The sequence below is a fragment of the Astatotilapia calliptera genome, chromosome 12, assembly GCF_900246225.1.
Source record: "Astatotilapia calliptera chromosome 12, fAstCal1.2, whole genome shotgun sequence".
NCBI lineage: Eukaryota > Metazoa > Chordata > Actinopteri > Cichliformes > Cichlidae > Astatotilapia > Astatotilapia calliptera.
The window spans coordinates 8,002,770-8,146,948 of NC_039313.1; the positions used below are offsets into that span (position 1 = coordinate 8,002,770).

Consider the following 144,179-nt stretch of genomic DNA (forward strand, 5'->3'; position numbering starts at 1 on the left):
TAAAATACTCTCTAGACCCAGTCTAGACCCAGCTTTGGAGCTACCCAGAGCTCTAAACCCACTTAACAAACAAACAAACAAACAAAACAGTATATAAAATCAAAACAGATAAAATCAGAACAGTAGATAAAATCAGTAGTTAATGTAAGTTTTGAAATTTAAGCTTAACAAACAAACAAAACAGTATATAAAATCAAAACAGATAAAATCAGAAATAGATAAGATCAGTAGTTAGTGTAAGTTTTGAAATTTAAGCTTAAAAGTGTGGATTTGGTGCTTTATTCAAATGCAGCTGAGAACAGGTGAGTCTTCAACCTGGATTTAAATAAACTGAGTGTTTCAGCTGATCTGAGGCTTTCTGGGAGTTTGTTCCAGATATAAGGAGCATAAAAGCTGAATGCAGCTTCTCCGTGTCTGGTTCTGACTCTGGGAACTGATAAAAGACCGGATCCAGATGACCTGAGGGATCTGGAAGGTTCATACTGGGTCAGGAGGTCACTGATGTATTTTGGTCCTAAACCATTCAGAGCTTTATAGGCCAGCATCAGAACTTTAAAGTCTATCCTCTGACGGACAGGCAGCCAGTGTAAAGACCTCAGAGCTGGACTGATGTGGTCCACTTTTTTGGTCTTAGTGAGGACTCGAGCAGCAGAGTTCTGAATGAGCTGTAGTTGTCTGACTGATTTTTTAGGTAGACCTGTAAAGATGCTGTTACAGTAATCAAGCCTACTAAAAATGAATGCATGGACTAGTTTTTCCAGGTCCTGTTGAGACATCAGGTCTTTTATCCTTGAAATATTCTTGAGGTGATAGTAAGCTGATTTTGTTATTGTCTTAATGTGTTTCTCTAAGTTTAGGTCTGCATCCATCACTACACCCAAATTTCTCACCTGGTTTGTGGTTTTTAGATGTATAGATTGAAGTTCTCTGGTGACCTGTAATCGTTTTTCTTTGGCGCCAAAGACTATTACTTCAGTTTTGTTTTTGTTTAGTTGGAGAAAATTGTGGCACAACCAGTCATTAATTTCCTCAGTGCATTTACCAAGAGCCTGTACAGGGCCTCGGTCTCCTGGTGACATTGTGATATATATTTGTGTGTCATCTGCATAGCTGTGGTAGTTTATTTTGTTGTTCTTTATAATCTGTGCCAGTGGGAGCATGTAAATGTTAAACAGAGGGGGTCCCAAGATGGAACCTTGGGGAACTCCACATGTGATACTTGTCTGCTCGGATGTGAAGTTACCTATTGATACAAAGTATTTCCTGTTTTCTAAGTATGTTTTGAACCAGTTTAGTACAGTTCCTGAGAGACCTGCCCAGTTCTCCAGTCGTTTGAGTAATATGTTGTGGTCAACTGTATCAAATGCTGCACTGAGATCCAGTAAAACTAGGACTGACATTTTTCCACTGTCTGTGTTCAGACATATGTCATTAAACACTTTTGTCAGAGCGGTTTCAGTGCTGTGGTTCTGTCTAAAACCTGACTGGAAGGCATCGTAGCAGTTATTTTGTTTTAAGAAGTAATTGAGCTGTTGAGAAACTGCTTTTTCAATGATCTTACTTAAAAATGGGAGATTTGAGATCGGCCTGTAGTTTTTCATTTGTGTCTTGTCAAGATTGTCCTTTTTCACTATAGGTTTGATTACAGCAGTTTTTAGTGGTTCTGGAAACACACCTGACATTAAGGAAAAGTTGACGATCTGTAACAGGTCTGACTCTAAAGTCTTTGAGACCTTTTTGAAAAAACTTGCTGGCAGGACATCTAAACAGCAAGAGGAGGAGTTCAGTTGACCTAAGATGTCCTCCAGGTCTTTGCTGTTAATCGGGTGAAACTGTTTGATGGTGTTTAAACAGTTTTTCAGTGGACACAGTACATATCCTGGATCTGCTGTTGATGTACCAACTGCTTGTCTAATCTTTTGGATTTTGTCTGTGAAGAATTTGGCAAAGTCATTGCAGGCCATGGTTGAATGAAGTTCGGCTGCCACTGGCACAGGAGGGTTTGTTAGCCTGTCAACTGTAGAGAATAAGACCCGAGCATTATGGCTGTTTTTAGTGATGATGTCAGAGAAGTAGGACCTTCTTGCACTCCTCAGTTGTAAATTATAATTGTGAAGTCTCTCTTTATAGATGTCATAATGAACCTGGAGGTTTGTTTTTCTCCATCTGCGCTCAGCTTTCCTACACTCTCTTTTTTCATTTTTCACTAGTGTGGAGTTTCTCCATGGAGACTTTTTCCTTCCAGAGATAACCTTCACCTTAATGGGGGCAATAGTATCCATTACATTTAAAATTTTTGCATTAAAGCTATTGACGAGCTCATTCACTGAACCTTTGGACAGGTCAGGTGTTAATGGGAAGACCTGGTTAAAGATCTCACTACTGTCTTCAGTTATACACCGTTTTGTGATCACTGCTGTTGATATATTTGTGTGGGCTGAGATTTTACTTTCAAAGAAAACACAGTAATGATCAGATAAGCCCACATCAGACACAGTAATGTTTGAAATGCTCAGGCTCTTGGAGATCAGTAGGTCGAGAGTGTGTCCTCTATTATGTGTGGCCTCTGTTACATGCTGAGTCAGCCCAAAGTTGCCCAGAGTGTTACTCAGGTCTTTAGTCCCTTTGTCCTGAGGGTTGTCTACATGGATGTTAAAATCCCCAACAATAATTACACAGTCGAAATCAACACAGATCACAGACAGCAGTTCACTGAGGTCATTAAAAAAGTCTGTGCAGTATTTGGGAGGCCTGTAAACATTAAGAAACACAACTTTGGATGGGGCCTTCAGCTGTAAAGCCACATATTCAAAAGACTGAAAACTTCCAGGAGATAGCTGCTTACATTGAAATGATTCATTAAATAAGACCGCAACCCCTCCTCCTCTCCTGCTCACCCTGGCCTCACTGATAAAACTGTAGTTAGGAGGGGTCGTCTCGATGAGAACAGCTCCACTGTTATTTTGGTCCAACCAAGTTTCAGTTAAAAACATAAAATCAAGGCTGTGCTCAGTGATTAAATCATTAATTAAAAATGTTTTCCCAGCTAAAGATCTAACGTTTAATAAAGCCAACTGTTGTTAGCATTACTTGTCCCCTCGTGTTTGGGAGCAGTCTGTGGCACACAAGGTATATTTACTATATTTAAAGATCTTTTAGAGTGCAGCTCTCTGTGTTTTGACCAGGCCACATGTCTCCTTCTGTCACCTAAAAGTACAGAAATTTTAAAACCTTCTAGTAAACAGGGTCCCAGCTTCTCCTGGGAAAAGTCACCACTGCCATAATCCTCGCAGCCCGGACCCTCCACACATCACACATCAGATTGCGGAGACAAAGCATGAAGGTGGTAAGGAGGAACTAAGGGGGGCGAGGCTGGGCAATGTGACTTCGATTGCTCTGTTGAGGGTGGGACTCGGTGGCGAACCTTTGGCTGCTTTGGTGGGGGGTTTATGGGGGACAAAGAGGGATTGGGCCGGGGGGTAGATCTGAGCCCAGCATTGACCCGCTCCATCATCTCTTCAGTGAATTTCAGGTGTGGGGAGGAGGGAGAAAGGGAGGGGGAGGAGGGTGATGGGGGTGATGGCCTGTCAGGGGTTGGGGGGACTGGGGAAGATCCTGGTCCTGGTCGTTGGTGTTGTTGAGAGAGTTGGAGGCAAATAGGGACCCCTCTTCTTGCCTCTTCTTGCCTCAGATGTCTCTCCTTTCTGAGGCTCTTCCCGGGTGGGGGCAGATGGAGCTCCTCCTCAAGGTTTCTGCTGGGCTTTGTCTGTTCTTGGAGTACTGTTTGTTCCTCTTTATGAGATAACTCCTCGTTTATCTCAGCCTTGGCTCCAAGCACAGATGGATGACGTATGGAATAAAACAAGTTGGAGGTGAACAGTTTCACCCCTGACTTGTTAAAATTAAATCCATTTGCTTTAAACAGATGCCTGCGTTCCCAAAAAATATTAAAGTTGTTGATAAAATGCACTGAGTGGTCAGCACATGCTGATATAAGCCATTTATTCAGTGTAAACAGCCTGCTGAATCTCTCGTCTCCTCCTCTGACCGGCGGTACAGGCCCACTGATGAATACAGCTGCATTCAGAGAGTTTACAGTGTTTAATAATCCAATAAAGTCCCGTTTCAGAACCTCCGATTGTTGTTTGGACACATCGTTTGACCCTGTATGCAGGACAATGTTTGTCACAGTTGGATATTCATCTGCAATTTGAAGAATTCTCTCCTTCAGGATGTTGACCATATCGTTAGGAAAGCAGAGGACTTTAGTGTTCTTACCGCACATGCTTTGTACATCCTTTACAGCAGAGTCACCCACAATCAGCGTTTCAGGCCTAGCCTTTAGCTTTCCCGTGGATTTTCAGGCCTTACTTCGCTACTTTTAGATGGATGGTTGTCCGATATAGATCCAGGGTCCTTTGATAGTGGAGCAAATCTGTTCTGCAGTTTCACATTCAGTTGTTTTGAAGGTTTGTTGTTAACCTTCCTATTCACGGTTGTCCAGTCCTGTTTCCTCTCGTATACAGGGGTAGAAGAGCTTCTCTGTCTCATAGGAAGTGAAGGCCAGTCGGTTTCAGAGATTTCAGCTCGCTGTGCCCTGCCTGTGGTACGTCCTCCCCCTTCCAGGAGACATGATTTATGTCTTGGTTTTGCACCAAGACAGTCCAAGGGGGGATTATCGCTTGAGAATTTATAATAGTGCACAAAGTCTACTTTCTTGGTCATGTTATCTGTGCTCCTTAGCTGTGTGCTAGCTTGCTCATCGCCATTGTTTTGAGTCAAAGGCAAGGTTGTTTCATTTCCACACAGTCCATTTACCTCCACGTTTACTTCTAAGCGATGAATTTTTGTCTCCAGTGCTGCAATCTTCTGCAGGAGGCTGTGGTAGTCATCTGTGGAGAGGGAAGGCATCTTGTTGCTAGTTAGCCTGGCGGTTAGCACCTTTCTAGGCTATTGAGGCTGCTCGGTGCCCAGACGCTGTAATCAGGCTTCAGCTGTGTCTAGGCCACAGACACACGGAGCGCTGAGGATAAGGTAACTATAAAAATGTTGCTGTTTCTGTTAAGAACACTTTAGTCCTAATGATCTATAAGTGTCCAGAAGCTATCGCAGGTAAGCTCATATGGAAAAAAGGGAAAAAATCAGCATAAAAATCGGTAAAAATCAATAAAAGAAGCAAAGCATTTAGAGAGCAAAGAGATGAAGCGTCCACACTCACAAAGGGGGAGGAAAGCATGAAAGTCATAAATCTTACAACACAAAATTAGTATTATTATATTAGTAAAATTAGTATCTGCAGTAAAGATTTTTTCATGCATGGTATACATTCTACGACAGGCAAAGTTGCCTCCATTTTTATAGTTTTTATTAATATTTTGTAATAATTTATTTGTAATAATTTATTCTGTTTTGGGAGTGTTTTTATGTATCTGTATTATATTATACATACACATTGAAAGTGAATCTCTGTCCAAAAAATGCACTCAGTTTACTTTTTACTCACTATAAGCATCATTCATTATTCTCCCCCAGTAATTAAGGTTAGGATATGTATTTTTTCTATTCCAATCCATTCTTCTTTTGCAGCATTTAAATAACCTTTATCAGATTTGATGGTTTTGTTACAGACTTTTCAAAAAAGTGTTTTGCTTTTCTTTCACAAATGTGGGGATTAAATTGTGTTAAAATGCACAAAACAGTGATGTCATGTTTTGTGACGAGGACCCAGGCACAGAGAGACTTGATGAATTTAAGAATCTTATGATTTAATAAAGAAATTTGCAGACTTGCACAGAGATGGTAAAATTATGATGACTGATAACGGAGACTAAGACAACAGACGATGAGGACAGGGAGGAACAGGGGCTTAAATGCACCAAAGTGACAGTCAGAGAGAACTCGGGACAACATTTAAGGATGCAGGGACTGACAGAGACAGGTTTATCTTGCCTGGCTGGGCAGCTCTCTGGGTGCTCAGCACCCCCAAAGCTCTGATCCTAGAATCGTCCCTGGTCTATAGTCTGACTTCTGTGGATTGGAAGGTTTTTAACGATATCTGGTGGGACTTTCATGTCAGTAGCACCTTTAGAAATGTATTTACTTAGAAAATTGGTGACATGTTCAATGGTTATTTATTCACTGTATATGGTTATCTATGAGCTGCTTATTTTTCATAGTGTTAATATTAGATTGTATACAAGATGATATTATTATAATATAATACTGCATAATATATTGTTATATTATATTGTATAATATAATATGTTGTAATGTATAAATATTGTGTATTAGATTATATATAGGATATTTCCTCCTGTGTTAGTGCAGTGATGTTTGTTTGTCTGTTGGTCTTTCTAGTTTCACTCAATTTCAGTGACGTCAGTTTGATATAATTTCTAGGAATCAAGTAATTAAAGGAGCAAGTACGCTCACATCCCTGTCTCTAGAAAAGAAGCTTGGCCTACTGTTTATGTTTATGCTCAGTGAGTGCAACACATACAGAGAACAGTACAAATTCTGTACTTTATTTGTTTTATTACTTGCTCTTGCTCGTAACAGTACATCGAAACATAACAATAATTTAACATAAAAATGCACACTTGTAATCATAGATCTGCCTTTGCCTTAATGGTCTGTTAATTTACATAGTCTGAATATTTTTGTGCCAGATTTCCTTACAGGCTTTGCAAATGCTTTGAATATAAGGCCGTGGTGGGGCGTGGCCTGCGGTGCCGTGCAGAGGAGGCGGACGCACCTGCACGGCATCCGCAATCACGCCCCGCCAAATTAAATATTGTACTGGGTCCTGTGGTTGGCGTTGTTGTTGTGGTCGTTATGTTGAGCTGGCAGCGGGAGAGCTGCAGCTCTGGGTGCGGATGTACAGCAACCATGAAAGTGTTAATAAAGTATGCTGCAAAGCATGAACGTGCCCCAGGGTCTGCCGTGGTCGTTTACAACGGCATTTACTAGTCTTTTTTAAGCATTCAAAGCAATTTACACTACAAGCCATTTTCACACAATTATTTTACCATATGTTTTGTAAGCACAAATTACCCTGTTTCATTGTGCTGCAGGTTTCACATCCCGTCACGGCTCATCCCTCAGGCCAGCCCTTTTTCTCAGACTCCCAGCCATTCTCTCAGCTCCTCAAGCTTCCAGCCTACACCTGCCTGACCTCCTGCCACCTTTTTGGAATCTCTTTTACCCAGATCAGCCATCCACTCTGCTCAGCTCACCCAGAGCTACACCTACTCCACCTGCAATGTAAGCCACTTCTTCAGCTAAGACACATAGTCACCTCAGAGAATCCTTTGGAACGTTCCCTCTCTCCTCAGTGCCACCTCACGACTCAGTCCTCCTTGTTATCTCCCCCTGGACCCATACCCTCACCCAGCTTAGTTGTGTGTTATATATATTCTAGCTGACACATCTCCTTGCCAAGGAATTATGTTAAATGTGTCACTGAGTTAAATAAAGTGTTTAAAATTTCCTGTCGCCAACGCACTCGGTTCTGAACTTGGGTTCAGTTTTAGTACCCTTTGACAACCTAAGCACCAGGTACATAGAGGTAGGAGTCTAGGAGCAGCAGAAAACAGAACTACTAGTGACTGAAATAACAACTGGAGAAGATGTGGAAAGTAAAGTCCAAAGTGGTTCCAGTAGTAACAGAAGAATTAGGAGCTGAAAGCCAAAACTGGAAGAGGGCTTCAGCAGACTCCAGGCACATCAGGGGTCTCTGTACAAAAGAGCTAAGATGCTCCACAGAACTTGCAAACTCACAGGCTTCTGGCAAAGGACTCGAGATTGAGAACACGAATGCCCTTTCTCCACTGGACTCTACTTAGTTTCTTTTATTTTCATTACAGTTTAGTAGTACCTCAATGGGGTTGGGGTCATTATAGCAAGGCGGGCCAAAAGTCTTGTGATGTCATTTGCATGTGACAACAGTGAAGGACACTGATAGGCTTTTTGATTTCGGGTCACTCAGTCTGGCTTTCTCTGGATTCTGTTGTCAGCCAGCAGGCACAAAACATCTGCACATCATCGTTGGGCCACAGTGTTACTTTGCCTGTAGCTATTTCCGTTGCCAGGTTGGATTGTTGTGGAGGAATCACTCTCATGATATCATGGTTGTGGGTCTTCATCCCAGCTTTTAGTTTGTTCTGGACTCTTCACTCATTCTCTTCAATTTAAGAAATGTTTATATTCAAGTTTTGTATTAGTCTTGAGTTCTGTATTACGTTGGTATTCTGAGTTTGTTTTTAGTTCTTGTATCTTGTTTTGTCTTTGTTCCCTTTTGTATCCACATCCTGAACCCCAACCCTTACTCTAACCAACCACCTTTTGGAGACTTTTTTTCCATAGTGGATATTGGCAGGTTTTAGGGGGGTTTTCATGTCGCAAAGCTATGACATAACCATGTGAATGGTCATATGCAATGTTGATCCTGGACAAATATCCTTATGTTGATCCAAGAACAACATCAACACAAGGATGTGTTGATGTTTTGCGTGCGTGTGAACGCGTGTGAACGCAGCTTTGCGTGCGTTCACCTTCCTGAAGTGCTTCAGGAAGGTGAACGCACGCAAAGCTACTGGTCCGGACGGGATTCCCGGCCGCGTCCTCAGGTCATGCGCGGCTCAGCTGGCTGGAGTGTTCACGCACATCTTCAACCTTTCCCTCTCTCTGTCTGTAGTCCCAGCCTGCTTCAAAATGGCCACCATCGTCCCTGTACCCAAATCCTCCACCATCTCCTCATTGAACGACTGGCGACCTGTAGCCCTGACCCCCATCGTAAGCAAATGCTTCGAGAAGCTGGTCAGGGACTTCATCTGCTCTGCACTACCCGACTCACTGGACCCTCTACAGTTTGCATACCGCCACAACAGGTCCACTGATGATGCCATAGCCCTGACACTACACACTGCCCTGTCACACCTGGAGAAGAGAGACACGTATGTGAGGATGCTGTTTGTAGATTACAGCTCAGCATTCAATACCATCGTTCCCTCGAAGCTGGACAGGAAACTGCAGGATCTAGGACTGAGCAGCTCCCTCTGCAGCTGGATCCTTAGCTTCCTGTCTGACAGACGCCAGGTGGTCAGACTGGGCAGCATCACCTCATCCCCCATCACACTGAACACTGGTGCTCCACAGGGGTGTGTACTGAGCCCTCTCCTGTACTCACTCTACACCTACGACTGCACAGCCACTAACAGCTCCAACATCATTGTGAAGTTTGCGGACGACACTACAGTGGTGGGTCTTATCACCAACAGTGATGAGACGGCTTACAGGGAGGAGGTCAGCGCCCTGACCCACTGGTGTCAAGACAACCATCTCACCCTCAACGTCGCAAAGACAAAGGAGTTGATAGTGGACTTCCGGAGGTGCAGAGAAGTACACACCCCCATCACCATCAACGGCGCTGCTGTGGAGAGAGTGAGCAGCTTCCGGTTCCTTGGAGTACATCTGGCTGAGGATCTTACGTGGTCAGTACACACAAACAAAACAGTGAAGAAGGCACAGCAGCGCCTCTTCTTTCTCAGGAGACTGAAAAGATTCGGCATGAGCCCCCGCATCCTCAGGACCTTCTATCACTGTGCCATTGAGAGCATCCTCACTGGATGCATCACCACCTGGTATGGCAACAGCACCGCCTACAACTGCAAAGCTCTCCAGCGAGTAGTGCGGTGCTCTGAACGGATAATTGGAGGTGAGCTTCCCTCCCTCCAAGACATCTACAGGAAGCGCTGCCTGAGGAAAGCGGGGAGGATCATCAAGGACTCCAGTCACCCCAGCCATAAACTGTTCAGACTGCTTCCATCAGGAAGGAGGTTCTGCAGCATCCGGTCCCGTACCAGCAGACTGAGAGACAGCTTTTTCCACCAGGCCATCAGACTGCTGAACACGTCATAGACACCTCAGCTTCACTACTGGAACTTCAACATTATGCACTCCACACTGTATATAAATGCCACTTGTTTTGCACATATTCAACTCTGTATATTTTATATATTTTATTATTATTATTATTATTATTATTATTATTTTATTTTTTTTACTATTTAATTTGTAAAAATGTGTACACACACACACACACACACACACACACACACACGTAGGAAAATATTTAGTATACACATCCAGAAATGCATACACTATTATATATTGTACATATATTTATTAGTTTCAGGTTGGCCATTCTTGTATTTTGCTCGTTTGTGTTGTTGTGTTTGCACATCTCTGTTGCTTGTGGGGCTCGCACACAAGAATTTCACTCGCATGTGCTGTGCCAGTGTGCCTGCACATGTGATGTGACAATAAAAGTGATTTGATTTGATTTGATTTGATTTTGATATCATACATCAAGAACTAATCAGGGGGGTGAGTCATGGCTGGAGAAACAAGGCACAGGTGAAACTAATCAGTGGCAAAGAAACTAAAACCAGGGATGAAGTATAAGAGATAAAAGTAGCTAATAGAGACAAAGATAAACCCCAGAGGATAGAGGGGACCGAATAACAAACAAAACTACAAAGAGAAGTCAAAACTCTAAGTCAGGACCCAGGAATATAAGAGTACTCTAACCTTGGTTATCGTGTACAATCATCCAAAATCATTTTAGCTTGCACTGCAAGCTACATAAATGTCCTAATGACACTTTAGTAAAGTAGTCATAAATATTTTGAAAATGCATGTATGTTAAAGATGTTATTCAAGATTATTTCAGCCAGAAACCTTTCACCTCCACTTACAAAGATGAAGATACAGTATCTGTATTTATGAGCTATCATCACTGCATTCTCACTCATCAGCCTATGAGAAAGTGTGAGGTGATAATTGGAGTCAGAGGTCTGAGATGAGTTGTGCCAGACTAAATTAACAACCAGCCTTTTTCATGTATTTTTATTAGCTTAGCAGAGTCAGCAGTGATGGATGCAGAGTTATCATGTAGTAATGGAAAAAAAAACACAAAATGCTACGCTGATTGTGATGTTTGTTAGCTGTGAGTAGTTTAATGAAATGCATTTTAATTTACTACTTCTTCAGTGAATCAAAGGTTTTAGGAGATCTTCAGTGTTCGAAACATTAAAACAAACAAACAAAAAAATTTTGTTTATGTGGGACTTTTGTAACTAAACGTGTCAATAGCGTGATAAGTTATCAGAATGATGTATTGATTTATAGAAAAACCTCAAATACTTTTAGTGGATTTGATGAAGAGCATCTATCATATTACTCAAGGGTTTTTTGTGTGTTTGGTAGACTAATAAAATAAGCTGACAGCAATTTTATAGACTAAAACCTTAAAGAGTTACTCTATAAGTAAGATGGAAGAGTTAAATATTCTCCAGTTAATGAGGAAAACATGGTTATATCTGCAAAACACTCTGAGATAAAGACAGACTGAAGCATCAGGTGGAAAGTAAGGAAAACATCAACAGATCAATGGTCATAATTTCACAGTTCTTACACTTGTCAGACACAGAGTAAGAATCCTTTTTGTTTGCAGTAATAACATCAGGAAAGCGTTGTTGCAGTCAAAAAAAAGTGGATTATAAACACAGACCTCACTTCGGGGAGTTTTCCAGATCATCTACAGTGAATCAACAAAGAGGAGAGCTCCTGAAGTTCACTTTCCATTAGCAAAGTCTCCCATTGCTGCTCCGCGTGTTCAGGGGTCAGCTTGAACTCAGCAATCTGCCGAACACAAGATCATGTGTTGTCTGCAATAATAGCACCTCTACTTTTTGACACACAGACCTGGCCTGCCACTGTTTTCATGGTTTTCTATGGGTGTTCTTCTATTATGTCTCTCTATTTATTTTTTTTACATTACAGTCTGATAGACTTTACCTGTACCTTACCACCTGTTTCTCCCCAATGTGTGTTAACTCTGTGCTTTTCCGAAGGCCATTATGTCCCTGACTCTCCCTAGTTATTTTCTCCTGTTGTCTTCCTGTGTTTTGAATTTCATTGCTCCTCAGGCATTTTAACTTTGTTGTAGAGTTTTTATTATCCTTTTTGTGAAAGTCCATAACCAAACTGCCTATTTATCTCCATTACCCTGAATTAATGTCCACTTTATGAGCTTTATGACCAAGATGATAAATTGTTTCTGGTTTGTATGTTTATTCTGATCTGTGCATGAGCAGGTTAGACCCACATGCTGAGAGGACTTTACACTACTTTACACACACACAGTCTGTAATTTAGGACTGGGGCTAGCAGTATTTTTCTTTTTTTTATCCTAGAACCACTCATCAAAACAACATGAGTGTTTGAGGTTATTTGTCACCGATACACCCACCACCTAAATCAATACTGCATACACAATCAGAGGGCAACAGCAAATGTTTCTTATTTATTAATGACAGTTTAGCCAGACAGTTTACCTTTTCAGTCGTGTTTGAGGACACATATTTTTTTTAATTACTGCTCGGTGCTGTTTTCATTAAGTGCAATCCAAAGCAATGCTTGCAAAATTCACCTCAAGTCTTGACCTGCCAATACAGCTGGCAACCTAGCAAAATGTTAAATGGACTTTCCTTAAATGTGGTTAATTTTGTAAAAAGATGTTTTTAACCCAAGCCCAAAACCCACTGTGTCGTCCATGCTTACCTCCACATTGGGTGTGAGTGGAGCCCTCTAGTGGTCCACCACAGTGGTAATAATCCAGCAGGAATTTGAGGTGTGTGCACTTTTGTTATTGATAGTCTGGCAGCTGAGTTTTTTTAACGAGCTGGGGGCAGGAAATGATGACATGTATTGTCACTACAGGTGGATCCAAGAAGCAGATATATAGTAGCAACAAATCAAAAGTGTTATTTACAGCTAATAATTCCCAACAATAACTTTAGCTGGCTCCTCCTGGTGCGACAGAAAGTGTGGAAAAGAATCCCCCACAAAAACAGTAATCTGCCACACACTCACACACATTTTCCAGAGAGATGGGAACAGAGAGAGTAAAATAATCTGCGCCAGAGGCATGGAGACCATGACTAGGGTTGCCAACCGTCCCTTAAAATACGGAATCGTCCCGTATTTAGAAACAAAAGTACACGTCCCGTATTGAGCTAATAAGGGACGCACTTTGTCCCGTAATACAGTGAGAATCAAAAGTAGTCTATAAATGTTTATGGAATTAACGCTTTGTTTGAAAACATAATTCCCAGCCCCTCTCCTGCTTTGTGACCAATGAGCTGACAGCACACTTATGACAATTCGAGTATGACAATTCAGATTACCGCTCATCTCATTGGTCGAGGAAAGGTCGCTTACGGAGAAAATACCGGAAGACAACAGATGACCACAACAAGAAGCATGGCCAACAGGGAAACAAACACCGTCACTGCACTGGAAAATAACTCAAAATGTTAGAAATATTCTAGTGTTATAAAATCAGCACTGCTCAGTGTTAGCCATTGTTAATCTTCAAAACTGACTAGGTTACTTTTAAACATATAACACTGTCAAAAGTGTTAATTTAACACTCAACAGTGTTGTATTTAACACTCAGAGGTGTGGACCCATATATACACTCTCTAGTGTTAATTTAACACTGGAGATTTTGCTGTGTACACAAAATAAATTATATTATCACACTTCTGGCCACATAGCGCTGATATTCACTGCACATGCCCATATTAACTTTTTCCAGCCAGGTGTTTTCCTTTTCCCATTCTTCCCTTTCTCTGAGGGGAACATTGCTGCTCTAACGCTGGGCTCACACTGTGCGGTTTTAGGCCCATTTTGAGCCGATTTTTGAGTGATCGGACCGATTTTGGCCTTCATCGTGCGTCGTGTAGTATACGTGGGGTAAAGAGAAGTGATTAACACCTCACGACCAGCTCCCGATCATCAATCGCTTGTGAGCCGCTCACACTGCTCGCGCGCAAACACGTAAACGCAGTGAAAAAGACGGAGCAGCACGGCTGTGCAGCGTGTGATCTGGACACAAGCGATGGAGGCACAACTTGTAGAACTTTGAAAAGCTCATCCGAGCCTTTTCGATGTGGCCTCACAAAATTATCACGACCACAACAACCGTGAAAATAGTTGGATCTACATCGCTGCTAAATCACAGCTGCCTGATCATGTTTTTCATTAGCAATTTAGCAAAGTTGATGGTGGTGGTGTGTCTGTGTGAGTGAAAGACAGAGAGAGTGAGCGACAGATTTTCTGTTATAACCTTAATTTTATGGACGCACAGTGTGAGCACTCAGGTCGCATCAGAGCATCGGGCGGTATAGTGTGAGACCTGCATCGTGACCTACCAACTTCTAACCCCTGCGAGTCAATCGTGCAGTTTGAGCAGGAGCTGAATAACGTGACTGAAAAAAATCGCACAGTGTCTGCCCAGCTTTAGGTGTACTGTCGTCCGAGACTTGCACCGCAGTGACGGCGTTTGTTTCCCTGTTGGCCATGCTTCTTGTTGTGGTCATCTGTTGTCTTCCGGTATTTTCTCCGTAAGCGACCTTTCCTCGACCAATGAGATGAGCGGTAATCTGAATTGTCATAAGTGTGCTGTCAGCTCATTGGTCACAAAGCAGGAGAGGGGCTGGGAATTATGTTTTCAAACAAAGCGTTAATTCCATAAACATTTATAGACTACTTTTGATTCTCACTGTATTACGGGACAAAGTGCGTCCCTTATTAGCTCAATACGGGACGTGTACTTTTGTTTCTAAATACGGGACGATTCCGTATTTTAAGGGACGGTTGGCAACCCTAGTCTCACACTATACCGCCCGATGCTCTGATGCGACCTGAGTGCTCACACTGTGCGTCCATAAAATTAAGGTTATAACAGAAAATCTGTCGCTCGCTCTCTGTCTCTCACTCACACAGACACACCACCACCATCAACTTTGCTAAATTGCTAATGAAAAACATGATCAGGCAGCTGTGATTTAGCAGCGATGTAGATCCAACTATTTTCACGGTTGTTGTGGTCGTGATAATTTTGTGAGGCCACATCGAAAAGGCTCGGATGAGCTTTTCAAAGTTCTACAAGTTGTGCCTCCATCGCTTGTGTCCAGATCACACGCTGCACAGCCGTGCTGCTCCGTCTTTTTCACTGCGTTTACGTGTTTGCGCGCGAGCAGTGTGAGCGGCTCACGAGCGATTGATGATCGGGAGCTGGTCGTGAGGTGTTAATCACTTCTCGTTACCCCACGTATACTACACGATGAAGGCCAAAATCGGTCCGATCACTCAAAAATCGGCTCAAAATGGGCCTAAAACCGCACAGTGTGAGCCCAGCGTTAATGTTTGTTCCCCTCAGAGAAAGGGAAGAATGGGAAAAGGAAAACACCTGGCTGGAAAAAGTTAATATGGGCATGTGCAGTGAATATCAGCGCTATGTGGCCAGAAGTGTGATAATATAATTTATTTTGTGTAATAAACGACTGCAAGGATAGATGATTACAACAAATAGATGACTAATACATAAAAGTAATACATAGATGAATAATGATGATGAGTTAAGATGCGTAATCATGGGAACAAGCGGGTTTTCAAACGGGAGCAGCTGATTAGCATTAGAAAAGCTGAAATAATACCTCAGCTGAAGCCAATTGTACTAAATGCACTAAATGTGCACTGTTACAAGAATATTTTTCTTTCTATTGTTTTCTATTATTTTAAGTTAAGCAGGACAGAGTTCTTTTAAAGAAAGATTTACTTATATTCTCAAAAGTTAAGCATGACAGGCTTCTGTTTAAGAAAGAGACCTGTTTTATGTGTTAATGTTGTCATTTTGAGCTAAAAATAAATGGCTAAATGATCATTTGTTTCACATGTGTTCATATCACAAAGAATACACATCTACTTAAATCAAATTCAAGTCAAAGGGTTAAAAAAAATAATTTCACACACAAAAAAAGAGCTAGAAAATTCACCACACTGGGAAGGGTGAAGACAACTGGGTCGCCCGGCCCTGGCCACGAGGTGTCCCTTATTTATTTTTCAGGGAGTTGGCAACCCTAACCATGACAGACAACTTTTAGCTGAGGCCCACGAACCAAAACATGTATGTATATTCCAGATATCTGTAGTATTATTAGAATCATATGACTACAACACATTTACCTCTCCTCCACTTCTTTGAAGTGTCTCCCAGTCCCAGCGCACTTGTTAGCATGTTTTGGTTCGTGCTACTGGTCCGTCGGGTTATTGTCTCCCCAGAAACATTTCCGTTGTGTTTTGTGTGCTTTTGCAGCGTTTTTCTTTTTGTAGCGTTTTTCTTTGTGCAAGTGTTTTCTGAAGTTGCAGTCCGTTTGGCCTCTCAGGGCCACAGTAAGTATCTCTACTTTTAAGATTATGCTTAAAATTTTCCTCTTTGCTGAAGCATATAGTTAGGGCTGGATCCGGTGATCCTGAATCCTCCCTTAACAGTGTTGGGGAGTAACGGAATACATGTACCGCCGTTACATATTTAAAATACAAAATATGAGTAACTGTATTCTGTTAGTTACCGTTTAAAAAGGTGGTATTCAGAATAAAGTTACTTTGTTGAAATAAAGGGATTACTCTGCGGTCTTTTCCTGTGTCATATATAAGGCTATGCCCTCTCTATTTTTGGTAATTCCACGCCGGTAGAAACCCAAACAAAACATGCATTATGTTACAGGCATAGCCCTAAAGAATGTAGCCTCATGGGCAGTGTAGTCCGTGCTGCAGGGAGAATGGACTGTCATACCCGTTATGTGTCTGTGAGCGCGAGGGAGAAAAAGGAGAGTGGAAAAGTACGAGCTGTCACCGAGCAGAAATGGGAGCTGGAAGCATATAAATATAATAATAACCACTGCAGCCAAAAAGAGTGCCGGAAGAGCCCAGTTGTAAGTAAGCTATTAAGACTCGACTGTACACTGTTCGTGTTTTCCTCCGAAACAATAAGTTCTGTTGGAGCAGCCTTTCAATGCCTCTCTGTGTCTCTCGCTAGCAAAGTTGACCCAGACAACAAAGTAAAGCTAGCTTTTGGCTATGAGCCCGACACGAACCCAACGTATAAGCCAGAGGTCGCTTTACTACGGTCCGGAGCTGCGGACCTGTTTTATATATAGTTCTCTCACTGCAAAAAGTGCAGCCTTACCTAATGTCAACCTACTGTTTCTCATTTTATATTAAGATTTAAAAATCTAGTTGGTATTGGTATGGCAAGTATCTTTCAGTAATAGTACTAAATCACACAGCAATAGCACATTCATGTAGTTGTAAAAAGTTTAATAATATATTAAGTAATCCAAAGTATTCAGAATACGTTACTCTCATTGAGCAACGTAACGGAATACGTTACAAAATACATTTTGGGGCATGTAATCTGTAGTGGAATACATTTTAAAAGTAACCTTCCCAACACTATCCCTTAGTTATGCTGCAATAGGTGTAGGCTGCTGGGGGATTCCCATGACGCATTGAGTATTTTTTCTTCAGTCACCTTTCTCACTCACTATGTGTTTATAGTCCTCTGTGCACTGAATCATATATTAATCTCTGATGGCAGATGCCCCCCCCCCCCCCCCCGTGAGCCTGGTTCTGCCGGAGGTTTCTTCCTGTTAAAGGGGAGTTTTTCCTTCCCACTGTCACCAAAGTGCTTGCTCATAGGGGGTCATATGATTGTTGGGGTTTTCTCTGTATCTATTATTGTAGAGTCTACCTTGAGGCGACTGTTGTTGTGATTTGGCGCTGTATAAATAAAATTGAATTGAATTGAATTGAACTGCATTAAAACATTCACAGCAGGCAGGATCAACCTGGTTCCTATATATGTCAAAATTTAATGTTTTTGCAAAATAACAAATTTTCCTAAGTCTCCCCCTGAAATGCCACAGTTCTCACTTCTTTAAGAAAAGACAATTATTAAACTTCTTTTTCTTTTTTTCTTTTTTTTTTTTTACTGATGATGATCACTGATCCAAAAATGCGCTTAAATTTCCAAATGTACCCAAACTCAGCATGACTAGGTCAGATACAGTTTCATGCACATTTTTTAGCAAACAGTGCAACAATTTGGGCCCCCTCAAATCATATAAATGTAAATGTTAAATAAAATGTAAAATAAAAGTTTCTATTTTTGCCAGTCACATTGTTTGTTTAATGTCGAAATCAGAGTGTGGGTGAAGTATTTGTGCCTTTATAGATCCACTTTGATCTATGAATTGTAAATTGATTGTGATGTACAAGTCAGTAGATCTAATAAATATGGAAAACCTTTGTACATTGTTGAAATACCCATTATCTTTCTTAAGATATCTTGGGCTGTTTATCTTTTTGTGAATGGGTTTCTCATTAAATGTGGTTGGTTTATAAACCTTTCCCCAAAAGATCTGGAAAAGATGTGAAACAGATCATTAAAGATTAAGTCAATATTTTCAATAAAAGGCTCATAATACTTTTACTTCATATTAAGTTCTACTCACTGTCACAATTCTGTTTACATCTGACAACTTCTCATATAGACAAACCAACCAAAACCAAAAACAGCCACAACCAAAAAATTGGCGCCAACCAATATTTTAATGGTATGCCCACGGGAGAGGCTCTGAAAGCTTCAGACCCATGATTCCTTCAGGCCATCCCACCGAGCCATACGCTCTGTTCTGCCAAAAAGAACAACACAGAAACACCAGTGAAAGAAAGTTGTGAAAACGTAACAAAAAGTGAATCATCACTGCGAAAGCAAAGTTCAAACCCTTAGGAACCCTCACACTCGTTCTCCTCCCCACACCTCCAACAGATGCTCATGCATGCGCACCTGAAAGAGAGAGAGAGAAAGACCGAGAGAGAGACAAGGCGACCTGCGGAGAACATACATAAATCCACACAACAAACATGGGGGACATGGAATGACACACAAGGAAAGGAACATGAAAAAAAGAAAAGGGAGACAAGACACAAGGACACACACACACAGAGGGAGCAAGAGGACAAAGACACAAAGAGAACCTAAAAGTTAAGAACCTAAAGCTGGATCACAAGAAAACTCTGAAACATAGCAAAAATAACTCAGGACCGACTAGTGAAACTTAAGTCATAAACAAACTACCCTTACTAAGATGTGGCCCACTTTAACCTCCTAAGACCCGAACTCTTCCACGGCATGCATTTTTAATTTCTCTTTGATATTTGGGCTGATTGGGACCAGATGAATGTAAAAACAAAGAATTAACAGATTTATTTTTTTTTACTTGATTTTTGTTTCTAACAAAATGAGAGCCACATATGAGGATATCCGTTTAAAATTTCAATAGAACAGTAGCAGTATAATGTCCTTGTAAGTGGATATCAGGCCCTTGTAGAGCAAAATTAAGTATTTTGGTCTAAATAACCCCAAATGTGATGTCCACATGTGGACGCCAGGTCCTAGGAGGTTAAGACTTATTCTTTTCCTTTTTCTTCTTAACAGCATACTTTGGGGAAATTTTAAAGAGCAGTGCAGTTTGTTGAAAATCTCAGACTAAGGTGAATTACACACATGAAAGCACAACTGCCCTTTAGCAGAACATGCAACTGTGTGTATAACTGTGCAAATTAAGACTGTATTTACAGATCATCTGATCCCAAAAGGACCGTATAAATTATTTAGAGAATAAAATGGGACCAAGAACGGACCCCTGGGGAACACCCCATGAGATGGAGACTGAGGAGAATTGTTCAATTAAATTATAAAAGGACCTGCTAGATGAGTAACAATGGAACCAGGGAAGATAAATGTCTGCTACTCTGCTACTTATTTTCATAGCCATTAGATAAAATGCCAAAGAAATCTATCCTGCAGTGCTGACTTTTGAAAAGTGCAGCCAATTAAAATATTGTACAGGGTGGGCCATTTATATGGATACACCATAATAACATGGGAATGGTTGGTGATATTAAAGTCCTGTTTGTGGTACATTAGTATATGTGAGGGGGCACCGCAGGAGAAATGCCAGTATCTGTAGTTTCAGGTGCTGCACATCTATCTGTAGTTTCAGGTGCTGCACATCTCGTATCTTCACACCATAGACAATTGCCTTCAGATGACCCCAAAGATAAAAGTCTAAGGGGGTCAGATCGGGAGACCTTGGGGGCCATTCAACTGGCCCACGACGACCAATCCACTTTCCAGGAAACTGTTCATCTAGGAATGCTCGGACCTGGCACCCATAATGTGGTGGTGCACCATCTTGCTGGAAAAACTCAGGGAACGTGCCAGCTTCAGTGCATAAAGAGAGAAACACATCATCATGTAGCAATTTCAAATATCCAGTGGCCTTGAGGTTTCCAGTGATGAAGAATGGACCCACTATCGTTGTACCCCATATACCACACCAAACCATGACTTTTGTTGTTCCAGTCTTGGAGGGATCCATCCAATGTGGGTTAGGGTCAGACCAATAGCGGTGGTTTTGTTTGTTAACTTCACCATTCACATAAAAGTTTGCCTCATCACTGAACAAAATCTTCTGCGTGAACTGAGGGTCCTGTTCCAATTTTTGTTTTGCCCATTCTGCAAATTCTATGCGCCGATCTGGGTCATCCTCGTTGAGATGCTGCAGTAGCTGGAGTTTGTAAGGGTGCCATTTGTGAGTAGCTAATATCCACCGAAGGGATGTTCGACTAATGCCGCTCTCCAGTGACATGCGGCAAGTGCTACGCTGTGGGCTCTTGCTGAATGAAGCTAGGACAGCCACTGATGTTTCTTCATTAGTGATAGTTTTCTTGCGTCCACATTTTGGCAAATCCAACACTGAACCAGTTTCACGTAACTTAGCAAGCAGTTTGCTAACTGTAGCATGGGAGATGGGTGGTCTCGTAGGGTGTCTTGCATTGAAATCTGCTGCTATGACCCGGTTACTGCGTTCACCAGATATCAACAAAATTTAACGTGTTAACCTCTTCGACATGTCAATGGCTGTGAACAAAGAGAAACTTGTAAATAACTCATGAAAGAATCAAGTTACGTTGAAATCAAGCACACCATTGTTTTCTTGTGACATTACCAATAAGTTTGATGTGTCACGTGGCCCTCTTCCTATTAAAAAAACAAAAGTTGTATCCAAGATGGCCGACTTCTAAATGGCCACCATGGTCACCACCCATCTTGAGGAGTTTGCCCCCTCACATATACTAATGTGCCACAAACAGGACTTTAATATCACCAACCATTCCCATTTTATTACAGTGTATCCAAATAAATGGCCCACCCTGTACATTATCTCAACATGTGGGAAAAGGGATAAAAATGCTGTGCAGTTCCACAGAAGTCGAACACCTGGTCAAAGCATATGGTGTTTAAGGTGATTCGATAATGACTTTTAACTAAAAATCTTTTAAATATTTTTGATATTTGCACCATTAGGTGCATAAAAGTATTTCTTTTGTTTTTTCTCTCTTTTTTAACCTGGTGACAGACTGACTAATTCTCCAGTGCGTACTCCTCCATTTGCCCTTTGGCAACTGGAATAGGCTCCAGCTCCTAAATTGGATAAGTGTAGGAAAATGGATGGATGGATGGTTTACTTTCAAGTTAACTTAGGAGATTACCCATTAAAGAAAAAAACAATAGTTGATGTTTTATGTCCAGCTGACTTTATCAGCACCATAACAATGATTTGCAGATTTGCTGCAAATACTTGGATTGACCCTAACATGACTAGCAGACAGAAGATCTATGAATCTTGTGGACTCCTGAGAAAATCCATTTTTCATAGTCCGCTGTCTTCTGTGATTTTTTATTTTATTTTTTTTTTTGAGCGGTGTGATTCCTAGGACATGCATCATTTATCTGAAAATATACAGCATACCCAATAATCTGACTTGATGTCGATTCAGCCAAGATGAGCGAGCTTACAAGCAAGTGGGGACAGTCTGTGGGTAATGATTGATGGACACAAACTGCAGTGAGAACAAGGGATGCATAATATTATTTTTCTCTCACACTGTAATTGTAAAGCATTGAATGCAGACAACTGACATTACAAATAGTATGATTGCAACATGTCTTTTCAGTTAATTGAAATTTAAACAGGGTATGTGACAACTGCACGTTGCTTAAATAGTAAAATGAGTGTAATTGTGTATTGTTTAAACTTAGAGAAGACAATGTGAGGTCTCCATATCTAAGAGAGAAATACAGTTTAATATTGACAATAAAAACATAGGCGAGAGGCAAGGCACACCCTGGATGATCACCTTGGACAAATCAACAACAGACTATCATGGAATAACAGGGAAAAAGTCGCAGTAAAAACGCTGGTTAAAAGATAGAACTTTGGAGGCAATAAGTAAATAATTAAAACTCAGGTTTGTTTTCCTGTATTAGAATTTGTACTTTAATGGTTGCATGTTGTGGGAGTGGGGCACATTGAAGAGATTTGCGGTCTTTGTAGATACGGAGCTAACGAGTGTAACACAAAGCATACTGAAAGCTGAAGGACCTGGTAGTCCCAGCGTGGAGCCGCTCCAGATGGATGGTTTCCTGTGAAAATATTTTGTTTTATTTCATACTTTTGGTTGTGGATAAATTTTAGCTCCATGTTGGCATTAGTTGAGCATGTGGGCAGATTATTTAAAAAAATCTTCATAAATTTCTAAAATCGTAATTAACTTTAAACATTGCTTAAGTCTCTCTGATCTTCTAAAACGTCCAACCATGCTGGATACAATGTCACCATCTGTTACAGTGTAACTGTGTAGCCTTGCTGACAGCTTTGTTTTAAGGATGGGTTTTGTGTGGCTCAGCTGTCAACTTAATAACATAAGCCATCAACACAATGTGGTGAGGAGAGAAACTCCACATTCAAAGAGTCCCTGTGGTTTCTGAAGTGTGTTTCTGAGCAGCGGAGACAGATGTCAGAACTCATGGTCCTGCAAAAACAAGTGCCGAGTGAATGGAACGACACATTAAAACAACAATTTAAAACTTCACCTATTACCATCTTCTACTGATGGCTTCAATTTTGCTTGAGGCATGGCTTGTAAGTAATGCTATGCATTTTATAATAGGCTATTTAATGCCCTTCGTACATCAAGAAAAAACAAACAAAAAAAACATGTAGAACACAAGCAGCTGGAATTACCATTGGGACTTTTCAGGTCTGTCATGTGTGGGTGCTTCACATCTTTCCATTTCTCCTTCCGTATCCCCGTATGAGCCGGCTCGAGCCAACCAGCCAATGAATGTACATCATTATTGTGTGAATGTGAGTGTGAATGGGTGAATGACTGAATGTAGTGTGAAGCGCTTTGGGGTCCTTAGGGACTAGAAAAGCGCTATACAAATGCAGGCCATTTACCATATTGATTTACACAGTGCCTGAACATCAGTCCTTCTGCTTCTTTTCCTGTTGTAAATGTGTGTGAGTTCTCAAATGGGAATGTGTGGTATCAATGGATACAGTGACTGGAGGGAAGCCAGTTTGGTTTTGATTTCTAAATGTGAGGTTGGCGCTCTCATCCTGTTTGGACCATATTTATTCCTCAGCCCACACAGGACGTTGCAAATGTCAGAGACAGCATAATGCGGGGTTCCTTTGGGCATGATTTGCCAATAACCAAAAAGAGCACAGCAGTTTGGTGAGGGATATTTGAGATTAGGTTTATCGAGGAAGGATCCATTTACACAGAGGGTCTGTGGAGGACTGTGTGCAGCATTAGATTACAGTAATTTTATTTATACAACCCCTAATGCAAAAAGGAAAGCTGGGACAGAGTATAAAATAAATGAAAAGAGAGTGCAATGAGTTCCAAATATTATACATACTATATTATTTTACTCACAATAAGCTACTTTCAGCTACACCCTTATTAACACAGGATCACTACAGCAGGCATAGGTCTGCATGTTTCATTTGGCAGATTTTTATGCACTTCCTGATGCAACTCCCATGGTATTTGTGTCTCCTTCCAGGCAACTCGTCAGGCAAGTAAGAATGGGGAAGAAAGGTGATTTAAGTGGTCGTTGGTGCCAGACGTCTGGTCTGGGTATTTCAGAAACTACAGTTTCACCGTAAACTCAAGGGTTTGCAGAAAGTGGTCTAAAAAAAGAAAAAACATCCAGTGAGCATCAGTTCTCTGAAAATGTCTTGTTTATGCCAGAGGTCAGAAGAGAAAAGCCAGACTGCTTCGAGGTGATAAGAATGCAACAGTAACTCAAATAGCCCCTCAAGAACAGAATGCTGAGGTTTAGCGATGCCCAGTCTAAGGAGTGTTGATTTCTACTATAATATTTGGATGGCAGCTGGAAGCAGCTCAGTTTATCTCAAACTGATTTCTTGACAATCAGACTGAGTCCAGTCCAGTACTCCACTGGCTTCCACAGCCATGACATCTCAGTCCAATAAAGCATCTTTGGGATGTGCCAGAACGAGGGATTCGCATCATGACTGTGCAGCTGACAAATCCAATCATTTCAATATGGAGCAAAACCTCTGAGGCGTGTCTCCAACACCTTGTTAAATCTATTCCACAAGGATTTAAAGCAGCTCTGAATGGGAATGGTGTACTTGGGATACTTAGGCCATACCTCGTCTTTAAATATTTTGCAGTGCAATGTCATAGCTGAATGACATTCTGATGCCTTGATCTTCTTGCATCTAATCATACAGGATTGCTAGCACATCTCTGTCTATGTCCACACAGAATCAGCAGTCAATGCATGAGTGCACTGGGCCAAGCAGTGTGGAGGGAAAAACTACAGGTGTAAGAAAAGAGCAAAGGTAGAGCTGAGAGCACGGTAAAAGGTGGAAAGCACTAGAAGAAAGTGGGACGAAATGTTAACACACAAGGGACATCAGCAGGACCACTCACTGTATGTCACAGCTACTCTGAGAAAGTTAAAAGACATCAGTGCTCGAGTGAGACAGTGGTGAAGAGTCTGTTTTTTTTCCTGGAACCAAGCAACAAATGACACACAGACTGAAGCTAGAGATGTTTTTATTGTGAATATTCCAGTGGTGAGTGTACGTTTGAGCTGTGGTTGGGCTGAGCAGAGTGAGTGTGGACTGACAGCAGAGTGAGAGAGTGGGAGAGGGTGGATAGCTAGTTCTCGAAGTGACAACCAAACTCTGGCAAATTGGCTGGCTGCTATGAGGTGGCAAGTCTTAACACAAACATCATAACAGAGTAAAAGATCCGAGTGACGTGGCCTAGGATAACTAATACAATGTGTGACTAAACGGGTGGAGAATGACTTTAGAGCTGATGCAGGAGGATGAGCTGATGAGCTACAATCAAGAAGCTTTCTTATTATCTGTCAAAGGTTTTGGATGGAGCTTTTATATGCAATTATGAACTTACCTTACGAGCACCAATGGCAGACTATTTTTAAGGAAACACACATAAAAATGTGAGTGCAGTATCAGCATTTTCATCTAAATCTTAGCAAGGAAGCATTACCAGATTTTTTAAAAATGACATTCATGTTAAATGTGAAAGTGGTCAGATCTGGACCTAAACTGGGCTATAAATTTAAGATTTAAAGTAAGTAAATTCCTGTGACGGACTAGTGACCTGTCCAGGGTGTGCCGCATCTCGAATTGGATAAGCAGAAGAGGAAGGATGGATGGATACTCTGCCATTTGTTCACATCTCTCTACTTAAGCTACATTTGCCGCGCTTCAAAATTCACTCTCCATCACTGTTGTGATGTGACGAGGAGCAGTGCTGCCTTTCAGTTCTAAATGTAATGTTGTTTTTAATGTGGAGGCCTCACTACCCAGCAGGGATAAAAATAATATAGCCTCCAGAAAGAATATGTACACATTAGGTTTCTTATTTCATGATTATCATCCTCTCAGACAATGTGAATTCACTGAAGTACGCACACCACGTTATAATGAATGAAAATGGATAACTTTCTCTTTCTTTTAAGCTCCAAGTTTTCACTGATGTGGGTACAGATTTAATTCATAACATCAGTTTAACAGCAGAACTCCACTGTGGCCTTAGGTTCTGGTTCAGTCTTTGGAAGCACTAGTTGGACATTTGCTGACATTATTTCAGCGTTTTGTTGTCGCAGCTTTTCTGCATATTGGTCTTTTTTTGGCATGGAATATATTAACTCTTCTGTATCCACTTGGCAAATCTCATCAGTTGTGCCTCTCAAAGCCATTTTGAAACCAGCTTTCCACTGCAGCTCCTTTCAGTGCTGTATCTGACTTCATTAGTGTAAAATCTGTTGTAATTGATGCCTGCTCAGTTTTGTGGTGGAGATCTTGCTGCTGCTCTCTCCACCTTTGGCTTACCATGCATGTCCACAGAAGGCCGTGGAGGTCCCAGAAAGGAGCATGTACAGTAATCGGCATATCTCTTTGGCTCTCGGAGGAGGCGGACGTATCGTTCACCCTCTCTCTCCCTTATCTTCCCTGCTGCTGCTTCTATGTCTTTGTCTAGTCTCGTCTAACTCTAACCCTCAAAGAGTTTCTCAGTTTTGTTCTCTAAAGCCTAAAGAATTATGGATTTCATCAACTGGTCCCATAATGAAATTGAAACCTTCCTGGGCTTGGGAGAGCCCGAATGTCCTGCGGAGACGTTTACTGTCGGATACTCAATGGTCGGTTGCATCGTGTGTGCATTTTTGTTGACATGTTAATCTAAAGGTAATCTGCTCCTTCATTTCACTGGAACAAAACATGGAGTGCATGCTGAATAGCAAAACGATTTTGAATTTTGAATGAATTTTGAATCTGTGAGACCCCGGCTCCTCTTCATCTCAGTGTGCGCCTCTGATGTGAAATTGTGAATGCTACATCAGTATCACACACCCATGAACATGGGTGGGAGGGCCTATTTATGTCTTGCTCTGTTGCCTGGGTGATAAAACCCCCCTGTGTTATGTACTGCAAGATGTATTTTATCTTAAAGATTTCTTCTTTTTTTTTAATCTTGAGTCATTTTTTCATTCTGTTTTCATAGTTTTCCAAAAGTACGGAGCCCCGCAGGGGACATGGGAGAAAAAAAAAAATAGGGAAAAAAAAAAAATTAGGGAGAAAAAAAAAAATTAAGACGGACTTTTGCGAGATCTCGCAAAAGTATTGCGAGATCTCGCAAAAGTTTTAGCCGCATTCTTCGGAGGCCGCCAGCTCGAAGCCGACCGGGAGGTCGAGGCACGATGTGCCGGGAAAGCGGTGTTCCTCCCGGCTGTAGTAGGTCTCGACCTCCCGTAAGCTTCGACCTAGTGGGTGTCAGATCTCCAAAAACATCGGAGCACTTTTGCAAATATGTGATGTCTTGTAAACCGAGCAGGTATCTGATGTTTACACAACTACATTCACGCCTCAAAAAATCTTAAAAGTGTATTTTGTGACCCAGAAAGAGTAATATTACAACTAAGTAGCTGCCGCCATTGTTGGAGTTTTGCAAGATCTCGCAATACTTTTGCGAGATCCCGAGTTTGTTTTGCGAGATCTCGCAAAAGTCCGTCTTAATTTTTTTTTTCTCCCTAATTTTTTTTTTTCTCCCTAATTTTTTTTTCTCCCATGTCCCCTGCGGGGCTCCGTACAAAAGTGATTAGAGCAAATTAACTGAAATACATTTCCTAAGAACAATCTTCGATGGATGTTAAAATGTGTTTCCTGTGTTTTCTTTGAAATTCCTCAGAGGAAAGGATAAATCCCAACACTAGATCAGTTTAAAGAGTTTTACGATGCGCAGAGGAGGTCTCATTGATTCAAACGTAAAGCGTCAAACGTCATAATCTACCATCAGTTCATAAAGCAGAACTCAAGGATAAACTGTGCATAAGCTCCATTTTTTCATCTAATCAGCAGCTGGAAAAGTCAGATCGATATTTAAACTGCCACCAGCTGGTTTTCTGTGAGTATTCAATGGGATCACTTTGAAGTTATTCAGATGTTTCTGAAGGGACTCTGTGAGGCCATCACCATGTCCTTAATTTATGTTGTTTTCTTGCTTGTTTAACGTTTTAATAGGAATGTGGTAGACAATGCTCCACATTAGTATTTGTGCTGTGTTTCCTATGGAAGTAGCTTTAATCCATTAAAATTAATGTAGAAATCAATTGCACATGTTGTTTTTGACAGTCATTGTGTGCATGTTTGAGTTTGGCAATAGACTTTTTTTAGGTCTCTGTGAGTGTGTATATATATGTATTTTTTGAGCATAGGCAGAGACAGGCTGCCTAGATAAAAGAGATGCTCCCTGTTACATGTGTTTTCATCTCTGCAGGTCAATCATCCCTCCTCAGCTGGTTATTTGGCAACCCCAGGCCTTCACTGGTTCTGATGAAAAGGCGACAAAATGTAAAAAACAGCAGGCTTGGAAAGCAGTCAACACACAGTAACTACTCCCTAAGAGAAGGATACATTCCATCTGCAACTGCAAGAACATCTGATTGACTTTTAAAGCACCTTATGGAGACATGTTAGCCCTTCTCAATAGAGGCACAAAAGTTAAAGTGTGTTGTTTATATCCATTTTTCTAGAAACAGGTTGTTCAGGTGTCAGGTGGACACCATGATCTCCTCAACTAGCATGTCCCAGGTTTTTAACAGTTTCCATCAAGTTTTGCCATCAGGGAGGCATCTTTCTGTATCACAATGTATTCTGCAGCATGACAGCAATTCCACATTTACAGCTAGCTCTGCTAGTATCTGATGTAGAGATAGACACAGCACCACAGTGAAGTGACTGAGGGGCAGTAACAAAAGAAGGGTTTGGGGCGATTTGCATATAAAAGAAGAACTTGTCAGTTAAAGGATGAAGCAAAAGCTTATCCAAAGGTTTTAACTCTAATGTGAGCCATATTTTGCAAAATTAGCATCAAACTGTATTTAATAACACCCAAAACGAACAACTGAGATTCCTTTTTGTAATTCTAATATGTAATTGCTGGCCATTAAAAAGGAGGAAGTTTTAAGGAACTTCTGCACAGTATATCCGTCTTTTATATACAGTCTATGAGTCTGACTACAACTCCAAATCCCAAAAACTTAAAGCAGAATGAAATTATTTGCAAATCACCTAAACCCACATTTTATTCTGTAACACACAGAAAATATATCAGATGTTTAAAATAAGAAAAGGTGGGAGTGTGGAAGTTGATCACAAAAGCAGACGAAAATACAGCAGGTCGACTTAAAACCTACAGTGTGCCTTTAATTGGCATAGATATACAGAACAGTCCAAGGAAAAGTCCAAAAGGGTAACTAAATCCAGGAGTCCATGGAAAACCAAACTAACCAGGAAACAGGAAGGGATAGCAACAAAATGACAAGGTGCAAAGAACTGACTGGGCAGTAAATATAGTAAATACAGTACACTGAGAGATGATGGGAATAGGACACAGCTGCAGGAAACACACGGGTTCAAAAAAAGACAACAGTAAAACAAGAGGAAGTAAATGTCTTGACGCATGCTCGGCCATCCCATTTGATTATTTACAATGTTGCATTTTGCATTGCACTATTTTCTGAGAGGGTTAATCACATGCCCTCTACTGAAAAATGAATACATATTAATAATATATTTATTTCACAGAAGTGGTGAAGCCATGTTCAGAGTGCTAAACTCTGAACATGGGCATACAGACAAATCATAGAAGTTATGAACAATTGTAACAAAACACGACTGTTAAATTTATAGAAATAAGCCATGGGGTGTTATGACAATTTTAGGGAAAAGAAACACATAAAGAGCATAAAGATAAAAGAAATAAAAGAAATACATTTTATTTGTTGGCGCCTTTCAAAGCATTCAAGGTTGCCTTACACCACAAAATTAATAACAAGAACAGCACCAAAGAGATTTAAAATCCAGGATTATTATGAATGTACTACATTAATGAAAACAGACCGATTCTTCAATTTGAACTGTGTTAAAGAGTCTAGCAGATGGGGGTGAAATGGTAATAAGATCCAAACACATGGTGCAGGACAGCAAAAGGCTCTGCCACCCATGGTGTTAAAGCTGAAGTCAGGACCAGACTTACCCTATATTATTTACAAAAATCATATTATTATTTGTGTTTCTGCTCATGCCATGTAGCTCTCTCCATCAATCCATAAATCACAGTAAAAAGAATAGAATTAGGTTTAAAAAAAATATTTACAACCACAAACAGAAAGCAAGGCTTTATAAAACCAACTGTTGTCCATCATTACAGTGTCTCATAGTTTGATGGAGACATATGCAAATAATCTTAATGTACATACAGCAGGGAATGGGACTGGATTAACTCATCTTCTACAGTTAAATAACATTGAAGTTAGTGTTTCATTATTGTATTTCAGTCAGTATCTTTCATGTTTTTACTACATAAAAAAAATACAACAGAGGGCAAAGCTACTTTACGCTCCCTCGTGCAGGTCCATGTTGACACAAGTATGCTGTGGAGGCCACACACATTAGCTATATTTAAATAGGTTATTACCATCATGATATCATCATAGTACCACAATACCTGCATTGTGTCCTTGGTCAGCTTGGGTTTTTTTGTTTTGTTTGTTTGGCTGTTAACTGAGCTGTGTCCTTAAGGGGCATGGCAAACCCTCATAGCTGCTAATTAGAAACACGTTTTTGAAAGCTTAGTCATTTATTATATTATATTAGTCATTTATTTATCCAGGTAAAAATCTCATTGAGATTAAAAATCTAATTTCCAAGACAGACCTGGCATCATGGCAACAAAAGTCAAAAATACACATGGTGCATAAGTACATAACATTCAAAACAACTACAATATCCCGATCAAACATGTGAAAAATATACAATAACAGATCAATTAAAACCAACATTAAAAACTGAGTAAAAGAGCTTTTCTCTCGTTTAAGATTAAGATTTAAGACTTAAGCTCCCCCAAGGTAACCAGTTCTAATAATTTCAGTTCCTTCTGCAGATTATTCCAGGAAACAGGAGCAGTGCGGGGTAACCTGCATGTGGCCAATAAAGCCTTGATTCATTCATTCATTCAGTTTATTTAAAAGGTTTTTTTTCCTAATTCTGTTCTGATTTTTGGGACAATCAATTGTATGATATTGTGAGATTAAAGGCAGTACTGCTTGTGGTTTTTACACATATAAACACATAAAGTCATTTATGTGACAATCCCATTAACAAACTCAAAGGAGAGATCCTGTGATCCTGTCAAGTTGGCTGGAATAAGGCCTAGCAGACAGCTTGTAACCCAATCAGCACCTGTCTGTCATTTAGTGATCACACTGCTGATAATGGTGCACTTTAAATCTACAGGCTTACTTATTCACCACAGCGTAGTTGTTCTGAAAGCTAAGAGACAAAAACTGCTGCTATTTTTCCTGCACAGTTGCCATGGGTGGGGTTTGACCTCAAGTCCTCAGGAAGCCTAGAAAGCAAAATCTTTGCTCCATTTTTCATCCTTTTAAATCGCTGTTTACTGCCAGGCCATCTGTTACAGGAGTGCTTACCTTTTTTGTAGCTAAACATCATGTAAATATGATCTCTGTCATGTTGAGATGCCAATCTAACACGAGGGATAAGAATCAGCCCAGGACTTGTCGATACTGGGATGACTGCTGCCATTACAGGTAAGCAGCCAAAAAGCAGAAAAACTGGAAATTAAAAATTTGTAAATAATAAAAAAGAAACTTTTTCCCATCTTTTCTTTAAAGTAAAATATTGTTTGCCTTTCTGTTCAGTTGTCTTTTTTAAAATATTGTGTTTTCTCTTTTATTGTTGCTTTTTGCACCTCAGAGCCAAACCGAATCATTTTTCCTGCACCTGCAGTTGCAAGTTTTGTTTTTACATGAGAGGAGTCGCAACTCTTTCATCAGGATAGTTTCTGAGTGGATTTGGTTTGGACTACATGGATGTACAGTGTCACACATCTGAGAGTGCTGATGATGCTGCTGGTCTTTCAGATTTCAAATGAAAGCCAGGCTGATGTTTCTTTCATCTTGTCATATCTCCTACTCCTGTTTCAGTTGAACTTGGATGGCACATCTAGACTCATGCCTGCTGCTAAACGCTGTATTGCTGCTTTACTCTTAAGATTTAGAGAAACACATAAAGAGTATAAAGAAATATATATGAAAAGTGATTTTTAAACTGGTCACTAATAGGATAACTTGTTTTAAGTTTTTAAAAGACCACAGATTCAGCGTGCTTGGTGGAATGAGTAAGGGTGTTCCAAAATTTAGGTGCTGCAACCTTAAAGTAAGAGCAGTTAAAGGCCTTGATCAGAATGGAGAGGGTGACTGCTAGAATGTGGTCTTTGCAGTTTTAATCTAGAAGCAAGGATTTTGTATGTAATTAATTTTTTTTAAAGTCACATTTGAAAATTGAGTTACTCTTAATGTTTCAAATACTTGCTAAAAATAGTCGGGGCCCATCTCTGCTCCTGACTGGAGGAGGTAGTGACGAGCAATAAAAATACAGGACTTCTTCGAGACCCTGTAACTGGAATGAATACAGAACGTGTTACTTGTAACGCGTTACTGTAATCTGATTACTTTTTCCAGGTAACGAGTAAAGTAAGGGATTACTATTGCAAAAACGGTAATTAGATTACCGTTACTTTCCCGTAGGAACGCTGCGTTACTGCATTACTAAAACCGTGATTTTTTTGCGAGAATGTCTCATGACAGTGACGTAAGCAAGTGCGACGTTAGTGACAACAGCTGTGTGCAGATCAACAATGGATCATATATCGAGTGCGGGAGAGAGTATGAGCGTGCAGCGTTTAAAGCGTGGAAGTACTGACCTTACTTTGAGTTTGATTCCATAAAAAGTGACAAAAACATTAGCGTCCATTGTGCGTGGGAAGAAAACTTCTTTTTAAAGCAAAAAAAACCCCCTAAACTTCCAAGCAAGCACCGGGTGTGCACTACCACGTAATGGGATACTCACAGAGAAACTCGCGGATTCTTCCACTGAGCGCTGCGGCACACCTGCACCAGGGTAAACCTCCGCCTAACCCACTCCTGCTTTACAGGTGAAAATAGAGCAAAAGGACCGCTAGTCTTTGATGTTATTTATTTTCTGCTGTGTTTTACTTGCATCTATTTGAAAGACTGAGTGTAAACACAAAAAAATATTTTATTTTATGTGCTGGAATGTGCAGAAAATAAGTTTAAATGTTAAACAAATTTCTTCCAGTCAGAGAATGTTGCATATAATAAAAATTTTCCTTGATGCATAAAGTTAAAAGGTTAAAACTAATAAAACAAGTTTTAAAAAGAGACTTTTTCATTTGATTACATTTTGTATGATGGATTATGCAGAAAAAGTAGAATTGGGCTGAAAGATCTATCGCTTTATCACCTATTCAGGTTGTAAATCGTGTTTTTAAAAAGTAACTAAGTAACTAAGTAATTAGTTACTTTTGAAAATAAGTAATCAGTAAAGTAACGGGATTACTTTTTTGGGGAACTTTTTTGTTGTTACAACACCAACAGTCGCGCCACTTTCAGTCACTTCTGAATTCTGATGCTCAGTTTGAGCTTCAGTAGGTTTTCTTTGTCTACAAGCCCAGAATGCAATGAGTTGATTCCATGAGACTGGCTGATTAGCATTAACGAGCAGCTGTACAAATGTAATTTTAACCTTTTCAGATAGACTGCTTTGAATTTTTTTTAAAACAATCTTGAGGGTCCTGCGCAGTATCTTAGCTGTTCCTAGAACTGCGCTCTTCTAGACAGAGATCTTGGATGTTGTTCCTGGGATCTGCTGGAGCCACTCGCCTAGCTTGGGAGTCACTGCACCTAGTACTCCGATTACCACTGGGACCACTGTTACCTTCACCCTCCACATCTTCTCAAGCTCTTCTCTGGGCCCTTGGTATTTCTCGAGCTTCTCGTGTTCCTTCTTCCTGATGTTGCTGTCATTTGGAACCGCTACATCTATCACTACGACCATTTTCTTCTGTTTGTCTACCACCACCATGTCCGGTTGTTTAGCCACCACCATTTTGTCCGTCTGTATTTGGAGGTCCCACAGGATCTTAGCTCAGTCATTCTCGAAAACCCTAGGCAGTCTCCCGTCTCCCTCGGGACTTCCAAGCCATACTCGACACAGATGTTTCTGTTTACTACGCCGGCCACTTGGTTATGGTGTTTCATGTAAGGAAGTCAGATTTTCTGTGTTATGCATTTTGGTTTGTAAGTTCAGGGCATTTTCTTCTCCACAGGACATTTTTCAGTTTTTGAAACCTGCATTGTGTTTATCTACGTATATTTTCTTTCCTGTCTTTCAGTGGAATAGTAACAAACTAGCAGCAGAAATATTGCACGTAAAAACAAAAAGCTGCTTACTAAGACACAGTGTGGACATACAAGCACTGTTCAAAGTCCAAAATTCTACAAATGACCTTTTCATTCCCATCCTCAGTCTTACATGAGAACTACATAATTAACCACGACACATTGCTGCATTAGTTAGGCAGGTATAGGGTGAGGAGCAGTGAGCTATGAAAGTTGCATTTACATGTACACAGACGAACCAACGTTTTTAATTTCTGTTGGAAGAACTAGGCCAGTGAATATCTAAATCTAAATCATTTTTATCCACACATCAAGCCAAAGCGGGTTGTGCAAGTGCTTCAGGCTGTTACTGCTGCAAAGCTAAGGACAGCTAATTTCAGAATTAACACTAGATTTTATTATCTAAGTATGACATGCCTTCTTCCTGACCCGGACCTCTGACACTGCCAGCATGTTAAAATAAATAGAAACCACTTTTATTCTTTGCGGCTACATTGCCTTAGTGTTTAACATTCTCTATGTCTGTTCACAGCACTCCTCCACTTTGTAATTTTAGTGAAAGCACTGGAGCGGCACATTGTCATCTTCATTGACTTGGCACTCTGCCCTTTCTTGCCTCTGTGAGGCAAAATCAAGTCAACAATACAATCATCCACAGACCGTCAATGTGTTCACTTTGTGTGATCAAATGCAAGTGCCCTATTAACCCTGAATTACCAAATGTGTAGCATCAACGTCCACATTCACAGTGACAGTGTGCTCATGTTAAAATAGGTTCTTCTTAATGCGACCAAACTCCAGACTAGAACTGTTCAGTGTAGAAGGCTATGAAATAAAAACAGCATTACTGCCGAGAAGCAACCTATTTCAGGAAAAACTGAGTCATCTAATAGTTCTTATCATTTTCCTTATATGAGCAGAGTGGGAAATGGGTCCAGGAGCCTTTACTGAATGAAACAAGCTAAAAAGATGAATAATTTTAATTTGTGAGGTAACGCTACATGTTCACATGAATACTGGAGTGTGTGCTCTTATGCTTACGTGTATGAGGTTATGATAAATGCTATTATCATAAATCACGATAGAGTGCTCCCCTATGGATGAAGTAGATTTTATAGCACACTTGGGCTTTACCTTTGTTATGATTAAAACTACAACTAGGTATAAAGCCTGTCGTCCACCGGGAGAATTATAAAAGACAGACATCACCCCGCAATACCCCAGTGTGGTAGCACTGGCAGTCACCTCTATTTTTATAGAGAGATTTAGTCTGAATACTAGAAAATACTAGAAAATCATTTGTTTCTGCTCAGGTTGTATAAACAGTAGTGCCACAGGATAGATGTTTTTTGTTGTTTTTAATCACAATTGTATACACACACATAACTCTGAGAACTTCAGAACTGTAGAGTACACCATGATTCAGACAAATCCCATTGTGGAGTTACACTGTGCCTTGTAGATACAGTAGATGTGTAGTCTCCATTGCAACAACCAAAAGCATCATTCCCGCTCACTTTTACTGCTTCGTTTGGAGCTACACACAAAAGTATTTGCTAGCAGCCTTCTTTCTATCCAGCTGTTGCAATCCAGCCATGAGAAAAGAGCAGGTGGAAATTGGTAACATGTTGTTAATAACTTCATATTTGAAAGCTGTTAGCAGCCTGAGAGGATTCACAGATGTTACTCAGAAATATACTGTAACCCAGTGTCTGTGATCATGAGTAAAGGCGTGCCTGTTACGCCTCATATGGAGTTCCACAGGGTTCAGTGCTAGGACCAATTCTGTTTACATTATACATGCAGCATCATTAGAAGACATAGCATACATTTTCACTGCTATGCAGATGACACCCAGCTCTATCTGTCCATGAAGCCAGATAACACACACCAATTAGTTAAACTGCAGGAATGTCTTAAAGACATAAAGACCTGGATGGCCGCTAACTTTCTGCTTCTTAATTCAGATAAAACTGAGGTTATTGTACTCGGCCCTGAAAAGCTTAGAAATATGGTATCTAACCAGATTCTTACTCTGGATGGCATTACCTTGGCCTCCAGTAACGCTGTGAGGAACCTTGGAGTCATTTTTGATCAGGACATGTCCTTCAACGCACATATTAAACAAATATGTAGGACTGCTTTCTTCCATTTGCGCAACATCTCTAAAGTTAGAAATATCCTGTCCCAGAGTGACGCTGAAAAACTAGTTCATGCATTTATTACTTCCAGGCTGGACTACTGTAATTCATTATTATCAGGATGTCCAAAAAACTCACTGAAAAGCCTTCAGCTAATCCAAAATGCTGCAGCAAGAGCCCTGACAGGGACTAGAAAGAGAGAGCATATTTCTCCTGTTTTGGCTTCCCTTCATTGGCTTCCTGTTAAATCCAGAATTGAATTAAAAATCCTGCTCCTCACATACAAGGTCTTAAATAATCAGGCTCCATCTTATCTTAATGACCTTGTAGTACCATATCACCCTATTAGAGCACTTCGCTCTCGCTCTGCAGGCCTACTTGTTGTTCCTAGAGTATTTAAAAGTAGAATGGGAGGCAGAGCCTTCAGTTTTCAGGCCCCTCTTCTGTGGAACCAGCTTCCAGTCTGGATTCGGGAGACAGACACTATCTGTACTTTTAAGATTAGGCTTAAAAGTTTCCTTTTTGCTAAAGGTGACCCTGAATCCTCCCTTAGTTATGCTGCAATAGACATAGGCTGCCGGGGATTCCCATGATGCATTGAGTTTTTCCTTTCCAGTCACCTTTCTCACTCACTATGTGTTAATAGACCTCTCTGCATTGAATCATATCTGTTATTAATCTCTGTCTCTCTTCCACAGCATGTCTTTATCCTGTTTTCCTTCTCTCACCCCAATCAGTCGCAGCAGGTGGCCCCGCCCCTCCCTGAGCCCGGTTCTGCTGGAGGTTTCTTGCCGGAGGAAGTTTTTCCTTCCCACTGTCGCCAGAGTGCTTGCTCATAGGGGGTCATATGATTGTTGGGTTTTTCTCCGTATCTACTGTACAATATAAAGCGCCTTGAGGCGACTTTTGTTGTGATTTGGTGCTATATAAATAAAATTGAATTTAATTGAAATGTCTTTGTCTGTTTTATAAGATGGCAGTTCTCCAAGTAGGTAGCAACAATGCACTGTGAGGGTTACTCAGGAAAAGTCATTTAAATCAAATCAAATCAAATCACTTTTATTGTCACATCACATGTGCAGGTACATTGGTACAGCACATGTGAGTGAAATTCTTGTGTGCGAGCTTCACAAGCAACAGAGTTGTGCAAAATACAATAATGTAAACAAGCAAAATACAAGAATGGCTAAATCTGAAACTAATAAATATATGTACAATATATAATAGTATATGCATTTGTTGCCTCCCTAAGATGATGACCAGAGGGGCAACTGGTTTCCTGTTCAACAACGTGTGGCGCTGTGATAAAGAATAGAAAAAGGGACACACGTTGAGCTGATGTCAGTTTCACAACAGGAAGGTTTATTCTTCACAACAGCTTAGAACAGCTTCAAGTATCACCATACTAACTGCAAAGAAATGGCCTTATGTTTCAGTCCAGTTTACCATACATGGCCACAGTTCCCTGAGCTAGAGACTGTATAAATCTCTCAATACAACTTTGACAAAACATAAACGAAATATTGCTTAAATCCATTGATTTGTTTTACAAAGATAAACAAAACACAATAGTGTACTCTGTACTTCATTTTTAACTACATTTACAAACATAAAATTAACTCATTTTAATTCTTGTTCAGCACTAAATTATTTATGTGAAATGTATTTCCACTGTACTGACAATGTAACTTCTGTTTTTTTAAATATAGCTATTTTACTCTTGACAAGAAAATAATGTCTTTGACATAAAACAAACATATTCACTGTTCTTATACAACCTACAACTATATAGAGTGCAATGCTCCTTTAACAGCGTTCACTACTACTGTGCAGTCAGCATTGATCAAACAGTTTCCTTATAACACTTTATAAATGTCTTTGTATTCAACCACAAACTTGTTCTTGTAACCACAAGATAAACCAGAAGAATAAAACATAGTATGAAGCCCATTTATCCGAGTGCCTAATACATTAAGAGTTCACAGTCCAGAAGTCTCTCACAGGTCAGATTAGCTTCCCCACACACACTCAGTATTCCACATTAGCCAAGTCCGCTAGCATTAGCATCATTTAGCCTGCAGCCATAACCCACAATTCAGACACAACTCAGAATGAATCTATTTCTTTAGCGAGTTGCGCTCATTACCCACATAAACAACATCGTCCGTTTGTAAGGTCTGCAGTATACATTCATTTAAATGCATTTACTAACCTGTGATAAAGAATAGAAAAAGGGACACACGTTGAGCTGATGTCAGTTTCACAACAGGAAGGTTTATTCTTCCTCTGTGCCCCAAAACGCTACTCGATACCACTGCGCGTAATGCGCCCTCTAGCGGCTGGATGTAGGATAGCATTTTAAATGACAGGTACAAAGATAGAATCACAACAAAACACAACAACAACTGGGCTGTTTTCCCCAGTTTAATTCTGATACTATTTTTTACTAGAAAGCTATTTTCAACTTTCTACGCGTGTGTGTGTGTGTGTTTACACATATTTTACAAATTAAATAGAGTAAACAATAAATAAAATATATAAAAATATACAGAGTTGAGACATGTGCAAAACAGTGGCATTACTGTACAGTATGGAGTGCATAATGTTAAAGTTCCAGTAGTGAAGCTGAGGTGTCTATGACGTGTTCAGCAGTCTGATGGCCTGGTGGAAGAAGCTGTCTCTTATTACATGTTACTCATTACTTTTCTTAAAAGTAATGCAGTATGTTTCTTAATTACTTGCCATGACATCATCATTACTTCATGAAATGACCTGAAATGTATTGTTTCATAATTACTAGGTAATAATGTAAACCTATACACACCAACACAAATTTATATTTTAATCAGGATGCACATTTAATCTTTCTTCTAGTGTTTATGATTATTCGTCCAGAATTGCTGTGCGTTGCTGACCTACAGCAGACAAGAGCTTCTGGACATCTGGACTCATAACTCCAACAGTTTTATCGCCGATCTCCGACTCATCCCAGAGATCTCCAGAACACCGGAGGCTGCCCACTCTCCCCAGCCGGGCGGAAGTGCACGCAGACGGCGCCGAGATTGTAAACAAAGGCGAGGTAGGCGTGGAGGGCTACGGGCTAAGCTAAAGCTAACACCACACCAGCTGCCTTTACCCAGTATTTTCCTCGCCAATGTCCGTTCTCTGGCAAACAAAATGGATGAGATACGGCTCTCCATCACTAACAACAGACAGATTATGGACTCAAATGTCATGTTTTTCACCGAAACATGGTTGAACAACAGCTGCCCGGACAATGCTATCGAGTTAGCAGGACGCCACACACACCGAGCCGACAGGCTAGCCGATGACTCCGGCAAGACCAGAGGTGGAGGTTTGTGCATTTATATTAACAATGCTTGGTGCATGAACTCCACTACTACTGAGAGTCACTGCTCACCTAATGCGGAGTTTTTAATGGTAAAATGCAGACCTTATTATCTCTCCAGAGAACTCACTTCGATCATACTCACTGCCGTGTATATACCCCCCGACTAGGGTTGCCAACTCCCTGAAAAATAAATAAGGGACACCTCGTGGCCAGGGCCGGGCGACCCAGTTGTCTTCACCCTTCCCAGTGTGGTGAATTTTCTAGCTCTTTTTTTGTGTGTGAAATTATTTTTTTTAACCCTTTGACTTGAATTTGATTTAAGTAGATGTGTATTCTTTGTGATATGAACACATGTGAAACAAATGATCATTTAGCCATTTATTTTTAGCTCAAAATGGCAACATTAACACATAAAACAGGTCTCTTTCTTAAACAGAAGCCTGTCATGCTTAACTTTTGAGAATATAAGTAAATCTTTCTTTAAAAGAACTTTGTCCTGCTTAACTTAAAATAATAGAAAACAATAGAAAGAAAAAATATTCTTGTAACAGTGCACATTTAGTGCATTTAGTACAATTGGCTTCAGCTGAGGTATTATTTCAGCTTTTCTAATGCTAATCAGCTGCTCCCGTTTGAAAACCCGCTTGTTCCCATGATTACGCATCTTAACTCATCATCATTATTCATCTATGTATTACTTTTATGTATTAGTCATCTATCCTTGCAGTCGTTTATTACACAAAATAAATTATATTATCACACTTCTGGCCACATAGCGCTGATATTCACTGCACATGCCCATATTAACTTTTTCCAGCCAGGTGTTTTCCTTTTCCCATTCTTCCCTTTCTCTGAGGGGAACAAACATTGCTGCTCTAACGCTGGGCTCACACTGTGCGGTTTTAGGCCCATTTTGAGCCGATTTTTGAGTGATCGGACCGATTTTGGCCTTCATCGTGTAGTATACGTGGGGTAACGAGAAGTGATTAACACCTCACGACCAGCTCCCGATCATCAATCGCTCGTGAGCCGCTCACACTGCTCGCGCGCAAACACGTAAACGCAGTGAAAAAGACGGAGCAGCACGGCTGTGCAGCGTGTGATCTGGACACAAGCGATGGAGGCACAACTTGTAGAACTTTGAAAAGCTCATCCGAGCCTTTTCGATGTGGCCTCACAAAATTATCACGACCACAACAACCGTGAAAATAGTTGGATCTACATCGCTGCTAAATCACAGCTGCCTGATCATGTTTTTCATTAGCAATTTAGCAAAGTTGATGGTGGTGGTGTGTCTGTGTGAGTGAGAGACAGAGAGAGCGAGCGACAGATTTTCTGTTATAACCTTAATTTTATGGACGCACAGTGTGAGCACTCAGGTCGCATCAGAGCATCGGGCGGTATAGTGTGAGACCTGCATCGTGACCTACCAACTTCTAACCCCTGCGAGTCAATCGTGCAGTTTGAGCAGGAGCTGAATAACGCGACTGAAAAAATCGCACAGTGTCTGCCCAGCTTTAGGTGTACTGTCGTCCGAGACTTGCACCACAGTGACGGCGTTTGTTTCCCTGTTGGCCATGCTTCTTGTTGTGGTCATCTGTTGTCTTCCGGTATTTTCTCCGTAAGCGACCTTTCCTCGACCAATGAGATGAGCGGTAATCTGAATTGTCATACTCGAATTGTCATAAGTGTGCTGTCAGCTCATTGGTCACAAAGCAGGAGAGGGGCTGGGAATTATGTTTTCAAACAAAGCGTTAATTCCATAAACATTTATAGACTACTTTTGATTCTCACTGTATTACGGGACAAAGTGCGTCCCTTATTAGCTCAATACGGGACGTGTACTTTTGTTTCTAAATACGGGACGATTCCGTATTTTAAGGGACGGTTGGCAACCCTACCTCTACCACACATTACACGAGAACACACTAGTCCGCGTACACACGGTAGCATCCATTACAGGGAGAGTGCGAAGAAGAACAAAAAGGGGGTGACACACCAGTCATGAGACAGGAGGCGCCGCCAAGTGGTGATACACTGCATTACAATAGCAACTGTTACATCATGGAAACTGTAATGAACTGGCTAATGTTTAACTTTGAATTTTTCCCATAGGTCTTTTGCAGAAGGTCCCTATAGACAAAAACTAAATGGGAAAAATTGAGCAGGGTTAGTGTCACACTAATAAAGGAATATGTCTGTGAAGGTTCTCAGTCATCCAGGTCATCGTAGTCAAAGGAGCTTGCAAAGAAAAGCGTCTGGACTAGTGGGAGTAACTCCCACTAGGTTTATATCTGGGACTCTCCACCATTTGACCTTAGAACTGAAGAAGCTTTTCGGATGAGAGGTGAAACGTCTTCAAGCAACTTAAAGAAGTCCAGACGCTTTTCTTTGCAAGCTCCTTTCACTAATAAAGGAATGTAACTGTCATTTCTCATTTGAATGAGAATATTCATTTAGAGGAAATCATACGGGATTGTGTCACAGTTATTACTTACCTAATTATTACTTCCCTGAAAACTGATATTTAAAATTCTGTAAGTAGTTTAACAAAATTTTGACTTTCTTATATCAGTTCTGAATCCATTCACCATACAGCTTACCAGCAACACAGTCTTGATTGTCACTGCCATCTAGTGAGTAGCCGAATGAAATGAAATGAAATGAAGCAGCTGCTTCATGTCATTAGGAAGATTGCTTTTGCTTTAGTTTTTATTTCAGTTAATAATTATAAGAAAAATAGTTATTAATGAAATGTACTGTGCAACTTGCATGCTGCTTTTTGGTCTTTACTTTAGTAGGTGAATGTCAGTTGATGTTATTAGAGCTGTGGCTGTTAAACAATATCTGTCAAGTGTCTATTAAGTGATAGAAGTAAAAACAAAATGGTTCCGAGCAAGGTGCTCCATCCTGACATGTTGTTTTGCTTTAGTGTGATGTGAATATCAATATATGTTTACTGAGTCACAGCTGCTTAACTTCGAGACCCTATCCTCACATGTCATGCTTGACCTGTGAGGATTACAGCAAACACTTTTTCAGTGTGTCATCACATACAAAATACACTCATTCAAATCAAATCAAATCACTTTTTATTGTCACATCACATGTGCAGGCACACTGGCAAAGCACATGCGAGTGAAATTCTTGTGTGCGAGCCCCACAAGCAACAGAGATGTGCAAACACAACAACACAAACGAGCAAAATACAAGAATGGCCAACCTGAAACTAATAAATATATGTACAATATATAATAGTGTATGCATTTCTGGATGTGTATACTAAATATTTTCCTACGTGTGTGTGTGTGTGTGTGTGTGTGTGTGTGTGTGTGTATACACATTTTTACAAATTAAATAGTAAAAAAAAATAAAAAATAAAAAATAAAATAATAATAATAATAATAATAATAAAATATATAAAATATACAGAGTTGAATATGTGCAAAACAAGTGGCATTTATATACAGTGTGGAGTGCATAATGTTGAAGTTCCAGCTGAGGTGTCTATGACGTGTTCAGCAGTCTGATGATTCAGTACCAATTATTGCTCTTATTAAGGAGCAGACCACTTAAACATTAAAGGATTTACTGACTCACTCGTCAGTGATCATAGTAGTCAAAAGATCATTGCATAAGGAAGACATGGTGGGGGATGCTATATTGAAAATGAAACAAAAAATCCTGATTATCTGTCATAAAAATTGATGAACACTTACTTTTTCGTGATGTAATGTTTTTATTAAACAATATCATAAATTAAACAATTCAACAAAAACTACTTATGTTAATATAAAAGAAGAAAATCATTGAGTTTTATCTCAAGATCACTGTTTTCATACATAGTTAGGGATCATTAAACTACTCTGAATCTGAATCTCACTTTCTCTCGCTGTCGTGGGCGCGGTTAGCGTCATGACGTAGGTTGCTGCTACGTAAACCGTTCGGCGCAAAAATTCAAACGCTGTACAGGAAGAAATTTGCTGCTTGTTCTTTCTGTCATATTACAACTTATAACGGGTCTACATAAGTCTCCGTCGGATTTAAGGCAATTCTCGGTACGTTTCGGGGCTGAAGCAAGTCTTGTGATAAAGTTTTTATTTGTTAGTAAGCCTGCTAACGCTAACTGTAAGAACACGTTCATACCGAAGTTAGGGTTGTTATGCTAAAATGCATGTAATGTTAGCTTAGCGTGAGCATGTAAGTGCGTTTGAGCTGTACATGTGTTTCTTTCGTAATTATTTTACTAAACTAGCTTACCAAATATGTTGTGCTAAGATGGCGTTTGCTTTCTGAAAATTGATTTTAATTGAATGTATATAACCTTTTCACTGGTTTAATACTTTATTGTAGAGTTCCTTTGTTTATATGCGAGTAGCGTTCAAGCTAAGTTAAACTGATGGAAATCCAGAATAAAGTCAATGGGAGTCTACAAAAGGAAGGATTCGCTGGCTGTGCTATACTAATAAATGATGAACCCTTAAAGTAATCAACGTTGTTTCGGTAGCAAACAGGCAAGATTAATGCGAACTTAACTCTAGCATATCGTGCTTGCATAACCAGAGCCAACAATAAGAGTTTCTTGTATTTTTTTCTCCCAATTTCTTTGTCATCATAAGATCACATTCTCTCTTCTTATTCTCATTAGTGACTTTTAAACTTGGCATAAACTTTGTTTTCCTTTATAAGTTCCAAACAGCTGTAACAACACAAGCACAGCACTTTGTAAAAACAGCTGTTTCAGAGTTATGTTAGCATCAAATATATACCTTAATTCCTCATCCCGTGGGTTGTATTGACAGATTTCACCACCGAGATCCAATTGAGTTACTTTTAATATTTTTCCTAAAGATTTTATTTGGGTTGATTAGAGGAGTTTTTTACATGTAAATTTTGGTTTTGGCTCAGTTAACTACAACAAATAGTTAACTGAGCCAAGTTAACTTTCTCTCCTGCTTCAAATTGATATGTGTACGGTACATTCAGAGCACTGAATTCTGCGCTTTAAGCACAATTTTTTTCCAACCCTCTGTTCAGTCCAAACATCTTTTCCTATCTCCAGCAAAGATGAGCGCAGCCTCCACACCCGTCTCCCGGGTACGACCAGGATGGATGTCATCCTGTTTGAAGAATAAGGGTCTGTCCCCTGCAGGCAGCAGCACTCCACTGCTGTCAGCTTTCCCTGGAAACGATGATGAGCAGGAGCGACGTCAGCGTAGGAGGTCAAGAGTCATTGACCTTCAAGCTGCAAGTGATTCCTCCTTAAATGACTCTGCATCTCACAGGTATGCTGTAGATAATGGCAAAACTAAAAGTAATTTGTAAAAACATTTTGTGCCATGGCTTTGACAAATAGTGCCTGGCTGCCTGGCTGCTATGTATCATGTGAGCTCAAAGACAATCTCATTATCCTAATCAGCACTGTGGGAACTCCTGCTGCCGTGCCCAAGTTGTCAAATGCACAGATCTCAGAGCATTACTCCACCTGCATAAAACTCTCCACTGAAAATGTAAGTATTTGTATGTGCATGCATTTTCCTCTTTTTCCCTTTATAGTAAATGTCCTTTGTCTTTCTCTGTGATTAGTAGATGAGAAAATATGACAAAATACAGGAAAAATAAATTAATAAATTACTTTTTTTTTTTTATTCTTATCAACAGAAAATCACCACAAAAAATGCATTTGGTCTGCATTTGATTGATTACATGGCTGATATTCTCAAACAAAAGGATTCAGAGCTCACCAACTTCAAGGTATGTGTAACTGATTGTTTCATTCATCATTTTGGTTATCTAAAAGTCTTTGAACTGATTTAAACATTTGAATGAAGCATCATGATAAATTATTTTCTGGTTGTTGGAGAACATAGAAATGTCGTTTGTTTTTTGTTTTTTAAGTGTGTTTAAAATATCAGGAAAATATATTTCTTAGACTCAGCACCCACCTGACTTGTTTAAGTTAGGCAGGTGCTAACACCAGTTTGATTTTAATTCAGGGAAGCAGAATTTATACAAAATTAAGGCTGCATTCTGTCCAGTGTGGTCTCTCATCTCACAGGCAATAAGTTCACTCATTCTGAGAAAGTGCAGGATTGTGTATTAACCTAGAGTATCTGCAGGGGTATTGTGGTGTAATTACTTCAACATATGAAGGGTCCTATAAAAGGTGATGTCGTACACTGTGAAATATGTATTTATTATTAAGTTTTGCAAGTAGTATCCTTCAATATTTACATCTTTTCATCCTAAAGGTGGCAGCTGGCACTCTGGATGCCAGTACGAAAATCTACGCTGTGAGAGTGGATGCTGTTCATGCTGATGCCTACAGAGTGCTGGGTGGTCTGGGTGCTGAAACCAAACCTGGAGAGGGTGAGAGTCTCTGTATTGTTGTTGGATTTTTCTTTTAACCGTACTTGTGCTGTGGCTTGAGCTTTCTGGCTTTTTCTAACACAGTTTTAAAGTTGTTGAACCCACCTTCCTGTACTATTGAACATTTTCTGCTTTTTTTGAATTCCTTGTGCATACACAGGCCATGGTGCAACAGAGGAAGATGGAGATGATGCAGGACTTGCAGGAGGTGAAGTCACTGCCAAACAGCCAAAGAAGAAAAGGCCTCCCAAGAAGACAGTAGAGCAAAACCTGAGCAACATCAACAGTGCTGAGTCTGAGAGGAGATGTGAGGTATGTAGAGGTCTTAGCAAAGTAACTAAGATAATGCGCACCTCAGTTCTTCTTTTTTTTTTTCTTTTTTTTTTTTTGTACTTTTTGAAATAACAGAAGTATCGTTCAGGGCTTCTGGACCACTATGCCAATGACTAATCATGGGAAATATTCCTGCTTATTGCTTATGTCATGCAGCAATAAGCAATAATAGAATATAGCTATCGATGTATAGATCCAGGAATACAGCATTTGGGTTAAATGAGAATGAATTGAAAACAACCTTTGCAAGATCTAGGCTCATTAATGCACATAAATGAACAACACTAAAAACATTCAGAGGTTGTTTGTTTTGTTTTCATTTCACTGTTTGGATTTTGGGTCAAATCATTCTGTTTTGTAGCCAACAGACTCAGCTATGTTGTTATCTTATACCACTAGAATAGAAGATGCAACTCCCTCGAAATGCAGTACACACCCTCACTCCATTAAAATAGGTGAAATGCTTTAAACTGATATATATAATATAGAAACAACAAAGACCCAGAGAGAGGTAGATCTCTATTTTTATGCCAAATGTAATTACCATCGATATGCAAACAGTGCTGTAATCTAAGTAAGCAGTACTTGATTCTAACCAAGGAAACTATACTTTGCTAGTTTCTTCACTTAAGGTAATGTAGCTGTTTTAACAGCTGATATATGTGATGGGTTTTGAACATGAGCTGAAAGTATATTCATTAGGCTTGGGCTATTTATGAGCTTAGATTTTTGTTAATTATTTAATTAATTAAATCCTTATTGATATGAACATGCTTCAGCTGTGATTATATTACTTGAGGAAAAAGTTAGTGTACAGGAGAATCAGTAAAAAAAAAAACAGCCTTCTGTTTTATTTCCTGTACAGAAACTCAATGTTCAACATGATAAGCTGGAAAATACAAATTTATGAATACTGCTTACTATTTTTGGTGTTGTTATATATTTAGCAGTCAAATTAAGAACGATCTTACTGTTTAGAACTGGAAAAAAAGGGTGGCACAGTCCCCGTACCAAATTTTTATATGCATTTATGTGCAGAGGTCTCTTTACTAAATGTTAAACAACTTCAGCATCACTGCTAGAGTTAATGTTGGATTACTATCATGGATTACGGCTTAAATCCACTGATGATTGATACGTTTGTTTGATTTAGATCAATAGTTAAATTAGATGTTGTCTTAGAAGACACCTCGAGGGATTTTTCTTTTCTTTTTTTTCATTACTATCACAGCATCACTTTGCCATAGTAATAAGCTTAAATGCCTCTTAGTTGATATCAAGCTAGGTTGTGTTTATGATAAACTTTCTGTCTTCCCCACAAAGGTGGACCCCATGTTTCAGCGGATGGCCTCATCCTTTGATGAGAGCAGCACAGCTGGGGTCTTCCTGTCAGTTCTTTTCAGTGAGAGCAGTCGCTGCGAGCTGCTCTTTCCATCCCACATGACCCTCCTGCAATCCAGACCCGCCTACTCTCCTCCATCTCCACAGGGGGTCCCAGCATCCCCATTCATGGGTAAAAGTCTTTCAATAAGCCCAATAAATTCATTTACACTTGGACGTTAAATATTGTGCCGCTAGTTGGATGTTCATAAGAACCTTAATAATAATGGATTTATATAGCGCTTTTCAAGGCACCCAAAGCGCTTTACAATACCACTATTCATTTACTCTCACATTCATACACTGGTGGAGGCAAGCTACAGTTGTAGCCACAGCTGCCCTGGGGCAGAAGCGAGGCTGCCATATCGCGCCATCGGCCCCTCTGGCCAACACCAGTAGGCAAGTAGGGTAAAGTGTCTTGCCCAGGGACACAACGACCAGGACAGAGAGCCCAGGGATCGAACCGGCGACCTTCCGGTTACAGATGCGATTCCCAACCCCCTGAGCCACGGTCGCCCCCCTTAGCACTGTATCACTGTCATCCTTCGGGTTCTCCCAGAAATGAAAACTTGTCTTTCTGTAACATGTCACTCGCAGCTGGACTGCAGCGTTCCCAGGAGAAAAGCTCCGTCTGCCCCTCACTGCAGGACTTCTCGTTCACTAGCTGGAATCCGGAGCAGGTAAGAGAAAACGGATCTAGTGCTTATTTCTGTCAGTTGTTTCTGAATACTAGTTGTAATATGATTAGGTTATGGAATTTCCATCCTACAAATCTGATTTAATCCTTTGTAAACTGATCTCCTTTGTTTTGTTCAGTTCTTCACTCTCTTTTAGTAGATACATAAAGGAAACCCTATTTTACTACAGCTCTAGTGTGAGCAACTATTTTTGCTTGCAAAGTAAAAGTCCTTAGAAATGTAAAGTCCTGCAGGTTTGAATTTAATATTCTATGCATGTTCTTTCAGACCATGAATCAGCTCTTAGAGAAGATGAAGCAGGGCGATCATGTGTTTGACGTGAACAATGAGCCTGAGCCAGAGCCAGAGGAAGATGACTGTCCTGACTTTGATGGTGACTATGAGGAGGGAGTGGGTGACTGTGAGGATGGATCAAAGGAACACAAGGAGGGTTGTGAGCCCTCTGGCAAAAGAAGGTAAGATTGAGGATTGGACAGCAGCGCAGGGAAGTCTTTTGTTTGTTTTTTTCCCTTCCTCTTGTCTGTCTCCTAAACCTTTTCTATAAATGGATGGTAAATTTGCTTTCGTTTTTAGTTTGAATGGTTTTATGATGCCATACAGGGATGTGATTCCCATTGGAGAGGGAGACATCGCCACCATGTGCTTGCAGCTGTCCTCTCAGCCCAGGGAGTATTCATACTTCAGCCCCAGGACCATGGCCACGTGGGCTGGACCTGGCTACTGGCAGTTCAAACCGAAACACAAGTGTGAGTGAAATTAAGGTTTTAGCAAAGACCCATTTTAGTTGCAGTAAAAGCGTTGCATTATTGCACCTTATAACAAAATACCAAACTCCAAATTTTCTTTGAAAGTAAATAAAGTAATTTCTGTAAGCTTTCATATTTAAGAAACCATCCACTTTACAAAGCCGATGAGAAGCCAGAGACGTTAAAAAGGTTTTGAAATTGTGCTGCTTTTTAAAATATTCCACTTCCCAGCAGTCGGTGGTTACAAAGAGCTTCTGTTTTCATCACACAAAGAAACTCCTCAGCACAACTCCTTAGCTTAACCACACTACTTGCATGTACTACAACAGGTCCTGAGTTATACGCGTCAGTAAGAAACCGACTAGAATAACTGCTAAGGATAAAACCACTCTAGATCTGATATGTCGTTAGTGACTTGTAACACAGTGCCTTCTGAAGCAGAACACGGTCTAAATATTATGTCCTGCTGTGCTGCAGTTGTTAAACATCACAGTGCCATCCTTCAGGTCAGATTTGGCTTCAGATATAGAGATATTTGTGAGATGTGAGCAGACATTAGAGAAGTTGTTACGCTAAACAAGACATGTTACATATTAAAGTTTGTGTAGATGTTGACAGACAACACATCACATTAAAAATTTTCTTATTTATGTTGGTAAGATTAAATGTAGGCTTATGCTACTGCGTTTGTTTTTGAAGTAACATGTGACGCATGCCACATTCACTTTGGTCATTATCTAGCCTGTCATAAGTAATGCCTGAAATCTATCATAAATGCATTCGGATGCATTATGCTGTCATACTGAAATGATGTTTACAAATTATTATTATTTTCTGTTTTGAGTGATGTGGTAAATTGGGCCTTTTCTCTAACAACTGAGATGGTTTTCTAATGGTTGTCCTTTCTCACTAAATGTGTGCAGTGTAAAAGTAACCTGCCATCTGTAATCTCTGACCATTGTTATGTACTTTTATGTCATACAGTGGATCATTTGCCTGAAAAGGAGACACGTAAAAGGAAGCCCAAAAAGACCTTTGAAATAGACTTCAATGACGATGTCAACTTTGATACCTACTTCCGAACAACAAGGGTAAAAAAAAAAGAAAAAGAAAGAAAGAAAACATCTCTGCTGCTTCTGTCTTTTTTCTTTGTACAGGGAGTGCAGAATTATTAGGCAAGTTGTATTTTTGAGGAATAATTTTATTATTGAACAACAACCATGTTCTCAATGAACCCAAAAAAACTCATTAATATCAAAGCTGAATGTTTTTGGAAGTAGTTTTTAGTTTGTTTTTAGTTTTAGCTATTTTAGGGGGATATCTGTGTGTGCAGGTGACTATTACTGTGCATAATTATTAGGCAACTTAACAAAAAACAAATATATACCCATTTCAATTATTTATTTTTACCAGTGACACCAACATAACATCTCCACATTCACAAATATACATTTCTGACATTCAAAAACAAAACAAAAACAAATCAGCGACCAATATAGCCACCTTTCTTTGCAAGGACACTCAAAAGCCTGCCATCCATGGATTCTGTCAGTGTTTTGATCTGTTCACCATCAACATTGCGTGCAGCAGCAACCACAGCCTCCCAGACACTGTTCAGAGAGGTGTACTGTTTTCCTTCCTTGTAAATCTCACATTTGATGATGGACCACAGGTTCTCAATGGGGTTCAGAACAGGTGAACAAGGAGGCCATGTCATTAGTTTTTCTTCTTTTATACCCTTTCTTGCAGCCACGCTGTGGAGTACTTGGACGCGTGTGATGGAGCATTGTCCTGCATGAAAATCATGTTTTTCTTGAAGGATGCAGACTTCTTCCTGTACCACTGCTTGAAGAAGGTGTCTTCCAGAAACTGGCAGTAGGACTGGGAGTTGAGCTTGACTCCATCCTCAACCCGAAAAGGCCCCACAAGCTCATCTTTGATGATACCAGCCCAAACCAGTACTCCACCTCCACCTTGCTGGCGTCTGAGTCGGACTGGAGCTCTCTGCCCTTTACCAATCCAGCCACGGGCCCATCCATCTGGCCCATCAAGACTCACTCTCATTTCATCAGTCCATAAAACCTTAGAAAAACCAGTCTTGAGATATTTCTTGGCCCAGTCTTGACGTTTCAGCTTGTGTGTCTTGTTCAGTGGTGGTCGTCTTTCAGCCTTTCTTACCTTGGCCATGTCTCTGAGTATTGCACACCTTGTGCTTTTGGGCACTCAAGTGATGTTGCAGCTCTGAAATATGGCCAAACTGGTGGCAAGTGGCATCTTGGCAGCTGCACGCTTGACTTTTCTCAGTTCATGGGCAGTTATTTTGCGCCTTGGTTTTTCCACACGCTTCTTGCGACCCTGTTGACTATTTTGAATGAAACGCTTGATTGTTCGATGATCACGCTTCAGAAGCTTTGCAATTTTGAGACTGCTGCATCCCTCTGCAAGATATCTCACTATTTTTGACTTTTCTGAGCCCGTCAAGTCCTTCTTTTGACCCATTTTGCCAAAGGAAAGGAAGTTGCCTAATAATTATGCACACCTGATATAGGGTGTTGATGTCATTAGACCACACCCCTTCTCATTACAGAGATGCACATCACCTAATATGCTTAATTGGTAGTAGGCTTTCGAGCCTATACAGCTTGGAGTAAGACAACATGCATGAAGAGGATGATGTGGACAAAATACTCATTTGCCTAATAATTCTGCACTCCCTGTATATATGAAGCTGTCAAATACATTCACCTGTTCAACTACAGTGACTACTTTTTGAGCCATAGATGACCAGCTCTTCAATCATTTCAGTGTTTCACGTCATTGTGAACAAAGCCAGCCTGCTGCCATGGTTATTATAATAACATCAATCTCATGTACAAATATTAGTAATGGTGACAGGAGGTAAAGCTTAGCATGTTCTGTAGCAGAGTCCAGTGACAGAGTCTGTTTGTCAAGTATGCATCAGGAAACTTGCTGATCTGAGTCTTTTCTTGTGTGCTTCTGCATTGAAACATAACTCTTGTGATTTAACTATAATGATTAAATTCAGTTGAATCTCTAAAAGGTTTTGAAGTTTTGGATTACAGATTTTTGGGAAACTCACCAACCAAACTTTATCTTCCTTTCCTTTCACAGGCTGCCACCACTAACACCAAGTCTGCACTTAGTGCCAGAAGTAAAAAAACAACTCTACCAGCAGATTTCCAGTTTCCTCCAGAGACGCTCTCCCAGCTCAGCCTCAAACCCTCCAGCACAGTAAGACTTATTTCTTTTTACCATTTCAGGCCATACTTTATGTTAGCATTTCATAGTTTAATTAAAATTATTAACTTTTTTAGATACTTCTAACTGTGCAGACATGATTTAATATTTACATCTATTTTCTTTTTAGTGTTTTTTTTAATATGGCTTGCAGTATCACATGGACTTCCTATTTACCTCTGTGAAAATGCGATATCTCAAAAATGATCTCGGATGTGTTTGAATCTCATATCAACTGTTTGTTTTGTTTTTGTTTTCATAAAATTGGGCAGTTTTACAGTCAGTATGTAATTTACTCAATATTTCCATAATTGAGTGCAAGATGTTTGGGACGTATTAATATTGATCAATCTGGTCTTGTTTACTCTAGTTAAGTCCAGAAGGACAGAAGAGGCTGTCTGCAGAGCTCGGAGAAGGCATTGGAGATTATGACTACAACAACGCCAATGACACAGCCAACTTCTGTCCAGGTCTACAGGTCTGAAAAACTCTTTTTAGCATCACTTTTGATTTGATTCTAAGAAAGCTCATTTCAGGTGTTCATTTATCACAAGGGATTACTTCTGCAGGTAGCTCCGCACATTTCATTGGACAGGATTTTAAACCGCATGCCCGGACACATTTCACTATCAATTCTGAATTGATTATATTGTAAAATCTTACTGTTTCTGGTTTATCCAGAAGTGGTTTGGGTTATGAAACACAAATTTTAATCTTAGGGTTGTATTTTGATGTTGCAATAACTACAACAATCACTAGTATATAGATTGTTAGTATTAGTAAAGAAACGACTCGTCTTTGCCGCAACATTTGACATACTACACATGTGGCCTGTGTCTAACCATGTACATTAAATGTGATTATGCAGAACAACAATGTCTATCTCGGGCCCTGTGGCGGCAAACTGGCACCTACTCCCCCTATGTAATACATCAATTTGTTGGAAGACCAATAAATGTATATTTTTTAGTAGAATAACCCCACTTTTTCACCATGTAACCACATCAGTGATTTCTATCCACTGTTTTGCTGTTCCTGTCGTATTGAGTGCAGTCATTTATTCTTGTCTACTGCTAGTATCTCCTCCTGCACAGCCTGGTTGTACTTGGTGTGTTTTTTATTGCATATTTTGCAGGTACTGTGCTGTGCTGGAGTTTGATGTAGTTCCTTATTTAGGTAATAAATCGTGATCAGAGGCTGACACAGGGCTGTCAGTCTCACAAATCCTTGGGCTTGTCTCACTGACTGTGCTAGGAAACAAAAAGACATGGCAGTGCTATAGCAATTATATCTCTATATGATATTTTTATATCAGAGCGACTGTTTAAAACCTTTTCTTTTATGTATCACACACCTGTGACTGACACTACATGGAAACTACACCCTTTCTGCATCAAATCTTGTGGAAGAAGCTAAAAGCAACATCTAACCTGCTGAGGAATGAAAGAATTAACAAATCCCCGTCACGGCAAATCAACAACTGATTAGAAACCACATGTCAAATCTTTATTCATCTTCTGTTTCAGGGAGGTGACAGTGATGATGATGTTGAAGGGTTTGCTGGTTCAGATGACACACAGCCTTCGAGTGACAGCATGCCTCTGCCCTCACAAGATCTCGAGGGCGTGTCCACCTATGGGGAGGAGGATCTGGTACCTGAGCCACACAGGGTGAGCAATGCAACTAGTTTAGTCGTGCTTTAAGTAGCTCTTCCCTTTAGTACCATCTCTGCTCAAAAGCTTCTGCAGTAATATTTTTTATCATACCCCACTGAAAAATAGAAGATGGAACTGAAACAACTGTATGACTTAGGACAAATAGTCATTAATAATGGATATATTATAAGCAGAATTTTTGTTTGTGAACTTCTATAGTTCTACTTTGATTGTTTTTGTAGGTCAACAAGATTGAAATCAACTACGCCAAGACAGCAAAGAAAATGGACATGAAGAGACTCAAGAACAGCATGTGGACTCTTCTGATTGACAGCCCAGAAAAACCCACAGAGGTAAATTACACACCGCGTATTAGCTTCTTTTTTCTGTGGTGCATACAGTGACAAATTTCAGGTTGGTCATGCATCACATGCGGTGGGCACAGTTGCCTTCCAGGCGGCCCTTTTTCACTGCGTTTCTGTTTGACTCTGTGTTTTATTACTTGTTCCTTGGTGTTCCCTGTAGGGGGTGGAGACTGTGGAGAAACCTGAAGTGTGTGGAGAGAAAGTGTTCAGTCAGACCACAAAGACGCTGCTTCAAAGGTATAAGCAGATCTCTTGTCATGTCTGCCATGGCACAGCACTAATGAGGAGTATCAGACCTCACCAAAAGAATATTGGATATAAAATTATGGTTTGAGATACAGAAGTTTCTCTGACAAGCTAGTGTGAAGCTATACACGATCAAATCACGGTGTCACTGAAATACTAATTCCATCAGAATCATGAAAATCATCATTGATGAAATATAAAATTCTCTCTCTCACTCCCTCTCTCTGTCTCTCTCTCACACATATTCAGATTACCAAACACAATGGCTCAGAACCTGTCAGTGGCACTGGCGTTTGTCGCTTTACTTCATCTTGCCAATGAAAAGGTGAGTGTTGTTTGCTGTATGTTTTGTTTATTTGATTTCATTTGTTATTATTATGATGTATGTACTCTCCTCATGTTGGTTTAAAATGAGCTGCAGCATCAAGGGATGAAAAATTAAACCAATGTCAAACTGCACTTCCCATAGCAGCCAGATTGGCTTTAAATGCAAAGGTGGTTAAAGCTAATATGATGTCACCCATTTATTTTGCACTCTGCACCTTGTTGGTTTATTTTGGAGCCAGAAATTATGTCACATGGGTCAAAGCACTGAGTGCTATCACAGCTAATGTTTGTAGTTTGTATATATATATATATAGATATAGCTTTAGCACCAGGAAACTTCACTAAGGAAGGAATTTGGGTGTGTAACTGGGCAATTTATTTTTCAGTTCATTCATTCATTCATTCTTTATTCCCTGAAATAGGATGTCCAAACATTCTCAGTCCTGATTGGCTGGCAGATGTTCCTTAAAGTTACATATCTAGTTCAGCAAGTCCACGGAGTACATTAAAATGTAGGGCAGCCGTGGCTCAGGGGGTTGGGAAGTGCATCTGTAACCGGAAGGTCAACGGTTCAATCCCTGGGCTCTCTGTCCTGCTCGTTGTGTCCTTGGGCAAGACACTTCACCTACCGCCTGCTGGTGTTGACCAGAGGGGCCGATGGCACGATATGGCAGCCTCGCTTCTCAGTCTGCCCCAGGGCAGCTGTGGCCACTAGTGTGTGAATGCGAGAGTGAATGAATAGTGGCACTGTAAAGTGCTTTGGGTGCCTTGAAAAGTGCTATATAAATCCAATCCATTATTATTATTATTACTGCTGTGTCACGCTTAAAAAGTCGTCAGTCCTAATGTTTGTTTTTGTCTTTTTTACAGAATTTGGAGCTGGTGAAGGTTGATGACATGTCAGATATCATCATCAAACAAGGCCACTGAGGGAATTATGAATCATATGAGGCTTACTGCTACTCTTTTCTTCAATTCTCTTCTTTTTCAACTCTTTACTTTGTATATTTTTTTTTTCTTTTTAAACGCTGTCCTGTTTCTATCTCCCGTCTCTACCTGCTTTTATTCTTTATAATTATAGTATGTTTGTTTCTCCTTTTAGTTTGTGCAATTGATGCATATCCTGTGTGTAGCTAATTACTCAACAGCACACAAAAAATGTACATTGTGAACAGAAATAAAAGCTTTTTTTTCTCAAATCTGATGGAGAAATTAAATCCAAAACATGTTACCCCACATTTTCTTGTTCTGTGGCAGTATTTCAGCACACTTAAACAATGGTTTTCAAACAGTTTTCCCAAATTGTCGTAATGCCTTTGATTATTTTTAGCTGCTTCTGATTCAAAGCAGCTTGCAGCAGTCATGACATAAGGGCATGCAATGACCAGTATTCAATCTTCGTCACCAGTTTCACCAGACAAAGAAACCGGTTTGTCAGGAGTCAAGCTGCTGGCTGGGTGAAATTTGTGACACCAGGAGAGGGAGGAGTAACTGAGCTGAGGCCACTGCTGCTAATCTAAGTGCTGCTCTCCAGTGTCACTGTTGTCCCCTTGAAATATTAACAAAAAAAACATAAACAACTACATCCTCCTGTACTATCAGAAATGCATTGTGTTACTTTACAGTTATGTTAAGTTAGAAAGCAAGTTTTTCAGCCATCCTGAACACAAAGTTACAAAAGGTTCATCGCTAAGGGTTTCACCGCTAACATATCATGGGTACATCTTGGTATGACGCCTTCTTTAACAATAGAAGAGGGACTGCCGCCTACAGGTGTTTTTGGAGACAACAAAGGAAGTAAACGTATGCACCTGCAAAATAAAAGCACGGAGGTCGACAATGAAAGTTTGACTCGCTTAAAAATCATTACAATTGTTTTACAGGTAGTGAAAATCAATATGTGAATACGAGTATATAAAATACAATGACGATATTACTGTGTAAAGATTAAAGGAATCATATTTTTTTATATAATCTTTTTTTTTCTCTAATGTTTACCCAACCACTTCAGCTGAAAACGATAGGTTGCTTTATTTTGGAAACCAAAGGGCGGAAACGGAGATTGAGTTCACTTAACAGTTGGAAGAAGGCAATTAAGGGAGGAAAGAAAACCACCAGGAAGTAAAACCGAGAGAAACGTATTTGCTTCGAGACTTTAAACTGTTTTTTAAAGGGTTTTAAATCAAATCGTCAACTTTTATAGAAAGTAGATCCATCAGTTTACGGATAAAGGACATTTTTTCCAGCAAGATGGACACTGATCCGGTAGGTGATAACGACCTTTGTTTATGTTGTTCAGAAAGCCTCCCCGCCGTCACCACTTAGTTCAGCGACAGTCTCAAACAGGTGTACTTCCACATAAATCAACCTGTACTTAACTTGAAACCTACCTCGGCTGAAAATAATAAGTCAGCGCACTAACTTTTTCATTTTTGAGGGAGCAAGTTCTAAGTAAAGCAGCTTAACAAAATGGCCTAATTACACACGGTGCTCAGTACGTGTTGGAAATGATTTTTGTAAAGTTGAGATGCGTTTGTTTTCCATAAAAATAAAGCCGCATACTTCAAGTAAACGTTTCCATGTACTACTGTCTATTTATAATACATGTTTCTAACTGATAAAACGGTTGTTTTTCACGTATTTCAAGAATGTTTCACAGGTCGTTGGTGGAGCCAATCGCCTGTAGCCAAGCTCTGCTGGAGCAAGTAGCAGTTTAATGCTAACTTACCTTACAAAATAGATATTATCCACTGGGCAACACATGATGATGATGATGATGATGATGATGATGATTATTATTTCATTAGTAAAGGGGAAAAATAAACTTTTACAGGTAGCGCAGCTAAAGTGGCGTTTATTTGTGCTAAATTAGGTTTACTGCTCTCATGTTTTAACATTATTTAATGTCGGCACAAGAGAGGCGTGCGCGTGTGTGTGTGTGTGTGTGTGTGTGTGTGTGTGTGTGTGTGTGTGTGTGTGTGTGTGTGTGTGTGTGCGCGTGTGCGCGCTTTCCAACCTCTTTCTTTGCCTACTTTCATGTCGCAATGACTTCTATGAAGACTTTTTTTTTTTTTTTGCTTTTTTGTTAACTAATAACAAAAAAGGCCACATAATGGACTAATTATAATCTGTTGGCAGTGCTGTTTATTCTGCTGAAAGGATAAGAACGTCCAGGCAGTTCTTTAAATATCTGTAATGACTCAACATTGTCGACTTAAATCAAAATACGTTTCCCTCTAGCCTGTAGGAAAATCTTACTTCCTGTAGTATTCAAATCTCTTTGTGTGTCCTCACAGATTAGGGCAGTTTCCCATTTGCCTACATCAGTGTGAGCAGTAAGGATTGAGTGTTTGAATACATGTTTTGGATTTACAGCTGCAGTCAAACATTTTAACAGGAAATATCTGTTGGAACATTTTAAGGTGTACTTCCTTGATCATTTTTCTCATGCACCAACCACATATTTACAAGACCCCTTATCTGTCAATTTATAAAGAGAGACTGAAGTCACTCAGCTTACAACATATCAAATATTTGAATTAGATGCTTAATGTAGCTGCCCTCTGCAGCTGCCTTGGACACTTTACTTTCTGTTTATTGATACTTGATAGGCATCAGCCATTCAGTGGGCCTGAATGACTGACGTGCTAACACTGGTACAGAGGAATGAGAGAGATTTAACACATGTAATGAAGATATAACAAGAATAAGAAAATTAAAGATGACTCCAGAGTTTGTTTGTTTTTTCAGAAACTTCTTCTGAAAAAGGATGAATGGAAAAGGAGAAAAAGAAAGGAGGGTGGGGTAACAGGAGAGGCGAGAGACACATGACGCAGGAGAACCTGCCCCGTTTCCTAGAGACAGTTTTGTTACAATCTGTTGCTGACTCATGGGACAGAGTGGTCCCTGCATGTTTACTGACACACACCCAACTGCACACAGCATTTCTGTGTTGAAATCACATGTACAGCTATGTGAGGTAACAGCTGAAGTTTCTCTTGAATTCACACATGCTCTTAGCAGACTTTCACAGATGTATAAAAGTGATAATTTAACAGCCACAAGGTGCAGCTCAAGGGCTTGTAAATAAATACTGTGGTTACAAATGGGTCAAAAGGACATATTTACATTACATGCTGCTTTGTCACTTGCAGACACAGTCATGGAGGTACTCATGTCCAATAAAACATTAAGAGGCCGGGCCTCATCAAAGACTTATAAAGGGATATTTTTGTAATTTAGCCGTGGACTTCTGTGAGTCTTTAGAGATTTTCCAGAGACAGGTTTGCAAAAGAAGTAGAACCTTTGATATTCTGACAGTCACTCTGACATTTTTGAGGTCTCAAAGCATAAGTACAGGAGATAGCACTATAGTTTTCAGGCCTGAAGGACACGTTTTGGTTTTGTTAAAACTGATGCTAAACCAGGTTAACATTTTTTTTCCGTTAACAAACTAAGCATCAGTATCAGAGGATATATCATAGTTTCCATCTCAAAATTGCACCTATTTAATGTCTATGACTTGGAGCAGAAGAACAAACTAGTGCTACATTCAGCATATGTTTGATTGATGAGCAGACTTCACTGTTCACCCACCTGATACTTTTTATTTTTTGAATTGCTCTGTGTGTGTGTGTGTGTGTGTGTGTGTGTGCGTGTGTGTGTGTGTGTGCGTGTGTGTGTGTGTGTGTGTGTTCTGCAAATGGATTGCAGCTAACTCTTCTTTAATGACCCTTCTCTACACCAGGAGCGTGGAGGGATAGAAGAAATGCCAGAGCCTAAGGACAAGGTGCAGGCTCTAAAGGATCAGGTGGATGGCGTGAAAAGCATCATGACTCAGAATGTGGACCGGATCCTGGCACGAGGAGAAAGGCTGGATGACTTAATGGACAAGACAGAGGATCTGCAAGCAGGGGTCAGTGTGATCACGAGAGTTTTAACTTTCACTTGGCTGTGTGTAAAAGCAGGCTGAGATGTGGACAATACTCCCATACATGCACACTCGTAAATAAAGCTTGGTAAGCTGTGATCTTAGTGATACTGTTCAGTTAAACAAGAATAACAAGTCACTTCGGGCGGTGTCAGGTTCTCCACATAACAGAACAGAACAGGTGAAGTGTGGCCTTTTTCATGCCCTTATTCAACTTTAAGGATTTTACAAAGTCAACTGTGTAAAATGTAAATAAAACCAAATGAGGTCAACTATAGTGTCCCCTAGCAGTAAAGCTAATTACTCTTTTGTCTGTTTTGTTATCCGTTTGTACTCTTGAGGTTGTGGTTGCAGCAGGAAAAGACTTCTTAGAGCTTAAACAGTTGTATTTGACCACACTCACCTTCCATTTTCATTCATGGAAAAACAAGATCTCAAACACAGTAATAGCATTCATTTCCTAATCAGGCTTAATGTTAAGGCCATAGATGTGTAAAAGACGGACATGGTTACTGTGACATCTAATGAGGAGTATAAGGGACACATTAGGAAAAATTATTATTATTATTATTATTATTATTATTATTATTATTATTATTATTGTGGTGAGGAGAAAAAAAGAGAAATGTTTTCCTTGTAACTATACATCTATACAACGATTTGACATCTTAGTTTATGTTCTTATCTTATGTTTAGCTGATCCATCTTCTTCCCTTAAGCCTCATCAGAAATGGTCTCAGTGGCTGGGTGGATGCCAAGTAGCCTTTTTTAAGGAAGGGAAATGGGAATTAAAAGCTGAGGCATGCCACATTGCACCAGAGCTGCACTGAAAATCAGTGGCAATAGCTCTTATGAAGTGATGAATTCAGATGTTTTGGTTTAAGTGCTCATCAGCTTTTACAGAGGAGGACAGGACAGAGGTACAACAGTGAGTGTCTGCACACATCTGTAAAAAAAAAAACAATGAAGGCTCTGTCAATGTTTGGCCCTGCATTTCAGTCATTGATGCTGATGGAAATATGAACACAGAAGATTACTGTTGGCTTTAGATCCACTATGCAATATTGTCTGGAAAGCATCTGATTTGTAGAAAAACACACAGAACGAACACCATCAGTCGTGGATTGGTCTCCACAGAGCCCAGACTGGAACATCGCTGAAGCAGTGCGGGATCATCCGGTCAGAAGACAAAAGGCAGAAACATCCAAAGAAGAGTTCGAATGTCTTTCAAGAAGCCTAAGAACTATTCCTGAAGACCACTTAAGCAAAGCTGCCTAAGAGACTCCAGACTGTGTTGAAGAATAAAAGCGGTGGTATCAATTGTTGACTCTGAAAAAACAAATTCCTTTTATGTTTGCACAAATTTAATAAATCACTGTACCTCTTTGGCATTTTTCTAGCAAAATATTAACAACTTAAGACTAAACAGAGTTATATCAATAGAACTGATTACATAATTTTATTGATTCTCCTGTCTTTTTCCTTTTGTAGGCTCAGCACTTCAAGCAGACGTCTCACAAGGTGGCTCGCTCCTACTGGTGGAAGAATGTCAAGTTGATTGTGGTCATAATTGTGATAGTCCTAATTATCGTCCTCATTATCATCTTACTGGCCACAGGAGTCATCCCTACTAGTTCCCCCGTGGCTCCTATAGTTACTCCCACCAAGAAGCCCTAAACAGACAGAAATTTAAAAAATGTATAGTCAGAATAAAATCATAAGCATATTCCTATTGCACAATATCGAGGGAAAAAAATAAAATATATATATATTACATACATATTACATACATATTACATACATGTAAGCTTGAGCAAATCACTGCTATATGGTGAAACCGTTAATACTACACAGTTTCTATGTTGAACTTTTAGGAATTCCAATATTTTATTCTTTGGTTTAAGGGACTTTAATGACAGAACAAGCTTTTGAAAGCCTTTCCCATACAATACCTGCTTCTTCTTCTTCTCTTTTTTTTTCTTCTTTTTTTTAACACATCCTAAACCGCTGTGGAACATCAGTGGTCAATGGCAGTAAAACACTACCGGTATTTTTAAAGGATGTTTCATAGCAGCACTGTCTACTCCTCTTTGTTAAACGGATTCACCATAAGCATTTATTTCATCCCAGCAAAGAGCGAGTCTCTCAAATTTTTGTAGTTGAAAAGAATCAAGCTGGATTATTCCAGTCTCATATTTTATGTTAGGTTTGTCTTAGATGTTGTCACTGGTGCACCTTTACAAAAGACAGCGTGTATAACGCAGAGTATGATTTGGATCGACTGTGTCAGGTAATAAAATGGGTAATATCTGGATCCTTTTTGACACTAGAAAATTACCACAGAGTTAACAGTTTTAGGTCACAGTATATTTAATGGGAGGATGAATTATGGAGTTGATTTTGACATCTGTCTGGCTTCTGGGCGATATTACATAAGCTTCCAAAACCACTCTGGCCCATCAGGTAACTGGACCTCTGCTGGTGTCCTGTTTAAAATGACAGTGGAACATTAGAAGTGGATATTTTGGGTACTTTTGACCCTCTGTGATTTGGCTTTTTATTTTTTTTGGTTCATCCCACTGAAGACAAATCAGATTTGGATCTGGGGTACGAGGAGGCCAGGTGAACACCAGGAGCTCTTCCATATGTTCTGGAGCCATTCGTTATCAGCAACAAATGTTATTAACGTTACCTGTCAGAAGTTTGTTGTGGCTGATTGGTGTATTTCAGTCAAAATGCTTCCAGTTTTGTTACAGTCAAGACAACCTACATAAGAACGGTTTATTGAATTAATATACTTTGAATACTCTCTAAATGGTGTTTATGAAGTAAGCAATGAAAAGATTACAGTAAAGCCATCAAGTGTGTTGACATTAAATGAGCAGTCGGTTACTACACCACTGAAACAAGGGGTGTAGTTTTAAATTTGCATCGAACTCCTATTCGGACCGTAAAGTTTAACTGATAGCCTACAGCTGACTAGCCACCTGCAGGTATGCAGTGCAGAAACTCACAGCCTTTGGAGGGGAATTGCAATGTCAACCACCTCTACAACACTCCCCCTCTGGCCCGTGTCAGCCACAGTGGATGTTACAATACCAGTTTAGTTTCAAAGAGGTCAAAGGGCTTCTGGTGTGAGCTGTATAGAGTCGTCATATTCTCACTGATGTGTATATTTGTAGACTTTAGCAGACCTCTCCATAAGTGCCTCTTCTGTAGAGGCTATTAATGTTACTTTTTTCTTATTTAATCAGAAGTGAATGAATAAAATCTGAATGTAATTTCTGTATAAATAAATTGTAACTGATTCTGTATACAACCCTAAAGTTTCATGATGAGGTAACAAAATCCCTGTTGGAAAAAATACTTTTTTCCCCTTTTTGGTCTCATCTCTTGATGCCTATAAACCACACTCTTGTTTCTGTAAGACATCTTCAGTGAGTCTGTTGCTGTGTTTAAGGATTTTTTCTACTGTGTGTAACTCTTGTAATTTAAAGCTCTTGAGGGTCTTATTCTGATGACTTACGGTATTTAATGGTTTTGACGGTCTGATAGAGAATAAATTGTATTTTTCTTCTGCTCTGTTGTCATGTCTTCTTCTGTGATCACAGTTTTGCCACAAGATGGAGACAGATTGTGATCTAAGCTCCTGTTTCTCCTCAGTTCATTCTATCCTATTCTGCTCAGTAGTGTGTACACAATTTAATTAGTGAGGAAAACGCACACGGTAGCACAGCGGTTAGCACTGTTGCCTCACAGCAAGAAGATCCTGAGTTCAATTCGACCATCAGCCTAGCATCTTTCTGTTTGGAGTTTGCATGAGTTCCTCCCAGTGTCCCAAGACATATAGTTATTAGTGATAGGTTAATTAGTAACTAAATTGTATTATTGTAGGGTGTACCTTACAATATAAAGCGCTTTATATTGTAATGCTCTGAGTCTATGAGCCTTATGCCATGAGAAGTGAATTCCAGCCCAAACTTACTGTAAACTTACTTACTATCCTTCAATATAGTGGAAACAAAATACTGTATCTATCACAGAAAATGTCTTTAAACTGAAAACAAAATAGCAAGATTGTGTTTAATGGACATAAAGCAGATTTCACAAGGTCGAGGTCATCCATTTACTGACTCCTCCACTAAATGGGACACGCCTTTGCCCTGGCATGTCTAATTAAATTCTTTATTTCCTTATTATAGAATATCTTCCATCATGGTTTCCCGACAAAGGCGCTTGCAGTATGCCACATTACCTGCCACATACCCGGCTGTAGTTGATAAGCATTTTTGAAGTCACATGTCTAATGAGACAAGTAAAGAGCAAAGGGAAAAAAATCTGTTCAGAGAAATGAATGGGAGTTTATCATTTCATAGCTGTGTAGGAGATCCTTGTCTTAAACTGTGGGGTCAGAGGTTACCTTGGTTACATGTGTTTCCTTTGGTGCAGGGTGGCATCACTGTATTGTCACAATGTTTTTCCAGACGATCGAGATTTCCATTACGACACCTTGAAATGCTGCAGATCTGTGACAAACTGACAACAGGCACAGCACGAACATGGCAGACATGGTAAGTGAATATTTAATACACTTTTATAAGCTGAATTCCCAGGAAGCAAACACATTTGACTTAATCTGGCATAATTCTGAGAAAGTTTTTAGAATTCAGATACTTTGTATTATTTTAATCCTGAAAGTTAGGACTGCAGCCTGGCAGAGTTACAAGTTCAGTGTGCCATTGTTTATCAGCAGTGATCACACAAACAACTGCGGTGCTTTCAGTCTCATATTGTGACAATCCCCCTTGACTCCTTGATCATCCTTCATTCCTCTCCTCACGTCAGAGGAAGCAAGAGTAGTTTTGGGTACAGTCATTTAAGAACATTTCATTATAAAGTGATGACAGATGACACTATCAAGATGACACCTGTGCATGTGTAACCACGGTAACTTCTGACCCCACTTCCGCCAGTCCCTTTATTGTGGCGGGAATGAATCCTGTATAAGTTCCGGGTCAATCAGCTGCATGTCCCTGCTCCTCTGGCTGCTGTTGTCCCTGTGGTTGGCGTACTTGTCAGATCACGACAAATTTTGCACTACAGGCCAGTTGACAGCGTGCAATAACCCGGCCGATTCATTCATCTTTACACTACCTCACACTCGACTCAACGGTGAGTTATTTGTTTGTTTTGTTTTGTCACAATTAATGTACATGCGGAGCCGCGATCGCGCATCCTACAATGCCGGTAAGCTAATGCTAGGCTAGCGACAGTAAGTGCAATTACTAGTGTCATCTATTGAATCTTGTTGTTTTTGTTTATTCCATTATGGCCGAATGTTGACTTAACGTATCTAGAGTTGAACGAGTGATTTGATTTTTGTAGTTTTGTCCGTTTTGGATGTTTTTTGTTACTTTTCTGATGAAATGCCGAAACGGCCTATGGGATTTTGCATTGAGTTAAATTCCATTTACATTATTGAATCTGTTGCGCAACACCTTTGATTAAATGAGTTTTGTAAATATATTTGATTAACTTTGGATAATATTTATTAGCTTTAACGCTGATATACTTTGATGGGACCCATGAGAATGTCTTTCTATAATAGTATTTAGAATGACATTCATTATAAGAGATGATGGTTTATTGATTGTTGTATGAAACATGGCATTGATTACTTGACTTTGTTATTTATGTATTTATTTTGTCACAGCAGTAGAATGCTGTTTCATTTTCTTCTGTGAATCATAATTTCTGTTTTTTGACCTTGTTTAGGTCAGGTTTTTTTTTTTTTTGTTCTCCCGCGATCAGCCCTGATCAGCGCGAGATGGCGAGCCACCCGACCACCGCTACGGTGCGGTAGGAATTGTGAACCTACCGCACCATGACTACACCTCATCCCACCTCCTTTTGGAACCTACTAAGCTGTTTTGTATTGTCAACATTATTTTTGTTTGTGATATATATGCATATGTTTCTATTTCTTTTGTACATCCGTCTATACACTTCTCATAACAAACATAATATATATATATTTGAGCTCTACTTTTGTTTCCTGTGTTTTATTCACACCCTCAGGCTCCATAGTCGAATCTTAATCTGATAGCTCATTGTCTATGAGGCTGCAGTCAGGCGCCCTGGTCCTTTAACCGCGTTACACATGCTCAATTATAGTTAGCCTTTTCTTAGCAGCTGTAATACTTAGTTCAAGACACAATGCACTGTGCATTGTGTCTTGAACTAACGGACAACACCAAATTATGTTTTGGGGCCTAAAAGATGCTCTGCTACACCTTTACTGGAGCATTACCTTCACCATGTTTGACAGATTATGTGATATGCTTCAAATCCAGAGCTCTGGAACAAGTTAAATTTTCATGTGTGCAAAGGATTTTTTTTTTTTTTTTTTCAGAATTGATCAGGTTATTGGCAAAGTCTAATCTGGATTTCTTGTTCTTAATTTTAACAAGTGGTTTATACAGTGTTGGAAATTCTTTGCAATCCCATTCATAATGGCATCTATGGATTGTAGACCTTCACAATGACATGCCTACTTCCTCCATTGTGTTTTTTGACTTGAATGTTGTTTTGAAACTGTATTTCTACTATATTTCTGGTTTATTTTGGTTTTAAAACATCTACTTTAGCCACTAAGCAGTAAGCCACATGAAATTACATAATAGAGTGGTATGTATGTGTATGTGCATAGTGTGAGTTTATTTGCTATAGACTTCCAACGTTCTATGGCCTTAAGATTAGCTCAGGAAAAATGTGTAGAGAGCTTTTATAAAAATTTTATAAATATCATGCTCTTTAATGATCATTTTACATGTGTCACATTTTAAAAACACAATTAGAAAAGCATTCACAAAAACAGTTCGAGAACTTACATCTTTACTTTTTCCACAGTGCCTGCCTCTTACAAAACCTTGTGCTTTTCATAATCAGACACAATAATTTAGGATTATCTAAGACCTGCCATCAAATGTCTCTTTTACAATCATTTGTGTTCGCTGCTCCCAGAATGTAACTCTTGCGCACTTTTATGCGTAACTCCAGAATATTCAACTCCAGAGATTTGCCATGTGTGTGTATATATATGTTTGTTTGTTTTTTTTCTGTCGTGTTATGGAATTTTATATTTTACAAATTAACAGAGATCGGAACTTTACTGATAATTCGTCTAAGCAAAAAAATATCCCCATTCAAAAATGTCATGTCACAACCTCATTGACTTACGGAATGATGCTGTTTGGTCAGATGAAAACTAAATATTAATGAGGACAAAAGGAATCAGAAGCTCCAAGGACAACTCGATGAAGCACCGGAAAGAAATGAAGAAATTCTTCATGAGAAGGAAGAACAGGACATGAAGCAGAGAGACATGGAGCGCAAACTCAAAGACGTGGAGGAAAAATACAGAGTGGTGGAAATAAAGCTTGATGAAACGCAGGTCAGAAATGAACAGTTACTTCAAGAGAAAGAAGAACAACTTATTCTCCAGGACTTTGAGAGTAAAAATCTAAAACTGCAAGAATTTTCTAATGAAATGAAGGACAAAACAACAGAACTGGAAGCAGAAAAGGAAAAACTGGAAAAACAATGCTCAGAGATGCAGAGTAGGATCGATGAAATGCTGAGAAAGAAGACAGAACTCAAAGAACTTTCTAACAAATTAAAGTGCAAAAACACTGAAATGCAGGCACAAAAGCAACAACAAAAGAAAGCACATGAAGACCTGCAGTGTACACTTGAAGAAATTTGGACAAGAAGTCAGCAGTTAGAAGATATGCACAACAGAGAAACCCAGACATGTACAAGGCAAAGCTAATACAGGAGGCAACATCTAAAGAACTGAAAGAAAAGCTTGAAGAAGAAGCAGCAAAATTAGAAGAAGTGGAGCAAAGATGCAAGAAATTTGAGAAGCAAAATGCAGAAACAATTGATGAGTTAAGAACCCTAATCCTAGAGAAAAAAAAGTCTAGTGGAAGAGCACCTGAAAAAGAAGAAAATACGCTTCTGTTTGTTCTGGAGGAGGGACACGGCTGCTTCCTAACCTGATGTAGCCTCGTCTTCCTCCGCCACTGTTCCCTAAGAAGGTGGACCTAGCAGGGTCACCGGGGGACGGGGAGCTGTGCCTCACGGCCCTCACTTCGTCTGAGAAACCCTCATGCAGAGTTCAGAAACATGTGTGTTGAGTATGTCTTTGTGAGCCTCCACCATTTACTGGTGGGTGCAGCCTGAACTGTCTAGAGACAGACCAGACCAGCTGCACAACACAGACACTTGAAACCTGAGGACAAAAACTACAAGAACAACAGAAACAGGAAAGAAAACGTAGCTTAGAACCATGCAGCGCTACAGGAGACGGCAGCACTGCAGAGGTGAGGACCGGCACCTGTTTGAAAGAGACAAATACACACAAACACACACAACAACCGACGAGATACAATCACAGAGAGAGGAAAAAGTGGTTATACAGAACTTGAGGACATTACCTACATGTAAATATATAAATAATTATAAATTTGTTGGGTTTTGTTTAACAATGTCAGAAGGAGAGAGGCACTGAGGCACCGTCTTCCGCCCCCCGACGCTCCTGCTGTGCCTCCTCCTTCTGACAGGAACTGCCTAAAGAGCAAGTATGAATGATGCCTGAGTGGACAAACACAACTCACAAGTTCCTGGCTCTCTCGGCTCCTCTGCAGAGGGTCCTAGGCTACGTCCACACTAATATGTTTTAGTTTGTAGTGCATCGTTTTCTCTCCGTTGTGGCCTCCCGTCCACACTGAGACGCCGTTTTCACTGATGGAAAATGCAGCGTTTTGAAAACACTCTCGAAAACGCATACATTTGGAAATGGTGCTTTTGCATGGCAGTGTGGACAGCAAAAACAAAGACTTTCTAAAATGATGACGCATGTTAGTCATATGATGCAGTCATGTGACCAATTAAACTAAGATAGCGGAGGGCATTTTATACAGCAGTTGTTTTGTTTGCTCTGAATTTCGACAGCCCTATTAAAGGTTAATGTCAGTCTGTACATGCTCCAGATAGCTTTTCTTCAAATTCTTCAACTCTCACTCGCTTTTGCAACTTTGCACTTTTGTGTTACTCGCTGCAACAATTCCACCTCATTGTTAGTCCATTTAAAAAACTCGGTGCTTTTCCTCGACATTTTGCCGCGACGTTTCAAAGAGCGGGAAAGTAAAGAAGCGGCAGACAGAAATGAGGCAGGTCGAATCTTCTTGCGTTTCACGCATGCGCAGTACTGGAACGTAAGCGTTTTCAGCCGTTCTGTGAAAACGACTGAAAACGCTAGTGAACACACCGTTAGACGCAGAGCGTTTTCAGACAAAACGCCATTTTCAAATCTGTCCGGGCTACTGTGGACGTAGTCACATCATCAATCTTCATTCAAGATTAATTTATTATTTTGAATGATATAGTTATTAATTTATCTTAAGTTTAAAAACAAGAAATGGGTAATAGCTGTGTGTGTGTGTGTGTGTGTGTGTGTGTGTGTTACTCTGTACATGAAACAACTTTGTAGAAAACCATTTTCCTGTCGAAACATTAGCAAACACAAACAAAGTGTTATTAACAAACGAATTACTAATATCCCTCTCTATGATAGTGATTTATTTTCTTACGGGATTAAAACTGTAAATTTTACCAAACTAAAGAAAGTAATACAAAGTAATAAAACTTTTTATCATTTAGTTAAGATCCAACATCCATTCTTTTCATAGTTGGTTGCTACCACCAGAGGGTGACATGGAGTACTTTTACCCATGTAGAGAAACATAAACGCTCATATATTACACACGCACCAACATTTTACTGTCTATTACTACATCAGTCTGTTTACATTAAACTGATATTGATAAATAAACTCACAAATATAGCTTCATGAATTTGGTAACGTCCTGTAAGTCATATCGTCAAATGCTTTTGTTCCAAAATAAAAAGGCTGTTGAAATAATGATTGGTGTGGTTTTTACAGGTGAATGAGCAGCAGAATAACTACAGAGAATCTGTGAATACATGAATGACCTTTTGTAATATGCCTTTAGCCTATTAGTGCCCTGAAAGAGTGGAGATTTTACCTATTTTAGCAAAATGATCTACAAACTGTATGGGTGAATATAGGAGCTTGTTAACAGGTTAGCATGTCCAACTAACAGACAGGAAAATGAGCTATGTATTTTTTAGATATCATGTTATCAGCTGACCACTGAAAGCTCTTTCTGCATATATCTTCTACACGTTCTGTCTCTTGTCACGTGTGTGTTTATATTTAAATCATGTATGTTGATTATTTAAATATGCTTTTTCATTCATTTTTAAAAAATGTCAACAGCTGTCGTTTACAGATTCATTGTTTACTATATGCTATATATATATATATGAACATGAACAAAACTGAAAACACTGGGTCACCGACCCAGGAACCCTGACAATATGTATTTTACCTGGTTAATGTGTGTGGCGGGGCGTGGTCTGCAGCGCCGCTGCAGGGGAGGCGGACGCACCTGAGCGGCACCCGCGATCACGCCTCGGCGCCTTAACGTCTGTGCTCTCTATGCTGTTGTGTTGGTATGTTTCGGGCTGTGAGCTTTAACACCGGCTGTATGCATACAGCAACCGTGTGTGAAAAGTGGTCAATAAAGAGAAGCTGTAAAGCGTGTTCATGGAAACATCGTTGGGTCTGCCGTGATATGTTTACAATGGGACTTCTGCTCCTGAATCTCTGCGCACAGCGTCTGCAAATCGGGGCTGTATGAAGTCACTTTCATCTTTACGCAGGACTGTAAGCTGTCATCTGTGAGGCGTGAGCGGTGTTTGTTTTTAACATAGTTCACGATGGAGCTGCTGACATAATGTGGATCCGAAGATTGATAATTAGCCTACCTGGGGTTGAAAGTCTCGATAAATGCACGGCGTTTCGGCGGGTATATCGGCTTCCGCAAGTGTGACGCTTATTTTGAGCGTTCAAAAACTACAGTTTTTTCTGAATGCTTAAACCCTAACTGTGATTCCTGTAGCACAATCTCTAAAACTATTCAGACTTATAGCAAAACCACTCACTGAGTTTGCAAAACTAAAAGCACATAAACTGCTTTGCACTCAGTTTGCAATTTTGTAACACACACTTTGCAAAACGGTAGGCACAATTCACTGCACAACACTCAATTACCAAATTTCCAACACACTCCTAGCAAAAGTATACACATGTATGGCTATCATTAACACTAATTTGCCAACTGTCTGGCACACTTTCACATGTGAAAACTTTTTTAGATAATTAGTTCACTTTGCAATCAGCCTAAGCACTATAATACAGGTAAGCTGTGTGTGCGGAGTACAATGGAGGGAGCAGAAAGAGTGAGAAGTAGAGGAGGCCGAGGAAGAGGACGTGGAGGTGAAGAAGTAGGATGAAGAGGACGACAAGGACAAGGAGGAGCAAGAGGAAGACGAGGAGGGGGGAGAGGAAGAGTAGGAAGAGTAAGAAATAGAATTGCTGATGACAATAGTGGACCATGTAATCAACCATGTAATCAACCGTGGAATGACCCTGAGGGTAGCTGGCCAACGGGTCCAGCCTAACTCGAGCCGCTACACTGTAGCAAGTACCATAAGGACATCTTGAAATGAGAATCGGTTAGTACAGTCACTTCGCACAAAGATTTGTAGCACTGCCATATGCCAATGAGAAACACACCAATACCATTGATGTAAAAATACTGAAATTGTTACTTTACAGAATTGCTAGATGACCAGATGCTGGGGGCAGAGGAAGCATGTTCACTGCAGACCAAGTAACCCATATAGTCATTATGGCGATTGCAAATAATCCTATACTTGGAAATGAACACTTGTGTTTGTTTTGATGTGTTTCAAGTACACCAGTACTTGAAGTTTGGATCCCTCTATGCTTATGGATCTATGACAGAAGTATGAGCTCAAACTGACATAGCCTACCTTGTGCACAGAGAAAGCAAAAGCCAGATGTGTTTTGTATTCATACCATCAGTGTGCAGTTGGCGCATTGTGTGCTTAGTAGATGATGGCTTGTGTGTACTGTTTGATACGGAAACACCATTTTTACGAAGGTGTGAAGAGTTAATCTAGCTGTGTTTGCTTTTGCAAGAGAACTACAATGTTTTGATTATTGGGTGACAGGTTTTCTTATTTGTGTGAAGAGTTTTGCAAAATTAGCCAATAGTTACAAAAAATGTGCTTAGGCATTCAGAAAAAACTGTAATAAACTAAAAGACAGAAATCAGATTATAAGATCTGTGGTGTTGTTGATTTATATTATGGTACTTATCATTTGTGATATTTATTACTGTGTGCATACTTTATTAGGAGAGATGAGATTAAATGTTGTCAGACAAATATTCTCTTCCTTGCTGGTTCCATCGAAGGAGAAATGTTCAAGTAAGTATGTAACTGGGACGTAATCCAATTCCACAACACAATGTGACGGGGAATCAGCTGTGTTTTGCTGCCCAATTTATTTAGAATCTGGTGCAAACCGGCGAGCCAGTTCCTGAATCAGTCACGTGGTACGGACTGCCCGCGAGGCCTCGAACATCACTGCATACGTAATCAAAGCAAGCCTCGATACGCGCTTTACAAAACTACCACGAGATTACCCGACACACGCTTCAAAGCTTCGACACACAGGAGACATCACTACTGCACACAGCCTTCACACGACAACAGGTGCACCACACTGCTAAGTGTGTTTTGTGTTTAGAGTTTTGCTAAATGGGAGACTGAGCTTTGAATAGTGTTTAAGATTGGTGATTTTAAGCTAGCGATTGAATTGTGTTTTCAGATGAAAGCGCTTATAACCTTCTCCCAAAGTAGAGTACTCTTCCTCCACCCAAACCTAAAATGTATATTTCTAAATACAGGGAAGCAATTGTATTAGAAAATAAATATAAAAATGAACACAGGACCATGGTGCCAAGAACAGTTAAGGCCCCATCTCATCGCGAAATGTGCCCACAGAGGCCAGAAGGCGAAAAACCTGAACACACATTCAGGAAAAAACCAGAACACACAGGCATGAAGAAAGTCATGGCTCAACCTGCTTGTGTGGATACACGCAAAGGGGACAAGCAGCTCCTTGAGAAATCTGGACTTGTCCCCTTTTATTTACAGAAAAACGATTACAGAATCGTTCCAGGCTACCTGCGTAGAAGAAAGGCAGAGAAAGAAAAGGCTAAGCAGGACAATGATGCCTGGTTAACAAAACAACAGGAAACAGTTAAACCACTGGCCGAACAGGAGAAACAAAACATTCTCCAGGGCCTAAAGAGGAGGTTTAATGAGCTAAACTTTGAATATCAATCCCTCCCTTTTACTATCTCCCCTTCACAGCACAAAAAATACAATTACAAAATGTTTCTCGAAGAGGCAATGAGTCAAGTTGAAAAAGACATTGCCCTTTTTGAGGAACATAAATACATTTACGTAGGCAGGGAAGATGCATCTGACGAACAACAGTTACAGCGGACTCCACTGCCACCCATTAGACCGAAAAAGACAAAGTTGACACCCGCTCCTCAAGTCACACAACCAACGAAAAAGGAAACTTTCTCGACCGACAACCTACCACCTTTTCGTAGGATGTGTGTTCCACCTATATCCAGAAGTGGAAAGCAACCTATTCCCATGACTGAGAACCTTCACAGACAACCTATTCCCACCCAACTAGTTATAATTCCACGACCTAGTCCTGTCCCTCTGCCACCTATTTGTAAAAAAGCTGAATCTACACCCCGACCACCTGTAAGACCTCCAATGAAACGAGGTGTAACACCCATCCTTCCACCCATTTCCACCAAAAAGCTGTAGTGCTGTACCGTTAGAGTAGTTTTTTAACTACCTAACCCCCAACCGGTCTTGACAGAAGCCGCACCATCTGAGCCTGGTTCTGTCGAAGGTTTCTTCTTTTTAAGACAAAGGAGTTTTTCCTTCCCACCGTCGCCCAGTGCTTGCTCAGATGAGATCATTTGATTGTTGGGGTTTTCTTAAACATAAATTGGCCTATTGAAAAAATGTAGTGGTTCTTACTACATTTTATTTTCAATAGACCAATTTATGTTCAAAAAAAAAAATTACAGCAGAAAAGAAAGCATGGGAGACATCTGATGCATTTCATTGCTTTTTAAAAAATAATTTATAATTTATCTGGAACAAATAAAAGAAAGTAAAACTAATCTTTTGTGGATTCTTTTTCTTCAATAAGTAGTAGAATAGGCAGTTCTTTATACATAAAGCGTAGTGTTTTGTTAAAAAATAAAGTGGCACAGCGGCACTGTGTTAAAGGCCTGTGTTTTTACCATCAGCGTGACAGCACCGTGCCGCCTTTGCAGTTTTAAGGCCCAGGGAAACAAGCCTGCCAGCGCTCTGTAGCGGCTGTGACCGCTGCCGATAAGGAAAGGCTGCTCTTCATAGAGGACTCAAGCTCGGGGAAACGTTTTCTGGTCGACTCTGGCTCCCAGAAGAGCCTCTGGAACTCTTGTGTCGTCTTTACAATGGTATATTATTTAATCTAAAAAAAAACAAAATAAAAAAAAAATTGGAGATTTCCCGTATCACATAACATGTGCAGGTACACTGGTACAGCACATGTGAGCGAAATTCTTATGTGTGTGCAACAGAGGTGTGCAAAATACAATAACATAAGAACAAGCAAAATATACGAATGGGTAAATCTGAGAATTATAAGAATAAATATATGTACAAATATAAGAGTGTATGTTAGGGCTGTTCGATATAACGATATATATCAAATGACAATATAAAAATGTCTATCGTTTCCTATTACGCTATCGTTTGTTTCGTGATGTCGTAAAAGAAACTGTTTACAGCAGTATTTTTCATCGTTTTGACGGTCACCTTAGTGGCTATATTAATTTCTTAAAGTTCTCTCTTTCTCTTATATTTAATATAACCACACTATGGGCGGGCAAGTGCCTGTTTTTACGTGTTTTCGTTAGCAACAATGACGGTAAAACCATCGCGTGGTTCCGCTGTACGCTTGTTTGTTTTCCACGTAAACCTTTCACAATAAAGCTCAAGATCCTGTTGAGACTTTTCAAAACAAACTGAATCACATGAGAGAGTATGCAGAGTTTACAGATGAGAAGCAAACAAAGAGCCGTCAGACTCAAACTTTGAGAGAAAATGGTGGCTGTTACAACTTATGTCTAAAAATGTATAGTTTCATGCATCAGTTAAAACACTCGAATCCAGGTAAAGGACGCCCAGCTGAAAAAACTAAACGCAAGTCGAGTTGCCAGAGATTCACAGAATTTACAGAAAATATTACATTTTTGTGATTTATATCGTTGTCAGGACGATAAATGTCTTATATCGGGATATGAGATTTTTGTCATATCGCACAGCCCTACTTCACAGACATATTGTAAATAAATTGCAGTACCTTCAAGGCTCACAAGGGGGCGACCGGTCACACTTTAATACATACTATCATCATCTGGTTACTGTAATGCAGATCTTCTGCTTCGTATATATTAAATTAAGAGAGCCATACTAGCTTTGCTAAAGTAAGTGAAGGACCACACACTGCATAACTGAATTGACACATTGTTACAGGTTAGAATGCAAACATTACATCATTCATCTAACATGCTAAATAAACATTTAAATTAGTCTGTTTGTTGCCATTTTTTTGATATACACCACTAGATCTGTCACTAATGAAGCAAACTGGATTGAAGCCAAGTTAAATAGCAATAAAAACACACTGCATCTTGAGATTCCTAAGCACGTATTTATTTATTTATTTAAATTTTTGGGCTTTGTTTTGTTTGTGTTTTAGCATGCGGCAGCCCTTATTTGGCATGATCTGTGGGGCCTCGGGCTGTCCTTTCCCCATGTGTGGGTTTAGGGTTCGATTTCTTTAAAGTTCTTTAAGATGTTTTCTCTGATTTAAAGTCCATGGATTGTTCTGGCTACATTTTGGCATACATTTAAAAATTACACTTCATTTGTTAAGCAAAAGCTTTTGCTTCAGGAAATAAATAAGTGCATTAAACCCCACAAGAACAGCAGCTCGATTTTGTTAACATTGTGAGTGTAAAAATTAAGAAGGAGTACATGCAGACTAGTGTGAAGAGAAAGAGTGAGACGGAGGCAGGAGACCAGCTGACAGTACAGAACTGGAGCACATCTGGGGTGTTAGTGTAGGCCTGATGCATTGTCTTTGAATAACTGCTGTGTGTGTGTGTCAGACACGGAGGCTGGGGTAGAAAAAGCATCTTTTTTCCCTGTTGTTTCAGGCGGTCAGGGCTCTGGCTGTTGGACAGAAGAGGCGAATCTACGACATCACAAATGTACTGGAGGGCATCGGCCTGATTATGAAAATATCCAAGAGCAACGTAAAGTGGATGTGAGTTTTTAACTCTTCTCTTGTGTGCATGCACATATGTCAAGAATATGAAGCAAAACATAAATAATAGTAAAAGTTAACATGTTCTCTTTTATTTTCCCCACGAATAAGAGGCCACACATTGGGAGAGAATACACAGCTATTAGCCAACAGGCTGGTGGAGTTAAAGTCTGACGTGAAGGGCTTGGAGCAAATGGAATGTGTTTTGGACCAGCAGAAACTCTGGGTCGAACAGAGCATCAAGAATATAACAGAAGATTGCAGAAAATATCCTTTTCTCTAATAACTGTTGAATTCATTGCTCAGTCATAATTTTCCCCCTAGAAGGTTGGGAGTATGTAATTGCTTCTGTTTGTTTGTTTACAGCCTAGCCTTTAGTTTTCAAGGTATCTTTTTTTAAATGCTGATTTCATTTAGGTAAAAACAGGGTTGAGGTGAAGGACACACCAAATGTGAAAATGAAGTTAAAACTTTTTGTGAAACCATATCAAGTAATAGATCATGGAAGGATGGAAGTTCTCACAGCTCACAGAAGCCAAAGATTTCAGCCAATTCTGCTCCAATCATTTGGGTAAAGACAATAAAATACATCATTTAAGCATTGAATGCTTCAAGGTCAAAGGTCAGGGTCACCCGATTTAGGAAAAAGTTTTAGGTTCCATCGAATCATCTCCAAACTTTAGGGGCAATATATTAGTCATTGAGGTGCGTAAGCACTTTGTTTTTTGAGCTCTTTAAAACATAATTTTTTCAGTAAACCATTATATGACTTCACAATCACACAAATATGATTAATATACTACATTAGATTTCCATATTAACAATCCTGACAGCAGTGCAAATGATCTATGAAAACGATACCCATGTCATTACTGAGGATTTCCAAAAGGCAAGCTGATGTCAGCATGTTGTAATAAAAACATCAAAGTTGTAGTATAGTCCGTGGGCGTGTATGTGTTTACTTCTGTTTACCACAACGTAGGAACAGAATTATGTGTATTTGTACTAAATGTTTTATGCTTCCAGCTTTAACTGAAAATGAGATATTGGATATCATTTTTAGCAGATTTGATGAGATTTAATGTGTTTCTGTGACAGATACGCTGCATTTGCATTTGTGCCGTTACAGAAAATGCTGTGCAACAATCCATCACATCTCTTTTCTGAATAGCAAAATATTTTAAGTTGAACCTTAACTCAGATCAACTCTGACATATGTGAATCATGAAGATATCTGCAACTGCTTTTGTGGTGATGTATAATCCCTCTTTTCCAGCAATTACTCTTTTTTCAGTATATTTTTATATAGATTAAAAAAAATAAAGTAGAGAGTCAGTAAGCCTGAGATGGTGCTTTCTGCTCTTTGGAATAAATACATATAAATCGTGTTTTGACTTGTCTGCATCTTGTTTCTTCTCAGGCCACACACTTTTAGCAGTGCAAGCACCACCTGGCACACAGCTAGATGTCCCCATTCCCAAAGCTGTAAGTTCTGCATCACTGAAAGCGACTGTAGTTTATACTCCCGCTGCTGCCCTTAATTCAGACGGGGGTGATTTATGTGTGCTTGCGTCTCCTTTGTACAGGTCCAGAACTGCCCGGCAAGGTACCAGATCCATCTGAAAAGCGCCAGAGGTCCCATAGATGTCGTCCTCCTAAACAAATGCTCCGTCAGCTCTGCTCCTGTTGTACTTCCAGTCCCACCAGCAGAAGAAATTTTACAGAGCGCCAGCTTAGCTCTGTCTGCCTGGCGAGAAGAAAACAGTAAAGTCAGTAACAAAACTGATGAATCCAAAAGTGAGTCGTTATCTTTCCTGGATACACCACTGAAAGAGAAATGAAAACTAATAAACCCTTCATTTTATAAGTTCCACGCCTTTTAATATTCATCCAACAGTTTTTTAACTTTTAAACTTTTAAAAGGCAACAAACTGCTGTGGATGATGTTGATGATGATAGCTGACCCTGCGTGTTGGCAGACTTGGTGTTTGAAGCAACCACTTTCGATCGTGCCACAGTCTTCACTCTTTTCCCCCATGTGACTGGAATCAGTTAATTTAAAAAAGCACATAATATTCAAACATGAAAAAGTGGATGTAATGCTTAGTTAAATAAACTGTGTGACTAATGTTTGACAGGCTGTTCCTTCTTTCATGCTTACGCAGGCTTTACATTTAACGTATCTACATTGTCATGCTCACAGTTTGTTCAAAAAAATATTTTTTCCAGCGCCGGATCCATCGAACCAACGCCAGGACCAAACAGAGCCGCCCAGAGGTAGTGCCGGTCTTCGCTCTTAAAAACACTAAAGTCAGCTAATTTTACTGTAAATTGATGTCTGGTTTGTTTTTCTTTTTGTAGGAATATTAAATACAAATCTAATCACAAAGCTCTTGTCCTCTGAAGGTAAGTACACTTTATTCATCTTTATAAAGTGATTAACGATTATTGCATATTGAATGTGGTAATTACACGTTTACATCTGCCTAACAGTTTTTTCTCCTCTGCTCCTCTTGTCTCCATCCCTCATCTAAACAAGATTACACCTGTGATCTGGACGAGAGAGAAGGCATCTGCGACCTCTTTGACATCCCCATGCTCAAAGCCTGTGGTTACATGAGCTAATGTTTTTAATTGGGTGGGATTTTAAACACTGGTTTGTGATGAAATGCATTTAATCAGAACCGTGGGACCTTGGCGAACATGCAGCATTCTTTTTGAGCTTCCTGAAGATCCATATTTATGGTGTTTTCAGTGCTGTTGCTGTAAAGTGTCCAAGAGTTTGAATTTGGAAGCAAACACCAAGGGCATGGACAGAAAGAGCACACTCAGAGTTAAAGTATTTGTATTCTGATTGAACTGTCAAGCATTTCAGCTTTTAAACCAGTTACTACCAGAATTTTAGGCTCCATGTAAAAGCACAACAGGTGGCCTAGAGTCACAGCAGTTAGCCCTGTTGACTCACAACAGGAAGGTCCTGGGTTTGAATTTAATTCCAGCCTTTTGTGTGGGGCGTGGGTTTTTTCTGGGTATGCTGATGTCTCCCACAGTCCAAAGATATGCTAGGTTAACTGGTGACTGGTGCCTAGATTAACTGGCTAAATTAGCCACTATTATAAGTGTGAGTGTTAAACCTGTCTCTGTGTTGGCCTGATGATTGACTACCTCTCGCCTTGCTGGGACCTGTGACCATGATTTGGATAAGCTTTTTAGATGGGTGTAAGTGTACCCAGTGTTTTATCTGGAACTCAGCCCTATGTTCAAAAGTGAATATTCCCTTTTTAAATAATGATTTGTATTTAACTTTTAAGACATAACAACAATAAAATTATGCAAAAAGTTTCTTTGTATTTTCTGAAATGTGGTCCCAAACCATGACGGAGCCTCCACCTATTTCGATGACTGAAAACTTTCACTATTGTATTTCTTTTCTAATCACCATACATATTGATTTGAACCACAAATGTCAACTTTGGATGCATCACTCCTTACATCCTTTTGCTAATTGATTGACTGATTTCTGGTCTAGTTCTTGGACAGTTTGACATCCCTCAGCCTTTTCTTCCCGTTTCCCTTCCTTAATATGTCATTAAAACTATTCCTGATTAGTAGATCAGTAGGTCAATCAACTGAAGCTCTAGATTCATCTGTCAGGTCTATCCTGAATTTTTTTCCTTTTTCTTAATGACAGGGCTTTCAGATGCTGTAGATAGTGTTTGTTTGTTTTTAAATATTATTATTAATGCCTCTTATTTATGTTCACCTCCACTTGTCCACTTTTTACTCATTTTTTAAGAACATACTGCAAAGATACGAGTCTTCAGCTAATAGTTCTTTGAGAATCACCTCTGTGCAAAAATACAATTTTTTTATGTCTGTGAAATTGTTATCTTTTAAAAAAAAAAAAATTGTAGCGCCAACTAAAGAAAAGCCCCCAAAAGCATCTAACACAGGGTGCCTTTATTGTCTTTCATAGGCTGGTGTGATTTAACAATAAGCAAAAGCAAATATTCTGAAAATGAGTGGAATAGCAGCCAAAGGAACATTTTGAAACAACTTCAGAAAGTCTGGAGAACTACTGCTCCAGACAACCATGAACTATAGCCTCAGATTACAATATGTGTGAAATGTCGCTCAGATGAAATTTTACTCAGGTCTAAAGTATTAGTTTACGATATCGCTTGATTTTAAAATACCTGCATCATACCAAACGTGTGAATAACAGGCCTAAAGCTGTACAACTACACTCACATCTCTGATACTGTACTTTCTCTAAATACATCCATGACATGGCAGTGCTTTGAGCTAAATGTTGGTGTCCTAATATTTTGAAGTTAAACAGGTATATGTTTATTAAATACTGGTATGCCAACATTTGCCTATTAGCCTAGAAGAACAACTGAAACTGATGGGAATGCTGTTCCTCTTGTATGTGTTTAGTGATAAAGCTTTATGAATCTTGATGGGAGCAGATGGGATAACCTGCACTGAGACATCTAATTTACTGGGGACAATGAAAGATCTGCATACTCTCATCACAATCTAAGCAGAGTTTAATATTTTAGTCTGGACCAAAGTGGCCTCAGTAGAGCCATGCTATTAGCAAAACACTGTTGATTTAGCACTTAACCTTTGCTTACTATTTCTTGTCAATACTGTTTCACTTTCTAAACAAATTGTGTGGTTAAATTTCTAAATATTCTATTTTCAAAGGCCAGCTCAACTATCAGTTGGCAGCACTTATGCCCATCAGATCAATTTGCTTTTAAGGAAATTATCTGGCAGGGTAAAAGGATAAATCTTTCCCCCAAAATAAGCAGGAGCAGAATATAAACTTATCTTTAATACTTGGTTCATATAAGATAAGATAAGATAAGATAAGATAAGATAACCTTTATTAGTCCCACACGTGGGAAATTTGTTTTGTCACAGCAGGAAGTGGACAGTGCAAAAGTTATGAGGCAAAAATTAGAATACAATAAGAATAAATACAGTACACAACTGTACAGAATAGAATAAAATAAAATACTATATACAGTAGAATAAAATAAAATAAATATACAATAAGATAAAAATAGAATACAAATACAAATACTATATACAACTGAGTAAAAATACAACGATGACAGAAAGGATTATTGCACTTAGTATTATTGCATATGTATGGATGTGTGTGCTTGATCAGTTAAAGTCTTTATTATGGAGTCTGACAGCAGTGGGGAGGAAAGACCCTGCGAAATCTCTCCGTCCCACACCGTGGGTGCCGCAGTCTCCCACTGAAGGAGCTGCTCAGTGCTGTCACAGTCTGCTGCATGGGGTGGGGAGATGTTGTCCATCAGGGATGACAGCTTAGCCGCCGTTCTCCTGTCACTCACCACCTCCACTGGGTCCAGAGGGCATCCTAGAACAGAGCTGGCCCTTCGGATCACCCTGTTCAGTCTCTTCCTGTCCCCAGCAGAGATGCTGCCGCCCCAGCAGACCACGCAATAAAAGATAGCAGAAGCCACAACAGAGTCATAGAATTTCTTCAGGAGTGGGCCCTCCACTCCAAACGACCTGAGTCTCCGCAGCAGGTACAGCCTGCTCTGCCCTTTCCTGTAGAGGGCGTCTGAGTTATGAGTCCAGTCCAGTCTATTGTTCAGATGAACACCAAGGTACCTGTAGCTGTCCACAGCCTCAATGTCCATACCTTGGATGTTCAGTGGTTGCAGTGGAGAATATATTGGCATATTTTTAAAGGACTTTTGGAGGGTTTTTTTTTTTTTAAGTATTATCGGCTCTATTCCCATAGGTGACTGGATCAGGAGTGATAATAGTCTCTTCCTTTCTGCTGAAAAGCATGCTAAAACCTTTCTAGTAGGACGTCAACACTCCGCAGCAGTTGTGAATCCCCTCCAGTTACCCACCTTAACTTCTAATAAGTTGATTTCACTGGTTACATGAAAAGAACTGCATTAAAACCTGAAGCTCTATCACCCGGCTTTAAAAGCACTGAAATATTTAATGAAAGATACGCACACTCGTAAACGCTGATGTTCATTTTTTTTTCCTTGTTTAGTGCTTGTGAGTATGTGCCTGTTTTGTGCGCAACAGACTCAGTAGAATTTCCTGATAATTGTTAACCAATCATCCTGCTTGAAGAACCCTTCCTGTCCCATTTGATTGGTTTTTCCGTCTGTAGATTCCGCCTCCTCAGCAGGTTTGTGTTTATGTTGCTATAACACACTAGTACTTACTGAGTGTGCTGCTCTTTTCGCAACAAACCGAACACTTTCTTCGCGTAATTTGAGCAGCGTACAAGATGGTGAGCATTAAATAATTAAGAAACAAGTGCTTTATCTGTAGTAAATGACAAGCTTTATTTTTTATGCCGCTAGTAGCTGGGCGTGTGTATAAATGTAGCTTACTTTTGTATACTTCTCATTGCTAATTAAAAACACACTCAAGGTTACCACCAATGACTATAGAAAACCTTTTCTTTTATAAATATAAATGGATACATGGATCGATACATATATACTTTTATCTTTTATGCAGTCATTGGTTGCTAACCAGAAAGCAGTTTTAACTTTAAACAGCTGTGCTGACTCTTTCCCCCCAGCCACCCAAAAAGAAAAGTGCAGATAAAAAAACCAGCAAATCCAAGGACCCCCACGCTGATAAATGGCCTCACCAAGGATGAGATGTCCAAGGAGCAGGTCAGAGCTGAAGAGTGATAGAATGTGTCTGAATGTGTATGAATGTGTATTTTAAGTCAGGAGGAAGCAAATAGGAACCTGTTCAAAGTGGATCTGTGCATTGAGAGGGGTAACACATAAAGCTGAGGCACAACATTTAAATAACACTCAATGCAAGTGAGATTGACATATCTTGGCTCCTAATACAGATCAAGCTCTGTAAACACTCCGTTGGAATATTTTAATTAGAGCCTCCCTGCCTGCAAAAAGGCGTCATGATGCAGATAATGCAATTCAGATTTTTTTTCTACTTTGTAATGTGCCAAGCTTTCCCTGAAGACTTTTAAGATGCATAAATCCATGGAAGTACCAAAAAAAAAAGAAGCAAAACAACAAAAACAAAACATGGATATGGTAAAAGTTTACATGTACTCGTCATGGACATGGATGTTATAGCATTTTGGGGCTTTTAAAGATTTCTTTGAACTGCTGTTTCTCCAGGGTGGAATGATTGTACACGCATATATCTTTAATGAATTAGAAAAACAACAAAAAAACAAAACCAAGATTGTGTGTGTGTGTGGTGTGTGTGTGTGTGTGTGTGTGTGTGTGTGTGTGTGTGTGTGTGTGTGTGTGCAAGTTTGAATTAATTTGGGATTTTTCTAATCTACACTCCTCCAAGTTAATGGGCCTTGGCCTTATCAAGTTAAGATACATTGTAGAACATGTAGGATCACTTATAAGACTTATGTGACTGTATGTGTATATATTTGAGCTGGTATGTAAACTTTTGATCCTTTGTAGGTTAGAGAAAAGCAAGAAAGAAATCACCAAATTACCATGATATTGATGCCCATGATGAGTGTATGGAAATTGGAGAGTGATTTTCTCAGACTCTCCTAAAGCGTGAAAAAAAGTGACAATATGTTGCAGTCATTTGGTTTGTCGAGCACATAAAAACTACAGTCACATCTTTCTGTTTTTAAGCTGGAGGAGCACATTATGCGTCTTCGAGAGGAACTGGATAGAGAGCGGGAAGAGAGAAACTACTTTCAGTTGGAGAGGGACAAGATCCACAGCTTTTGGGAAATCACAGTTAGAAACAGAAGGAGGTTGGACTCTGAGCTGCAAAAGGTAGAAAAGGATGTAGAAGAAAATGAGGCCCGTCACCAATTAGACGTTAAGGTAAGATTTTACTGATTTAGAATATTAAAAATAGATAGCTCTTCCATTTTGAAGGCTGGTCAGATGGAGTCAGGTGATGCTGAAGTCCCAAATCGTGTTCTTAAATTTAGTAAAACATTTCAAGAAACCTAAATCAGGACAAGTTTCTTATGCTAATATTTTAAGGTTTTTAGTAAAACCAGGATATGTTGGTTCAGTGTTTACAGGTTATTCTAGGATATATGTAGGAATCTGTTTATGGACATTTGCTTATTAATGGGCTACTGATAAATTTAAGGTACAAATGTCTTTATTTTCTATGCCGCTAGCATAAAATATAAAGATGGGTAACCGAGAGGGCTGTGGTGTTAATATTAAATTGTCTATGAGGTTTGGCCAGAGATTATAATATAACTCAGCGGTCGCCAACCTTTTTTTGCCCCACGGACTGGTTTATATCCGACAATATTTTCACGGACCGGCCTTTAAGGGTGTCGTGGATAAATACAACAAAATAAAACCAGTACCGGTACCAAAAATGATTAGAAACGATAAAAAATTAACGATAAAAAACGATAAAAACCCTGAAAACCATAAATTTCACACCCGAGCCTCAACTCTCATGGCCGGTCCGTGGCCCAGGGGTTGGAGACCGCTGATCTAACTTGAATAGGTACCAAGCCAGGGGTTTGGGTTAGGGCTAAAAGATGGTGGATGATACCAACTGCAAGGCAACGTGTTTTAGGAATACTGGATTTCCATATTGAACGCTCACATGTGATTGTTTTTCCCACCAGGTGTACAAGCAGAAGATCAAGCACCGTCCAGCATGAACACCTGAATGATATCGCTGAACTGAATGCAGATTCTTTGGCGTCCAATGAACTGATGGGAGAAAGAGCAAGAGCACCTAGAGGAAGAGCTTCGTAAGACATTACGCGGGTAGACATCCAAGAGATCAACTTTAAACACACCAAGAAGGAACTTGAACTGGTTTGTAGTACAAAACATACATTTCCCTTTACCTTAATCATATTCGTAGTGTTGCCGGGGTGCTCTAGAAAGATACTCTGCCACTTGTTCCACTTTGAGGGAAAAATCCTTCATGTTTCTGTATTTAAGTAGATTTTTGCTTCCACCCACACCCACGACCACAAGCTGTGAGAAATGACCGAAACACTGAGACTGTGGACACAAGCAGTGGTAAATGAGCATCCTCTGAAGGATGTCTGATCTCAGCATTAGAGAGAGGGTGAGGGCCTCAGTCATTCAGGAGGTGCTCAGAGTAGAGCTGCTGCCCCTCTACATCAAAAGAAACCAGGTGGGGTGGTTCAGGCTTCTGACATAAGTTAGGTGTTTGGGGCATGTCCTGCTGAGCGGAGAGAGCACTCGCTGGAGAGATCACATCTCATGGCTGGCCTTGGAACACCTCAGAGGAGCTGGAGGAAGTGGCTGTGGAGAGGAAGGTGTGGCCATCTCTGCTTAGACTGTTACTCCCATGACTTGGACACAGAAGAGGGTAGAACCTGGACGGATGGCTTAATTCACACACCACTGCATTTGGCTTTGCGGTATTGTGGTCGCTGCTCAACCACCGAGCTAAACCAGTGTCCAAAAGCATAGCATTTTTTAACAATGCTTTTTATTGTGAAACATTGTTAGGATCTTTATTGGTGAACTCACTGGAAATGAAATACAAGAAAACTCAGACTAGGTAGAAATCAGGAACTTACTAGGAACCTGTGACAGTTACATAGAACAGAGTGAGCACGTGACAAAGGACAAGGGGAGACTACCACAATAATATACAGACAAATAATGAAAGGATATGAAACCTTAATTTTTTGTGATTTTTTTTTAATACAACTTGCTGACATCAGCCTGCTTTGACCCATGACCTTGAACCATTAAATACTAAAATAGTGTACTTTATGATCTTTACCCATATGAATCAGTTGAAATCTTTGGCTCTATGAGCTGTAAGAACTTGAGATATTTTGATTTTGCAAAACTTTATGGTGTCATTGTGATGTCGTAGGGTGTCGTATTAAAAAAAGTGCGTGTCGTACACCTCTCTACGTGCCCTTTCATATGATAGATTTATGGTTTCTTGATTTTTTTTTCCAGGGTCAACTTTGACCTTGGTTGCTAACACGTACTCATGTCCCCCAATACCAAGTATCATGTTGTGAGTTTGATAATCCACAAAAAACTGTAGATAATACAAAGTTTTTACTGATTTTCATAAATGTGCCATGACCTTGACCTGGTTTTCATCAAAATGAAATCAGCTTCAGCTGTTATTGGTTTCCAAGATATCATTTATCTAAAAATGATATCTTGGATACTGTGCATGCTAGACTGCTTACAAGCACAGACAAACAGTATGGATTGTATACTTCCTCCTGTTGTGGGGAGAACAAGGACTAAACTAGAACATAACCTAAGAATAAGATGGACTAGAAGGCAAAGTACAAACAGAGACAGTGGGTAAATAAATAAACGAGATAAGGGGAAAAATCACTAATGTTTATCAAAAGAGAAAAAATTTGGTCAAAATTGATCCTCAAACAAAAAAGAATCACAAGTATGTGAATTCATAAAGTGTGGCTTCCATGAGCTGTAAGAACTTGACCACAAATTTGTTCTTGTGGTCTTTTAAGGCTGATTAATTAGTGTAAAATTCTCACTGTGGGTTTAACCGTGGGCATAGCTGTTATCTGTTGTTGCACCTCAGTACTGTATTACATAGCTCTGCACGTCTGACCCTGATATACTTCAGCTTACAAGAATAAACACTCCTAACTGGTTGTTATCTTAACAGAAACATGGTGAAGAACTGACCACAAGAAGCGACCACCTGGAGAAACAGCTTGCAGGTAAAAAAACAACAAAAACACAACCCAAAAATAAAAACCGCATTCTGAGTTGAATTCATCGCTTCACGTTGTCAAGCACTGAACAGGAGCCATCCTTTTGTGTTACGGCTGGGGCAGAAATTACAGCGTCGTTTGAGATGAAAGTGCAGGCGCTAAAACAAGATCTGGACAACATCTGGAAAAGTGAGATCAGCGATAGCGAAAACCACTGGAACAGCCACATCGCTGCTCTTAAACAAGATCACGATGAAACCTACCGCAGCGCTGAGGAATTTGTCATTATCATGAAAACGGACACGGACACGCTTACTGAACTCAAGGTGCGATCACAAACACAAGCTTTGTTTAAACCTATAACTCACTACTGATCAGTCTTCTGCTTGTGACTACAGCTTATAATTTTTAGAACGGTTTATCTATGAAATAGCAGAACCATTAGAGGGTATCTTTAAACGAGTGAATTAATAATTGTTTTGATATTCTGGAAAATGCAAAACAAAAGCCTCCAAATTTGAAATGGTGACTGAAATTTTATTATTTATTGTTGCTGAACAGTTTTTCCACTAGCTTTGACCCAGATATGTCTTATTTTCACATGCAATGTTTTATTTGAATTTTCCAGGGAGAAATTAATGAAGCAAAGAAGAAACAAAAGAGCATGAAACTGGAGGTGGTAACTGTTTTGAAGGAGAACAAACATCTTGCTGAGCTTATTCTCAAAGATCAAGGAAGAAAACGATGAAATTGCCAAGAAACTGAGACATTACTCAGGAAATAAGGTTCTTTTGGCACCTTTTTTCACAGAGTTTACTGTTGGACAGTTTCTCTTGCTTTTACCAGCATCTTCGTTGGTGTGCAGCATCGCTGTAGCCCAGTATGAGCATAATTTCTGTGCACTGCTTTTGACAGGATGCAATTGGAAACATCAAAAGAAAAAAGCTGAAAGATCTGAAAGCAGAGCATGAGGTGTTGGAACAGAAATTCAGCGAGGTAAAAACTAACAATCAGCTCCATTCATGTGTAGTTGCACACGTTTTATGTGAATGTTTTTGTGTGTTTGCTGCACAGCTCCAACTGGAAAGGGATGAACTTCGCAAGGCTTTCACTGAGATTGTTGGAAGGCGCAGCATAATGGAGACATAGAGAACATGGCGGTGGAAAAGAAGCTGCAGGCTCTGACAGAGAGCCTGGAGGAGACGGAGGCTCAGCTCAGTGCGGTGCTTTCAGCCTCCAACATGGACCAAACAGCCCTCAGCAGGGTCATAAAGAAAACTGAGGTAGTGTTGTACATCTACTCATGTCTCTTCTTCAGCAGTCATCTAAACCTTTACACTGATTTTATATACACTTACTGGCCACTTTGTTAGATACACTAGTTCAACTGTGTATTTATGCAATATCTAAAGAGCCAGTGACATGGTAGCAAGCTGGTGGTGAGGTAATGGTGTGTTTGTGTGTGTGTGTGTGTGGTGGGGGGATTTTCTTGACCCGTCAGGACCAACTGAGCATCATTTAAAACACCGCAGCCTCCCGGAGTATTGTTGCTGACTGTATCCGCCCCATTATGACCACGGTGTACCCATCTTTTGATGGTTGCGCCCAGCAGAATAACACACCATGTCACAAAGCTCAGATTATCTCAAACTGGTTTCTGGAACATGGCAAGAGTTCAGTGGAGTCAAATAACCGCCACAGTCACCAGATCGCAATCCAATAAAGCACCTTTGGGGTGTGGTGGAACGGGAGAGTCACATTATGAATGTACAGCAATCACGGACCAAAAATCTGTGAGGAGTGTTTTCAGCACCTTGTTGAATCTGTGCCACAAAGAAATAGGAAGAAAAAGCTCTGAAGGCAAAAGGTTCATCCTGGTATGCGCTTTGGGGTCCTTAGGGACTAGTAAAGCGCTATATAAATACAGGCCATTTATTTATTTGATATTAGCAAGGCGTTACCAACAAAGTGGCCTGTGAGTGTATATTTTTAAGTATATTTCTGGAAGTGTCATGTTTTTATAAGAACATTAAAGAAACTCCTAATGTTTTTGCTTGCAGGCACATATTGACTCCAAAAATACTGCCATCAAGACCCTACAGCACAAAATAAATCAAATTTCCATGGTTAGTTGTCTATTTGTTTCCTGAAATTACTTTTAATGTATTTCATAACAATAAGCACAGTGAAACTTTGTACCCTGCAGGTCCGCAAGCATTTGCTGCTGCACACTGAGGTAAAGGCAAAGGCTCTTGGTGTTCCTGTGGAAGCTCCTTTGTAATTCCCAATGAGAGGAATCCTCATGGTAAAAATGTGGAGCAGCACTTGGATTAAAGTGAGAAGCAAAGATCGGAACACTATTATTTCATTTACATCTTTTCTGTAATCTACCTTTAATGCTCATATGACTTTAAGTAGTAAAGAAATATAAATCAAAATTTAAAATGGGATCTCTTAATCCTGAGGGGGGGGGGGAAAAAAAAAAAAAAAAAAAAAGTTGTGTTGTTTTAGACTAAAGGGTATGTCATGCCTCTATCTGTAGCATCCTCTGTCACACCAACCCTCAGCATGTCCTCCTTCATGACCTCCATGAATTTCTCTGTGGCCTTTCTCCTTTAGGCCTGCGTGTCATCTCCATATTTGACATCCTTTGTCCAGTATGTCGTCTCTGAAGGGAGCAACTGAAAGATGAAGATACTTCATTGGTCATTGTCAGGTGTTTTTAATGACAGTCAATAGGTGGCGCTATTCACATAATCATCGTTGTGTCTCAGACGTCATGGTCACAGATGTTGGTCTGGCTTCACTCTTTCTCTCCTTGTTTGCTCGGTCTGACGCTCTTTGTCATGGGAGCGAGACTCCTCCCAGAAGTGGGCGTAGTTACCCAAGACTTCCGCTGGTGCACCCGTTTCTTATCAACACCCACCTGCAGTATTTAACCACTGTTATTCCTACATTGCCAGATTGCTAAGCTATATCATGTGGCAGTGTCACTCAGGCCTCTTCCAGTAAATGTTTTGGTACTTTCCTTGTTTATCCTCTTCCATCCAGATTGGGTGTGTGAGCCTGCCTAGTGTTACGTAAGGCCCAAAATGGCCTCCGTACAAGGAAGTAGTAGCTCTAATATTGACCAGTAACGAAACCACCACACGCACACTGTAATGGGTTACACAAGATTTATTTGTTCTTTCTCCGGGTAAAACTACTGGCTGAAGACACAACTCTGGCCAGGAATCCAAGGCCCAAAGCCACGCGGTCAGGGTTGTTATCCTGGTTACAAACAGGGGAAAGGTGGTCACTTGGAAGAACAAGCAGCCAAAAACGTATCAATCCTGCAGCTTCCTCAAAAAGGCTTGCCACCCCACCTTTTCAGGCCTGACTTCGTTCGAGGCTGGGTCTCCACATCACATCCGGGAGCTGGAACTTCCCCAAAACTGGTCCAGTTTCCTTGTCAGGGCACAGAGAGTCTCCAGTCCAGGTGTTTGTTTTCCTGCCTTCCAGCACATCCACTCACATCCCAATAAGAATGAGTCCTCCCCCAACATCCTCAGTTTATTTTAAAAGCAAAACCAGGCCAGGTTAAAAATCTTTTCCATTAAAATGTGCACACTTCATCCTGGATCTTCGAGGCTTCCCTGCTTCACCAGTGTCCTACTAAAAAAACAACGACAACCCACTACTTCCTGTTTCCTCTCCCCTTTATAGAGAAGGCCTCCAATCCTCCCCAATCAGCTGCTCCCTGTATTCAACTCCAAATAGCTGGCAGCTGGACTAGAGTAGAATCTCCACTCCCACATGGGTGTGCCCACCACCTCACATCAAACACAAAAAAAACACCAAAGCATGCAATTAATACAAAACAAATCTAAAGAAATGCCAACCCAAAAGCTTAGTGGGGGATTCTCTCCATCCTTTTCCACCATGCTATACTCTGTAACACTAGCTCCTGGTTTTTCCTGCCTGTTCCCCTCTGGCTTTACTGAGGAATACTCACATAAGTCTAGACCCGTGGGCAACAGGGAATTCTTATGTGAATCAACGTCAGTCTTTCTGAACGAGAAACCCTGCCGAAAACTGAGCAGTTCAAGGAATGCTGGAGTAGCTGAACTCTATCCTGTGTAACGAAGACTTGACCATTAGATTGCTGACCTGTGACCTTCCCTTGAACATTATTCAACTTTTATTCCTGAACTTGCCGCAGATTTTGTACCGTATCTTGAAGTTGTTCATTAAAATTGTTAAAATCTTTCCATTGCTTCCTGCATTAAAGTGTTTTGTACAATCATTCAGTGGTTAACGCTACAACGTTGCTTCACAGCAAGACGTTTCTGGATTGCACCTCCTGGTTGACCTCAGCCCCTCTATGAAGTTCACATGTTCTTCTTGTTTTTTTTCCCCCCACTGTCCCAGTGCTTCTTTTTTACATAACTGCTGTTTCAAAATTGTCTATAGGGTGAGGGTGTGAGAGTGAGTGGATAGTGTCCATGTTGTTCCGCACTCACACCAAGACAGCTGAGATAGGCCCCATGACCCTGAAATGGATAAGTGTAAAACGTGTATATGTTTTGGGTTTTTTTTTGCATATTTTTTGAACTTGTGTAACCATATTTTAGATCAAACAAGATCAAACAAGCACAAAGTACTATACCTTGATAAATAAAGTATAAAAAACCAGTTTGCTAAAAACTGATTGTTGCTTCTGCCTTGTGACAGAAATGTTCTTTCTGGTTCAAAAGTACTTGATGTCATTCATTTGGCATATTTTAGACTAATTATAGGCCAACAACTCATTTACAACAGTTTAAAAATCTGGTAAATAACTCAAAACCACTTTTTGGCACAACACAGGTCCATTGTTTCTCTTTCCTGGATGTTGCTGCTTGTTCTCACCATTTTAAGACACAGAAAACAGCAAAAACAATCAAACAAAACAATATCTCTCACTCAAGCTGCAATTTAAATATATACTTTTATATTTTGACTAATTGCAAGCTTTTGGCCTCATGTAGGAATATGAGGTCAAAAAGTTGACTCAAATCAAATATTCCAATCTCAACTGCAACTTTCATCAGATGATTTCCCTCCGCCATGACTGAGTTTCCAGCAGAGAGAGGAGGAACGTATGTGGCAGATCCAGTTTCTCATTGCCTATTCCCGTGGTGAATCGAGCCCCGCTGCGCTGAGTGATCGCTGTTCCCCGCTGCATCAATAATACAGGAGGAAGTTATTGTCCCGGTGCAGGCCACAGTATCATACAGCTAAAGCAAGTGGAGGAGGGGATGGTCCTTTCACTCAACCCTCTAGGGTTTCAGCGCCTGCAGACAGTGGTCTGACTCTGGGGAGCCTGCTCCCGTCCCCTTGCACAGGGCTCAATTGTAAGTTTGCCTGACTGAGGGATAAATGTGTCCAAACACTGACAGCCTGCACAGTCCTGCTGGTCTGGCACTGCTGGTAAGACTACACCCCAACAAACCCTGTGTCACAAGATGAGTCTCAGCTCAATGGAGAATTAAGCAGCAGGGGGACATGGGACAGTCAGGGGATAGATATCCTGGGTGTGATTAACATGATCCAGATTTTCATGTTCTTTGAGCACCTTGCTGAATGCTGTGACCTTCCTGTAGCCTCGAGGTGCTTCAAAATATACTGGGAGCACCTAAAACATGGGTATGCACTAGTGATGACCAACAAGACTGAGACATGTGATGCCTTATTTCAAAGTAACCACTTTGCCATGCCCATTATCTGCACAGTCAAATGAAGACACACACAAAAAAACAATCCACACCAACTAACACCATGAAATACTAATCCAAGCATCAATCTGAACCCCAGAGACAAAGAAAAAAACAGGTGCCACAAATAGTTAAAATAACAGAGTGATAGAGGACACTGGGGGAGGGGTGGGGAAGGAGAGTGAAAAGGTAGAGAAAGTCCAAGCGATGGTGGAAATAGAGAGTGGCACTCAGGAAGAGGTCAGTGCAGAGCGGCTCAGTGTGAGGAGGTGTTAGACAAACACTTCAGAGGATACTTACAGGCATGAACGCATAGGAACTGCGGTAAGTTCAGAAAATAAGTTCTCTTCTTTTTGTCTTTAGTATAATTATCATTCAAAAGCATAGTTTTAATGAAACAGATGTATCCTGGTATTCTAAGGATGTACTGAAGTGTGAATAGTAAAAATCCTGTTTAACAGTCTTTAGATATCCATTCAGTGTAAAATGTGGACCCTTTAAATTTTCAGCCCCAACATTTGTTAAGACTTAATTACATTACTGATACTTGTTTAGCAGCCATGATGGTAAGGTGATGTGGTAGCCAGGCATTAAGGTTTAATATCCCCTTTCCACTGAGACACTTTACTCCTTAAGTCCAACCCCATCACCTTAAAATGAAAAAGCATTTCAATGAGGGTTTTGTGAAATCAATAGCAGACTCAGTCTATAGAGCAACATGTGACACCAACGAGTCGCGGTGTGGGCTGGCACGAGATGAAGATGGCTATGAAAGGGTCGGAGGTGGCTGCTCTAAATTCACAAGCATCATAGTTTGTGCTGTTTTACTCAGACAAGGAGCACCTGAGAAGACAGGTTGAGTAGGCCACCAAAACATGCTACCAAATCCACTTTTTTATGTATTTGGTTACTATCTGTTTATTACACAATCTCTGATGCTATTTTATAGGAGGTGCAAGGAAGACCAGAAATACGCCATTCTGAAGGAGATCATTTCAGAGTGGAGTAAAGGAGGTGGTGCAAATCCACAGAGAGCTCCCACTGAGACAAACACCAAGGATCAGTCTGTGCCCACTTGGATGAGGAATATCGTGGGGGCTTAAAAACGCTTGGTCTACTTCCCAGCAGGGAATATGCCTTCTTTAAAACAAGCCAATTAAACAGACATCGTCTCTCTGGCTTCCTCTACAACATCTCCATGTACCTTCAGGAGATGGGTGCTGAGTTGGAGGAGGAGCCGGCAGAGCCAGACGAGGAGCAGCTTTGGGAGAAAGTGCTGCATTATTTCCTGCAGTCTGAAGGAAACGCTGCCCAGAATCAGTGGAACGGCCGGTACCACCCCGGCCCAGCGTTAGAGTGCAGGACTGGTTTCTGTCCCTCAGAGGTAGCCCACACTGGGACTGGCTCCTAGGCCTGCTGCAGAGCCTCATCACTCTATCAGAGCGTCAGTCTCACAGGCCCTTCTTGACTTTCATAGCTCAAAACTGGAGGACAGTGAGTGCTGTGCTGGAAGCTGCTCTTCAGGCCTTCTCAGCGGGACCTACGGTCAGGCCAGTGCAGGCCTACAAAGCTTCATCTGTTGCACTGAAGGTCGCACTGACTGTGCCTTTAGTGTCAGCTGGCTTCAGCAGCTGCTGCAGTTCCTAGAAACACGCAGCTGGAAGCCTGTGGTTAGTTTGCACCCAGCAGGGGAAGCTGCCTGAACACAGCAAGGGCTCGAATGCATTTGGACGTTTAAAGCCCTTCAGCTTGCCCCCTGAGGCCATGAGACAGAATGGGTTGTACGGAAATGCATCCGTGGATGAAATGGTAGCCACCGAGACGGAGGCAAACTCCATGGCAAAGCTTGCTGCTGCAGGCTTTGTCACGTTCGGGTGGAGGCGAGCGAGGAGGCAATTTGGCACAGAAAAATTAGCTCTCGTGCAGAGTTTGGATGGCTGAGGAGGGGCCTCCTGCACAGGGTGGGCAGTTCTGTCTATGGCAACCTGAGGGAGAAAGTATCAAGAGTCACAATGGCGCTGCTTGATGACGTCAGCAGCCTGGTGGATATGCCACAGCCCAAAACCGGAGCCGGTGCTCCGCTGGTGAGTATTTATATGAGATTTGGTCTAAAGTTGTCTCACAATTAGAAGAAATAAAAAACAGGAGTTAAATTTATCTGATGTGGTTAGAAATCTTTGTTTTTGCATTTAAACACAAACTAACATCAGAATCTTTTCATAATTTCATAATTAAATAAGGTCACACACCCTCTTCCTGTAGTTTCCATAAAAAGTGCTCGTTCAGAAAACAATTTTAACCCAGAGAAACCCCCCAGGGAGAGGACGGTGACAGTGAATGACACTGCTTTAAAAACGCTATAATCATCCTGGCCAGTGAGGGCATCTGTTAATCCTCCCATTGATGTCAGTAACTTTATATGTTGGGCATTGTTAGCGAGCTGCAGTGTTACATCATCCATGGTTGTGTACTGCAGAAGCTTCCAGCTGCTTTTCCACTGCTTATTCACTTTGATTCCAAATAATATTTCCCTTCTTATCGGTCTTCTTGAAGGCGACCTACGACAGCTCATCTTATGGTAAGATATATTAGAAATATAAATGACTACGTTTTTGATTTAATTTGATATATTTTGCATTAAATATCTAGCAAAACAAAACAGACATTGTTCTGTCTGTGGATTTGTAGGGGAATAAGGCACAACGTGATGTGGAACACTCAAGCTTTGGGTGTAAGCTCCGGGGCCTCCCGAGCTCCCTCCCATTCCTGTCCTGCCCTTCCACTGAAGGAGATGAGCCAAGATCACCAAATCACCAGCTCAGTCAACCCCAAAAGCCACTCCCGCTGCACGTAAAGCCTCCAACATAAAGCTTCACATTGAACCATTAACTGCACTTAACAGCCAGTCACAAACAGAGACTAAAGAGAGCACGGTCAGCAGAAGGAGATGGAGTACTTCCACCTCGACAGAAATCCTGGAGGCCGCATGTAATGAATCCATCCCAGGCTTGACCGCGTCTCGTAACTTCACTGGTATTCCTCTATTGTAAACTGTTTGAAGGTGAGAATGGGTCAGTTAACCCTGCAATGGATCAGATGGAGCTCGACCTGCATGCTACGTGCTCTGATGCAGCTGGTACCTGTCTGCTGCAGAGGAGGACTTCCTCTGGGTCCATGTCTGCAGCGAGTTCTTTGCCCATGAATTTAACAATACAGTGTGTGCCAACTCATCTTTCTGGCTGCAGAGAGCACATCAGGTAATGGATTACTTTTAGATGAGTGAGCACAAGTGTCTTCTTGGAATTCAGCTTAGCAAGGAATACAAATTTGAGTTTTGGTTGCCTTTTTTTTTAAATCTTAGCATACAGTCATGTGAAAAAATTAGGACATGCTGTGAAAGCCTGCAAGCATGTTTGGTCATATGGAAATTTAATATTCATTTTAACAATAGTGGGAGGTTCAAATGATAAAACGAAACAATTATAACTGAAGAAAACACATTTTAAATGTAAAATGCAATACTTGAGTTAGGACACCGCTGCATTAATTCACATTGAAAAATGGCCAAGGATTCGCTCACAGGCGAATCACATCAGTCGCACATGATTAAAACATCCTTACTCAGCATTTTAAAAGGAGGCTTGCCCTGTTTAAACCTAAGACGCTGAGTTTGGTGTGCTCCTGACCATTGAAGTGAGAGTGAACACTAATCATTGAGATCAAAAAGAGCTGTCTCAGGTCTTCAGATAGAAGATTGCAGCAGCTTATGAGTTTGGGAAGGGATTGAAAGATCTCAAAAGAATTTGAGGTCAGCGATTCCTTCCCAAAAATAGTCTACAAGTGGAGGACATTGACACAGGTCTGGCTGTCTGAGCAAGTTCACCCCGAGAGCAGAGTGCAAGATGCTAAAAGAAGTCTCCAAAACAATGTCTTCAGGCTGTTGCAACTTCTGATGTAAAATGCATGCCTCTACAATCAGAAATCAGACTGCACATGTTTAATTTGCATGGGAGAGGCCAGAGAGAACAAAGACTAGGACTTCTGGGATAATGGGCTGTACATGCAAATAATTCCTCAAAAATCTCACAGCTGAAGGAATTCTGCTGGATTGGAGGAAACCTTCCTCAGACCATGTCAGAGACTGATGGACGGCTACAAGAAGCATCACTGATGCTATTTCTAACAAAGGGGGTAACACTAGCTATTAGGGGGTTGGGTGTCCTAATGGTTTTCACAGTTAGAATACAAACTTTTGTTAATATCGTTTGTTTAATTAATACATTTAATATTTGTTGTTTATGTGCAATTAAATCTTTTGTTTCCAGAGTTAAGTCAAAACAAGATTCTTAATAAAGAACTGAATATTCTGTGGGTTGACTAATTTATTTTGTGCTGTTTCAGGCTGCAGTGACAAAGGACTATCATTTTTTTAACCAGACGAGCATAGATGAGCTGTGTGTGCAGCTTTCAGATGAGTCAATGTGGAATACAGGACTCAGTGAGAACTGTCTGGCTCAGTTGGGCGGCAGGTCTCTCAGTGCTCAGGCTTTCAGACACTGCTTTCTACCCAACAACTCAGTCCTGATCTCATCTCTGTGTGGCACTGACTCGCACCAGTCCTTGCCAGAGGGCAGGTGGGCTGCAGCATACTGTTCCAAAATACACAATGTCTCCCATGATGACACCACTTTGAAGACTTGTCAGTACAGAGAGTGGCCTGTGCAACATTTCACTAACTTCACCCTCCTGGAGCTCTGTGTGCAGACACGTGGACTGAGAGAGTACATTTGTCTGAATGCCACACTCTACTATCAGCTTTTAAGAACAAACCCTCAGTTTGCTGATGTCTGTGCTGATCTGCTGGCTGAACAGGAAGACAGGAAGTGCTTCCTCCAGAGGTTTTTTGACATGCTTCCAGCACCTTATGACTTTGACACATCACAGCTTGTGCGTGGACCCGGCACCACTGCTGATGGATGTCCTTGCACAAGCTGAGCGTGTGTGAGGTCGAGATGGGAGAGCGTTGAGGGTTTTTAGTGGCGCTGGGATATGTGCTGCGAGTCTTAGATTTTATGGTGGGTCTCTTCGGGGCTGGACGAGGGAGAAAGAGAGGCAGGCAGGGTCTGGGTCAGGCTATTCTCCTCTCCAGTCTCATCGACAACACATCCTGGTCCGCACTGCGGCCGGAAGCCTCCACGAGCGTTCTCCACACTGTGGGAGTGTTCCCTACGCAGAGAGCAGAATGCCACACTAAAGGAGGACCTGCTGAGCTGCTTCAGTGTAAGATGCAGTTACTAACAGACATATTTGTTAACAGACACACAATAAGTAAATAACCTGTTACTCCTGTTACATCAGCCTGTCCTCTGGGACCTCATCCAGCGTTGATGACAACTCATCTGCTCTCAAGGTTCTGCTGCAGGTACTGAGCGTGTGCAGATTTACCCACATATAACACCTCACACATAGACACACTGAGAGTTACATTCAACTGAATCGCCCACCAGGAGTACCTCCAGATGCCAAGAGACAGCATTCGTACTCTAGTGATGTCGGCTGAGAAGGATGCAGTCAAGAGATTTCTCTCCCACATGCATCGAAGCTGGGATCAGCTTCAGGTTGAAACCAGCCAGGTTTGTTCTTCAACTTTTTGTACTTAAATATGTTTATTACTAAAGCTTCCTCTGTGTAAGAAGCTAATTAGCTGGATAAATACACATAAATGAGCCCTTGTTGATTTCACTCAGTAAAACCATTCATCACAGAGTAAGGAGATGGAGAAGAATTGTAATGTGTTTTCTTTCATATGCATTTCTTTTGATTGGTGGTTATTACAGTAGGTTGCACTGTGTTGCTTCTGCTTTATTTGGATTCACGTCATGGTCCATGCATAGTTAAAGAGTGCCAAATTGAATCCACGTCCATTCCTGTCCGGCGTTTTGTTTTCTCTGTCAGGCCTCTCAAAAAGAGTTGCAGGCCATGGAAACAATGACAGCAGCTTTCATCCACAAGTTCCCGCGAGTGACCCCAGAGCTGTTTGTGGACCTTTCTCAGTTCATTCCCTTTATGTCTGTCTCTGACATAATGAGCTTCCCAGCCTCCCTCATCGTCAATGACAGCGTGTGAGTTGTGGGCCAAACGTGGTCATAGTTAATGTAAAACTTCTCAATGTGACACTAACAGCTTCTGCAATGCTCTTCAGATTGACAGCCATCCGTGACCACAGCTCGGGGATGAAGTCCCTGCAGAAAAAGGCCTTTGTAAAAAGACTCCTGCAGTCTAGCGTGGTGGGTGATGTCCCTACATGGCCACCATACTTTCTCAGCTCCATCCTCCCACTTCTGCCTTACCTCCCAGTCAGTCATTTTCAGCAGCTGACATCACAGCAGGTTTGAGGGCATTTCTCTGATTGACATATTCTTACATGACTTTATCTCTTTTCATTAATGAATACCTACATGAATAAATGCTTCCATACACCAACCAATACCAACACGTATGTGAGGTTTTAGAGAAAAGTGTTCTCCACCGCCACTATTAAAGACCTACTTTACCACCATGAAACTTTCTTTTCACTCTGCATGCTTTTTTCGTCATTGTAATCCTCTCGGTCAGCTTGCTCCTTTGGTGGAGTTACTTGGCAATGGCAGTCTGGATGGAGTAAGGGGGCGCCATGTGCTGCGGACCCTCTTCAGTAGGAAGATAAATGTGACTGGTGACAACATAATGAGGTGGGATCCAGATACCTTAAACTTATCCAAACTTATCCATGTCTAGAGTATTGTGCAAAAGTCTTGAGCCACCATTTCTCTAAATTTTGCTTCCGAGGAGTCAGACTTTCTTTCAAAATTTCTGAGTAGTCTAGACCAATAGAGCAATAGTTTTTCTTTTTCTTTGGACATTGGCTGCTTTTTCACTCATTTTCAGACCAGTTCTGTATGTGATCAACCACTTAACACCAGCCTGTGAGTCACTCAGATATACCTGTTTAGGTGCTGCAAAAACATATAATTTATTCCCATTTTGTAGTTGAATCTTTGAAGAAAACAAAAGATAATACAGTTTGACAAGCATGGTCCGTCAGCTGATCCGTCTGCTGTTCACCGAAACCTCATCAGAATTAGACTCAGTGGAAGGGTGACTGCCATTCTTAAGAAAAGGGAAAAAGGGAGAAAAGGCAGAGGTATGCCTCAAGGACTGGACTGAAAATGAGTGGCAACATGTTGAAATCCTCATCACTATGTACAGAGGAGGTTAGGAGAGATAGTCTGAAGCCATCTGTAAAACACGGTGGAGGCTCTGTCATGGTTTGGGCTGCGTTCCAGCCAGTGGTGATGAAGATCCTGTCAAAACTGATGGAAATATAAAAACTAACATCTAATTTTTATCCACCATCAAATAGCATATAGAAAGCATCTGATTGGCATTTTTAAATGTTATTGTTATTTTTTTTTCCAGAATGACAACAATCCCATACACACTGTTAGTTCAGTAAAAGCAAATGGAAAAAAACACAATGGATCACTATCAGTCATGGATTGGCCTCCCCAGACTGAAGCAGTCAACATGACTGAAGCAGTGTGGGGTCATATTAACAGAGCACAAAACAAAATGCAGCCAAAATCCAAAAAAGAGCTTTGAATGTCCTTCAAGAAGCCTGGAGAACTACTCCCAAAGACTACTTAGAGAACTGACAATAAAACTTGACTAACATGAACGGACTTTCAAGCTCGTGAAAACTTTAAAAAACTTTTTTTATTGTATTTTCATTCGTTTACTCATGCTTAAATAAACTGATGCCCCTATTTCCAATTTCCTGTGCCAACTGTAAAGAAATTAGGTATGTTTAAAGACTTTTGCACAATAATATTTCTTTGGTATTGTTTTTGCAAAGGAAGTTAACATGAATCTGGGGTCCATAGTTGTAGCTTAGAGGGCCCACAGCAATTTTCTGTTTTCCCAGAAAGTCAAGCTGATGATGATTAATAACAATAGTGAATCTCATTTTAATCAGACGCAATGCAACATATGTTATCTTTATTGTGCTGTAGTTTATTCATTCTGTAAGGATCTCTGTATTTAGCTGTGATTTATTTCATAATTGAACCCTTCATTTTGAAGTCTATTACAAAAAGCATTATGCCATTGAACTTAATGTTAAATCAAGTGATCAGAAAAGTGAATGAGTGCCTTTTGCAGATTAGGAGTCCTTGCGTGCTACATGGATCCATCTGACTTGGGCTCATATCTTCAGGACTCTGCTGTAGCCTCTGCTCTCTGGCAGCAGCTGTCTCAGTGCATATCCAAGGGCTTTGTCAGTGCCGGTGGCAGGGTGAGGGGCATGGGACAACTTCAGGTTACAGTCTCAATTATGTTTTCATGGCATGTCTGACTAACTCTGTTTCACTGTGTCTTATGAATAGCTGTCTTCTTGGTTAATACCAGCAGTTCAGACCCTGAATGTCAGCAGCATGGCTCCTCTGGAGCTGTCTGCTCTCAGTGGTCTGCTTCCCCAGTTGGGAGCTTCTTTTCTGCTGTCACTCCCCTCAGATCAACTGCTGGAAGTCCTGTCACAGCCAGGATTACACACATATTCCCCAGCACAGGTCAGCAGGGAATTATTTCTCTTGTCATGCTTATCTTCTTCCTCCCCAAGTGTCACTGTAAATGTATAAATTTGAGTTGCATTTCGACAAAGTTTCCGATTTGTCAGGACAACTTCTAGTTGTTTTTATAAGGTGATGTGAAGCGTGTAGCAGTGGACCCCCCCTTTCAGAGAAATGAAATGCTAACCTTTACTGAAATATGTAATGCCAGGGATTTTTGGCATAAATGTAAGTCTACTATTAATTTGCATATAACTAATGAAAAGCAGGGAATAAACAGAGATGAAATATGTGTCCTGTGTGAACTTTCTTAAAATGTGGGTGTTTTGTTGGCAGACTTATTTTTTAATGCTCTTTGCAGGCATTTAAAATGTTATCCAAGATTTTGAAGGACACCAACGTAAGTGAAAATTTTAAAAATATTTGTGCTGAATTCCGTCCAGCTGCACTCTCACCTCTGAGTTTTTCTCCTCCCGCCAGCTCACCATGGAAAAACTGTGCCGACTGAAGCCGTTACACTCCGGTCTCTCCCCTGCTGTGCTCAGAGACCTCCAGTGGGCTGAGATCAGTGAAGCTGTCCACTGCCAGTGCTGGAGAACATTGCTAACTGAGCTTAAGCCTGGCCATAGAGCCATGCTATACAATGCAATGCAGGAGGTGACGGAGCTTTGTTTCTTCTCCTCTGCTTCTTCTCACTTTTCTAATCTTATGGTTTATTATTTCCCCTCTGGTGCTGCATTGAGTAAAAAAGACATTTGAGCAGGTTGTGACAAATTAGATTCAATAAAGCATAAATTCACATTTCTTATTGTGGTTCTGTTTCAGCAGGCTCTGCACAGAGACACAAGGAACACCACTCTGCAGCTAAACTGTCTTTTACCATTTGTCCCTCTGAGGGAGCTGATGCAGACCATGAGTGCTGAAATCATTTCAAGAAGCATCAGCGTGTACAGGGACATAGACTGGTCGCCACACCAGGTGCACCCTTTTACTTTAATCCCTTTTTTTGCGTGCTGTTTAACATCACATTCATATAACAACAATAGCTCTTTTACAAAAGAAGAAACTGTTAGCAGCTTCAGTTTTCGCCCCCATTAATCTGCAACTCATAGGATATGCTTCAGGAGGCCCTTTCAGGATATTAATACTCCATTCACATCAGCTGCCATCAAGCTAATTAGTTTGGATGTTGTACAATGATGTGGAGGAGTACAGCATGAATTAATAATTGGCTACCTTAAAGGGGTTTTGTCACAGCCAAAATTGTTTTAGCCTGCTTTCACCACCTATTCTCAGCCCAACAAGACTTCAGTCAAACAAATGAAGTTCCTTTTCTCTCATTATCTTCCCTGATATGTGCAGTAATTGGACTGATCATTGGGTCAGTGTTAAACCTTAAATTTCCTCTTAAAAACAGTACTAAATGTTTATATGAGCATTATGAATTAAACACTTGTCAAAGTGATCTTAAATTTCACCTAAAACCAATACTGCTGCATATATATAGTATAGAGACATTTATGATTTCTGGGGCTGATGCCAGCAGAGTGTGGTTGTTTATGCTGGTTTATTATGAGGATCACTCTACAGATTAAAGTGAATCTACAGTGATAAAATCTTGACTGTTCTACACATACTGCTGGCTGTTTGCTCCAATTCACATTTCCTCTAAGCTGGTAGCATAATTTCTCTTTTACTTTGCCATGTTTACAGTTGCCCTTAGCTGTAGTGGAGAAAAATACCATCAACAGGAGGCAGAGCATCTGTGCTCATATTAGTCAGTCTCACATGAAGGAGGAAACTATCGTGAAGGACTGAGTGTCATATACAGTCTCCTTCTATTATGACGTGCTACATGGAAAAAAAAGGATAGAATGGCAACTGAGCTGAAGTCACGTTTCTGGTTAAACAACGTGATGACACTATTTCTGAACTAACCTGCAATATGATTTTCATATTGTACAATATACAGATGATATCTCTGGTTAACCAGCGTCTGCTGATAAATATCCTCCAACCAGTGTGTGTGCATATAGAGTGGCTAAAATAAAAATTGAACACCAATTTTCTAAGTATATTTCTAGAGGTTCTATTGATGTGACATTTTCAGCAAACGTCTGTAACAACCCATCCAATTCACACATGTAAAGAAGTCAAACTATAGATGTCCATAAATTATGTTATGTGTACAAATGGCAATACTAAAGTATATAAGGGACCAATTGTTCATCACCGTTTAGGGAATTGATTTTTATTTTCCTGTTGGGGCTAAAAAAACTTGCCTTATTGTAATATCTGGAAACTGGTTTGAGTTTCTTTCTTGATTTTAAAGAAACGCACAGTCAAAATGCTGACTCATGCTGTTCCTTTTCTTTACAGACTCAGTTTCTATTCAGTAAGATCCATGAATTTCTAAACATTACCAGCAAGTCAGTGAGGTAGGTTTCACCCCAGCCAAAGCACTGATTTAATAATTCATTTAATATTTTGATTGCAAGCTAAAATAAAAACACAACAGAAACATCTGAAGTTTCATTTTCAGTCAGACATCCGCTTAGAAGACAGTCTAAATAATGACTTCTTTCTCACTCATAGAGATCTGGGTCATATTGCTGGTGGAATGAGCTGTGACTTTCTGAAGCTCTGGACCAATGATACAGATTTTGTAGAGCTGCTTCAGTTTGTTAGTGAGCTGCCTGGAGGCATAAGACCTGCTCTGGTGAGGAATGTGAGCCATAAAAATTTATGTTTCCATGAAAATGCATTTTTTCCCTGTACTAACAAGTTCAGATATGCCACCAGCGAAAATGTATCATAGAGGAACTGAGAAGACAACCTAAACTCGACCTCAATATTTTGAGTTCTGCGTTTTCTGCAACATTGCCGTAAATATCACTTCCTTATATTTGTATTTTACTCTTTTTTTCTGAATAAATGTTTTACTGTTTCTCTCGGGTGACTGCATTTACACCCATGCTCTGCTCTTTTCCAGGGTGACCATGATAGAGAGACTCTCTAATGCATCCCTCAGAGCCATTTTGGACCACGTTCAAGCACAGTTTGCTGATTTTCTCAGACTGCCACATTATAAACAGACCAATTTAGCCGAGAAGGCCTTAACTGAGCTGGTAAAACACCCAAAATAACAGCTTATCATGCAAGATGGGCACAAGTTAACACATGTTTTAGCACATTTTAGACTCTCTGTTGCTGTAGGAAGTAAACTTTATCAAGCTCAAATACCAAATTCTGCAAATTCCCAAAGTAATAAAATTCTAAACCATTATAATGAGAATTCAGAGCAAACCGAAAAGAAGAAGAGCATTTTCTCGATGAGTTAAATCAGGGCTTCAGTTAGTGTTTGTGTGTCGCGTATTTGATTTGTTTTAACTCATTAATTTTGCAGAAAGAACATTTGTGTGTTCAGGCTTTTCAAGCAGGCGGTTGTAGTATTTAGAGAAAAACAGATGGAGAAAGTGCTTCAGAACATAACCCGCCTTTATCCTCTCAGCAGCTTTTCACACAAGTGAAGTCATTTCAGTGTGAAATCCTGGTAATCCGGGACGTCTCTCTCTGTATGTCGTGCTCCGCAGGGCTCTTCTCTGTCTGAGGGGCAGATTGATGGCACCGCTCTGGATACCCTCGGACCTTTGCTGCCTTTCTTAGACAGGGACAGTTTGGCTCTGGTGGACAGACGAGCGGTGGCTCTGCGGCTGGAGGAGATGAGAAATTTCTGCCTTCCTAAAGAGGCTCTGAGGGATATCAGTGCTCTGCTCACCCAGAAAGAACTGTTTGGGTAAAGCAACACATGTGTAGGAGTTTTAGCACCTCAAGATAAGAATTTAAATATTGTTATTATTATTTTTTGGATTTACACAAACAAGCAGCATAAGCACCGAAAAATGAATTAATTAGAAAAAAAAAGGTCACACCATGAAAAACTTAAATCGAAAATATATCAAACAGCACTGTGGAAGTCATGAAATGTAAGCCTGTAAAAATATATGTAAAGAAATCAAGCCCACCACATCATTTTTTAAATTTATCATATCTTTTATAAGTTGAAATATACTGACATAAAGGTCACGACTGCAGGATCAGCACACTCTCTTTTAGTTTCACTCCATCTTTTCTCTTCTCCTAACCTATCGCAAGTAACTGGGCACTAGTCTCATAAATATCTGTCTGTACATCGTACAGACAGATATCGTACAGACAATTTATGTGATAGTTCAATCTGGACCGCAATAGTGCTGCTGCCCAGTGCTGTAGCAAATCGGATATTTCACACACAAATAATGCACCAGCTTGGTTGTCTGAATCATTTTTGTACATTTTAGCCCCAACTGATCTCAAGTGACCCTGAAACCAGTACATACAATAATAACCTGTTACAAAATACCACCTCCAATTCAATTCAGTTTCGTTCATAGAGCACTAAATCACAACGAGAGTCGCCTGAAGTGGTGTTATAGCGACCCTACATTAATACAGAGACGACGCCCTCTAAGCAAGCGCATGGTGACAGCGGGAAGGAAAAACTCCCTTTTAACAGGAAGACACCTCCAGCAGAACCAGGTTCAGGGAGGTGCAGCCATCTGTTACACATAGCTGGGGGGCAGGGGAGGGGGACAAGACAAAAGACACTGTGGAAGAGAAACAGAGACAGATAATAACTAATGGTTAAATACAGTCTGCAGTCTGTCAAGCTGAGGATTATTCCGAGTGAAATGAAATGAGTGGTCTCATTATGTAGCCTCAACTTTTAACAATTTGCAAAACAAAGCTTCTTGGTCCAAAATACAGTAAAATATACTAATCGTCTTACACTGACCTGCAAACTTTGTCTTAGAGGAGATCAAGGCCTCTGCACCGCAGACATATTCTACCACCCTGTGAGGTTTGTTTAAAGCAAACAAAGCAATACCATGAAACTGTTAACAGCAGGATGTCAGAGTCAATAGAGAGGACTCAAAAGAGCAACTTCAAATCAAACTATTTATGTAGTAGGTGTTTCTTTGCCAATGTCTTTCCCCTGCATTAGAAAGTAATAAGCCAGATGGAAGTACAACACACATCTATGCATTTCTATAAAAACTGACCTGCCCTGAACTTATAATCTCTCTCTCTCTCTCTTTGTTTTTCCTTAAAGTGATGGCTGTCCATTCGTCCTGTAAAAGTTGTAAATATAAACCTGAATGAATGGGAGTAGAAACTGTGTGTGCGCATGAAGACATGCTTGTGTCGCTGAGATTGAACAGATTTATGTATGTTCACGTAGCCAAGTGATAATCATATATAATAATCACTGAATAGTAATAATGTTATTGAACAGGTTAAACATTTAGATATCACAAAAAGTTGCAAAAAAGCAAAAAAAAACCCCACACACAGCTGTGAAGTCAGCTGCACATGAATAACATTAGTACAATGACAACTTTAATCAGAGTGAGTTCAGAAGATCCAAAAGTGGGACACTAAAAACAAGCTAGTGAAAGCAAAAAGTGACTTTGAAAAATTTATTTCATAGAATTAAAGCACTGATAGGAAAAAAAACTAAACATGAGAAGAATGGCAATCCTGCAGCGACCAATCAAAGAAGACTGTAATGGCTGCATTGTAAAGAAGTGAGTGAAGAAAGCTGATTTTTTTTTAGTTTTTCTGAGATATGCAGAGTTTTAACGAACAATTTGAACACTATTATTCATTTACATTATTTGTTCTCAACAGAGATGGGCAGTAATGCGTTACAAGTAACGAGTTACTGTAATCCGATTACAGGCACTTGCCCTGGTGGCCATTCTTTCAGTGGGCATTTCTCAACAACAACTACAAACACTAGTGAAGTGAATGGGCATTTAATTAAATAATGAAACATTTAATTCAATAATTAATGGCATATTTAATTCATTCATTTTGTCACTCCTGGCCCTCCACACCTCACTGCCATGATTGTTTGTGTAGTTATTGGATTCTAAAACTACTAGAATAGAATAGAAAACACATAAGATGCAGTCTCTGTTTTTTCTTCACCTTATTAATTTGAACTGAACTGAAATAAATCCGTTCTTTTCTGTATGGTAATGACTAGGACCTGTCCCAGCTGTCTCTGGTGGATTCAGTATTGTCTCCAATGTTTCTGATAACTTCCAGTTTGGGAAGTTTCCCATGCAGGTGAGGAATGCAGTGACTGACAGACTACCCCTCCTTCATTTAGGACCCATGCCAAACACTGAGTAAAGACTTCCTTGCATTAAACCTGCATAGCTGTTTTCACATTTATAACAAATCACCTAAGTGACCGGCAGTGATCGTATAGTGCTCTGAGTTGTTGCCTAAACAAGCCCTCTTCAAATCGGAGTTACAGCAGAGAGAATATGGCACTGAAGCAATGATGACAGCTTTAATAACCTATTTTATCTTCAATTATTCTTGTATGAAATTCTCTTAAAGTAGCAACTGAATTTCAACCAACTCAGCTAGCTCTGCATATTTTATTTCCTCTGTTAAAATAAAATGTGGCGGAGCCCAGCTGTAATTGTACCTTGCATTAATATGGTGTATTATTGATGGTGACACAGCACTGCTTAGCATGTCGTCCTGAATCTCAGGTGTGCCAATGACCTGTGCAGTATATGAGGCACTAAAATCCTGGTGGATTTCTGGGATACGAACAAGACGGAGTCATGTGAGCTCTATCAATATTGCACCACTTATGTCTCAGACCTGTATTTATGTATTTATGCACTGAAATCGCGCTGTAATATCCAGTTAACTGTCCACATTTGTACTCTGTTTTTCCATTTATTATATTTTTTTCATTAATTTGTCTGAAAAAAGATCCACGTAGTAACCAAAGAGAGACTAAATCAATGGTCTCTAATAGCAGCCAAATTATAAGAGCTTTCATTAGTGATGGTGAGATGAAGCCTTGTGATGAACTGAAGCTTTCCATCCAACTGGTCGACTCATGGTTCGAAGCATTGTGACGATTCATTGGCTCTACTGCGCCATCAAGTGGACGATTAAAGTCAGACAGGCTCAATGATTATAATGATGTGATGTGTAAACCTCTAAACTTACAGTTTTTTCTGAATGCTTAAACCCTAACTGTGATTCCTGTAGCACAATCTCTAAAACTATTCAGACTTATAGCAAAACCACTCACTGAGTTTGCAAAACTAAAAGCACATAAACTGCTTTGCACTCAGTTTGCAATTTTGTAACACACACTTTGCAAAACGGTAGGCACAATTCACTGCACAACACTCAATTACCAAATTTCCAACACACTCCTAGCAAAAGTATACACATGTATGGCTATCATTAACACTAATTTGCCAACTGTCTGGCACACTTTCACATGTGAAAACTTTTTTAGATAATTAGTTCACTTTGCAATCAGCCTAAGCACTATAATACAGGTAAGCTGTGTGTGGGGAGTACAATGGAGGGAGCAGAAAGAGTGAGAAGTAGAGGAGGCCGAGGAAGAGGACGTGGAGGTGAAGAAGTAGGATGAAGAGGATGACAAGGACAAGGAGGAGCAAGAGGAAGACGAGGAGGGGGGAGAGGAAGATGAGGAGGGGGGAGAGGAAGGGTAGGAAGAGTAAGAAATAGAATTGCTGATGACAATAGTGGACCATGTAATCAACCATGTAATCAACCGTGGAATGACCCTGAGGGTAGCTGGCCAACGGGTCCAGCCTAACTCGAGCCGCTACACTGTAGCAAGTACCATAAGGACATCTTGAAATGAGAATCGGTTAGTACAGTCACTTCGCACAAAGATTTGTAGCACTGCCATATGCCAATGAGAAACACACCAATACCATTGATGTAAAAATACTGAAATTGTTACTTTACAGAATTGCTAGATGACCAGATGCTGGGGGCAGAGGAAGCATGTTCACTGCAGACCAAGTAACCCATATAGTCATTATGGCGATTGCAAATAATCCTATACTTGGAAATGAACACTTGTGTTTGTTTTGATGTGTTTCAAGTACACCAGTACTTGAAGTTTGGATCCCTCTATGCTTATGGATCTATGACAGAAGTATGAGCTCAAACTGACATAGCCTACCTTGTGCACAGAGAAAGCAAAAGCCAGATGTGTTTTGTATTCATACCATCAGTGTGCAGTTGGCGCATTGTGTGCTTAGTAGATGATGGCTTGTGTGTACTGTTTGATACGGAAACACCATTTTTACGAAGGTGTGAAGAGTTAATCTAGCTGTGTTTGCTTTTGCAAGAGAACTACAATGTTTTGATTATTGGGTGACAGGTTTTCTTATTTGTGTGAAGAGTTTTGCAAAATTAGCCAATAGTTACAAAAAATGTGCTTAGGCATTCAGAAAAAACTGTAATAAACTAAAAGACAGAAATCAGATTATAAGATCTGTGGTGTTGTTGATTTATATTATGGTACTTATCATTTGTGATATTTATTACTGTGTGCATACTTTATTAGGAGAGATGAGATTAAATGTTGTCAGACAAATATTCTCTTCCTTGCTGGTTCCATCGAAGGAGAAATGTTCAAGTAAGTATGTAACTGGGACGTAATCCAATTCCACAACACAATGTGACGGGGAATCAGCTGTGTTTTGCTGCCCAATTTATTTAGAATCTGGTGCAAACCGGCGAGCCAGTTCCTGAATCAGTCACGTGGTACGGACTGCCCGCGAGGCCTCGAACATCACTGCATACGTAATCAAAGCAAGCCTCGATACGCGCTTTACAAAACTACCACGAGATTACCCGACACACGCTTCAAAGCTTCGACACACAGGAGACATCACTACTGCACACAGCCTTCACACGACAACAGGTGCACCACACTGCTAAGTGTGTTTTGTGTTTAGAGTTTTGCTAAATGGGAGACTGAGCTTTGAATAGTGTTTAAGATTTTGGCAACAGTGGGACTGATTTGATGAAAGAGTTTTCATAGTTGACAGTTTAGTTTTTACAATGGGGTTTAGTGTTTTAGCAATTCAGAAAAACTCTAATACACCTGTGCTTTTCCCAGCAACTGAGGCTTTTACCCTGCACAGTTTAAGGTATGATAAAGCACTGACCTTATAAATGGCACAAAATACACATTTTAGCTGGGAGCTGGTCATTCACAGGGGAAAGGCTCCATTGTACAACAACAACAACAGTAGTAATAGTAATAATAAATTATTATTAGTCAGGCAAGTATATCATATACCAAACATGCTTCCAAACTAATGACATTTTTTTGCATTCTTCACATCAGGTCAAAATGTACTTTTTTTTAAAAAGTGACTGGCACTGCGGAAATGGATCTACAGCACCACTTAAGAAATTTTAAAGAACTTCTAACAACTTATTTACAGCTTGAAATACGTGTATGACATTTATTACACACAGATTCAGTGAACCCAATCCAAAGAGGAAGTCTGGAAGTCCGCCATTTTGAATGTAAAATGACATTTTGGCACAGTTTTAGTGTTTTCCAGGCATCGCTGGTTTACACATTCGCCTGCAAAGTGAGAGGTCACTGGTTAAATTCCATTTGGTTACTTCAGGAACTTTTTGGGGTTACTTCAGAAAGGGACATCTTTGTCAAAGCCATGTTTGTGGTGGAATTTTGATCATTTATCACTGGACATAAGATTTTCATCTCTAAAAATGTATTTTGTCCAGTCTGTCCCAAACTTCACACTTTTGATGACAGTCTGGCGACGACTACATGCCAATATCTGGTCACACATGGTGCCACAGTTCTCATATAACATTTTAATCAAGACTACCCCACTGTGATTGAAGCATTTCTTGCAAAACAATCATAACCAAACAAAACCTTTCCTGTTCTGTAAATGAACAGTAGGACAAAATGATTACTAGTCATTGCGGAAAGCACAATTAATGTTTTTGTTTACATCGTTGGAACGAGGAAAAATTCCCCCACCACAAAAACAGAAATACTCATGAAAGCAACCTGTAGTGCAAACACGAGGGCTGAATTTATTACTTCCTGCACTAGAAACCTGCCGATGTTGCTGATATGGATAGATCACCAGTCTTCCTTGTCTTTATCTTATTATCTCCTGTTGAGATGTCGCAGCAGAAAATGCAGCCTGGCCTGTTGAAACATTGTTTTTTTTTAGTGTTTCAACTGAAAAAATAGAATGCCTTTGATCCAAATGGAATGCATCTTGTGAAAAAAGGTGACATCTTGTGACATCACAAGATGATGACATAGATCCTTTGTTATGTCATCATCTTGCTGAGAGAAAAAACCCTTAAATAGGAGCTTTGCTCTGTTAAACTTTAATGCTCAACGGACCTTGACCTGACAGCAAGCAAACCCTTTTTGGAGAGTTTTGAGAGAATTTTACTTAGCAATTCACCGACCAAGCCGACACATTTCACCATGTCAGCTCACCCATCCTTCAGCTCAAATGAGCTTGGATTAGTTAAAGGGAGCATTTTGGGAAAGCACTACAAGGTAGAGGCTTTCCTTGGAGAAGGGGGCTTTGGTATTGTAGCCAAATGTCGTGATACCATGACTAACCGAGCTGTGGCTATTAAAGTGAACAAGAGCCGCCCTGATATTCTGCAACAGGCGAAATTGGAAATTTTCATCCTGGAGCAGCTGCGAAGGTTGGATTCAGATGCCGCCAACATTGTTCAATGGAACGGCTTTTTTCACGACGGAGAGCGGGTTTGCCTGAAATTTGAACTCCTTGATCAATGCCTGAGGGACTACATATGGGACCGGAAAAACCACTGTCTCCCCATAAGCGAAGTCAGGCCAATTTTAGGTCAACTGACAAATGCTCTGTCCCACCTGGGTTCTGTGGGAATGGTGCACGCTGACCTCAAACCTGGAAACATCATGGTTGTAAACCGCCATGAGTCTCCCATCAAAGTCAAACTTATAGACTTTGGCCTCGCATGTCCTGCGTCTGCAGTGATGCCTGGTGACCGTGTGGGGACGGTTGGTTATTGTGCACCTGAGGTTATGCTTGGCCTTCCTTACAATGAAGCAATTGACATGTGGTCTCTGGGGCTGGTAGCTGTGGAGCTTGCTACAGGACTGCCACTCTACCCTGGAAATGAAGACTATGATGTTTTGAAATTCATCATAGAGACTCAGGGTCAGCCACCAGATCATGTTCTAGACTCTGGCGTCTACACTGAAGACTATTTCATTGAAGACAAAGACAAGCAACAGCGCTGGACATTTAAGACTGACCTACAATTTCAGTATGAGACAGGATATGAGTCCCTGGAGACAAGATGCATAAAACTGACGCGTCTGGATGACCTTGAACAAATAATAATGTTTAGACGAGGACCAGAAGCTGGCCAACGCTTATTTGTCAGCTTAATTAAACAGATGTTGGCCTTGGATGCACACCAGCGGATAACACCCTCGGAGGTTCTCCGGCATCCCTTTTTCAGCCCTAAGAGTTCCCTGTGCATTGACATGAGTGCTGAAATATCACAAAACCCTGTGGTCTTTCAGCACCCTTCAAACTTGGAAAGCAAGAGATCACAGAAAATCAACTGCAGTTTTCAAAACTCGGTTGAATTTTCTCAGCAAGTATTCGTCCACACATCAGCCAGTCCATCATTCAGCTCAGATGAGCTTGAATTAGTTAAAGGGAGCATTTTGGGAAAGCACTACAAGGTAGAGGCTTTCCTCGGAGAAGGGGGCTTTGGTATTGTAGCCAAATGTCGCGACACAACAACCAACCAAGCTGTTGCCATTAAAGTCAACAAGAGCGACCCTGATATTCTGCAACAGGCACATGTGGAAATTTTCATCTTGGAGCAGCTGCGAAGGTTGGATCCAGATGCCGCCAACATTGTTCAATGGAACGGCTTTTTCCACGACGGACAGCGGGTTTGCCTGAAATTTGAACTCCTTGATCAATGCCTGTGGGACTACATAGGGGACCGGAATAAACAGGGTCTCCCCATAAGCGAAGTCAGGCCAATTTTAGGTCAAATCACAAATGCTCTGTCCCACCTGAGTTCTGTGGGAATAGTGCACGCTGACCTCAAACCTGGAAACATCATGGTTGTAAACCGCCATGAGTCTCCTATCAAAGTCAAACTTATAGACTTTGGCCTCGCATGTCCTGCGTCTGCAGTGATACCTGGTGACTTTGTGGGGACGGTTGGTTACTGTGCACCTGAGGTTATGCTTGGCCTTCCTTACAATGAAGCAAGTGACATGTGGTCTCTGGGGCTGGTGGCTGTGGAGCTTGCTACAGGGCTGCCACTCTACCCTTCGGAGAATGACTATGATTATCTGAAATTCATCATAGAGACTCAGGGTCAGCCACCAGATCATGTGCTAGACTCTGGCGTGTACACTGAAAACTATTTCATTGGAGACAAATACAAGCAACAGCGCTGGACATTTAAGACGGAAGAACAATATAAAGGCTCTGTTCCAGGGACAGGACATGAATCCCTGGAAACAAGATACATAATACTTACACGTCTGGATGACCTTGAACAGCTAATGATGTTTAGACGAGGACCAGAAGCGGGCCGACGCTTATTTGTCAGCCTAATTAAACAGATGTTGGCCTTGGATGCACACCAGCGGATAACACCCTCTCAGGTTCTCCGGCATCCCTTTTTCAGCCCTGGCCTCTCTAAAAGGTTCCCATGTATCAACATTGAAAGACCATACTGAATCAGTCTCCAGCATGGCATCTTCCACCCTGGACAAAAGTGATAAAAATACAAACTGGGGTTGGAAAATGACATTAACAGCAAATTACAATGCAAAAATTAATTAAGCTGCTCCAAAAATGATCACTTTGGCTTCTTTTTTTAAAATTTTCACTCCCCCCACCCCAACCAGTCGTGGCAGAGGGCTGTCCCTTCCTGAGCCTGGCTCTGTTGAAGGTTTCTTCCTTTTTAAAGGGAGTTTTTCCTTCCCACTGTCGCTAAATGCTTGCTCATAGGGAAATCTTCTGATTGTTGGAGTGGCCAAAACTCTAGGGGAAGTAGCAATTCTTGTGAAAATTTAAAAAAAAAAGCCTACCAATCTTCAAAGCGCAGCAGTGGACACCTTACCATCACATCAGTCCTTCAATCAGACCTAAAACACCACCTTTACAGAAATAAATTCCATACAAATTGGAAATAAATTGCGTAATAATTGTTGTTTTTGATTGTTTATAAATATATAGAGCTACCCTTCAGCCTCCTAGTAGACATACCTGTGTTATGAATGTGAAACTCCTCTGATTTTCAGAAAAGTTGACCTCTGACCTTGAAGTCAAGGTCATTGAGATTTAAGCTTCACAGAGATTTTCAGTAGATGCAACCATGGTATTGACTTGAAAATTCTACACTATCAAAGACTTAGGTGCCCACAGCACCGCGCCATATACAAAAGATTTTTCTATTCATTTATGTATTATTAGTTTATTTATTTCTTCATCCCGCTCTCTCTCTTTTTTTAAATTCACCTTTCTGTTGCGATGCTCTGGACATTTCTAAACCCCACAAGTTCAGCCTCAATTTTCAACCCAATTTTCCTATACTTTCACTTGAACACGTCCAGCCTTCACCTCTCACCGGTCCTCGTCCCCTCTTCTCACAGCTTCCTGTGTGGCCTCCCAAATCAAACACAGGCCCAAATCAGCCGTTTCTTCTTCTCTGTTCATTCTCTCTTCATCTTTTCAGTCTTTTCTTGGCGGTTAACTCCCAGCATGGCAAATATGAACTCAGACAGTCCAATGCAGTGCTTTCACACAGTCATGTCACTGGTACTCTTTCCAGCTTGTAATTCAGAGCACATGTTCCATTAACATACATGCTGCTGGACCCTTCAGTGTTTTAGGTCAGTTGTACTGTCTTCTGCCTGCTGTTAATTCTTCAAATCTACGGTGTTGTTCTGTCTGTTTTCTGTCTTCATCAGGAGATTGACTGTCCTTTAAGCTTCTTCTCAGGATAAGGGCAGGATGAGAGGTGAAGCTGTAAAATTTCAGCCAAAGCCTGGCCTGTTTTTCGTTCCAATTATGTTAATCTATCATTTTGCCGCTGTACTCATCTGAGGTTGAGCCAAGTCCATGGGCACCTGTATTAACACACTAAGACATTTATTTAATATCATTTTCATTACTATTTCTTAGCACTTTCACTCTCTAATTCCTCTGTTTTCCTTTTGAAACGTCTCTCACAAGCTCACAAGCTATATTCAGACTTCCTGCTTCACTTCCTGCCAGACACACACACACACACACACACACACACTCTTCACTTTACTGGATTTTCATCCGTTTCTACAGCCTAATCAAGCTCTTATTTTATGTTCACACTCTATATACCCTCTGTAACTCTACTAATTCTAATATAAAAAGAATGCACCCTCAGTACAGAAAAACAGAAAAGTCAGTGATGCACAAATGTAGCAAAAATAGGAAACATTAGAACTGTAAATGTTTTCTTCCTTGTCTGCAGATTAACAGTCCACAGGTTGGGTGCTTGCACTCTGATTCGTTCCCTGGAGATGAAGGAGAGAGAGCTCAGAGGACAGCAAGATGGAGGAGTGAAGGAGAAGGTGGTGCAGCTCAGTGTCCAATCAGGAGTGAGCAGTTCTTTCACCACCTTCATTGCTGTCAACAAAGACAACAGAGAGGCGATCCAAGGACCTCTGCACCGCAGACATATTCTACCACCCTGTGAGGTTTGTTTAAAGCAAACAAAGCAATACCATGAAACTGTTAACAGCAGGATGTCAGAGTCAATAGAGAGGACTCAAAAGAGCAACTTCAAATCAAACTATTTATGTAGTAGGTGTTTCTTTGCCAATGTCTTTCCCCTGCATTAGAAAGTAATAAGCCAGATGGAAGTACAACACACATCTATGCATTTCTATAAAAACTGACCTGCCCTGAACTTATAATCTCTCTCTCTCTCTCTTTGTTTTTCCTTAAAGTGATGGCTGTCCATTCGTCCTGTAAAAGTTGTAAATATAAACCTGAATGAATGGGAGTAGAAACTGTGTGTGCGCATGAAGACATGCTTGTGTCGCTGAGATTGAACAGATTTATGTATGTTCACGTAGCCAAGTGATAATCATATATAATAATCACTGAATAGTAATAATGTTATTGAACAGGTTAAACATTTAGATATCACAAAAAGTTGCAAAAAAGCAAAAAAAAAACCCACACACAGCTGTGAAGTCAGCTGCACATGAATAACATTAGTACAATGACAACTTTAATCAGAGTGAGTTCAGAAGATCCAAAAGTGGGACACTAAAAACAAGCTAGTGAAAGCAAAAAGTGACTTTGAAAAATTTATTTCATAGAATTAAAGCACTGATAGGAAAAAAAACTAAACATGAGAAGAATGGCAATCCTGCAGCGACCAATCAAAGAAGACTGTAATGGCTGCATTGTAAAGAAGTGAGTGAAGAAAGCTGATTTTTTTTTAGTTTTTCTGAGATATGCAGAGTTTTAACGAACAATTTGAACACTATTATTCATTTACATTATTTGTTCTCAACAGAGATGGGCAGTAATGCGTTACAAGTAACGAGTTACTGTAATCCGATTACAGGCACTTGCCCTGGTGGCCATTCTTTCAGTGGGCATTTCTCAACAACAACTACAAACACTAGTGAAGTGAATGGGCATTTAATTAAATAATGAAACATTTAATTCAATAATTAATGGCATATTTAATTCATTCATTTTGTCACTCCTGGCCCTCCACACCTCACTGCCATGATTGTTTGTGTAGTTATTGGATTCTAAAACTACTAGAATAGAATAGAAAACACATAAGATGCAGTCTCTGTTTTTTCTTCACCTTATTAATTTGAACTGAACTGAAATAAATCCGTTCTTTTCTGTATGGTAATGACTAGGATCTGTCCCAGCTGTCTCTGGTGGATTCAGTATTGTCTCCAATGTTTCTGATAACTTCCAGTTTGGGAAGTTTCCCATGCAGGTGAGGAATGCAGTGACTGACAGACTACCCCTCCTTCATTTAGGACCCATGCCAAACACTGAGTAAAGACTTCCTTGCATTAAACCTGCATAGCTGTTTTCACATTTATAACAAATCACCTAAGTGACCGGCAGTGATCGTATAGTGCTCTGAGTTGTTGCCTAAACAAGCCCTCTTCAAATCGGAGTTACAGCAGAGAGAATATGGCACTGAAGCAATGATGACAGCTTTAATAACCTATTTTATCTTCAATTATTCTTGTATGAAATTCTCTTAAAGTAGCAACTGAATTTCAACCAACTCAGCTAGCGCTGCATATTTTATTTCCTCTGTTAAAATAAAATGTGGCGGAGCCCAGCTGTAATTGTACCTTGCATTAATATGGTGTATTATTGATGGTGACACAGCACTGCTTAGCATGTCGTCCTGAATCTCAGGTGTGCCAATGACCTGTGCAGTATATGAGGCACTAAAATCCTGGTGGATTTCTGGGATACGAACAGGACGGAGTCATGTGAGCTCTATCAATATTGCACCACTTACGTCTCAGACCTGTATTTATGTATTTATGCACTGAAATCGCGCTGTAATATCCAGTTAACTGTCCACATTTGTACTCTGTTTTTCCATTTATTATATTTTTTTTCATTAATTTGTCTGAAAAAAGATCCACGTAGTAACCAAAGAGAGACTAAATCAATGGTCTCTAATAGCAGCCAAATTATAAGAGCTTTCATTAGTGATGGTGAGATGAAGCCTTGTGATGAACTGAAGCTTTCCATCCAACTGGTCGACTCATGGTTCGAAGCATTGTGACGATTCATTGGCTCTACTGCGCCATCAAGTGGACGATTAAAGTCAGACAGGCTCAATGATTATAATGATGTGATGTGTAAACCTCTAAACTTACAGTTTTTTCTGAATGCTTAAACCCTAACTGTGATTCCTGTTGCACAATCTCTAAAACTATTCAGACTTATAGCAAAACCACTCACTGAGTTTGCAAAACTAAAAGCACATAAACTGCTTTGCACTCAGTTTGCAATTTTGTAACACACACTTTGCAAAACGGTAGGCACAATTCACTGCACAACACTCAATTACCAAATTTCCAACACACTCCTAGCAAAAGTATACACATGTATGGCTATCATTAACACTAATTTGCCAACTGTCTGGCACACTTTCACATGTGAAAACTTTTTTAGATAATTAGTTCACTTTGCAATCAGCCTAAGCACTATAATACAGGTAAGCTGTGTGTGCGGAGTACAATGGAGGGAGCAGAAAGAGTGAGAAGTAGAGGAGGCCGAGGAAGAGGACGTGGAGGTGAAGAAGTAGGATGAAGAGGACGACAAGGACAAGGAGGAGCAAGAGGAAGACGAGGAGGGGGGAGAGGAAGATGAGGAGGGGGGAGAGGAAGGGTAGGAAGAGTAAGAAATAGAATTGCTGATGACAATAGTGGACCATGTAATCAACCATGTAATCAACCGTGGAATGACCCTGAGGGTAGCTGGCCAACGGGTCCAGCCTAACTCGAGCCGCTACACTGTAGCAAGTACCATAAGGACATCTTGAAATGAGAATCGGTTAGTACAGTCACTTCGCACAAAGATTTGTAGCACTGCCATATGCCAATGAGAAACACACCAATACCATTGATGTAAAAATACTGAAATTGTTACTTTACAGAATTGCTAGATGACCAGATGCTGGGGGCAGAGGAAGCATGTTCACTGCAGACCAAGTAACCCATATAGTCATTATGGCGATTGCAAATAATCCTATACTTGGAAATGAACACTTGTGTTTGTTTTGATGTGTTTCAAGTACACCAGTACTTGAAGTTTGGATCCCTCTATGCTTATGGATCTATGACAGAAGTATGAGCTCAAACTGACATAGCCTACCTTGTGCACAGAGAAAGCAAAAGCCAGATGTGTTTTGTATTCATACCATCAGTGTGCAGTTGGCGCATTGTGTGCTTAGTAGATGATGGCTTGTGTGTACTGTTTGATACGGAAACACCATTTTTACGAAGGTGTGAAGAGTTAATCTAGCTGTGTTTGCTTTTGCAAGAGAACTACAATGTTTTGATTATTGGGTGACAGGTTTTCTTATTTGTGTGAAGAGTTTTGCAAAATTAGCCAATAGTTACAAAAAATGTGCTTAGGCATTCAGAAAAAACTGTAATAGAATATAATTTTATATTTATATTTCAATATCACAGTAATCTTCCAATTTAGAACTACAAGTTAAAAAAGAACTAACATAAATAAAATACACTTCAGCTAATTACTTAAAAAAATAATTTATTTTCCCAAACCACGCAGAGCCGCACTAAAAAGACTAAAGAGCCGCAGGTTGCTGACCCCTGCACTAACCTATTCAGCTGCTTGTGAATGCAAATATCTAATCAGCCAATCACATGCCAGAAAAAAAAAAGGGTGATTTAAGTGACTTTGAAGGCAGCATTGCTGTTGGTGACAGATGGGCTGTTTTACGTTTTTCAGACACTCCTGATCTTCTCAAATTTTCTCAGGAATTTACAGAGAACAGTCCAAACTGAAAAGCGAAATAAACATTTCCCTGGGTAAAAATGCCTTGTTGATTGCAGAAGTCAGAGGGGCGTGGCCATGCTGAAGGCAAGAGGAATTCTAAGCCAGTTTCTCAACCCAGCCCATCTGATATCAGTAACCACAACACATTCAAAGTCAATTAAAAGTCGCCTTTCTTGCCCGTTCCGATGCTCGCTTTCAACTTTGAAATGAGACCACTTGGACAACAGTAATGATAAATAATTGCAAATAGAGCACGTTTACAGAATTTAATGTCATTTTTATAGAGCACCTCTTATTTTAAGAAAAGATGGGCGAGACGATTTTTGAAACTAACTGCAAATTAAGCACACAATATTTAATATCTGTATTTTACCATTTTGATAAGACATATTTCAGTACTCCAAAACACTTTTATTAGACTGCCAACATGCTTACAAGTAGTAAATCCAGGTTAGTGGATCATAATTAAACATAACTCTGTGGCAAACGCAGAGTTCAGCAGGCCATCAAGGAAGAAGTGACGTGCATTTCTGCAGTGTAAAGATTCACAAATGATTTTCTCCTTAATCTACAGTCACACAAAGCGCCAGGAAAATCTTTGGTGATGTTCTCAGATGATTCTGATGCTTATCACCCAGTTCCTCGTGATGTCCTCCACACCATCAACCCTCTGTCCTCCTCCCAGTTTCTTCCTCAGCTTGCCTTTCTTATGGCCACCCCTTCCAAAACCTGACTTTTTAACTTATCCGAGCCACTTTTTGTTCTTGGAGCGGAGCTTCCTCATCCCCCCGCCCTGCAGGAACTGGTGCTTCTGCTTTTTCTTGCGCTGCTTCATGATCTGATCCTTTGTTTTCAGCTCCGAGCGTGCTTTGTGGTCACCGGAGCTCTGTACGTTTGGACCTCGTCGGCCACGGCCACGACCTGGGAGAGGCATGACACAACAAAGAGGTTGGAGGTTATAGCTCGCAAGGCTGGAAGAGGGACTTGAAGTATTTACCTTTAGAGTTGAGTTAAAACATGGTGGCTGATGTTCTATATTTAACAGGCAGACATGTTTGTGCTATTCATTTTGATGCCTTCCTACCTCTTGCTGGCTTCCTGCCTCCTCCGCCTGTTTCTCCATCTGATCCAGATCCTGTATCATCAATCTTGTATTTTTTCCTTCACTCCTCATAACTGACATGTCAGAGCGTTCTCACTCCCGAGGCGTAACATGTCGACGTTTTGTCACGTCCCGCGGCGTTCCTGAGGAACGCGAAAGGAGACCTTCGGCGTTCTTATGGTACGCGGCGGGTTATGGCTGGGATCCAGTGCAATGACGCTTCCGCGGTAATAGATGTTCCAGCCCTGTATTCCAGCCCTAAACCTAACCTTATCCCTAGCCCTGACCATAACCTTATTCCTGACCTTATCTAGCAGTTAAATGACGTAAAATAGTGTTTTCCAAATCGATTTTTAGAAAATGAACGAACATGTGTAGATTGAGTCCAAACGGTTCTCATGTGCTCTCCTTTTTCCAATGCCGTAATTTAGGAACGTGTTGGGTACCCCAATATGGAACGCCAGGACTGCCATAATGAATTAATTAAATACACCATTAAATAATTAATTAAATGTGTCAATAATTAATTAAAATTGGAATTAATTAATTAAATAAATAGTTATGACACATGTAATTAATTAATTATTGACACATTTAATTAATTATTTATGTATTTCACATTTTAATTAATTATTGACACATTTAATTAATTAATTATTGACACATTTAATTAATTATTTATGTATTTCACATTTTAATTAATTATTGACACATTTAATTAATTATTGACACATTTAATTAATTATTTAATGATATATTTATTTATTTCATTTTGGCAGTCCCGGCGCCTGGCTCTCGTCATGAAATAATTTTATCTGTCAGCCTCACCCATCAAACTCAGGGGGCGGGGTTAACGCTGCCCATGCAGCTTCTCTAACATTTGATTGGTTGCCGTGCAAAGTAAGTCAAAACAGGTCGATCCTAGATAATCGATTGCTTGTGTAGACTTGGGGCAGCCAGTTATCCCAGAATGCAGATCAAATCACAGGCAGCAATGGTGGTGGTGTAGTTTTAAAATACCCCGTTTTTCTGTCACCAGCTACACTTTTAACAGTGTTTTAGCCGCGAATGTCGCGCCGTATGTCTGGTCAGGTTGTCAACATAGAACATGCTTGCAAAAGTGCTCAGATGTTTTCAGAGATTTCACTAGCTCTGCTAACAGTTAGCATGCAGAGCGCACCGAGGGGGTACATTAACCGGTTTGTTTACATATTCCACTCTCCGTGTTCCACATGTTGCATTCGCAGATTCTCATTTTCACCGAACGATCGTCTCTTTCCGCCTGGTCTTGTGTCTCTGTGCTTCTGTAACATAAAGAACGAGCTGACATTTTTCTCACGAAACCAGCGATCAGCTCAGCAGACCCTCAGTTTACCTGCATGCATCCTCCTCCTCATCTGTCAGCTGTTTAACACCTGCTGCTAATTCAAGAAACAGGCCTACGTTACCTGGTGATAGTCACAGTTTAACTGGGCAGCCGGTGCTCGATATAAAGCAATGTCAGCGCATTTTTCTGCACAAGATAAGTAAATATAGTGTTTTCCCCGAGCGCAGAGCTGCTGGAGCTTGTTTCCTTACAGAGCACTTTATAGGCGAACAGCTTCATCAGCGGCTGATGTCCAATCACCAGCACACAGCTTTCAAACCTCAGCTGAGTTTTAGCTCTCAGTGGTTAAACGCTGGACTTCATTCACTCAGGTTCTGTCTGTCGGGTCACGTTTACTTCGCTGTTTTATTTACAACTGAGCAAATCGGTTTGGCTGAGGTTAAAGTTACGTTTCATAACTGCATAGTTTCACAGACGTTTAATGAACCACTGGCACATGTGTTAGACTGAACTATCATCTAAATATCATCTGTTTTTTAATAGTTATTCAACTGTATTCTAAGCACCAGCTGTCTGTTAGAATGTGATTTTTTTTCTCTCTCTGTTGGCAGAGGTATAAAAATGCGCAGGAAAATCTGACGTGCATGGCGAACTTCACCGACGATATTTAGGGAGGAATAAACACACATCAAACATAAATGAACCATTTGCCTGTCTCCATAATTGAGAGAATTTTCTCTTCTTATATCAACACTCTCTCTCTCTCTCTCTTTTTTTTTTTGCTTTTTCGGTCATGTTATGTTTACCTGTCAAAGGCTTGTTACAAACTATGAAACACATTGTGCAGACTTCTGGATGTTAGAAGAAAACGAATACTGCTCATGAATGAGACTAAAGGCAGGAAGGTGTCCTTTAAAACTAAACATGTTAATAGGACCTCCCTGTTTATATCATAGTTTATGATATAGCACGTGTATTTCAGTAATAGCCTGCTGAGGCCACTATACGTGCTGGCCTCATATCAAATGTGAAGGCAGACTGAGTCTATGTTTGACGTTTGTTTATATCTAATCTTCCTTTTCAAACATTTAAACAGCAGCGAGTCTGCAGCTGAGGGAATACAAATTCAAATTGTCGGAACAGGTTTGCTCGTTTCTTGGATTCATTTGGTGATTTATTAAATGTATAACTGTAATTCTAATCTGCTGCTGAGTCTCTTACACTTTTCTTTATGCTGTATATTTTCACGTCTCTGGAATAGTTGGCAGTTAGATAGTCAGCTGGGAAACTCATGGAGCTGAGGATATCGTGGATATGCTGACCTCGCTGCGTGGTGTACAGAGCGAGGTCAGCATGATTAATATTCACAATAAAAATATTAGCCGAACATCATGAAGTCTGTATGTGTTTCATAGTGTCGAACAACCTTTGTACAGTTAAAGCCAGCAGTTACTACATGACGGAAACACCAACGTTATCTCTTTTATGTGTTTATACACAGGTCACGCTGATTACTGAACAAAAACCCAAAGATCAGATGTTAAACAGATTTGCTCTCTCTCCTCCTTAAACATTGTGGCATGAATAAGGCACGGCGGGACCACAGAGCGACGTTCAGAGCCAACTTTATTTGATTCACATCACACCACACCACCACCAACCCCTGAGTCCCCGTGTTTTAACACGGCGGGCGTGATTGCGGATGCCGTGCAGGTGCGTCCGCACGGCCCCGCAGACCACGCCCCACCACATACCCCCATCGCCCGATTGAGGCCGGGGAGTGATCCGGCCAAACCTACTCCCCCCCGCGACCTGGGGCGAGACTCGGCCCCTACACATCGGCGCCCCAGCCCCCGACCAAGCGACGGGGAAGCGTCCGTTCTGGTGGCCGCCCGCGCATCCAGCGGCAACGGCGAAGCTGGTCCGGAGGTCGGCCGCGTAGCAAGCGGACACGGCCCCACCGGCATGGCCGTGTGCTCCTGCACACAGGCGGCTGGGCAGACGCCAGGCGCGCAGAATCGACTGGTGGCAGCGAGGCTGGACTAGCCAGCCCGCCGATCCCCGGCCTAGCGGGGCTGTCCCGCTCCTCTGCCTCCAACTCCGGCTGCACAGGCTGCCCTGGAGCAGGGACCTCCGTCTCCCCGCACAGCTGCTCCGCCACCGCCTCCGCCACTCCCGTTTGGAGCGGCTCCCCGCACTGCGCCTCCGCCCCCAGCAGGCACCGCCCCTCGCCCCCCTCCGGGTGGAGCGACTCCTCTGCCTCCGGCAGGTGTAGACCCTCGCCCGCCTCGTCCTCGGCCTCCGATTGGAGCGGCTCCTCCACCGCTCCCGGCAGGAGCAGCCCTTCACCCGGCTGCTGCTCCTCCTCCTCCGGCAGGCTCGGACCCCCGCGTGGCTCGTCCACCACCTCCGGCTGCCGAGGTGACCCACACGGCTCCTCCACTGTCCTCGAGACACACTTGTGGGGGTGGCGCCCAGGCCCAGAGCAGCGCTGCCAGCTCTGCCATCTTCCCCAGGTGGCGTTCGCTCTCCTGCCGCAGCTCCTCCTGTTGGCGACGCACCTCCGCCGCCTGCTTCCGCTGGGTGGCCGCTATTTCGGCCACCATCTCGGCCAGCTCTTTCCTTTCCTGGCTCTGGTAGGTACCCGCCATGCCGCCTCCTGGGTTTCGGCACCAATGTGGCATGAATAAGGCACGGCGGGACCACAGAGCGACGTTCAGAGCCAACTTTATTTGATTCACATCACACCACACCACCACCAACCCCTGAGTCCCCGTGTTTTAACACGGCGGGCGTGATTGCGGATGCCGTGCAGGTGCGTCCGCACGGCCCCGCAGACCACGCCCCACCACAACATGTTTTTAATGTTAGTTATAATTCAGAATTGGCGACTGAAACACGTAGGACACATAAGAACATCAGGAAATAAAACACCGATAAATATAACCTCAGTAAAAGAAGTCAGCGGGGGTTACTACAGCTGTGTACCGGGGCCTGCGCTTTGTCGGTGGGATTGCTTGCGAGGCGAGCGGGTCTATCCCACGCTTTGCCGTGAGACTGGGACGACATCTCCGAAATCATCGAAACACTTTTGCAAAGAGGCTGTATCTTGACAAACCGACCAGACACATGAAGATTAAACCACTACATTCTCGGCTAAAAAAATATTAAAACGGTATTTGGTAACACACAAACAGGGTTTTTCAAAGCTCAGTTCTGTTAGCTTCCACATGCCGGTTGTTGTGTGCTAGAAACAATGGCCACCAGGCCAAAGCAATGGTTTTGACTCGATCAGCGTTAACCCCGCCCCCTGAGTTTGATGGGTGAGGCTGACAGATAAAATTATTTCATGATGAGAGCCAGGCGTCAGGACTGCCAAAATGAAATAAATAAATATATCATTAAATAATTAATTAAATGTGTCAATAATTAATTAAATGTGTCAATAATTAATTAAATGTGTCAATAATTAATTAAAATGTGAAATACATAAATAATTAATTAAATATGTCAATAATTAATTAATTAAATGTGTCAATAATTAATTAAAATGTGAAATACATAAATAATTAATTAAATGTGTCAATAATTAATTAATTACATATATCATAACTATTTATTTAATTAATTAATTCCAATTTTAATTAATTATTGCCACATTTAATTAATTATTTAATGGTGTATTTAATTAATTCATTATGGCAGTCCTGGCGTTCCATACCCCAAAGCATAAAATGTTGACAATTTGTCACCTAGCGAAAATTATTACGCTTTGGGAGTGAGAACGTGTCTGACCACTACCGGCACACTTTTGCACCAGAGGTTTTTGGAAAGCTTTTATTTTGGTATTTCCGCTGATCCGTGCAATAAATTTGCATGTTAGCCTAAACATTTAGATTTAACATTTAGATTTAAATATAATATTTAGATTTAACATTTAGATATAACATTTAGATTTAGATTTAAATATAATATTTAGATTTAACATTTAACATTTAGATTTAAATATAATATTTAGATTTAACATTTAACATTTAGATTTAACATTTAGATTTAGATTTAAATATAATATTTAAATTTAACATTTAGATTTAAATATAATATTTAGATTTAACATTTAACATTTAGATTGAATATTTAACATTTAGATTTAACATTTAAAATTCTGTTTTAAATATGAAAAGTTACAAATATTTTACTAAATGTTGTAAAAAAAATGACTTGTTTTGAGCTAAATGTGGAAAAATGTTGCCGTTAATTTCAGCATGTTTCACTTTACAAACGGCGCCCCATACACCTGAGCCTAAAAGGTAGTCCGAATCAATTTTTCTGGTGTGCTGTAGGTTATTGTTATGTACTACATTTGTTACTCATTTATGAAGCACAGTACATGTTTCGTACTTGTAATTACCGCTACTTTTACATATACCTAAAAAGTTGTGCAAATATGTACCCATAACTTGTTTTTCAAAATATTAATAAAAGGGGTGTGTCTCCAAACAGCCATCTCTTTCCTGACAATTCCCTTTGCGCATATTCTCTTACATATGATAAGTCAACATTGAAACACCTGCGGCTTTTAGTCAGGTGCGGCTAATGTATGTACAAAACAGGATTTTCTCCTGATTTTAGCTGGTGCGGCTAATATTCAGATGCGCTTTGTAGTCCGGGAAATACGGTACATGCATTTGAATGGGGAACTCGCCCGAAACAAAGTATAGGTTTTCATTATGTGAATAACTTGAAAATCTTAGCTCAAACAGCTGCAAAACCTGTTTGCCCAGCACGGGGATATTGAATTCTATAAGATAAAGCCATAAATATGTGTGTCTGAGTCTTCTATCAAAAGTTACAGCTATTTATATGAAGTTGTACAAAAACGCTTTATTTCGTCAAGACAGTGCATTTCTTGCGATTTCCGTGCATTTGAATGGGGAACTCGCCCGAAACAAAGTATAGGTTTTCATTATGTGAATAACTTGAAAATCTTACCTCAAACAGCTGCACAACCCGTTTGCCCAGCACGGGGATATTGAAGTCTATAAGATAAAGCTATAAATATATGAGTCTTCTATCAAAAGTTACAGCTATTTATATGAAGTTGTACAAAAACGTTTTCTTTCCGCCAAGACAATGCGTTTCTAACTAATACATGCATTTGAATGGAGTTCTCAAACGAAACAAAGTATAGGTTTTCATCTTGTGAATAACTTAAATCTTGAATCTTAACTCAAACGGCTGCAAAACCTGTTTGCCTAACACAGGGATATTGAATTGATCATTTTATATTACCATCTTTAGATGTCCATGTCTCCTCTGTGGATGATGATTGCTGCATTCCTTGGTTTTTATTTGAAAATTGGCAGTCTGGATCATCAATAACATTGTCCTCGGCCTCTGAAAGATCCTCAGTCTCTGGAGCATCTTCTTCTTCATCACTATCCCAGTTGAAAAGCAGTGATAAAGCTTGTTCAGTCATCAACCTCCTGGAGCTCATTTTTGGTGTGTTGAATTGACATGAGAACAGTGACAAGAATAGGGGAGAGAAAGTTTCTTGCATACACACCTGGGTCTGAATGTATATTCAGAAGCAGTCAAAACAAAGTACGTCAAATAGAAATGTTTATTTTGGATCTGAACAACTTTTTACTTACATAAAAGTGTGTGTCAAAATAACCCGCAACATCCTCTTTGTATACAAACACTGCAGAGACATTCCAGACACATCAAAGTGTCCATATTTTACACACTAGTTCATGACCCCAGATAAGGAAAAGTCATAAGGTTTCATGAAGAAAAAGAAAGGATGACCAGTACTTTGGTCAACACAAAAACGGGAATGGGTCAAATTGACCCTTAACATAATAAGAAGGTTAAAACCTATACTTTGTTTGGGGCGAGAACTCCATTCAAACTGTCTTAGCGAAATAAAGCCTTTTTGTACAACTTCATGAAGACAGCTGTAACTGTTGATAGAGGACTCACACACACACATATTTATGGCTTTGCCTTATAGAATTCAGCATCTCAGTGCTCAGGAAATAGGTTTTGCAGCTGTTTGAGCTAAGATTTTCAAGTTAAATTACAATATCAAAAACCATTTTGGAAACTCTTTACAAGTATCAATGTAATTAAGTTCTGGCTTTTATATTTTCAGCTGATAAGGTGAACTTCATACAAACTTGAGTTAGGAAAAATCAAACTTTGTCTCGTGAGTGTACATTGTAGTGTACTGTGACTGCTCCATCACAATGTATAATTTGACTTGTGAGGTACACACAACATACACACACAAGGCCAAGAAGAAAAATCTTAATCGTTGATCTTCCAACTTTATCTTTCTGTTCTGGTTTTAGAGTCATCGTTTTCTTGACTCGTACTTTGGGAATCACCCTGTTGTGAGAAAAGGGTAAGCTGGGAGAGCATACAGCATTATACAAGCAGAGTGTTTTACCTGTATCGGTAGATCTAAGGCATAAACCTGTTATTTAAAAAGAAGTTAACTGACGTGCAGATTTAATTTTAAATTATTTCATGAACTGTCCAGGAATTACAGAGAGCTTTATACTGATATGCTAAAATTCTCTGAGTGTATTGGCTGTATATGACAAGTATTTGTAAATCATTAGTAGTTATTCTTGCATAGGTGTTTTGCTTGTTTTAAATTTGTGCACTATTTATTTTTGTATTTTGTAATCTATCTCTGATTCACTTTTTCTTACTGACCATTGTGTTACTGTAACATGTGAATTTCCCGAGTGTGGCATTAATAAAGTCTGTGTCTATGCCAAACCTCCTTTTTTAAATTTACCAACATTTCTGATTTGCAGCTAAGACTGTGACATGTTTTCACAATTTGCAAGCCAGAAGAGTGATCGCTCTTGAAGCCTGGTTGCTGCACAATACTAGGACTACTAGTTCTAGTTCTAGTACTACTGCTACTGCACAAAGCATATTGTTCAGGAATTTCACAATTTTGTTTAAGTCTAATGTGTTGGCTTAGGCTGCTGCCCCCGCGACCCGACCCCGGACAAAGCGGATGACGATGGATGGATGGATGGATGGTGTTGGCTTACAGGTAAACTTGTTTTGGGGGTGGATAGGATGAAAACTTCCAGCATCACATAATGTTTTCCGATCAGTAGGTTTGGAGTAAAAAAGAAATGGACATATATTTGTCTTTTTTGGGCTACTTTTGTGTCAAGAAAGTTAACTTTTTTAGAACTGTGATCAAAGATAACACATAAACCCTTGAAAATGTGAATGTAAAAATTGTACAAACTCCAGAAAAAGTGGCAACTGACGTGACAAAAGTGCAGGCAATTTTTTTTTACTTAAGTAGAGGTACAGCTGTTAGTGTCAAAAACACTTGAGTAAAAAATTTAATAAAGTATCGGGTCAGAAATGTGCTCAAAGTGAGAAAGTCAAAGTAGTAACCTAACTGAACCATGTGCTATAATAAAGAAAAAATAATAATATTAGTAGATAGGACTACAAACTTAGTCAGGTGGTAAAAGGCACAAAGGCCTCAGGGGTACATTTGGCAGCCAGGGTTAGAGCTCAGACACCTGGAGCCTGGGAGTTGGGGGGCTAACAACACTGACTGGTAAAATAATCTAACATCCAAGTGTTACATGGTGTTGCAGGTGATAAAAATCCATAAACCACTGTTTAGAGGCAGTTGTAGAAGTTTTCCATTTAATAAAGCCTGCAGACAAGCGATGAGCGGTAGCTAACATTCTTTAATCAAGACAAAGAACAGATACCAAGCTTTGTGAGGGACTGCCATCGCTGGGGCAGAAGGTGAGCAGAGTCTCTCACTGAGCCTAGCATGGCTCTCGGTTAAATACCTCCTTCAGGAACAAATGGCAGTACACAGCTGTTTTCACACCTTTGGTCTTTGCCCCAAAGAAAGTTTCACACTCCCTTGCCATCTCTTACAGTGGAGAAAAGACAAAAACACTCTTCCTGTGGAGTTGTCTGCTTCCCTCCAACTTCCTTACCAGACCCCCACATCTGTCTAACTGTTTGAATGGAGTATGAGGCAGACATGCTAAAACAGTGACCTAAAAGCATTACCAATAAACAATGTGATCAATACATAAATGAAAGAAATTCCTCTACAAGGTGATTGCCAGTTTTGTTGCGATTTTTAGAGACACAGAGAGTGAGAGAGATCCTGTTCTGCATTACTTTAAAAACTAAAGGGGGGTTTCAGAGCTGTTGATATACAAAGCAGTGTTCATAGAAACATTGATCAACCCTGTTTTTGGCATTGAGTGTTACATTTGTCACAGTTTCAATAAAGCTTGCAAATTCTTGCATTTATACTGGAGAGCAAAGAAAAATTAAAAGCTACTTGTACTATGGAAAATCAGTTTCATAAAAGCTACATAAACAGACCTGAAGAAGACTGTGTTTGTAAAACTAGCAGAAACGTCTGAGAACTATAAGACAGACTGTTTCTGCTATCGAAACAATTTGTGTTGTTAATCCTGAATGATTCATGTGACAACATCATAAGAAGAAGGTCATTTTACTCCACACACACACATTTGGAAAATCACATAGTTTGACCATAAAAAAAATAGTATTTGAGATCGCTGTGATCGCAAAACTGTGATTAATAGTTAAATATTATTGTTGAGGGGCACAGACAGGACTCCACACCAGGCACATGCAGAGGGGGGGGGGCTAGAGGGGCTTGAGCATCCGCCCCTTTCCTGATGGGTGCCCAAAGTGCCCTTTTGTTGAGGCAACTTTTTAAAAAAAAAAAGTATTATTATTTTTAATGTGTGCGTGCGGAGTCCTGTCTGTGGCCCTCAACAATAATATTTAACTAATAATCATAGTTTTGCTAAATAAAAGGATCTGGCTTGCATCAGTAACATGATCACATTTAACCAATGATCGCCCTTGACGGCAGAACTCGCTGGGTACGAGCCGGGAACGAGCTCACAAAAAGCACGCGCATTTGTTGCGGTCCGGAGCTGTAGGAGAAACACAAGTTAACTCAGAGACACGGACTGATGCGACAAAACCAGTAAGTAGGTGTACAGCGTATCGGAGACCGGGGATAGTTGTAACGTGGTCAGTTGTAACACTTCCAATTTCTCCAATCAGGGCTAAGTTTCAAATGATGTGACTCATCCTGTGCATGCCCAATTCAGTTCTGCTATCACATGTGAAAAATCAGTACATTTTGTCAAACACAGACAATTTAACACGAAAAAAAGTAATTTGTATGCCAAAAAGTAAGTTTTTCTACTTTATTTCAATTTGTAATAGCATTATCTGCTTTGCAGCTAAACTCATCAAACTTAAATTATGTTATTTGTATGTCTATGGGGATATATTCTGTGTAGGTCTTTAGAGCTAGTGTTTTAGCCGTTGGCTGTAATGTTAGCTAGTTCATGGCTATAGGAGTCTGGGTCAGTTGTAACAGCAACAGTCTGGGTTAGTTGTAACAATAACAATAACAATAACAACAGATGTTAAAACTTACCACACTATTACTTTAACTTATATTAAACAAGTTGGGGCAACGACATCAGCAGAGAGAAGTTCACTGGTCGCATTTGTATATGCGGTTAATGCCATTGGCAACACAAATCCTCCACTGTTTGTGTTCCCCACACATACGTTATGCAGGCCACTGTGTCAGAGATGGACCAGTAGGAAGTACTGGTAGTGGAAATAAATCAGGATGGGTGCAAGAAACAGATTTCCTCATCTTTCTGAAGCACTTTGCAAACCACACCAAGGTAAGCCATGATAAAAAGTAATGGAATTGCGATGCTGGTGAACAACTACATTTTTTCAGCTTCATTGTTATGTTCAAAATTGGTGCAAGAGTTGTAGGTTATAATGCCCACTGAGCCAATGAGGCCAAACTCAAGGAAGACCAACCAAAATTAATGAAATATTCAGTTGCAGAAAATTCCAGAATTTGTCTTTTTTGGGGGGTTGGAATATGTTCAAAAGCTAGATTTCTGCATTCTGTCACACACACACACATCTACATAAATGGATGTAAGTGCATTCATGTGTTGAATAAAAAAGATGTTAATGTTTTTTTAGTACCCTTATTTCATTGTGTTACATTTTACCCCAGGATATGTTACAACTAACCCAGACTATGGGGTTAATTGTAACATTTCACTCTTCGTGCTTGAGACCATACCATGCAATGGGTAATTGTGCTGCAGAGAAAATAGCTGCACTATTTAATAGCAGAGACATGTAAATACTTTGCATTACAGTTTAAATCCACTACCTTAAAAGAGCTCCAATTTACAGACAGAAATGTCAAAAATGTTACAACTATCCCCGGTCTCCCCTACACTGTAGTGTATAGCACCCAGGAGTATCAGCTTATTACGTACACGTTGGTAAGTTGTCTTGTTGCAACGAACGAACTGAAACAAATGAACTGAAACAAATGAGCGTACTGTGTGTGCAACAGCGTGACAAACATTACCTGTCCTTTTATTAACTGCACATGTAGTGCTGGTCATAGCTGCTGGCTACCTGTGTAAGGCTGTAATGGGTCTGTAGCTCTGTCACCGTTTTAGGGAACATATTTAGTTTTAAAGTAAGTTACAGAGCTTTTCCTGCCTTTCTGGAGGGATTATATTTCACTAAAAACGATCTAATATGCATGTCCACATAATTATGCATTATTATAATATTTTAAAAAACACACGCTGTATTTTAAAGAACATACATTAAGTGGTAAATGGCCTGTATTTGTATTTTACTAAAGCGCTTTACACATCCAGTCATCCACACACTGGTGATAGCAGCTACATTATAGCCACAGCCACCCTGGGGCGCACTGACAGAGGCGAGGCTGCTGGACACTGGCGCCACCGGGCCCTCTGACCACCACCAGTAGGCAACGGGTGAAGTGTCTTGCCCAAGGACACAACGACCAAGACTGTCCGAGCCGGGGCTTGAACGGGCAACCTTCCGATTACAAGGCGAACTTCCAACTCTTGAGCCACGATCGCCCCAAGAAGCCAAAATTTGGATTTTACAGCAGTAAAATTATTGTATCTCAAACAGTTTAAAAATGTAATAAGCTTTGCCCCTGCACAGAGTGGATAGTGAAACAAATGGAATCATCATAATGACATTATTTCATATTTATTACTTCCCCCTCCTCATTGCTTTATTATTGTAGCTCTAGTAATAAATAATAATGTAAGGATTCTGGATCAGCACCATGATGCCCATAGTACAGTATTCTGAAGAAGGTCTAAAATGTCACTGTGTGTGCGTGCATGTGTTTGCTTTATGTAAATGGATTTTTTTAAATTATTACTCATGATATAACATTGTCCAGACATGCCTGGTAAGGACATGAGGAGGAAACAGTAGGAGCTGTGTGAGGCTACTAAAGGCATTGCTATAACATTTTTCTGTCATCATTTTATTATAGATTAAGTGCAAGAGTTGTTAGGTGTGGATAATTAGATTATAGTTTATTGCAATAGCAAGTTGTGCCTTGTTCTCAGATGTCTGTGAAGGTTCTCAGTCATCCAGGTCATCGTAGTCAAAGGAGCTTGCAAAGCTTGTTCTCAGATAGACAGCGAGTGGAGAGTGATATATGAAATGATGGGATGGAAGGAAGAAGAGAAGCAAAGAGTGATTCACAGGCAGAGCCTAAATTATTTCTCACAGTTTTTTGCTGCCTTATGGTTCCAAGCGCTGTCACCAATCTTTGCATTTTGTTATTATCTCATGACACTTGTTTAATCAGCTACCATCTCTCCTATGGACTTTTTACTGTCTACAGTCTCAGATCAACACAGCCCTGCCCTCCAGTACTATCCACAGCAACCCCTCAACAGCAACATTGTACCCATCAGGTAGAACATCGGCTACGTTTGTTTTGCCTTGTTGCCCATATTAGATTCTTGGTGAATGTGTGTTGTTGTTATTCACCCTGTTTCAATGTGCCCCTTTTTAACTTTGAGCACCCGCCCCTTTAAACCTCTCTGCACGGCCCTGGTCCCATAAAAATACGGTTATATCCAGTAATGTACAATTAGTTGCGCTAATTTGACATGGAATCTCGCCTTTTTCAAGTGCCGCTAAACATTAAATAAGGAACATGTTAATGTGATTAAACAATGAAATCATCTATAAATAGGGAAAAAAATCTTTAAAAAACGGTAATATTCCGGCAGCTGGGGCGCCAAAATACGACCGTAAAATAACAGAAAATAACTGTCCCATAAAAATACGGTTATTTTCAGTAATGAAAATAGAGTTTGTTGCGCTAATTTGACAGGGGATTCTGCCTTTTCCAAGTGCTAGTTAGTGATCAAAACGCGATCAAACAATGAAATTACCTATAAACAAGGTCACTGAATGTGGAAATATGAATCATAATACGTAAATGTACAGAAATATACAGTTAACAGTTGGTTTGAATAATAATTGATTGCATGCCCTGGGACAGAGGTGAGGTGAGGCATAACTAGCAGTGATAATAATACTTATGTGATGTAACACAAGCTTATAGGGATCATGTTATATACTTTTCCATAGCATTACATTTGAATTCGATCTTTCAAATAAAGGACAGATATTTGTGAGATCATGATACATTTGTGAATGTATTTTAACAATCTAAATATGCATATGTACAGACAGATACATTTAATAATCAAGACAATTATGTTGTATTACATTACAGTGATTTAACGTTAATTTACATTCAAAATGTGAAGTCAAAGTCTATTTACGTAACTTTAATGATATTCTAGAAGAACAGAACATTACTGTAAAATGCACAGTAAAATACCTTCATATTAGGGTTTTTTTCCTATGGTCGCAGCGTTACCCGTGACCTTGTTGTTAGTTCACATTCATTGGCCGATGCTTAGCGTCATGTTATTTATATTAATTGCAATTCCTACCTCTACATTTCTTTTTCAAAATATATAATTAGCAAAGCGTGTCCGTGCAATGTTTTATATTGTGAAATTCAGAGAAATCTTAACAAAGAAGCTCACAGAGAAAGATTGAGCTTGTTATTTAACCCCAAGCTGATAGGGAGCGCACCTTATTAAAACACTTGCTGTGCTACAATGTGCCTCAAAGTTCAACAACAGCACAACAGAAGTCACTCATGGTACAGCACTCTCGCTACAAAACAACAACTGTCAGTGACGCTGCACCACGGCGTAAACACAACATTCAAGATAACAGTTAAAAGTAACGTAACCATAAACAATAGAACAAGAACATCTAAACAGCAGCACATGTCCCAAGGCATGATGGGAGATCTCCAGTCCAGAGGGTGGTGGTATAACACCTAAAGTTGTTTGCTACCCGCCATAAAAAGATAGGCGAAGAAGGGTCTTATAACAATGGTGATGACGATGATGGCGTACAGGAAACTGCCGGTTCAATTGGGCGTGGATCGTTGCGCAGATCTGTAAACACTGTTAATAGTGAACTGGGATTGTGTATTACCATACGCGGTGCATGTTTGTGTTATCAGTAAATCCCTTTAGTCTTTGTCTCGCCGAAGGGCGTGTTTAGTCAGTAGGACTTCAGGAGGTGTGAAGACGCGTACTAAAACAAGGGACTGCACCAAGTCAGCGGACGGTAAGACCAAGTTAACCACTGTCTGCTTGGCTGTAAAATAAGCATGTATTCTGGTAGCGATCATGTCGATGAAACATGGTTTCAGGACTCGAGGTGTAATTGTGGGCAGCACTATAATGTGTACTGCATACAAAGCACCAAAACCTCAACATTCATGTAACGCACTGCAAAGAAAAGAAACGGGAAAGCTGATCGTTAGGCTCCAGTTTTCAGGTATGAGTCCTGGTGTACAACCAATGCAGCACGGTTGCTTTTTTCTTTGCGTTTAACTCAAAGTGTGGGGAGTTTGCGAGCCCTTTTCAAGTGCTTCTCTGCGCTTCTTTCAAGAAATGTTCAGACATATTGGCCAACATGTAACTTACATGACAACAAGCTGGCGCATTAAAAAAAACATTTTATTTTTATTTTTAAAAATATCCTGTAATAATGAAGTCCCTGGGGCCTGGTTTAGAGCGTTACATTTCATAAATTGATTATTGCTGATTTCAAGTCCACTGCGATGCTGTACAAAAACGTTCTATATGCCCAACAAATTATGAATCGAACTGTACGAATATTTCCTGTAAAAATCCATATACACTCTCTTACCACTTTATTAGATAGGCATGTAAATATCTAACCAGCAGTTATGGCAGCAACATGTAGCCATGGTCAAGTTGACCTCCTCGGGTTCAAACGGAGCATTAGAAAAGGGGCATGGTTGTTGGTGCCACACAAGTTAGTCCCACTATTTCAGAAACTGCTGGTATGCTGGAATTTTCCCACACAGCCTAAGCTTTACGGAGACGGGTCAGAAGAAGAAAACAGGAATGACAGTTTTCTGTCTACACCCCCAAATGCCAATATCCAAATAAATGAATTATAAGAACATAAAATTTAAGTCTCCCACCATACAGTTGGGGAGAGAAGCTGTCCAAGTTAGACACATTATTGTACCAGGCAATAAACATGTAAAGCTGGACAGTCCGTGGGACTGAAAAAGTTTTGGAGCAAGCCCCAAGTGACCATTACAAGAACTCCGCTCTTGTCACATATACAGGGAGTGCAGAATTATTAGGCAAGTTGTATTTTTGAGGAATAATTTTATTATTGAACAACAACCGTGTTCTCAATGAACCCAAAAAACCCATTAATATCAAAGCTGAATGTTTTTGGAAGTAGCTTTTAGTTTGTTTTTAGTTTTAGCTATTTTAGGGGGATATCTGTGTGTGCAGATGACTATTACTATTATTAGGCAAATGAACAAAAAACAAATATATACCCATTTCAATTATTTATTATTACCAGTGAAACCAATATAACATCTCCACATTCACAAATAGGGCTGGGCCATATTATACCGTTCACGGTAATACCGGTATAATGTTAGGCAACGATAGGAAAATGAAATATCGCGATAGAATGGGAGTAAAACGCGCATGCGCAGTGCCTTTGTTTTCATACGCACATGGACGATTGTTGAGTGAAACAGATGAACCAGAATTGGTTTGTAAAAATGGTGCAACTTCCGTGATGTGGAACTGGTTTGGTGTTTGTCTGTCAGATACACGACAAAGCACATTTTTTTTGCAGAACATGCAAGCGGCCGTTGTTATTGTCATATTTGTCGGACTAAGATGCTCTTAAATCTGGGAGTAATCTGGGTCCTAAACTCCGTATGCTTCAGGTCAAACAACACTGCAGCGTCACTTAGAGTTAAAAACTGTCTAAATTCTTTCATCTTTAATAAAACGATCAGCATTGCTGCTTTACCAGGTGTAACTATAAAGTTTAACTTCCAGGCATCCATGAAAACAAAAGTTATTACATTTAACTGAGTTAGAAGTTAGCAGGAAGCTAGCGGAAGTTAGCTCGCTAGTTACCTAAGCATGATATTGCATGTTCTGACTGAGAGATTTCTGCAAAAAATCAAACGTACAGCTCTGCTATCACTTCCAACATAAATGAAGACAGGAAACTAAACAGCAGTGACGTTTGTAGGGTTACTGAAGTTGGGCTAGCTAGTATATAATGATGTGCTACGTGATCGCTAGCGACACAGCTATGTTAGCATAACATAAACAGTGAAGCTGGAGGACGAACACTAACACTTTTCCACTTATAAAAGTTAACGTGAAGGTTCTTCATGGTTAGAGACAACTGCAATCGCATGGCAGGATGCTGTAAACGGACCAAACTTCAGTCAGGAGAACAACTGAGATAATCCATCCACAATACGAGTTTAGTCATTAATATACTGCAACAACATGGGAATAGAGCAGCTGCCAGAGAATTCAACATTAATGAAACAATGGTACAGAAGTGGAGGAAGCAAGAAGAATGAGTTTAATAAAGTTTGATTTATCTGACTGCTTTGTTTCGCTTAATGTGCCTTATAATCCCGTGCACCTTACGGTCCGAAAAATGCATACTGCACACTGCAGTTTAATGTTGCAAAGCACCTATTTTTAACTTCAGTGGATATTATACATGGTTATGCTCAGGATATGTCAGCCCATTTCTACTGGAAATGCCTTTTGGTTAAACTTTCAGCAAGGAATTTGCATTTGCACTGTTACATTTTTATAAAGCTTTAATGTACATAAAAACCAGCTTCTTGTTTAAGTGAAAATAAATGGAAGGTTGTCTTTTTGCGCTAGTAATGTTGTGGAGTTGTATTTTGTCTCGCATCAATTATATCGTCGGTTATATCATTATCGCAAATTTTCAAATATATATCGTGATAAATATTCTTGGCCATATCGCCCTGCTCTATTCACAAATATACATTTCTGACATTCAAAAACAAAACAAAAACAAATCAGCGACCAATATAGCCACCTTTCTTTGCAAGGACACTCAAAAGCCTGCCATCCATGGATTCTGACAGTGTTTTGATCTGATCACCATCAACATTGCGTGCAGCAGCAACCACAGCCTCCCAGACACTGTTCAGAGAGGTGTACTGTTTTCCCTCCTTGTAAATCTCACATTTGATGATGGACCACAGGTTCTCAATGGGGTTCAGATCAGGTGAACAAGGTGGCCATGTCATTAGTTTTTCTTCTTTTATACCCTTTCTTGCCAGCCACGCTGTGGAGTACTTGGACGCGTGTGATGGAGCATTGTCCTGCATGAAAATCATGTTTTTCTTGAAGGATGCAGACTTCTTCCTGTACCACTGCTTGAAGAAGGTGTCTTCCAGAAACTGGCAGTAGGACTGGGAGTTGAGCTTGACTCCATCCTCAACCCGAAAAGGCCCCACAAGCTCATCTTTGATGATACCAGCCCAAACCAGTACTCCACCTCCACCTTGCTGGCATCTGAGTCCTATCTGACTGTTAGATAGGAAGTACTTAGAAAAGGATAGGAAAAAAGTGCTTGTGCGAATGGGTGAATTTACAAGCGCTTTGAATGCTCAGAGTAGAAAAACGCTATATATGAACCAGTCCATTTACTAGGGCTGGACCATATCATATCGTAATACCGATATAATGTTCGGCAATGATAAGAAAATGAAATATCGCGATAGAATATGGATGCACATGCGTAGTGCCTTTGTTTTCATATGCACATAGCTGTAAAAGCATGGCGGTGACGGAGAATGAGTAGGGCGAAAGCGGATCGTTGAATGAAATGGATGAACCATAATTGGTTTGTAAAAATGCTGCAACTTCATTGGTGTGGAACTGGTTTAGCTTTTGTCCATCAGATACACAACAAAGCACTATTTTTGGTAGAGCATGCTAGCGGGCCATCGTTATTACCGTGTTTTTTTTTTTTTTTTTTTTTGGAAAATACAGCTCACTTAAAATCAATCTTTTTGATTTTTCTGAAAATCAACAGTGCCCCTTATAAACCCGTGTACCTTATGTATGAATTCTGGTTGTGTTTACTGACCTCAAAACGATTTTATGTGTACGGCGCTCGAAAATCTGTCAAATGTTTTAGTACGACTTTGCTAAGCTACAAATCCGCACCGCTTGATGAATTGTCGGAGCATTACGGCTATCGTAAGCAGAAGCCTCGCGGAGTGATTCGTACTGGGTTTCAGCATAATATTACCGTATTGTGTGTGTGTATAACCTCTTTTTAAGTTTTGTGGATATTATATATGGTTATGCTGAGGATTTAGGCGACCGTGGTGCTGGGGGTTGGGAAGCGCATCTGTAACCGGAAGGTCGCCGGTTCGATCCCCGGGCTCTCTGTCCTGGTCGTTGTGTCCTTGGGCAAGACACTTTACCCTACCGCCTACTGGTGTTGGCCAGAGGGGCCGATGGCGCGATATGGCAGCCTCGCTTCTGTCAGTCTGCCCTGTGGCTGCAACTGTAGCTTGCCTTCACCAGTGTATGAATGCGAGAGTGAATGAATAATGGAATTGTAAAGCGCTTTGGGTGCCTTGAAAAGCGCTATATAAATCCAATCCATTATTATTATTATTATTATTATATGTCGGCCAGTTTTCACTGGAAATGCCTTTTGGTTAAACTGTCAGCAAGGAATTTGCATTTGCACTGTTAAGTTTTTATATAACTTTAATGCACATAAAAACTACTGCTTGTTTAAGTGAAAATACATTGATGTTTTTTGCACTAATAAAGTTGTAAAGTGTTTTGTCTAGTGTCAATTATATCGTCAGTTATATTGTTATTGCAAATTTTCAAATATATATCATGATAAATATTTTTGGTCATATCACCCTGCTCTACCATTTATCATAATATATTAATTAATATTAAAATTAGAAAGGGTGTCTCCCTCCTGAATTAGAATTGGGAGCTAGTTCCCTAAAATAGGGGCCTGAAAAGCTGAAGGTTTGCCTCCCACTCTACTTTTAAATATCCTAGGAACCACAAGTAAACCAGCACTCTGAGAGTCGCATGCTGTATTGGGATCATAGAATACTATGAGGTCATTAAGATAAGACTGGGTCTGATTATTCAAGACCTTGGATATGAGGTGAAGAATTTTAAAGTTGATTCTGAATTTTTAAACAGGGAGCTAATGAAAAGACACCAGCATGGAAGAAATATGCTCTTTTTCTACTCCCTGTCAGTACTCTTCATGCAGCATTTTGTATTAAATAAAGGCTTTTCAGGGAGTTTTTAGGACATACTGATAATAATGAATTACAATAGTCCAGCCTAGAAGTAATAAATGTTTGAATTAGTTATTGAACATAACTCTGAGACTGAATGTTTCAAACTTTAGAGATATTTAGAGTACAATGGGGAAAAAGCAGTCCGATATATTTGTTTAATATGTGTATTGAAGGATATATCCTGGTCAGAAATAAGTCAGAGATTCCACACAATGTTACCAGAGGTAACCAGCTTAAGAATCTGGTAAGATACCATATTTCTAAGCTATTTAGGGCCAAATACAAGGACCTCAGTTTTATCTGATTTAGAACAAGAAATTAGAGGTCATCCAGGTCTTTGTCTTTAAGACATTTCGGTAGTCAGTGTGTGTATTATCTGGCTTCACTGATACCTATATACTTAGAGGTGGGTATCATATCCCTACCAATGAAACTGTATGCTATACCTTCGAATTATATTGTCTCAGGGGAGCATCATATCATGCACAAAATGCACACAGATGACTGCAGTACATCCTCGAGCAATAAATCTGTACAAATTACAAGATGTGGCAATCCTATTAGTCCTGTAGCTTATAACAACACTTGTATCATTACATTAGTACTTTCAATTAAAATATAAGATTCGGGGGAATTTGGGTATTTTACGTTTTTTTTGCTTTTAATTTTACTCTCAGACAAGCATCTTGTGACACAGTAAGCACCTCCTATATTAGTTTTCTGAACTTGTATGACAAAAAAACAGTTTTAGATGAAAATGGTAATGTAATTATACTGATTAATTTGTTTCAATTTGTGCCCTTCAATTGTCCACTGTGAAGTGACCTGTGAGCCCTGACCTCCTGTTTACCGAAGAGTTCACTCCAGCCAGAGTCAGCGGGATGGAGCAGGAGGAGGCTCTGTGCTTTTTGAAGGCATTTTTGGAGGAGTTTCCAGCTGCTCTGGAGGAAGGCGCTTCACTTCCTGTTAGCCCTCTTAGTCGTAAATTCACAATGGAGGAGTTGCATGGAGAGAGCCTGGAGCTGGGCCTGAGGCTATTGGCAAACAGGTATGACTGGGAAGGAGACAAACTGAATAGAAGGTTGTAACGATGAACAAATTTATTTTTCTGTGGACCAATAAGAGAAAATGATTGTGGCTATCTAAGACACACACCATTTAGTTAGTAAAGGGCCTTAATTAATATTATAAATACAAAGGATTATACTGTGGATTATTTTACATATTCCATTTTTTTAAATGTAATGATTTTTAGTGTATGGTGATACACAAGCAGACATGAAGTAAAACTTATTTATTCTTGTTTTATACAAACTGTAAATGTCAGTCGAATGCTGGTTATTGTTGTATACTAATAATGAATTGCATTTATATAGCGCTTTTCAACGCACCCAAAGCGCTATTCATTCACTGTCACATTCACACACTGGTGGAGGCAAGCTACAGTTGTAGCTACAGCTGCCCTTTGGCAGACTGACAGAAGCGAGGCTGCCATATCGCGCCATCGGCCCCTCTGGCCAACACCAGTAGGCGGTATGGTAAAGTGTCTTGCCCAAGGACACAATGACCAGGACAGAGAGCCCGGGGATTGAACCGGCGACCTTCCCAACCCCCTGAGCCACGGTCGTCTCTTTATATACGCATAACAAGGGAAAGAGGCAAAGTAACCATTAATCCTACAGTGTTTAGTTCAGTATTGTACTTTTAATAGAAATTTTATTTGCAGATTAGAGAGATTGCATCTAACATTTTTGTTAACATTTTGTTAGGTAAGAAGTAGGGATGGGAATCGAAACCCGGTTCCCACTGTTTCAATTCCTTGGAATTGTTTGCCATTTTTGCAAACAATTCCCTTATCGATTCCAGTCGCCCCGAATGACGTCACCATGTTGCGGAGCGTCATTTACTAAGCGGCTCAAACACTCAAAAGTTTGGTTATACTTTACGAGAACGGATGACGACAGGGCAACTTGCAATACTTGCAAGTAGATATTTCATTTAAGGGAGGAAACACTACGAATATGCAAAAGCATTTGCTCACAAAACACGCGATGACCTTAAATGAATGTCGTGTTTTTAATTCCGCTCTGGATTCATGAATCTCAACCCAGAAACAGCGGTAACGTTTGTACGTCCACTCCCGTTAATGCGGCAGGTAAATAATTAACTAACAGTGCATATTATGTTAGCGCGATCTGCCTTATTACAAAACCTGCCATTACTGTGCGCTGCATTTAGGTGACCATGATGAGAGAGACAGACAGAAGCTGTGTTCCAAAACGTCGGCTGCATCCTTCGGAGGACCTGGCCTTCGCAGTCTACGTGGGCTGGGTCCTTTGAAGACCGAGAAGGCTGGAAGTGCGAGGCTGTGAAACGGAACGGTCTAGCCTTCAGATTTGCGTCACCGCTGTCTCGGTGGAGTTTAATAAACTCGGCCGTCTGCTCCTTGCTATCTAAAATATAACAGGACACTGGCGTAAATTCTCGACCGTCTCACACTTCTGTTTAATCAGTTTTCTGTTTGACGTTTATTCAGCTGTGTGAAAATCCCGGAGGAACCCACCAGATAGATTAATAACGTTTTATTAAATCTAATAACTTTGATCTCAGCCAAACCGATTTACTCCGGATCAAATAAAACACAGAAAAAAGGCAAACAATTAAATTTTTAAGTTATCCGAGTGACTTACTGTATATATCATGTTTAACCTGAGTAGCGAAAGAGCGGGGATCTGAAAACGACGAAGCCGCAATTCCGCTGCTCTCGCCGGCTCGAGTGACCACTGAACCCCTCCGGCTTGCTATCCAGCGGGTGGCTAACAGACGTCTCCAAAAACGTCGGCGCACTTTTGCAAATATGCGATGTCTTGATAAACCAAGCAGATATTTGAAATTTAAACAGCTTCTTTCTCGCCTGAAAATATGTTAAAAGTTTATTTTGTGACCCAGAAAGAGTAATAAGACTAATTTTAAAACTTAGCAGCGGCCGCCATTGCTGGCAGCTGAAATTTGGCTGGGCCGCGCTATGAATTCTGGGATATGGTGGGCCACGAAGG

General features: G+C 40.3%; 5 protein-coding genes, 1 long non-coding RNA gene and 2 pseudogenes across 8 annotated transcripts in view; 7 read left to right on the forward strand and 1 right to left on the reverse strand.

Moving 5' to 3' along the window:
* Window positions 1-39,657: 39,657 nt before the first annotated feature.
* ncaph (non-SMC condensin I complex, subunit H) lies at window positions 39,658-56,249 on the forward strand. Of its 2 annotated transcripts, none has more exons than XM_026188427.1 (18): window positions 39,658-39,676; window positions 44,736-44,958; window positions 45,093-45,183; window positions 45,335-45,427; window positions 45,925-46,042; window positions 46,203-46,354; window positions 47,699-47,888; window positions 48,353-48,435; window positions 48,721-48,908; window positions 49,054-49,199; window positions 50,184-50,290; window positions 52,332-52,451; window positions 52,828-52,935; window positions 53,984-54,127; window positions 54,355-54,465; window positions 54,638-54,714; window positions 54,973-55,048; window positions 55,921-56,249. In XM_026188427.1, the coding sequence occupies exons 2-18, from the start codon at window positions 44,741-44,743 to the stop codon at window positions 55,978-55,980; spliced, it is 2,082 nt and encodes a 693-aa protein (XP_026044212.1). In that variant the 5' UTR covers window positions 39,658-39,676; window positions 44,736-44,740; the 3' UTR covers window positions 55,981-56,249. The 2 variants fall into 2 exon arrangements, with proteins under 2 accessions (XP_026044212.1, XP_026044211.1); XM_026188426.1 differs by lacking the exon at window positions 39,658-39,676 and adding an exon at window positions 43,571-43,731.
* An 852-nt stretch (window positions 56,250-57,101) lies between these two features.
* Window positions 57,102-63,352, forward strand: vamp8 (vesicle-associated membrane protein 8 (endobrevin)). The gene is made up of 3 exons (XM_026188259.1): window positions 57,102-57,315; window positions 59,798-59,965; window positions 61,472-63,352. Exons 1-3 carry the CDS (start codon window positions 57,301-57,303, stop codon window positions 61,655-61,657), a joined length of 369 nt encoding a protein of 122 aa, XP_026044044.1. The 5' UTR covers window positions 57,102-57,300; the 3' UTR covers window positions 61,658-63,352.
* A 9,416-nt stretch (window positions 63,353-72,768) lies between these two features.
* Window positions 72,769-73,969, forward strand: LOC113034171 (enkurin-like). The gene has a single exon (XM_026188547.1). It carries the CDS (start codon window positions 72,887-72,889, stop codon window positions 73,850-73,852), a length of 966 nt encoding a protein of 321 aa, XP_026044332.1. The 5' UTR covers window positions 72,769-72,886; the 3' UTR covers window positions 73,853-73,969.
* A 271-nt stretch (window positions 73,970-74,240) lies between these two features.
* On the forward strand, window positions 74,241-79,685 carry LOC113034172 (transcription factor E2F5-like). The gene is made up of 9 exons (XM_026188548.1): window positions 74,241-74,538; window positions 76,306-76,415; window positions 76,527-76,682; window positions 77,623-77,666; window positions 77,836-77,900; window positions 78,002-78,212; window positions 78,645-78,692; window positions 78,777-78,821; window positions 78,955-79,685. Exons 1-9 carry the CDS (start codon window positions 74,536-74,538, stop codon window positions 79,038-79,040), a joined length of 768 nt encoding a protein of 255 aa, XP_026044333.1. The 5' UTR covers window positions 74,241-74,535; the 3' UTR covers window positions 79,041-79,685.
* Window positions 79,629-89,825, forward strand: LOC113033298 (dynein regulatory complex subunit 4-like; annotated as a pseudogene).
* Window positions 89,826-93,620: 3,795 nt separating this feature from the next.
* On the forward strand, window positions 93,621-105,270 carry LOC113033299 (stereocilin-like; annotated as a pseudogene).
* A 15,111-nt stretch (window positions 105,271-120,381) lies between these two features.
* Window positions 120,382-121,226, reverse strand: LOC113033634 (uncharacterized). The gene is made up of 2 exons (XR_003274055.1): window positions 121,076-121,226; window positions 120,382-120,912 (listed from the first exon to the last, which is right to left on the reverse strand). It is a non-coding gene; the product is annotated as an uncharacterized LOC113033634 (long non-coding RNA).
* A 14,538-nt stretch (window positions 121,227-135,764) lies between these two features.
* ppm1f (protein phosphatase, Mg2+/Mn2+ dependent, 1F) overlaps window positions 135,765-144,179 on the forward strand; it is a 22,502-nt gene continuing 14,087 nt past the window's right edge. For both annotated transcript variants that reach the window (XM_026188090.1, XM_026188091.1), the window contains exons 1-2: window positions 135,765-136,043; window positions 141,945-142,171. In XM_026188090.1, coding sequence (XP_026043875.1) covers window positions 142,005-142,171 — 167 coding nt within the window. In that variant the 5' untranslated portion in view covers window positions 135,765-136,043; window positions 141,945-142,004. The remainder of the gene's footprint in view (window positions 136,044-141,944; window positions 142,172-144,179) is intronic.

What these genes read in the sequence shown, in the direction of transcription:
- ncaph (XM_026188427.1), top strand. Translation starts at nt 44,741, where the DNA reads ATGAGCGCAGCCTCCACACCCGTCTCCCGGGTACGACCAGGATGGATG. An exon ending in CTAGCTGGAATCCGGAGCAG is followed by an intron (nt 48,436 to 48,720) that starts GTAAGAGAAAAC and finishes ATGTTCTTTCAG; the next exon opens with ACCATGAATCAGCTCTTAGA. An exon ending in ACTTCTGTCCAGGTCTACAG is followed by an intron (nt 52,936 to 53,983) that starts GTCTGAAAAACT and finishes CTTCTGTTTCAG; the next exon opens with GGAGGTGACAGTGATGATGA.
- vamp8 (XM_026188259.1), top strand. An exon ending in CAGAGGATCTGCAAGCAGGG is followed by an intron (nt 59,966 to 61,471) that starts GTCAGTGTGATC and finishes TTCCTTTTGTAG; the next exon opens with GCTCAGCACTTCAAGCAGAC.
- LOC113034171 (XM_026188547.1), top strand. Translation starts at nt 72,887, where the DNA reads ATGTATATTTCTAAATACAGGGAAGCAATTGTATTAGAAAATAAATAT.
- LOC113034172 (XM_026188548.1), top strand. An exon ending in ATAACAGAAGATTGCAGAAA is followed by an intron (nt 76,683 to 77,622) that starts ATATCCTTTTCT and finishes ACTCAGATCAAC; the next exon opens with TCTGACATATGTGAATCATG. An exon ending in CCAAACAGAGCCGCCCAGAG is followed by an intron (nt 78,693 to 78,776) that starts GTAGTGCCGGTC and finishes TTCTTTTTGTAG; the next exon opens with GAATATTAAATACAAATCTA.